Genomic DNA, 113774 nt, shown 5'->3' with positions numbered 1-113774 from the left:
TACTTCAGTTTGGTTCTAAAATGATTTTAAGAGTTATTAATATTTTTTAAACTATGAAATTTCCATAGTTTAAATAAATAATTTTTCTTTAAAATATATTGTATTTTATCATTGTATTTAACATTTATTGGTAAAATACGGGAAAATCACTAAGATTTAAAATCTCACCTTTCATGCCACACAGTTCAAGTCATAAATTATAGTTTAAGGGGCAATTGTGACGAAGACTTAGAATTTAGATTTTATTTAAATACATTATTTCTCACTAAACTATGGCAATTTTATATGTACCCGACGGATTTTGACTCGATTCAACACGATCAAGTCAGATTTTTGTTTTAAATTGGGCTCGGGTCGGGTTGAATCGGATTTTTAAGGGGTGAAGTCGGATCAGGATGGGTGGAGGGTAAAAAACTCCGACCCGGCCCAAGGATAATATTATAATATCCTTAAAAAATTATTATTTTTAATTAAATCCTTAATTATACAGGATCGGGTTAGATTTATACTCTAAAAATTGAGTCTTGTCGAGGATATATATTTTCAAGTCGGGTCGGATGTAGGATATTTTCGTGTGGAGGATACATAGTTTTCGGTTCGAGTGGATGGTGTATATTTTCAGGAGTTATGTAGGATATTTTCGTGTGGACGATATATAGTCTTTCAGTTCGAGTGGATGATGCATATTTTCAAGATTGATGTAGGATATTTTCGGGTGGATGATATATATTTTTCGGTTTGGGTGGATGATGCATATTTGTGGGTCGGGTTGACCAAAAACTTGACCCTAACCCACCCGTTGTCATCCCTAACTAAACTTCACCCTCTTTCATGTTCTACTCATTAGACTTCTAATTTTTCTAATTTACTCATTGAACTTTCGAATTACTCTCGTTTTGATCACTCTAAATTATTTTATTATTATTTTCGTATGATTTGTTATTTATTATTGTTATTTAATATCAAAATAATTTTATTATAATTTCGAGTGTTGAAGGTGGGCTGTGATTATTTTAAGTCTTTTTAAATTTGATAATAATAAAATAATATTTTATTACTTATTTTAAATTGTTTTTATATTCTAAAAAATGTAATGTCGTACAATAATAATAAAAAAATAATTTAGAGCGGTCAAAACAAGAGCAATTCGAAAGTTGAGTGAGTAAATTACAAAAATTGAAAGTACAGTGAGTAAAATAGGAGAATATAAAGTTAAGTGAGAAATAGTGTAATTTACCCTTATTTATATTATCTTTTTTTATTAATATGAGATAATTACAAGACAATATCTGATCAATCTTTTAACATCGAACGCTCTCATCCTGACATCTATGATGCTCAAACCCGAATCTTCAAAAAATATCAATAATTCCTTTATTACAGAGTCAATTTGTTCGTGCTATATAAATAGGGAATATTTTCATTAAAACAATCATCTTTTGTAAATATTTTGGTTCTCGAACATTTTATTTTTATTCGAATGGAATTTAGACATTTAGTGCTGGCTTTTCATCGAAGATTTGCTTTGCTAAAGAAAATCATAAGAAGATAGTGATGGATCATAAAAGGGTCTATAAATATTAAAAAAAACGTGGATAATTGAATTTGGATAATTTTAATAAAATAGTTGGAAATAGATTACCAAACCAAACATATCATTGTCCAATTCCAACTAGACCCATACCTTAAAATTACAGAGTTTAAGAGCTACAAAATAAAAGTAATGTATGTTGGAGTATAACATAGGAGACAAATGGGTTCATAGGGTTTAAAATTTAATTTTTTGATTAATTATCTATTTTATTATTTGGGTAAATTACAAGTTTTTGTAGCTAAACTATCAGTTTTGGTCTTTTTTAGTACATAAATTTTCTATTTTTTCAAAACCATACCTAAAGTTTAGTTTTATATAATTTAGTATCTCAGTTCAAAATTTAACGTTAAGTTTGGAAAAAAAAATTGAAAGCTTAGGTATTAAAATATACCAAAACTAAACGTGTTAAGTTTTTAACAGCAAATACTAAAATGAAACAAAAACTAAACGTTATGTATATTTTTGAAAAAATTGAAAGTTCATGTACTAAAACGGATCAAAACTGATAGTTTAGATACTAAATACATATTTTACCCTTATTAATTATGTTTACTTTGGAATATGAATTTCCTTCTATTATTTATTCATTTTAATGATTGTGCCATGAGATTTTGTTTATACTTACAAAAATTTTATGTTATTAATATTTGTTTATCCTAAAAAATATTTATAGATCCATCATATAAAGAAGGTTGTCGACGGTTTATCGTTAACTCTTTCTGAATTTGATGAAGGATGCCCTTGGGTCTAAAGGGGTCGAATATCGAATCCCCGAGATAATTTCTTCAGGGGTATAATATAAGAAAACATATAAATTTGGGGAGTAGATGTATATTTAACCCTTTTAATAATAAATAAGTAAAGGATAAATTATGCATTTAGTACCTGAACTATTAATTTTGGTTCGTTATTATTTAAAATTTCAATTATTTTTAAAATCATACCTAAAGTTTATTTTTTGTTTCATTTTAGTATCCTATTCAAAATTCAACGTTAAGTTTTGAAAAAAATGAAAGTTTAGGTACTAAAATAGATCAAAATTGATAGTTTAGATACTAAACGCATTAAGTTTTTAATGGTGGATACTAAAATGAAACAAAAACTAATTGTTATGTATAATTTTGGAAAAAAAGTTTAGTACTAAAACGGATCAAAACTGATAGTTTAGATACTAAATGAGTATTTTACCAATAAATAAATAACTTCGTTTAATCTTTGAACGCATTAAACCCGAGCTCGTCACTCACCCCATCTGTCTTAATTCTAAAACCCTAGTGCCGCAAATTGACCCAAAAAAAAATCTATGGCAGAATCGAGTCTACTCAGTCAGTACATTGAATCGTTCGTTGATTCGTCCCATTCCCCGACTCAGCAGGTTCACTTTCCTTTACCTCAATTTCTTTAATTTTCTCGAACTGAACATAATTTGTCAGAAAAAACTAATATTGTTTCAGTTAAATTAATATTTCAAGCTCCTAATTTTCATTCATATAAATTCGAACGTGTTGGAAATTTATGTTTATATACGTCATATAGGCTGCAAGTTTGGAGGCCATTGCTTCATTGTTGAAGAATAATCAGCTGACAATGGAAGCACTGGTATTACTTGATGCTTGTAGACTTGTCATCATCCTAATTATATGTTGACGTAGTTGTCGATTCACCATTAAAATCGTGTGAGATCATAACTTTCATCCTATGATTCACGGAATTTAAAACATCGATTTGTCATCGATCGGTCGTCAACCAATTACGATTTCATAGGGTTTTGGTCGTCGGAGGAAGAGAGGTCGAGTGGTCGATGACAAATGACGGTCGGCGTGGGTTTAGGGGTTGAAATGAAGATTTTTAGAGTTTAGGGATTATTTCAAAATTTATGTTTTTTCTTTTTTAAAAATATATAATTTTCTTTTACAATTTTATAAAAAAAAATTAAAATTATTAGATTGTGACACATATCACTTAACGGGAAAAAATAACGCCATTAATGACACGGACACCTAAAGTGCTAACGTTTATAACGTTAAACACTTAAATGGACAAAAATAATGTAGACACTTATTTGACACAAAAAAATATAATTTAGACGCTTACTTAGGTATTAAGCCTTTTTATTATTAAAGATTATCTATAAATCAGTTTTTAATTTTAAGCATTTTCATAATAAAATACAAATAGATTAATGAATATTAAATATAAATTATAAAAGGGAAAATGAAAAATACATCCTTGGAAAAAGAGAAAACAAGGAGCTCTTTAGGAAACTGGAAAATTGAATCCGTAACGAAGAATTTGAGGGGAGAGAGAGAATCGAGATGAAGGAGCCGCTGCATAAAACGAAAGTGGTGATAAGGCATCTTCCGCCGTCAGTTACCCAATCGTTTTTCTTTTCTCAAATCGACGAACGTTTCTCTGATCGTTACAATTGGTTCTCCTTCCGTCTCGGCAAGTCCAAGTTAGGGTTTCGAACTTTTAATCCCTCCTCCCCCGATTTCTGACATCCCTTTAATTCTCTAAATTTCCTTTGCATTATGTTTCTGTAATTTCGTCCATAAGGTGTCAAATGGTGCAGAATTTGTGATTGCACTGTTGAGTTTCTTATTTATTCTTTTGAACGGGGTTTAGAAAGTATTGTTCTTTATCTGCTGGAGGTGAAAAAAGGTAGTTTGGAATAGTTGAAAGTAAAATTTGAAACTAATTTGAGAGCCAAGTTTTTTTTTAAATGTATTTGTTTTGCCAGGAATATGGTTCTCTTAGTGATGTTTTGCTTCTTTTCCTAATGGAGAACTGCATGAAACTTGAAGAAATTATCATAATTTGCAATTCTGTAAATCCTAGTCATAGTGGAAAGCTTGGGAAAGAACTCGTGGTTTAACTAAGATGTGATAGAAAGTTTCAGAAGTTCTATTGATAATTTCTTTTGAACATGCTTTTATTTATTTATTTATTTATGTTTTCATTATACTCCATCTTTTGATCCTTAGGATCTTTTTCCATTTTGTTCTTACTTTGCAGCCATAAGCAACAGAGCTACTCTCGAGCTTACATAAACTTCAAGAGACCGGAAGATGTCTTTGAGTTTGCTGAGTTCTTTGACGGACATGTATTTGTTAATGAGAAGGGTACTTAGGGTTAAATGTCTGATTCTTTACTATTATAAACTGCTGACACATTTTTTTGTTTGAGGGCAGCTTATAGGATTCTTTCTAAATACGTGAAGTACAACTTTTGTTTGCATTTGTTCAATTCAATTGCAATATGTTAATTTCTTTGTCTCTGAGTTTATTTACCTGTTGGTCCATCTATCCTAATCATTTTGACACCCCTTATTTCAGGTACTCAATTTAAGGCCATTGTTGAATATGCTCCTTCACAGCGTGTACCGAAGCCTAGCACTAAAAAGGATGGTCGTGAAGGGACCATTTTCGAAGGTGCATTATTTTGAAAAAAGAGTTCATGTTTAGGCATATTATTTAATGGAAGCCTTTTGAACTAACATTCAAGTGTCAGCTATAGCTTGCTATCTTGTGCTAAATCTTCTTTTTCTTTTATGAAACTAGATCCTGATTATCTGGAATTTCTCAAATTGATTGCAAAACCTGTTGAGAATCTTCCTAGTGCTGAGATTCAGTTGGAGAGAAAAGAAGCTGAACTATCTGGTTTGTTATTATAGAAGGAATACAAAATTGTGAACTTTGGTTGAGTTTTTGCCACCCTAATACGACTGTGATTGATCCCACTTTCTTCTTTTTTAGGTGTTCCCAAGGAAACTCCTGTTGTTACACCACTAATGGAATTTGTGCGTCAGAAGCGAGCTGCCAAGAGTGGAACTAAGGTACTTTACTTTGGAAAAGCTGCATTTCATGTCATGACTTTGCTCTTTCCCCCGAGTATATGGCCTTAAGTCATCATGCTTTCAATTTTGCATTTACTTATTTTGTTATATCTAGCTCACTGACCTTGCATCCATGTGATCCAACTTTATTAAAATATGATGAGCATATTGTTGATAGTAGTTGCATGGTTTCCTTTTAAATTTCCACTTGAATTATTATAATCCAATGTGACCGGAATTGTCGACGAAATGTCTGTAACACATGCTGCAGTATATTATATTAAATAATCCTTCCATGTGTCACTATTTCTTGGGATCTTTATGTTTAAAATTGGGGCCCAGAAAAGGAAAAAGAAACGAAAATGAACTAATAAGCAGTCCTTCCGTGACCACATTTTAGTTTGTTTTGTTAGCAGGGGTCAATAACGACAAGAAAGATTGGCAGAAAAATGGCTGGCAAGCCTGGGTCAAGTAGCAAGAGCTCTGAGAAGAAAAAGGTATCTAATTCAATAGCTTTCTTATGTATTTTATTGCTGGATATTTGAGCATATGGTAATTTACACGTGGATATAAACCTTTAGGTACTTCCAAAAAATAGGATCTTTGCATTGTGGACCTCTCTTATAAATGCACCCTTCCGGTGAATCGGAGGCATTTTATCTGTACAAAAGCATAGCTTCTACTTTTCTGGATCATCTGCTTTATAATTGTGACTGTTCTTAGTTGATATTTATTCTAGCGGTGAGGAACTTGTGGTCAAATAAGATGTCTAAATAGTCTAGTTTCTGTAATTTTAAGCACGTTAAGTTTTCTTTGTAAATACCTGTAGGGTGATATCTTTAGGTGAATTCTTGGAGGTTGCTTTTAATATTTTACAAATTATTGGATCAAATTTTGCAGGAAGTTTTGATGTTCTTAGATATTATATTCATTGCCACTTTCCTATAAAGCAATTTTCAATGATCCTTCCCAATGATCTTGTGTTACTCTGTGTGCATGTCCAATTTTTGAAGTGGTATAGTTTGCTATTTTCTCATTTGATGAAACTTGTTTGATTGGCAGTATATTCTAAAAGACAGCGCAAAAGCTGCGAAAAAGTCCAATTTTTTTGTAGCATCCAAGCAAGAGGATCAATCAGTGACTTCTGTCGCAAAAGAAATAAGAGAGAATGGAACTGGTGAGGGTTTAAACAGTCTTAGAAGAGGTTATGATCCACATAGAGCTTTGTCAGCATTATACCGGCTTGTTAGTGTTATCTTTGTGAATATTTGCAAGATACATTTATAGTGAGAAAACCTAGTTATTGTTATTTTTTTGCACATAAAAATGACTTATGCTGTCCTTGTACGTGTTACTGGATTAAACTAATATCAATCTGAGTGTTCAAAGTCGTCTGCAAACATGTGTCTCATATTTTGCGTCAATAGCCATCTCATTAAATGTTTAACCAGGAAGCTTAGCATGCTGTCATGAATGTGTTCTATTGCAAAGTTATTTGAATATGTTTCTAAAAGAAGACTTTTGTGCTTTTTGCCTATCATGCCAATGCCACCTGTTATTCTGCGTGCAAGTTAGGTGTGACGAACCTTTTGTTATTACTTGGAGGTTAGGGACATTATAATCATTTTATAGATGTAGCTGGCTCGTAATACGGATATGCTGCTGCTAGTTACTTATAGTGCTATAAGAAAGGAATACATTGAAATTTTGTTTAATGGAGCCCCCATGATGGATAGCTTTAGGTCAACCCGAGTTCATGCTTTGGAATACAACTCATTTCTATATTTGATGCTGCTCGGTGAAGGTTTTAATAATGCTGACCTTTTGTTTTCTTATAATCATTTATTATACTGGAATAAGAGCTAGAGCCGCTTGCCATTCTATTTGCACTCAGTTTTGATTGTGTGTGCGTATATGTGCGTGTTTAAATTGATGGTTTATTCTCTCTGAACTTTGGTTTGAATTTTCTTCATTTGACTGGAAGTTGTAATAGATTAAATACAGGTGGTTTTGGTTCTTAGTTTTTCTTTTTTCCACTGTACTTCCTTTCCCCATATTTTTGCTTAATAATAAATTGCTTGCAGTCTGTGGCATTGATGGCCCTGTAACTGGAATTACTTTTGCTGCCGACTCTGGCAAGAAAAAGATCCTTCTCCTTAAACCAAAAGACCGAGAGGCTCCTAATGTAAGATATGTGCCTTTAGTTTGTCTCGTTTCTGCATGCTAATGGTGTCCGTTATATGTTTAAGTTTTATACATGCTGGGACTATGTACTCCTTTTAAATTCTCAGGTGCCAGAGGGTGTATCTGAACAGCAGGGTACATCATCTCCTGCAGCAAAGACACCTGGTTCAACTACTTCAAGACAGGGTCAAAGACGCAAGGCTGGTGGGAAGTTAATAAGGAGCATACTTTTGAGAGACGAGGCAGGCCAAAATCAAGCTTCAGCAGCAGTCCAGCCTCAGCAGAAAACTCAAGCCATGAGTCCCGACGCTGTCAAAAAGCCTCCCCAGACAACTAATCCTCGATTGGGTATGAATGATCATGTCCCTAATGAAATGCCTGCATTGACTTCTGATGGTGATACTAAAAGAGTTTCAGATGATAAGTTCATCAAAAAGGGACTTCATGTTTCAGGTTCTGGAAGCGAGAAGCATGAAAAACGTACAAGAAATAAAGATAGACTTGATCGTGGTGTATGGGCCTCTCTTAATCGTTCTGATTTTTCACAATCTAGTGAAGAACGTCTGACACCCCCCATGTCTTCTCGCACTTCCATGGAAGGTATTAATGCTTATTCACATGAATATCTGGTGTTTGCAAGTGTGGATGGATTTTGGATACAGTTCATATATAAAGTAGTTATAGTGAATTTGCAAGAAATGAGGGAAGCTGATTTACCTCAGTTTCTGCCTATGATCTTCTAGTTACCCCAGGAGAAATGAAATGTGACAGCTAATGGAAGCATCGGGTGTAATATTCCATTATAAAAATGTTTTTACTCTGTCCATAATCGATTGGTTCGGTACTGCTTTCACACACAGTGGCACTAGAATGTCATATTGATGATCTCATTCATATGCAGGCTCCAATTGGCAATTTGGTCGGGGCGCAGCTATCCATAATATTAAAGATGATGGATCTGTCATATCAAGTGAGGGTAAGCCTTCCAAAAGAGGAGGCGCTACAAGCTCCGGAGCCCATGAGGTGAGCTGATTCTATGATGAATCAGCAGCAGAATCTGTCATCTTTTCATTTCACCTTTGGTTCTTATGTTCTTTTCTCTATCGACTTGCAGAAACAAGTGTGGGTTCAGAAATCATCCTCGGGTTCTTAGAAAGTCTAACATGAACCGGTAAGTCTGTTTTGTATTTATTTCCATAAAGATTTTCCGTGACTCGGTCTTCTTTATGGGTTTGTAAAACTAATTCATATGATTTCACAGGGGTCTTGAATCACAACCCTTTCGACCCAATTTCGGGGTCCTCATCTTCTGCCTTGTTGCCATGAAGTGTGCATGCAACACATCTATTTGCCTTGTTGGGTTTGCAATAGTTGTATTCTCCAGGATACGTTCTTGATTAGCCCTTTACCTGGTACTGTATTAACTGTCAAGAGCCAAGTATTGGCAAGCAATCCGATGGTTGCTTGCCTGGTCCGAAATGCGCTGTGGTAAATGTTGGGAAAAGAGGTGATTGGATCAAGTGTATTGCCTGATAACCAGTGGAGTTGCCGGAAGGGGAGATTCTACTAGATGTTCTTGTGGGTTTTTCTTTTTTCTTTTTTCTTTTTAGTGTTTTACTGAATGATGCAGTGCAAAGAGTTTTGAAGTTTGCTTGGATCATATGGGTCCTTTTATATTTATATTTATATTTAAGAAAAAGGGTCTTAGTTTGGAAGAAAAATGTTGTTGAAATTCAAACTTCAAGCTTATCTTTTTGGTATTCGATTTATTAATCGACTAATTTAGATTGAGTTTTATAGATGCTTATTATGAGGTGGTCTTTTCAATTTATTTTTTATTTATAATATCAAAATTCGAACTTATAAACGTTAAATGATCCAATGTCTTATTTTGTTAGGTTGTGCTTTAGAAACTAGAAAAAAAAAGGTTCTATGGATACAATATCCTTGTTGCTTTGTCGAGTGTTTTAATTATTAAAAGTTATAAAATGATTCTCTGATTATAAAAGATTATTTTATTGGGTCCTTTAATTATTAAAAATTAAAAAATGACTACTTAATTATTTATTATGTTTCTAACTATTTACTGGAAATGAAAAAGAAAATAATGAGTAAATTTTATTTATCTATTTTCACTTATCTAATAGTTCTAAATATGTATAAAACTAAAAGATTTGACATTATGTAAGTGGGTATTAAATATGTATATATATAATTGTTTGGGTACTTATTTTCTTGATTACTTACACTAGACATCTTTAAATTAAAGGAGTCGCAACTCTTATTTTTTTTTATTAAAGTAGTCACAACTCTTAATTTTTTAAAAATAATAGTTTATGATTTTTTATTATAAATTTTAGATTTAATGGCATTACAGGTCCCTAAACTTTTTAAAAAACCCAATGTAGTCCTCCAACTCAGAAAAAAAATTTAGTGTAGTCCTTTGACCAACGTTTCTGTTACTTTGTGCTAATGTGACACGTCAAGCAACCCAACATCATATTTTTAACGTTCAATTTGGCCCTCCAACTAAAAAATAATTCAATGTGATCCTTTGACTCTGTTAAATGTTGTTATAAATGGGAAAGTTACACCATTTATCACTTAACTATTTTTTTTCTGCCATTTTAAGCACTAAACTTTAAAAATTTTCAATTTTAATCCCTCAAATTGCTCCTATTTTAATCATTATGACTTATTTTATTAATATTTATGTATGATATGACATTCATTATTCTTATTTTATTAATATATGACTTATTTTAATCAGCCCAATGAACTAACATGCAAATATTGTAACGATCAACGACCAAAAACATTAGTCAAAAAGTCACACTAAGTTTATTTTTTGAGTTAGAGGACCAAGTCGAAAGAGAATAATACGCTGTTTCGTAATGAATGGTTCGTGAGAATGACTATCTAGGAAGAGACGTGGAGCTGTTTCGTCGACATTTTTACTCCGCCGGAAAAGAAGGACCGGCCATAAAGGGAGGTGAGGGTGCCGACCTGGTGGATGGCCTGGTGATAAAGCAAGGAGATTGTAAGTTGGTGAAGACTCCTTTCGGTGCTTTCTTTGCTACCCATCTTCATTCTTTTCTTCAGACTTTTGGCATCCAAAATTTAGTTTTATACTAATTTGTACCCTATAGATATGTTTCACTAACATTATGTAAAATTAATAAGTTTTACATTAAATTATAACTATTATATTTTAAGGTAAAGTACATAAATGATCCCCTAACTATAGGATATTACTTTATTAAATCCCGACTATTAAAAGTTATAAAATGGTCCTCCGACTGTAGGGAGTTGCTTTGTTGAGTCTTTTGAAAAGTTACAAAATGGTTATTCGAGTATTAATTATATTTCAAATACTTTTCTGTTAAAATTTTGATGACAGCCTGAGTTGTATGTTAAGCTGCTGACTAATATATGATAAAATATGATCTCATAATCTCAAACGACTATCATATCTCAGTCAGTGTGTTAACGTCCAACTCAGATGACCGTTAACTTTGACGAAAAAGGATAAATTTGGAACATAATAAATAGTTGAGTTATCGTTTTGTAACCTGTAATAGTTAGGATCTAATTATATAATGTAAAAATATTTTTACATCTTTTTAGGACAACATTATAAAATGAGAATATATTCACTAGAAAAAGAAACAATGAGTTAATCTCAACCTTTAGTTTTCTTTCATCCAACGATATAAGAAGATATTTAAGTGTAAGTGGATCCTAACCCATTTTAATATGCTATTAAATCCAATATTCATTTTGATTCGAGTTTATGTTTAAATTTTCTCTAATATCATATAAGATATTGAACGTAAATACATATCATGACCCTAATATGGAGACTTTTAAATCATTGGGTAAACTATGTATTTTGTACTTAAATTATCAGTTTTGATCCGTGTTAATACCTAAACTTTCATTTTTTTAAATCAAACTTAACGTTTAGTCTTCATTTCATTTCATTACCCCATAAAAAATTAACATATTTAGTATATAAACTACAGTTTTGGTCCATTTTAGTACCTAAACTTTCATTTCCCCTCAAAACTTAACGTTAAGTTTTGAACGAGTGTAATAAAAGAAAATAAAAACAAAAATTTTTAACAGTATAATGCTAAAATGAAAAAAAACTAAACTTTAAGTATGATTTTGAAGAAATTGAAAGTTTAAGTACTAAAAGGATCAAAGTTTATAGTTTAGGCACTATACTCGTAATTTAGCCTAAATTATTTTGTGAACCAGCCAATATGAGTGACATGAAGAACATAGGAGTTGCCACACCAACACTGCAAGAATGGTGCGAAACCGATGCTTGATCTACCTTCCCTGCAAGCTTTTCATTGTATTCAATTTGTCTTTCTCCTCATGCACTGTAGCTCACTGTTATTTTATATTTTCATTTAAAAGCAATAACTCTTTTAAATTTAGATTTCTTTTAAAATTTAGGGTAAAGTATACAAATAGTCCCCAACTATAGGATAATATTTTATTAAGTCCATCGACTATTAAAAGTTACAAAATGATCCTCTAACTATAAAATGTTACTTTATTAAGTCCATTGACTATTAAAAGTTATAAAATAGTAACCCGACTATTCACTATATTTCAAACTCGTGCTTTTCTATTAAAAAAATGACGGTTGTCTAAGTCGGACATTAATATGATGACCAAGATATGATAGTTGTTTTGAGGCTCTAATATCAGATTTTATCATATCACATTCAACAAGTTAACGTTTGACCCATAATACCGTAAATTTTTAAAGAAAAATGATGAGTTTGTAACATAATGAATAGTCGGATGACCATTTTATAATTTTTAATAGTCAAGAGATTCAATAAAGCAACATTCTATAGTCGGAGGATCATTTTGTAGATTTTAATAGTCAAGAGACTTAATAAAACAATACTCTATAAACGGGACCATTTGTATACTTTATCCTAAAATTTAAGTGAAGGATGGAAAGGGTTAATTCCAATCATTTAATATATGCGGGTCCAATTGTGAATTCCAAATTAAAAACAATCCCACATCGGTACGTGAATTGCGAGAGAATCCTTGAGTCTATTATAAAAGGTGAGGGGATACGGAGCATAAGGCATCTGTGCGCTTGGGGCAATGACACAGCTCATGAGGTTCTAACCGAGGCGCGTCTATTGCTGGTTGAAAACTATTTCCAAACCCCCTCTTAGGCCTGGGTTCACCCCTGGCCTCGGAGAATTTCTGGAGGGGCTCCCTTCGGGGTAAAGCCCTACAAATTATATGTTCGATCTTGGAGCCCTTACAAATGACATGTTTGAATGTCTCTACAAATAGGGGTGCACAAAAAATTCGAATATCCGAATATCCGAAAAAAATATCCGAAACCGGTTTTGGGAAAAACCGGTTTTTTTTTAACCGGATCGGATTTTTTTAAACCGGTTATTTTAACCGGTTTGGAGAAAAAAACCCAGACCGGTTTTTTAACCGGATAAAAAACCGGTTTGAAAAAAACCGGTTAAAAAACCGGTTTTTATTCGGAAAAAAAACCGGTATGGGTTTAAAAAACTAGCCGTTAATATAGTCGTTTTTGACCGTTTTTTTCTTTAAAATTACTATTTTACCATCCTAAACATGTATAAATAGGTTGGGGATGTATTTGGTTGATTACAACTTTCTCAAATCTTATTACACAACACTTAAACATCTCTCAAATCTTAGTTTTGTAATTTTTTATTCATCATGAGTAACACTGCTGAATCTTCCGTCGGGGGAAACCTTGAAGTCGTGAGAGTGATCGAACACACTCGAAACAAAGATATTTGGGATCACTACGATTTATGTGAGATGTCAAATGGCTCGAGGAGGGTGCGTTGTAAACTTTGTCTAAAGTTTCTTGCATCGGAAGGAAACACAACGTTGAAGAACCATTTGACAAAATCATGCAAGGCACTTCGCTCAAGATCGGATCCTAGTCAATCGAATCTTACACCGCAAGGTGGTGTTTTTGTTTACGACAACGAAAAATTACGAGAAGCGTTTACAAAGTTCGTGATTACAAAAGCATTGCCGTTCGACCACTTTGATGATGAAGATTTCACGACAACAATTCAACAACTAATGCAACCACGTTATACTCAAGTAAGTCGTACTACCCTTAGAAGAGATGCTATAAAAATGTGGCGTACGGCGAGGGAAAAAATGATTTTAGGATTCCAAGAACACCGTTATGGTGTGTCGCTTACATGTGACGTTTGGAGTTCCCCTCATAATACCGGAAATTCTTTTTTAGCCGTTACGTCACATTGGTTAGATCAAGATAATTGGCAAATGATGAAAAGAACAATCGCGTTTGAATTATTCGGTGAGCCGTATACCGGTGCTAATTTATTTACACTTTTAAAACGGGTAATTTGTCTTTATAAATTAGAAAATAAAGTTTTTTCTATATCCTTTGATAATGCATCGAATAATACAAACGCGGTTCCAAGATTGAAAATATTACTTTCACCGATTTTAGACGGTGCGTTTTTTCATACCCGTTGCGTTGCACACATAATTAATTTATCCGTGCAAGCCGGTTTGGAGGTTATTGAGCCAATTAGATTAGAATTTAAAACAATGATAAAATCGATTCTTTGTAACAACAACAAAAGACTAAATGATTATAAACGATTTTGTAAGTCTGTTAATAAAAAAGCTTTGGGTCATAATTTGGATTGTCCAACTCGTTGGAACTCAACTTGGATGATGATGCATACTGCCTTAAGGCAAAGGGAAACATTGCAAACATTTCACGATCGGCTTTTCGAGAGGGGTCATGTCCCAGACATTTATCCGGATTCGAGTTGGGAAACTATAGCCAAAATAACCGATTTGCTTGAGGTTTTTAAAAATGCAACAACTTTTTATCCGGTGTTTATTACCCTACTAGCCCGTTGGTTCTTAATCAAATATTTTTGTTGGCTACCCGACTAAATGACTTTGAATTTGAAACCGAAGTTTTTCAAGAAATTGGCTTTGCAATGAAGGAAAAACTTTTAAAATATTTTAAGGAGATTCCCCCCATTTTTACTTGTGCCGCCGCTTTAAACCCAACGTTAAATGTTGGTGGGGTTGAAACACTAATTGAACAAATTGCGTTTGCTTTTAATCTAACCGATGATGAACCCAACTTTGTCCAAAACCAAATAAATTATTTTAACAAATGTTTTCGAGACATGTTTGCAATTTATTTAACTAAATACGGATCAAGTAGTGTAATACACGATCAAATGAGAATGAATGCGGAATCATCTAGTAGACGTCCAAGTAACATAAATTTGAATCTTTTTAACACTCTTGTAAATTCCCAATCCAAACGATCACGTACTACCACCCCAAGTAGCGAGTTGGGAAATTACATGTCATGCGATTTTCTATCAAAAATGACATTTGAAGAGTTTGAAAGTTTGGATATTTTGGCTTGGTGGAAAGAAAAGGAAGCACAATTTCCGATTCTAGCCGCCATGGCCCGTGATTTACTAACCGTCCAAGCTTCTACGGTAGCTTCGGAATCCGCTTTTTCTGTTAGTGGCAGGGTTATATCACAACGGAGATCAAGACTAAGTCCCGAGTCGGTGGAAGTATACATTTGTTTAAAGGATTATTTGGATGGAGCGGCTCGTAAGCAACATATCACCACCCTAGAAGATGCAATTGATGCCGATTTGGAAGCAAACTTACACATTGAAGAAGTCGAACTTGGAATATCCCCTCCAAACGAAGAAGGCGAAGATGATGAAGAAGAGATGGCAATGTAGTTTATTTTATAACTTTATTTCAATTATCGTAAACTTTGTTTCAATTATCGAACTTGAAGTTTTTAAGTATTTGAATTTATCGAACTTGGAAGTTTTTAAGTATTTGAATTTATCAAACTTGGAAGTATTTAAGTATTTCAATTATGTTGAGTTAATTAAGTATTTCAATTAAGTATTTGAATTTATCGAACTTGAGGTTTGATGCTTTCTCTTTGATTCTCTCTTGATTCTAGTTGCTTGATGTTTCTTGTCTTTGATCAATGACTTCTAAGCTTGCTTAAATACACCTTGAATCACTTCTGAACGTTAGTGATAATTAATGAAGATAATATAGCCGTTTAAGTGTGAAAACATTTAATAAAAATGCTTAGAGCGTGGGGGAATCGGTACCCTCTCATAGGGAATCGGTTCCCTAAGTGTAAAATTCAAATATTTCGACCGTTGAATAGGGGGGAATCGGTACCCCTATGGGAGAATCGGTTCCCTCCGAGCATTCTGGAAATCTCGGAGCCAAACCATTTAGTGAGGAATCGGTACCCCCTTGGGGGGGAATCGGTTCCCTATGAGCAATCTGGAATATTAAAATCGGTTTTTTTATAACCGGTTTTTTAAAAAAACCGGTTTTTTTTAAAACCGAAACCGGTTACACCGGTTAGGATATCCGGCCCTCCAAACCGGTTAGAAACCGAACCGGTTATTTTATAAACCGGTTTTTTTTCTATGAGAAAAAACCGGATCGGATAAAAACCGATCCGGATCGGATTGAAATCCGAATTATGTGCAACCCTATCTACAAATGTCACACTTGGTGCCTTCTGCAGTTGTTCGAACTTGGAACTCGAAACTCTTACAAAAGACGTATGATATGTTCAACTCTTACAAGAGACATGCTTGAATTTGCTTATAAATTTATTGAACTATTAATAACCTTAAATTTCATTAGACTTATAAATTATTATTAAATTTGTCAACATCATAATAACTATTTTGAAATAATTTGATATATATAATCACAATTCTATAACTTTAAAAAAATTCAATAGCCAAAACAATCTTCAATGATTTTTGACAAGCTTTACCTAATAATATCAAAGGTCAATGAATTTACAATTTTGCCAAATCTAGCAAAAAGGAGAAGGGTTAACCAGCCAGAATTGAAACCTAATCCTGTCCAAAGAAAACCATTGTAACATTTGGACTTGCCCCTAGCAAAATTCCTAGTTCTATTGTTGTTTCAATTGGCTTGATCCCTTCATAAACCAGAATAGCACCTTCATGTTGAATGAGGTTTTGTTCCTCTATATACATTAATGAGCAACTTAAGCTTAAGTCTCAAACTTCCATTTCGAATTGGCGCATGGAATCCCTTAATTAAAGTTCCGATGAGATGAGTTTAGTTCCTCTGGTTGTCAGGCGTCTCTTCTACTTGTTTCAATGTACTGCTCATACAAAGAATGATGTCTTGCAGGCACGTAATCCTTGAATCTGTTACAGACGACAACAGAGTGTAAGATCAGTTACAAGCTAACAAAGGACATAAATGAATGATATGCTAAAGAATATCGATAATCTAGCTATGGTAAACTAGCAAATTGTTTCTTTGGTAGTGTTGTAAATAGGATAATATTGATAGTCTAGGTATGGTAAACTAGCAAATGGTTTCTTTGATAGTGTTGCAAATAGGAATGCCTGATTTCAAACAATTTCAAAGGGCTTGCAGAGAGGAGTGGGGTATAAACGAAAGTGTCATTAAGCATAGAAGATGATGCTCGTTCTTCATCATGTGCGGGAACATTTTATGGCTAATTAGTCTATGCTTAAAGCTTAACTTTCCGGTTTCTTTTCCTAATGGTGCATGGTATTCTTAGGGATGGCAATTCATTTGAACCGGACCGGTTCTAGCCCGACCTGATTGGGTCAGTTTTTACTTCTGAAAATTCGGATTCAAGTCGGATCATGTTGGATTTTTTTAGGGTGTGGTCGAGTCAGATCGGTTTAGGTTTAGGGTAAAAAAAAATCTACTTGACCTGACAAAATATTATAATTATTTTTTTATATATTTAGGAATAATAGTAATAATACCCTTTCTGTTTTATTTTGTTCAATTATGTCCATTATATAAGTCGAGTTGGGTGTGTGTTTTAACCTAAAAAATCAGGTCGGTGGGGCCCTTCTAAACCTGGGTTGGATCGGGAGCAGGTGGAAAACTTCAATTTTTGGGTATCGGGAGAGCCAAAAACCCGACCCGACCCAATCAATTGCCATCCGTGCAACTGTATTTTTCTCCTGAGTTCATTACCAATCATGGTTTTCTCGAACTGTATTTTTTCTCCATTTCTTTTTCTTCTTTTGCTACTATGAGATTCTTCTTCTCATTCACAATGAGTACAAGGTTTAACATAAGTCTGCACAATTGCTTGCCTAATGGAAGAACCATCATGGTAGAAACATTTAAAGCAAAAGCATCATATATCCAACTTTCAAATTCAAAGCTATTATTTAAGTGACAGCCATTTTAAGAGTAGATGCGTACCTTTCAAGAAGAGGAAGCCTCTCAGGTCCTGAAAATAATCCCACAATGCATTGCAGAAGATTATCAATCTTTATCACTTTGGACTTCATTTCCCTCATGTAACCCACAAACTGTTTGTACTCTGCAGGACTAAGTTTCTCTTTTACCTTGAGGCAAAGAGATTATCAAAAATCACTACAGGGAATGAAATCAAGGATCAATTTTGGCAACAAGAATGTTGCAATTTCATATCACCTAGAAACAATGATGTTCATTTAAGGTCTGGAACTTCCCTTTTACATAGTTGATACATAGAATCGAAGCAAATATCAATACAACTAAATCTTCCAATTGCTGACATGTATAAGAAATTTTGGAAGAAAAAGAAGATACATTTTACCTGAATCAAAAAAGCAGAGCCTTTTGTTTCCACCGCACCACGTTGTTCGGCACTTAAGCGAACATCACTGTTTTTATGCTCGAGGAACTTAGTATCCACCTCTGCAGCTCCAGCATCCTTGGGTAGTAAATGAAAATCAGCATTCAAAATATATGTAGCATCAGAAAGATTGTCGTGTTTCGCTGTCTTACAGTGACAGGAGGATCTCTTGGCCCTAATCTTTGGGCAGCTGATGCATTAACACTGGGACTGCTATTATGCTCTGTAAGTTGTACCTTGTGTTTCTTCATAGAACATGGCACTGGTTGTTTCTCTTTACTTTGTTGTTTTTCCAATGAAAGATCACCAGTCAAATCAATATTATCATGATTCTGATATTGCATTTTCCCCTTTCCAGTAATTAGCAACTTTTTCTCTTTGATCATTAGATCACTTGGTCTCTTCAACCTTTTCAAATCCATACAAGGAGTGAAACATGAAAGGTTGGCAGGAAGAATATCTCTGAGATGGCTCGTGTTGTTGCTTTTAACTTCTAAAAGAGAAGACGGTTTATCATTGGAGTGAGGTATAGCCATTGATGTAGACTGCAAAAACTTGGTATTAAGACGCAACCCATATTAAGGAAACAGATGAAACAAGATAAGGTTGTGCATACAGAACTATAGATACCCAAGAAGGGAGCTTTCTTCGGAAGGATTTGTCCAGAGGCTGAGCAGTTTGTATCTCCGCTCTATTTCCTATACAAAAAAATACAGCATAAACAGTAGTGTTTTTCATCCACCATGTCAAATAGTTTATTAATGATGGACACAGAGATCCCTTTTTTAATTAACTGATGGATACATTTATTTCTGCCATCATATCCATAGCTAACACATTCATCATTAGCAAGAAGTTCCGGCTCCATATAAAGGTCACGGTTGATATCGTTACTATCATCAATATCATCAATAAGAAAACCTTTAAGCTTGTTATCCAGGAACATGTTCAGAAATACCGTAATGAAAGAAAAAATATGAGTTTGTTGTTAGATATTTGACCAAATATGATTGTAGGGTTCCGATAGAACCTACCACTACAATAACCCTAAAGGGAGATAGGGCAAAGAGGAGCGAAAAGGGTTTTAAACAAGACAGGAAATGGAAACTATTAGATGTATTGAACTCATAATTCATTAGATACTTGCTTAGGTTGCTTTTTTATTTCTATCCGTCCCCCCTGGGTGAGTTGGACAATCGATCAAAACAGGTCGTCCCAGGAATTAAGATAAAGGGAAGAGAATTGACTTTGAATTCTCTGTCAATCACAATCCTGTTTGCATATCCTTCTTAACTTGAACTCTTAATTACTTTATCAGGTCAAAATTGAGAAAAAGAAAATGTAAAATCAATGTCTAGAAAAGTATGCTACCTGATGAAGATTCCTTGATCCCCTCATCAGGAGCCGATGCTGTAGAACATGGACTTAAATCTGCATGAAAATGGGAAAAATTGGTGATCAAACGAAGGCAACATTGGTGACAACATTGATTAAAAATGCTATAATCAGAAAATAATAGAACCCTCAAATATCTATTAAGAAATAGAGCTAGTTTCGATTTGATGTCAAACACCAGTGAGGGTGAGCAAAAGTAACAGTGATTTTTGCAGCTGCGAGACTGAAGAATTTTACACATTCTAGTGAAAACAAAATGTATCTGGTGGTTTTCATCACAACAGTTTGAATGTCAGTAACAGTGAATTGTATTGATTGAAGAATCCATCTGAAAAGCAAGTAGAGACTAGAGACATTCGTAAAGTAGAATATGCATAGCTTATTAATTATAGGACAGTCAAAATCTACTCCATGCACCTCATCTTCAATAACTATGGACTCACAGCTGCCAGCAATGGCCCTAAAGGATATAGCTAAATATCAAGGAGGAGGTTTAGCCAAGTGAAATGAAGCCTGTAAATGCGGAATTAAGATGTCACTCCATGAAAGATACTAAGATTGTCCTGTCAATGGGGAGCAGAGACCAAAGAAGACACTCAGGGAAGGTAATGTCCTAAGTAAAACACAATGATTTGTATGATCCGTATAGATGGTTGACAAGACATTTCTAAAGATTATGAGAAATAAATCAAAGAAATGGAACAACAGAAACATTATTAAAGGGCATATAACCGATGCCTTTGTGGTATGCTACTTCTGGTTCTGGCTTTGCATGACCACGGCTTTCTCCATCTCGAAAGAAATGAGTCAGCGTAAAAACAGCATTGCCGAATTTGGTGTAACACTGCAGAACCAAAGAAGGAATAAGCAGAATCCTTCAAATAAAGGGTCGCTTCATTTTCTAGAAGTATACCTTAATATGGGGTTGTATCCAAGCAGATATTTGAGACTGACGATTTGGTTGAGCAAACCTGTAAAGATCTCAGAAGATCAAGTAACCATAAAAGGCAAATTGATAATAAGTTGACCATTTCCAAAAGAGAGTTGAAGGGAACACAACCTAAGGAAAATTGTTCAGTTGCAAGTATTAACTACAACATGGACGATACTTGGATGAAAGATCATGAGAAAGGATAACAGAAAACAAATACCTTTCATCACAAAAGATAATCGCTCCATAATCATGGCGATGACGGATAACTCGTCCGATTGACTGGTTTACAGCTCTTGATGCTTGTTGGTTGTACCAGTCTTCTCCAGTTAACAACTTAAGCATCTGATGAAGTCAGCACAGAACTTGTTTAACAATTAAAAACATTTACATTAATGCTAAAACATCTTTACTTGAGCAGTATCTGCATTGTTCATTACCTTACATCCTACCCCGGGTGATTGTGCCTGTAGGTCCAAGTACTCACGTTTGAGACGAACCTGTCATATTATCTATCAGATTTGTAAAAAGAAGATACGCACACACACATATAAAGCAATGAGAAGGCCATGGTAACTGTCACACACACACACATATAAAGCAATGAGAGGGTCATGGTAAGTGTTTGTTGATACATGCACTCATCTGTAATAGCCAAATTGGTAATATGATGCTCATTCCACAGTAACATATTTAGAGAAAAAAAGAAGCAAAGTTCATGATGAGTGAAGAGTGAAAACTGCCAATGAAGAAACTGAGTAATGGGCTAAGGATGAACAAACCTTGGGGTCTGTCCTAGTAGCAAATGGCATCCCTGTGATGACCACTGCCCTTCCAGCATGGTCAGCAAAATCTAATCCTTCACTGACCTGAAATAGAAAAAAGAAAGGCATAGTAGACAAGGCTGAACTTCAGAAAGATAAGTTCCTAATTATTAGCAAGACCACACTAATGTAAACTCGCAAGCCATGTGGAGCGTCACTTATTAGCAAGATATGTGGCCAGAATCATTCCTCTCATTATACCACTAACAACACTGTTCATACAGATCTAGAGAACCTAGAATCAGACATGAGTAGAAATAAGAACTATTTCGGGATTGCAAAGAATATTACTTCATAGGTTAATCCAAGGTTTAGTAACATATACAAGGTGCAAGAACTCACTCATATATTTTTTTTTACTGGGGATTTATAGGTTATTCACTAAAATCTAGTATCTTCTAAATATATAAAAAGAAAGAAAGATCTATTGAAGAATTCATAAACCAGATGGTGCATTATCCAAAAAGCAGCATATTTTCTATCTGATAAAATAATAAAAACTACTACACAGGAATTATGTCAGAGAAGTTCGTAATGTTGTATCTCTAAAGCCCTCAAACAACCTTCCACAGTCACACTTTATGGTTCAAAAGTCCAAAGCAGATCTCTACTTTTTTTCACCAAATATTACATGTATGTTTGATACAGTGCAAAAAAATTGTCTTGCTTCAAGTTTTGGATGAGAGCAGCATACCTTACCACGACAAACGGAAAAAAATACTGCACCGGAAGTGGAGGTGTCCTTTAGTTTAGTCATATAGTCCTGCCAAAGAAAAGAAACTATTTATCTGTGATATGAAGTCTTTGATTAACTCAGAATACAATACAGGAAAAATTAAAATTTTCATGTATCTACTACCTCAATTGCCAGAGGAAAGAGGGATGCTTGTCTGGGTTCAATAACAGGTTTCTTAAATTTGCATATTCTTTCCCATATTGTACTTGAATTTGTGTTACCCTGCAAGGAGAAAAAATATAATGTTTATGAATCTAAAATTAATGGAGTTATCTTCCATTCTCCATTAATCTTGCTCCAAGATCTTACCATGTTCTTCCAAAAGCTAATGCACTGGTCCAAAAGGTAGTAAGATGGGAAGAATACAAGCAGTCCATCAGGTACAATTCGAGCAAAATTGACTGGAAAAAGAAAACTGTTACTGTTTCTATGAATAAGCTTAGAAATCCCTCATAGATCAGAGCATTAACAGGTCACATTGCGTCATGTAAACAATGTGCTCTTTCTTTTACAAAGTCTGATTTTTTTGAACATGTATACTCAACCCACTAGGGTAGAGTCATAGGCATAGCACGTTTTTATCTGCAGTCAAGTGGTCTCCCACTGAGCTATGGACCTATTGGCAATTCTCATTGCATACTTTATTCATATAAAATGACCTGCTCACATCTATTATTCAAAACAATTCTACATTCAATGATACTGTAGTGCAATGACATGAAGAAGTTGAGAAGAGAATCGACAGCATTTCTACCATCAATAAGCGATCATATTTCTCCTTGGATTGTAAAGATAAGAGAATCTAGAGATGGTTAGAATGATACTATTTGTTCTACCATCGACGCATCAAACTATTACCAATGAAAAATTGAAAATGTTTGCATACCAACAGCATTCCCAAGCTCTTGTTTGTATTCTGGAGAATCACGATTCCTAAAAGAGGAATTGAAGGGATGACCTGATGGACCAAGTGAGACTACTCCAGCCCATATCTGATTTGAGGATATTACATGAGGATTTTCCAACTGAACAGGAAAATCTCTGAGATTGCATGCAGAAGGTTTCTCTTTAGTAACTAATATTCAAGAAAGCCAGCATAATAGATATAGAAATGAATATGGGCAACTTACAATTTCAATTCTTGAGCAAATGAACCCAAGGGAGATAATGTACCCGATGTCAATATAATAGATCCAACTCCCATTTCAGTGAATGATTGCATCGCAATTCCTGAATTGAAGCACCACCACCCGAGTGTCCTGGATGACTTACCTGCCAAAATTCAAAAAGATGAAAATATAATTAACTTTTTACAACAAAGCATATCAAAAGATCACAGCAGACTGCTGGTTTTCAGGACCAGAACCTTATGGCTCCTTAATCTGTTATTATTGATTAATGAAGCGGTATGAAGAACATAAATTATTTTCAAAAAGTAGAATAAATTCAGAGGAGAAAGGGATAGACTTAAAACTTTGCACAAAGAAAGCATGTGCACCTATAGTGCAACTTGGAATACACAAATCTTGCTAAATTTGTCTGCCCATTTTGGTATACAGGAGGCTGGAGATAGAAGATCTGCATCTTGTAACTAAATGCTTTCACAATTCTACGCAAGTATAACAAGCAAGATTTCAATTTTGAACAAGATACAAAGGAAATACTAGCAACCTTGTTACTTTTAAGAATGCAATGACTCCCAAAATACTGGTAAATCCAACAAATTCCAACTAACTTCATATGCATGCCCCAAGAAACACTAGTTCCTTTTTCAGTACTTTTTTTTATACGAATTTCAGGCCTCATTAAAAACTCCCTTCTTGATTAATAGATCTTTTAGGAAAGCTCCTTAATCAGCGGAAGGAGGAAAAGAGTGTCTTAGGAATATATTAATCATAAGTAAAGTACATAGGATACAACCAGAAAACACACTTACACATAACCACATAAGATTTTAAACACAAAAACAACCAGACTGACATCAAAACTAACTCAACCCCTAAACATAAAAAAACCACCAATAACCTACAAAGAAACCTCTAACACAAACAAAATAATTCATCCAATCCCCTGTTTAGCCAGAGAATTCGCCTCACAATTGCACCTCCTCGAGATGTGTCTTACAATGATCTGCCTGTCCAAAACAATAGAGACAATTTTTTCCACCATCGAACTAAAAAAAGGAGATGAAGTTGGCTGCAGAATCCAATCCACTACTGCTTTACAATCACTCTCTAATATTAATCTTCCCTTCATCGCCCACTCCGACAAGAGAAAGAAATCAATGCCTTTCTCCATGGCTTTCAGCTCAGCCAATGGAGGGGGACCTGGACCAACAACACTCGAAAAAGACCCTAGGACTTTGCTGTTCAAGTCTCTTAAAATGCCCCCAATTCCCCCCAACAACCCATCCCCACTGATTGCCCCATCAACGTTAACCTTGAAAAAATGAACTGGTGGAGGACGCCAATCCTGAAACTTCAATTTATTGGGTGCCTTAATCTGAAGCTTATCTACAATGGTAGGGTCCCCCACTAGGGAATCAACCTGAATAATGACATTCGGATGCTTAGCCAGAAACCATTTAGCCAATCTAAATCTGCAAATGAAGGATAGAGTAGAAACATCCAACTTCCAATTCTCAAAAACCACCAAGTTTCTGGCCTTCCAAACTGACCATAGAACAACTCCCGATATAAAACTCCATATTTGAGAATTTGGCCTCAGGTCAGACCAAGAACACAACAAGGAAATAGGATCTTTGGGCAGGACAGACGAGATATCCCATAACCTTAAAAACTGCTCCATAGGTTCCCTGCAACCGAGCAGGAGATGAAAAGATGTTGAACTGTTTCATCTTGCTTTGAACACAGCGGGCATAAAACCTCCTCCAAAGAAACTCCTCTTTTAATCAACTCCGTTCTAACCACTAGTCTTTGATGTGAAACCTACCAAAGAAAAGTTTCAACTCTTGGAGGAGCCATTCCTGACCAAACGAACCTTTTCCAATTAACCTGACCCCCTGAGTAGGATGAAAGGGTCAACCTACATGCTTTAACCGAGAATAAACCATCTTCCTTCCTCGACCAAGACAAAAAATCATCCACCGTATCAGACAGAACAACATTTCTCAATGTTCATTTTTGCTGAATTCTTTTTGCGTCCCAGACTTCCTTCCTGTGCTTCATTTATATTAGGGAAAGGGGGAAAAAGAATAACTAATGAATCTTCTTCGTGGATCATGAGGTTCCTAGAAAAGGTGGTGTTCATATGCCCATTTTGAATGCTCACATTTGACAACCAGAAGAATTATAATGATCACATAACAATGTAAACCTGATTTAAACAGAGAAGTAACTTGAATCAAGCCAATCAAATACTTGTGTAGAATAAATTAAAGAACAAATAACAAATTCTAACAGTTTGGTCTCTGAGTTACCTTTCAAGATATCTGTAGCCTTCACCTCAGCCTCTTGCACATGAACCTGAAATAACAGATGAAAGTTAAAATATGAGATGCCTAGCTTAGGGAAGAATAGTATGGAAATATTGCCCACTGTTAAAAAGGTAATGACAACAACATCCACTATCACGAGTTTGTCAACTCAAAGCTCTGAGTTCCTAGCTTACACGATAACTATCAGCATGACGATTGCCCTTGTCTGTGAATATACTTTTAAGGATGTTGCCAATGCTTTCCAGCTTACATCCACTTCCCTTTGTGTCATGCTTTTTATCTTCCTCAAGCAGCAAAGTAGCATCCTCAATGATATCAATAAGCTTAGTCGCAGTTTCATGCGTGATATTGAGATCAGCTAGTAGTTCATAAATGTATGGCCCAGGTTTGGTAAATCCAAGTTCCTTGGATTCGATGGGAACTTCAGCAATTCGCTTCTGAAGTTTCAAAAGAAGAGCTGAAAAATGCAGAGTATTTCTCTAAATAAATATATTGGTAAGGATGCAATACACACACATATAGAGAGAGAGAGATGCTTACACACAAATGCATGCACAATTGCATATATATAACGAAATTACAAACAAAATTAACCTGGAGTGGCCAGCAAAGTGACTGAAAGGTTTTCTAGAAGTACAATATCAGCAACTTAAAGATCCAAAGCTAATTCAATGCAGGAGAACAAATATAAATTCATTCAAGAACAAGTGTTCCATTTGAAAATAGTTAAATGTAATAAATAGTTGCATGCAATAAATAGTTGCATGCAAAAGCATTTCTAAGAACAGCAACGTAGATGCACTCTCAATGTACCAACTGACTTACCTCTAAGGATTGCAAAGTTATCAGGATTCCATGATTTATCATATGATTCTTCTTGCCTCCCGACAGCAAGATCAGCACAATTTTTCGCTTCAGAAATACAAGCCGTCAACAGCCCAGAAGACAAGTCAAAAGAGGCTGCATCAGCACAGATGCTCTCCTGCATTAGATTTCCCATAAAATCAGTGGCTAAACTGAAGCCAACAGAAGGCAGAAAGTAAACTATCAGATCAGTTGGCCTATGTCATTCATAGAATGTCTAAATTCCAATGGTGAAGTGACCAAAGAATACCAATTAACAACAGAAAATATGTTCTATCCAAAATTTACACATAAATTCCAGTTACAAATTTCAATTTTCCCCTTACAAGGTTGTGAGCTTCATCAAAAATCAGTATGCTATTGTGCCACTCAAGACTAAGGGATTTTCTATATTCACGATCTATAAGATAGTTGTAAGGTGAAAATAAAATATCAACAGCCTTGTGTAGTTCTCGTGATACATAATAAGGGCACCTGCAAGGAAAAAATATGTATAAATTAGCAAGAAAACATGACCAGCAATATTGAAGTTAGTAGTGGGGCTTTACTACAAGGCATGTGTTTAAGAAAAAAAAAACATAACAACCACTGTCCCCATATGAAGTATAGAAAAGGAATACTATTGCAGAAACCTACGGCCCATGTTTTCTTCCAATATTCACCAAATCCTCTATGTCAATAGGTTCATCTCCAATATGAGGGTTATTCTTCATATAATCTACAATAAACAAGCAACATTAGTGAACACCATATGCACCCGAACTATTTCCAAATAGAAACTTCAAAAAAGATATTTGAGAGATGGTCGGTCAATTCACTGGAAATAAGTGAATATTGATAAGCATTTGTTAATTTCTTCTTGTGGATTGAATAACAATCCGTATGATTCAAAATTTTAACAGTAGTTCCTAATAGTCATTACACACTCTAAAGTCAGGATCAAACCACCTCATCCACTTTTACAGTCAGTCTATACACGATAAAAGTTTTCATCATCTCGGACTTAAAAGTTCAAATTAAATGAATTATTGAATAGGTTCTGACATATTCAAGGCATTGGCAGTGCATGTCAAATGACATCTATACAGATGAGTAGAAGTACCAGCAACATGTGGGAAATGAGTGCAACGACGCTTCCAGTCCTTTCTGCAAAGGGAACGGCACGCATTTGTCTGAGCTTTTCCTCTAAGTAAACTTACTTCTTCATGTATGCACAGCTGCTCCCGAGATCCCAAAACAACCATTTTGGGCCTGTATATCATCTAACATTCAGAAAATCAAAACCCAAAGCCAAAAGACTGAAGCTTAGGAAAGTATCAACAAGATAAATGTCCATAGCTACCCTGAAGACGCTTAAGAACATATTGTAACAACAATGATTGACAGCAAGAGAAGTTCTCGTAGATGTGATATATGACAAGAAAAGGTTGGAAATCTGCAGTCTCTTCACCTTTCTCTTTCTTTCGATAAAAGACAAACAAATTTTAAACCATATTCAAAGAAAAATAAATTCAATTGTTGTTATACCCTCATTTTTCCCTTCTTTTTAAATACTCCAGATGTGCAATATTTTTGCTAAATACTAATCAGAAATGCAAAACATCCAGCTAGGCAAAGAGAAAAATGAAGATAAATCCAAGAATAAATCAACTTAAACCCTAGAGTGAAAAGGTTTCCAATAAATACAGCAGTTCTTTTATATTTCAATCAAAGAGCAACTAAATTGAGACTGCAAATTGATCAAACTGTGCAAAACAGATAGAGCTTGATTTAATAACCAAATCAAGCTCAAGTCCAACTTGATCGAGCAATAGAACATATGGATTAATAGAGTTTCACAATTGCTCGGTTCTAAAGCATCTTATATCACCTTGAGATTCCAGATCTTATCTAATAAACCAGATACAGGGAAACAACTCTACCCACAAAAATATTTTTGAAAAAGAGAAAGAAGTAGTTATCAACTCAACAAGATTCTCCTCTGCTCTGGCTTGTAGAATAAGACAAAATCAGACATATCACATAGGCCAGCCAACAGACTTTGGTTTGGTCTACAGCCAAACATGGGTAATGGCAAGAATGAGCAAGATTAGCTTAGGTGCAGATGTCAGAAACAAGCATGAGCCAACAGATGCACTTCTAGTTTTTCGTTAAATTTGGAGGGTCAAAACTTATACTCATACCAACTTTGAGGTGTCAGATATGAAGACAACTCTGACATTAGAAATGTAAAAGACATATTAACATATTAATTATCTCCACTACAGAACAGCGCGCATAACTCAACAGGACTGACAAGCTAGTGGTGAAGAAACATAAAAAAATGTGTCATGAAAAAATCAACAATGACCTGTAGTTGCTTCTTCTCAACTCTTGAATGACTTGCCGAAGTTGGCTGTGAGTTCGTGAGGTATAAACAATGGTTGGAAGGTTACCGGCCTCAGATTGTGAAGATCGTACATCAGATTGGCTCCCAAAGGCTCCACTCTTTATTTTACTACTACCAGTTGAAAAACCACCCAAACTTTTCCTCCAGGCCAATGTGGCACAGAGAAGACATAATGTTTTCCCAGTTCCAGTAGGACTCTCCAAAAGTGCATTACACCTCTGCGACATCAAACAGCAAGTGGAAATAACCATTGAATTAACAATATTCATACATCCAACACTTAGTATTTCAATAAAATTAGAACTCAAAACAATAACTTAAAACAACCTAACATCAATATCTAACTCAACTATACCAAAATATAAGTAACAATGACCCGAATGACCTTCAATTGCATAACCATGTTTCAAAAGGGAATACAAAATATAAGGAAATATACCCTTTGGAGAGCTTCAATAACTTTCTCCATGTAAACAAGTTGGCAATCGTAAGCCTCAAACGGAAAATCAACATCGATTCCCCGTAATTTGTAAGTGGGCATTTCTCTTCTATTTTCTTTTTTCTGTTTGGATTACGAGAAAGTCGATGAAAGAAAATGGTTGGGTTTAGCTTTGTATATAAACCCTAGGGGAAGAACGAGCGGGACTTGGATTTTCCCGCCTACAATCAAAATATGTCGAATTCTCTAGTAGGTCCCTATACTGTGTTTTTTAATATCATTTGACTTTATAAATATCAATTGAGCTTTGATTGGATTTTGATTATTGATGTTATTATCATTTATTTTATTTTATAAATTTAATATCATAATTAACATCGATAACGACAAGAGGATTTATAAAAATCAAACTTCCTTTCAATATAACGTTAATTTATAGAAATAAATATTTGATTACACGTAAATTTTTTTTCTTAATCAATGTTTAATAGTAAAAATACAGTTTTGTACATACTGAATATAAGTTTTTTCAGTGGAATTAAGTTTTGTACATAATATATACATCATTTGAATTCAAAAGGTTGTTTCCGTATTTTCTCTGACGCGTTCAAAACTTCCATAGCTTGTTTAAACAACCTTCCCTCTCTCAGGTTCTTCTCCTTTCGTTAAAGGTACGGTCACATGCTTTCTTCTATGTAATTTCGTCAATTGTTTTAAGATTTTCAATCATTTCTCTGTTTTGGATCATCTGTAGATCCGCGTTGTTTTTTGCTTGAAATTCGATGCATCCATTGCACGATGCTTTCGACATTGACATTTAAATTCCTCTTTGAATTTAGCTGTTTATAGTGATTCAGGTGAAAGAAGTTCTATTGTTTTATGTATAATATTAGCGTATTTAAGTGTTTCTTAATAAAATTTACGTAGATTTAGCTGAAATTAGTTATCCTAGGTTGTTTCGAATTCAATTTCTATCATTGCGTGAAATTTTGATCAACTTTAAATGTATTTGTGTCTCTGGATGCACGTGATAATCACATACCTCTGACTGCTGATGGTTTGCATTAATGTAAAAAATCTGCTTGGCTAGAGTCTCGAAATGAAGGGGAAAATGTTAATTGAATCTTGTTATGGTATTTACTGTTAAAGATTTAATGATCCTATGAGCTCAAGTGCTATTTTTGTAAAATGTGTGATTATGGTGATGCCATGTCTAGATTTCCAATATTGTGTTCATGACTTCTTTTTCTACTTTCTGCTTTAATATTTACTTATATAATGCTAATGCTAGTTGTTTTGTTGATCGTGGATTGATTTTTGTTTAATAAAATAACTGGTGTAGAAGATGAGTGTTGTTGGATTTGATTTTGGAAACGAGAGCTCCATTGTTGCTGTTGCAAGTCAGAGAGGTATTGATGTTGTGCTTAATGATGAATCAAAGAGTGAAACGCCGTCGATTGTATGCTTTGGGGAGAAGCAGAGATTCATTGGGACTGCAGGGGCGGCATCTTATACAATGAACCCTAAGAATTCGATTTCTCAGATAAAACGTTTGATTGGCCGTCGGTTCTCAGATCCTGAGTTGCAAAGGGATCTCAAATCATTGTCTTTCAATGTCACTGAGGGTCCTGATGGATATCCTTTGATTCATGCTCTTTATTTATGTGAAATAAGAACTTTTACCCCAACCCAAGTACTGGGAATGATTTTGTCGAATCTGAAAAGCATATCCGAGAAGAATCTGAATGCAGCAGTGGTGGATTGCTGCATTGGAATTCCTGTATATTTCACTGATCTTCAAAGAAGGGCAGTGGTAGATGCAGCCCAAATTGCAGGTTTGCAGCCTCTTCACTTGATTCATGAAACTACAGCAACAGCATTGGCATATGGTATTTATAAGACCGATTTACCTGAAAATGACCAATTAAATGTGGCCTTTGTTGATATTGGACATGCTAGCATGCAAGTTTGTATTGTTGGCTTCAAGAAGGGGCAACTCAAGATATTGGCTCATTCGTTTGACCGCTCTTTGGGTGGTAGAGATTTTGATGAAGTTCTCCTTCATAATTTTGCGGCAAAATTTAAAAAGGAATACAAGATTGATGTCTTCCAGAATGCAAGGGCTTCTATTAGGATTCGGGCTGCTTGTGAGAAGCTAAAGAAGGTACTTAGTGCCAATCCTGAAGCGCCTTTGAATATTGAGTGCTTAATGGATGAGAAGGATGTTAGGGGTTTCATTAAGAGACAGGAGTTTGAGCTGCTCAGTGCTTCTATTTTGCAACGTGTGAAGAGACCTTTAGAGAAGGCTCTTGCTGACGCTAAACTTGTTGTTGAGGATGTTCACATGGTTGAGGTTGTCGGCTCAGCTTCTCGTGTTCCTGCTATTTTGAAAATCCTCACGGAGTTCTTTGGTAAAGAGCCTAGGCGCACAATGAATGCTAGTGAATGTGTCGCAAGGGGATGTGCTTTACAATGTGCAATTCTTAGTCCCACATTCAAAGTTCGAGATTTCCAGGTATTTTTCTACCAAGATATCAACCATAATTTTTCTGCTGAGTTTAGTTATCTATGCTCTGTGTATCAGTCATTATGTACACGGCTGACTGCATTGTAGTATGATATGTTGCTGTTACTTTTCTTTTCATTTTCTTTTTTCTTTTTGAAGATGGGAATGATGCAAGATTTTTACCTTGGACCTCTTCCATACTTTCTCCATTGTTCTTACTGCACCTACTATTTTCTTTTTTGTGTCCTTTTGCTTTTGCTTCTTGCTGTATTTCAAACGTTGCTCACCAATTAATTTGTATGGTTTCAAGGTCAATGAGAGCTTCCCTTTCCCAATTTCTCTATCGTGGGAAGGGTCTGCTTCTGATCCTCAGAATGGAGGAGTGGAACAACAGCAACTAATTTTTTCCAAGGGAAACTCAATACCCAGTGTCAAGGCTGTGACATTCCATAAGATGAGTACTTTCAGTGTTGATGTTCTATATTCTGATGTATCCGATTTGCAGATCCTGGCGAAGATCAGTACATACACTGTAATTAATCCACAAACCTCAACTAATCTCTAATTATCTTGCTTTTTTCTTAATCCACAAACCTCAACTAATCTCTAATTATCTTGCTTTTTTCTCTTTCTTCACATAAAAGTAACTTATTTGGTACAAAAATTTCTTGCGCTGCTTTGTGATTTGTGAAACAATTTGTGGCATCTGTTAATGGCAGATTGGTCCTTTTCCAACAATAAGAAGTGAACGACCTAAATTGAAGGCCAAATTTCGCCTGAATTTGCATGGGATTGTGTCCCTTGAGTCAGCAAGCGTAAGTGTTTGTGTTTGTGTTTGAGCTTTTAAAATTTGAAGCAAACTGAAATTGTTGTGCTCTTTCCTGACAATTTCCATGCTCTTTTAGCTCTTGGAAGAGGAAGAAGTTCCAGGTTCAAAAGAACCAACCAAAGGAGATACAGATGTCAACATGCAATATGCCAAAAGTATATCCGATGAAAATGGTGTTTCCGAATCAGGTGACAAGCCAGTGCAAATGGAGATCGATACCAAAGTAAGTGATTCCTTTGTGAACTATATAAATGAGCTGCCTGAATCGGCGGTGTAGCCTTTAAATCAGGCATACTCCCAGTTGCCAAGTTTTAGTATGGAATAATCTTAGTAACTTTTTCTTAGGTAATGGATTTGGTTGGATATTTACATTAACTGTTCCGTGTGTCATACAGGTTGAGGTTCCCAAGCAGAAGGTGAAGAAAACAAACATACCAGTGGCAGAGTTGGTTTATGGTGCAATGTTACCTGAAGATGTTCAAAAGGCGGTCGAGAAAGAGTTCGAAATGGCTTTGCAAGATAGGGTTATGGAAGAAACGAAGGATAAAAAGAATGCTGTTGAGGCTTATGTCTATGACATGAGGAATAAGGTAAGCTAATGTCCACTAATTTGTTAGAACTGATTATCGGCCATTATGATGAGATTAAAACTAATCGTACATTGTCTTCAGCTTAGTGATAAATACCATGATTTTGTCACTGCTTCGGAGAAGGGAGAGTTCACTTTTAAGCTTCAGGAAACAGAGGATTGGCTATACGAAGACGGTGAGGATGAAACAAAGGGTGTCTATATCGCCAAGCTCGAAGAGCTTAAGAAGGTAACACCGTTATTCTTTTGTCGACTTTATTAATCGTAAAGCCGACGGATTTCTTGCTATTGCAGCAAGGGGATCCTATCGAAGAACGTTACATAGAGTACACAGAGAGGGGAGCCGTCATCGATAAGTTTGCCTACTGCATTAACAGCTACAGGGAGGCAGCCATGTCAAATGATCCCAAATTTGATCACGTTGAACTTGCTGGCAAGCAAAAGGTAAAGGCTCTCTCTGGACCTTCCCCCGCTTTTTATGGCGGAGTTCTGAACATTTTGGTGCATTATAGATCTTAAATGAGTGTGCCGAAGCTGAGGCATGGTTTAGAGAGAAAAAACAACAGCAGGACCAACTTTCTAAGTATGCCACTCCAGTTCTTTTATCGGCTGATGTGAGGAGGAAGGCTGAAGCACTAGACAGGTAACTCCCTTCACATTTAGATTATTGTTTTATTCATATGATTCTGTACCCTGCACCTATATTTAAGAATTGTCATGTGTCATGTGTCTGAAGCACTAGACAGGTAACTCCCTTCTACCTGTCACTTGACCTGGATTTAGGGAAACTCTACAAGACCTGATACCCAACCTGACCCAATACGTATACCTATATAAAATTCTCATTTTTATCAGGTAAAATAAAAATTAATTGAAAAAATTTAAAAATAGTGTCAAGCCAACTATTTTACTCTAAATCCTAATCCGAATTCAATTCGATACCATCCTTAGAAAACCCGACCCTAACTCATTTTTTTCTTAAAAATATAAATTTTTTTTAAAAATTAACCTTATCAGGTAGGGTCGAAAACGTATGAGTTTGGATCATATGTCCATCTCTACTCTATATTACTTGGATATCTAAAGAAATATAGAGTCAGATGAACGCATCTTGCACTTCTTTATTTAGATGAACGCATCTTGCACAAAGTAGTAATCCGTTTTTCCTCCTCCGTGCCTCTATAATGTATCAGGAGAAAAAGCACAATAGATTTATATATTTTTGAAAAAAATTAATGTGATCATCGTATTATTTTTTTCCTCAATGTGATCTTTCAACTGAGAAAATAAATTTAATGTGATCATTTGACCAATATTTTTCGTTATTGACCATTACGATATTGACATGGTTGTCCACGGTGCTGATGTGAAAGTTCATTTGCCATGATTGGGTTACTAATTTAGTCAATTTGCCCTATCATCCGTCATGTTGTCAACCATTGCTGATGTGAAAGTTCATTTGCCATGATTGAGTTACTAATTTAGTCAATTTGCCATATCATCCGTCATGTTGTCAACCATTGCTGACTGTCATATCAACACTGTGAATCTCCATGTCAATAATGTGAATTGTCACTTTAACATCGTAACGGTTAACGAAAAAACGGTGGTCAAAAGCTCAAGTACCTGATGTTGTTTTGCCAATGTATTATGGTGTAGATAATCTATGTGCGAGTACATGGCATTCGGAACTGACTCACTGAGATTTCAAAATTGTTCCTTAAAAACAGGATTTGCCGGCCAATACTGACGAAACCTAAACCAACAACACCCGAATCACCATCAACCCAATCTCCAAGACCACAGGGTGCATATGCCAATGATAACCCGAACTGAAGCTCCGATGGCGGCCCTGCCCCCGGTGAAAACGTTCCGGCATAACCGTAGACTAATTCAGGTATCTACAGAAATTATTAGTGTTGCTTCTGCTATACATGAGAATGGCTCGTGTTCTTCTTATATGGCTGGGTGAGCATATATCGTATCAAGACCAAGTGGATTTCTTGGGTGAACTTTTTATTTGATTTGCCACAAACCATTAACTTAAAATATATGTGCAAACTTGTCTTTAAAACCAATACACATTTACTTCTTTTCAATATTTTTTTATATTTTTTTATCATAATTTAAATTGATATATTTGATATATTATATATTTTTAAATGTATAATATCCTATTTAAAGTAATCATTTATCTCTTAGAAAATGATTTAAAAACAATGATAAACTGTCTCTCTCTATAAAAATAATTATAATCAAACTCTTCAAAATCACTTTCTTATATAAAATTTTATGAAACTTTTCAAAAAAATATTATTCTAATTCTATATATGAAAACTTATCAAACTAATAATATATATATATATATATATTTAATAGAAAAATACATGTATATTGATTGTATTTGTATCCTCATATGTGTATATATAGAGTTAGTATCCACTTATATAATATTTTTTTCTAGTTTTACATAAATTTAAAACCATTGAATGAGTACACAAATATATGATTGAAATTAATTCATTATTTTTTTCCATTGAATATCATATCATTTTCTATTCATAATCTCAACCGTCTATTTTCACTCATATAGCGGTCATAAATCTGTGTAAATCTAAAAAATATATATTCTATAAGTGGATCATATATATATATATATATATATATATATAATAGAGGAATTAGTATGGTGACTTACTAGATAAGTTATTCTCGTACATGCATGAAATAAAGCCGCCCCCTCTTCAAAGAAAGCTTAATTTTGGGCTACATTTGAGACATTATGATATTGAGTAGGGATATAATATTAAAATTTTAAAAATTACTATATATGTATATATATATAATATAAAAAAAATAAAAAATAGGTGCATGTTGACGTGGACGTGACTCTTCCCATAACATTCAAAGTATATGAAGGATCAAAGAATATAACAGTATTTGGACTTCCATCGCTTCGTATGGAAGTTGCCTTTACCTAAAGCAAAACCCTAAGCATTCGTATGGAAAGTTGCCTTCACATAAAGAAAATCCTAAGCATTACCCTAATCTAACAAATTATATACATACGCGCGCGCACACATATATATATATATATATGGAAGTGGTTTGCATTTCAACTTCGTTCGAAAATAAGATTGCAGTCGTCTTTCAATGGAAAACGAAGACACAAAACAATCATCAAAGAGGGTGCCCTTCACCGAGCTCGAACAAATCGACTCCAACTTGGCCATGGCGATGGCATTACAGGAACAAGAAAGAGCTTCTCCAATGATCGAGAGTGACGATAGGGAAGAGTGCGACACCGAGGCATCCTACGAAGAAAGCAACGTTAACGATTACGAGTATTTTGAAGGCCTCGAAGCCGGAGATGACCTAGAGTTTGAAGATATGGAAGAAGACGATGATTTTGAAGAAGAAGATGAAGATAATGAGATAGATCTCGATGATTTATCGTACGAAGAGTTGATTTCTTTGGGAGAGTTTATAGGAGTGGAGAAGAGAGGGTTATCTCCGGACGAAATTTTACCGTGCTTGATTCGATGCAAGTTTCGATCCGTCGAGTGCAGAACCGAACTCGATCGGTGCGTGGTTTGTCAAACCGAATACGAAGAAGATGAAGATGTTGTGGCACTTCGGAATTGTGAACACCCATACCATTCGGATTGTATATCTAAATGGCTTCAAGTTAAGAAGATTTGTCCCATTTGTAGCACTGAAATCTCATCTCCCAAGAATTAAGGTTAGGAATTAATAATGAAATTAATTATCAGCTATGATTCATGTAATGTTACATATTGAAAAGTTTAATTATTTATTTTTAATTTTAAATATTTTTAACGAATTGTAAGCATGTATGTTGTTCACTATCTTTGTATATATTATACACTAGAAATATATTAAATATAAATTCTATGAATATTAACAATATATTTTAATTTATTGATAGATTAACGGTTTATAATTAAGATGGTTATCAGGATCTAATATAATTCACTCACTTTTTTTACAACCACAATCATAAACTAAACACATAATAAATATATTTTCTTAAACACGAGAAAACTAGCCACTTAAGATCACAATAATCATACAAGAAAAAAATTTAAAAATCTATCCAAATAAACTCAGATAAAAGGTAGATACGAACAAATCTGGTCACATTGACAAACAAACCACAAAAAATGATAAAGCTATTGAAAGGCTAGAATTGAGCTACGTGAAAATCCTATACATGAACATAAATTGTGTATCCAAATCCAATATTATGGTATAAAACAGGGAAGATCAGCATGATAATAAATAAAACGACATATTGGTCAATCGTGGCGATGTTAAATCCAATCCTAAAAAAAAAGAATAAACAAAAATAATGATAAAATGACCGAAAACGTTCCATAAAGACGAAGAAAAACGTGTTATAAAGGTAGAAGAAGACATGCCATAAATGTGGAATTATTAATATATATATATATATAATAAAGTAAAGCAAAAATAATGAATATCAACGATCGATAATTAGCAACAAAGTTAATTCTGGCATATTCCAGTTATACGCCCGTGGCATTTTCTTTTCTTCGGGGATTTTTTCTTCTTCTTTTTCTTCTTCAGGATTATATGAATTACAGAATGGATGTTCAACATGTTCATTCACAGTCGTAACTTCCTCCTCATTATCATCAACAATACATTCTTCGGCAACGGCTGTTTCATCATCAAAATTCGGGTATTGACCAATATCAAAATCATTACACGCAGGGTCTGTTTCTTCTTCTGAAACATCATCAAAATCCGTGTATTGACCAATATCAAAGTCCGGATATTGACCAAGACCAAATTTCGAATACTGACTAGTATTCACAATTTTTTCTGTTGGCTCATCATCGTCTAACTGGTCAATACGAAAACCGGAATTTGGTGCTGAAAGTTGATTGGGATTTGGATTAGAGAAAGGTTGTGGGTTTTGAGAAAAACTTAGTTGATTACTACCCGCTACTGACCCAACAATACTACTTCTAGGTTCAACAACATACAATGTAACATCATCTTGTGAAACACTAATGTAAGCAATGAATCGTTCAACATCTTCATTGTCGGTTAACAAATAAACTTTACCATTTCTCTGATAAGATAGCCTAAATCCACTTAGGGGCTCTAAATTCAATTTATTTGAAACACGTAGCATTAGAGTTTCATAAGTTAACTTTTGTAAAGACAATTTTAGTTGAAGATTCATGGGTAAAGGCATATATTGTAAAACACCATGAACATTATCCCATGACCCTCCAAAACACAAATCTATCCAAACATGATCAACATTAGATGATTTCATGGTTGTAAATTAATTTACTAAACAGACGAGCTGCGAAACTAAAACCTGTTGCCGGATTGGGAAGGATGTCGTTGGATATAGGAACGGATGTCGCCGGAGAGAGTGATAGATGGAGATGGAATGAGTTGCGATTTAGGGATTTAGTTTATGATTTCAGTGTTATATACCCAAAATTTCAGTGTTGTGATTTACAGATTCTCGTTGCGATTTACGGATTATCGTTGCGATTTACAGATTCTCGTTGCGATTTACGGATTATCGTTGCGATTTACAGATTCTCGTTGCGATTTACGGATTATCGTTGCGATTTACGGATACGCGTTGCGATTTTATGTATTATCGTTGCGATTTACGGATACGCGTTGCGATTAACGGATACACGTTGCGATTTACGGATACGCGTTGCGATTTATGTGTTCGCGTTGCGATTTTCATATTCGCGTTGCGATTTTGGAAAATCGCAATGCGAATTTGTACTATCGCATTGCGATTTTCAAGAATCGCGTTGCGATTTTGGAAACTGATTTGCGATTCTGGGGATCGCGTTGCGATTTTTATTTCGCGTTGCGCTTTTGTTGGTCATTTTGGCAAATCCAAAAAAAGTTGGTTAAAATCGTATATTATAACTTTTTTTTGGTCACTGAGGCGATTTTCTCTAAGAAAAAAGACAAAAAAAAAAAGCAAACCCTAATTCACCTCTTTCTTTTATCAACATATTATAATGTATTCACATATTCTCATAACACTTAAGTTCGATGGAAGGATATCATTAAGGGTAAGGTTGGAGTTTTAAGTTTGAGGCAAAATTTGTAAGAAAATGCTTAGATTAGGATGATTGGGAAGACCAAAACGATCCAAGAAAATATAAGCAAAGATATGATTTATTCTTAATATTATATCCAAACTACTTCAATGATTAAAGAAATGATTGTTGTTTCTAGAAGTCTCAAGTTTGAGCATCAAAGTCTATAAAAATATTTGAACGTTTATTATCAAATGACTTAAAATTTTTAAAACATGTATTACCTTATAATCACCTCAGGACCGATAACCTCCCAATATACGTCTCGTAGGACAAGTGATATGTAACAAAGAAAATCACAAACCCTCAATATATAATATAGAAAGCACAAAGTGAAACATTCAAAGTTGGCTTACAATTATTTTAGGGTATGTTTTGCCATTACTCCACAAGTTTAATCGACTATATATGTGATGATTTTTCACCCAGAATTGTAAGATCTAAAATCTCAACTCCAGTGCACTATATAATAATCCTATAAATATTATTACATGTAAAATAATTAAAATATTTTACAATATAAAAGAATACAAATCTGATATGAATATATCAAAATCTACATAACATAAATTATTAATCTATAAAAAAATTATAAACATAAAATACTATAAATTTGATTATAACACGAGGAAAAATATGTCAATATGGCATGTAGATAGGATGGGCACGGGGTTAGGTTTGGGTCGGTTTCGATCAATTTGATCTGACTTGAAAATTATACATTCTTCATCCGATTCGACCTGACTCGAAAAATATACTTCCACTCAACCCGAACCTGATCCGATTTTCTGAGATAAAATTTGAATCCGACCCGAAATAATATATTTATTAAAAATATTTTTTTATTTTGTAAAAATAAGGACATAATTGAAAAAAAATATATAGAGGGTTATTATCCATAAATATATAAAGTAAAATTATATTTTTTTCCATATATTTTTACCTTAAACTCAAACCCGACCCGATCTAAACATAACCTCTAAAAAATCTTATCTCATCAGGTCAGATTGGAACCGTCAGGTTCGGTTCCTGCCCATCCCTACATGTAGATATGAGTTTCATATTTCAAATTTAATGAGAATATTATAAAATATTGATAATATTAAATAAACAAGTAATCAATACAAAATCCGTCGTATTTTATCACCTTAAATAAGTGTCACTGAATACTTACTACCAGAATAATTGGATTAGATAAGTATTGAGTTTAAATCAATGCTTAATTATCATATCCATATCATTTCTCAACAAGCATGGATGTTGTTCATGTTACCTAATCTAATTTAGACTTCCCTCTCTGGTAAGGAAGTCGGTCCTGGCGTCAAAGCGAGCATGAAACCGGCGTCTTAAGTAGACGGAGAACGTATTTCTTGTCTAAAAAGTTATTCTTCTTTGTTGGAGTGGGATGAAATTACTCCTGATGAAGCATCCGATGATACGGTGCTTCCGTTTTCGAACTTTCTAGATGCCGATGTAGCCGTCATTCTCGGAGTCATGTTAGTTGGGGTGGCGGGTGCTTGACCTTCCTCGGATAACTTTCGGATAAGGTTCATAACGGTGGGAATCAGCCGGGTGGATAAGGCGATGATACCAGGAAGCTGCAAGCATAGAAAGATGATTCTAAGTGTCCGGGGCATTGTACCATAAGAGTCATTGGCTAACCAAATGGGTTTAGTATGCTCAAACAGGGACAAAGAGATATTAAGTTCAAAACTCACGACACCATAGCGGAAATGACCCGAAACGTCGAGCTGCACCCATAGAGCCTTCACGATTAGGTAACCGACGAAGATGACAGCCAGATACAAAAGGTTTCTGCAACGAGGGATATCGGTGAGTAAGCACAAGCAACAGATAGGGACCAAAATTAGTTCAAAGGAATCAAGGCTACGGAGTGCAACGCGCACCTCAGAACAGTCATAAATTCATTGAATCCCAAGACCAGGCAAGGCAATAATTGCCCATGGAGGTGACAACCAGTTGTTGCTACGCTTGTTGGCTTCCTGAAAGTATAATAAAACTAATCAGGCATCAGGAAAACTCAGGTGACAGAAAAAAGATGCATCGGGAAGGATCGGAATGAAATCTTCGACGTAATTAGAACTTTAAAATTCATGCCTGAGCAGAAATGGCTTGAGTGACAGTGTACTCAGTCTCGGTCGTAAATTGCCTCCACAAAGCCTTGCACTGGACTGGTGTGATCAATGTCCTTGCGGGAGGGACCTGTACTGATTTCGATTAACATGACACAGCGTTAGAGAGAAAGAAGGAAAATGTAAAGACCCTACGGCAGCTTTAGCATTACATATTTAGTAGGTGAATGTTAAAAAAAATTTATCAATGAAGGTTCTCAGCAAGAACAAGTCTTCACCTGCTCCCAAGAGGTCGTGGACAATGGATCCGCCAGTGTGCTCTTGTTCGCAGCTCTACTCCCGGTATCCAACAAGGCAGAAAATAGTATTTTCTCGATATTATCAACACTATCTTCCAACCGAATTGCAGCCATAACAGAGAGTAATTTCAAGCACTGGTAACAGATAATAAACAAGTTTAGCCATAGAAGAGAATGCAGCATTATTCTGAAAATAGTACATAAACGTACTTCAGTACGAACTGTTCTAGTTATGGCTCAAATATCTTCGTTCCCGGTCCAAATCCGAGGCATTGAATCCGAATCATGACTAAACAATGTTGAAAACCTGAATGCAAAATTTTCAGTAAATTCCAGTAATATATAATGTCTTGGAAAGCAACCACTTTGACTCAAACATTGAAATGTGTGATTACCTATCCTTCATACGGTCACTACCCATCCGGCTTCTTCTTTAGCTTTTGCTTCAACCACTCCTCTGGCGTAATCCTTAGGCTCGTTAGCATCTTGCCTTCTGCATTTTCATCCAAGTCAAAACCAGAGAGAGCCTTGGACATTCCACTCAGCTGATTCAGTTTCACACTTAAGAAGGTTTCGTATTGAGAGCCAGGTTTCATTATTAGCTCCATCAAAAAGCGATTCAACAGGGCCTGCCAATGTCTCATTCAGCTTTGCCTGTAAAAGCATCATAACTATCTCAATGATCCCAAGTGGTGATTTCATTGATAGCAACTTTGATACAAATAGGATGGACATTTTACCCGACTCAATGGGTTACTATCTGATCGAATCCAGTCAGGTCCGTTTTTTATTTTGAAAATTAGGGTTCGATCGGGTCAGGTTTGGGCTTATAGTAAAAAACACTTGATCTGACACAATATTATAATTATCACTTGTATATTTAGGGATAATTTTAATTTTACTTATTTTTTATTTTTCAATTAGGTCCTTATTTACTTAATAAAAATGATTTTTTTTTATATTAAGGTTGGTTCGGATTAGATCGAGTGTGAGTTTTGACCTAGAAAACCAAGTCTAATTTTGGATCGGATGGACTCTCTTGAACACGGGTCGGGTCAAATGCGAGTGGAGGGGTTTCATTTTCGTGTCAGGTTCGAGTGACCAAAAACCCGACCTGACCCCACTCATGGCCATCCTAGATACAAAGTAATTTGTTGTTCATCCTTCATAGTATATGAGAATAAAAAACAAAGCACCTAAGAGCCATAATCCATGGTTTGAAAAGAATTAAACAATAAAAGCCTGGACCTTCCTTATTCACAGACCTAGATAAATATTTCCAAGGAATTCAAATTGTATGCAACAATGTGAATTGTGAAATTTCAAAAATTAGGAACACAATGAAGTTTAAACAAATTAACTGTTTAAACATGACATCTTAACTAGTTTGGCTAAAATTAATGGACATTATATGCAACACTTTGAAATTTTCAACAACCTGCAAGAACTTGAAAACAAAGGGTTTAAGTTACACCATCCAAAATCTTCATAATATTACTTCATCGGTTAGGATTGTAAACACGAGGTGACTTGGAAATAGTAAAATTGTTGATAATCATGAGGACATATCACTTGAGTAAATGGTCAGAAGGGGCGGACAGATAAGTTTATGTACCTGATACGATGAAGTAAGCTCTGAAAGCTTAGCAGCTTGGACAGAAGCCACATGTGCCTCGATATAGCGACCTTGCTTATCTCTATATTTAGAGGAATCCCAATTTATAAGAACTAGTGTTCTGTAGCTTTCTTTTATAATGTCAGTTTATAGTAAACGAGAATGATTTATAAAGGTCAACTCAACCATACCTTCATCAAATAGAGCCATGTACGATCCAATGCAGTTACGAGCAGCCACAGAAAACTACAGAAAAGTCAAGAATCTTAAATTCGATCATCAGGGCTCTTATTTAGCCAAGTTATGTCATAATTTTCATCCACGGTCCACCCATTTACTGAAGCAATGTCATTAACACCGTCATGAATTACAAGCCAGTGGATTGCGAATCAGTTATCACACCATTCATATTTATCCTTTAGTATCAGAGTTATGTACAGTCACTCTGATAGAATAAATCCCTTATAAGTCAGCGCAGCTCTTCAAAATGCTTATATAGATTCAAGCGCTATTAGTAACTTGACACTGAAACAATTTTCTTGAGATCTCATTAAAGCAATCTTACTCTGATAGAGAAGTGTAAATAAGTGGATTCAGCTTCTTCCCAAACCCAGAAACTGGACCAGTCTTTACAGCTTCTTCTAACTTACGCCTGCTCTGTTATATGAAGTAATAAGTTGGTTTCAATTTCTAGAAAAAATACTCAGCTCCCGAACATGTGGATCTGGGAGTGCCTGCATTCATTCATTTAGGATTCTCAAACAAATTCACATGTCCTCGTACCTCACTTTCAATGAAAGCTTAATACTTTTCATGGGCAATTTCTTCGCAACGTACCGAAGCCACCATGACCTACGGGAAATGAAACATGGATAACAGAAATTTCAAAGAGATTTACAAAGTTACCGTCAAAATAATGTCCAAAAGCTTACCTTATGGGCTGGAAGGTCAAGGTCCTTATTCTCCTTAATGACTTTCCAGATCTGCTGTGCACTAAAAGAGAAGCCTGAAGCAGGTATCAGGGTTTTAAATAGCGTTCGCGGTCACGTTTTCGGCCGCGTCGCGTTTATCGCGGTTGCGGACATAACGGATGCCATCGCGGTCACTGCGGGTGTCGCGGTCGTGAATTTTTTTAAATTTTACACAACTAATCTTAAAACATGATTATTGGCCTAATTTTGCTTTGTTTTGGTGGTTATATATTCTCTAAAATAATCAATGTTTAATTCATTTTATTATTTTTGTTATGATACAAGGTAAATACATTATGTTGTAAGACATGAACCAAATTTGAGTGTTTGTTCAGTGATAGGAGCACGTCGTAACGGCTATTTTTTTGGATTCAATTTGTTTTCCTTACATTAGAAGGTCTTTAGCTAAAAACAAAATATATAAAATGTTGTAAACTATTACCAAGTGGACTTATCCCAGTAGTTTAGGTGTGCTTCTTAAGGGAGCTCTAGGTTGTTGGCTTAATTGCCCATGTTAAGGGTGTTTAAACTCAGGTACTTACATTTTAGGAAATCGAAATGTCAGGTATTCGAGATTTTCGAGTCTTAGCCCGTAAGAGGCGTGTATTTGTAAACGGGAAACAGACGACTGCGTCGATAACGGAACACAATCACCGTTATTCAACCGTATTTACCATATCTTAAGAAAAACCCACTGCTGATCTTAACGGACGCAATCAATCGCGATCAGTGTGAATCCGTGATCCACCGCAAAAACTATTTGATACCCTGGCAGGTATCACTCCCCTCCTATCTCCAGCAAGCCCCCCGGTGCAATAGAGTGAAAGAATCGTTGTCTCAATTTAGCAACCTTCAGTAGAAACAGTAGAATCATACAAACTTCCCGTTTGCATGCCAGTTAGTTAAAAGTTTCAGCACCGTCATCCAACTTAAAGACAAAATTATAAACCGTACGTGGAGATCTTTTATTTTAGCATGTAAACTGCACCTAACAACCAGGTCAAGTGAGACAAAAAGAAATGCAACAACATGAATGAGGAAAAAATACGATTTAGGTCATCAAACAGTCAATAAGGTGACGTCCACAAATCTAGATGTTAATCCTTTTTCTTTCCATTTAAACAAAGTTCTAAACAGCCAATAGTTTGAAAGTCTCGTAATTTGCATGCCATGCTGAACGTCCTTATGGGTGACTTAGATACAGAAGTGTACCTGCTCCTTAAATTGCTCTTCCTTTTCTTCATAACTATTAAGTGCCACAACCTCAACCTGGCCAATATAAAAAATAGTATTAATCGTCAGAAGCAATAATTATCAGAAAAGATATAAAGAGATACCCAAACATTTAAAGCATGTTGCATGAAATAACGACCCAATGTAGCTATACATTGAAAAATTCACTTAATGGTGTTTCCTTATGTGCTTCGGGCTTAGGAACCGTGTTCCATATCTGCAGTTCAAGAAACTCTGATCAGAAGAAAGCATAACTGAATATACCGAGGAAATCAAGGAAGCATAGGCACCATATACGTGCCTTCTGAATATCTTCTCTCAGAACAGGTTCTAAATTTTCCAGTGGTGTCTGCGAACAAGGAAAATGATGGGATATAAGAACAAAATAAAGCTTAGATGCTCATAATTCTCGAGGAAAATGGTGGGAAAATAATAGCTCTCCAAACACCAGATAGTCCATAATAGAAGAAAGGCACCCACCCTTGTTTTATCACGAATGACAAACATCAATGTTGTTTTGCGGGGACTAAACGATCTCATCATGACCTGCAACCAATACAACCAAATTTGAAGTAAAAAGGAACCCCTTGAAATTCAGGGCACTGATTAGAAAGGCAACAATGTCGCAAAATACCTGGAATACGTTCTTAAGAAGGGGCTTGTTTGCAGCTTGCTCACGTCCAATATCATGACACCACCTAGATGAAAGTTGCTCAAGCATATTACTTACACTTGCACATACTACTGATGTCAATGAACTTAAATGAAACAAGCACCATGTAGATGTCAAACCTTACATGTTTATGAGTACTATATCAGAAATCGCCAGTTCAAAAAGTGCACTTTGTTTCTCAAATGCTGTGTCATCCTGGAGTAAGGCAAAACAATAAATAATATGTAAAAAAGAAAAGAAAAGAAAACCTTCTTCCTCCCCATTTTTCATAAAACAAAGGAAAATCAAATAAAATTCAACAAACAAAAATAGACACAGAAATCCATTTCTTCATCTTTTATAATCTGAATTCCAACTATTGAGTCGATTCAGCTTGATCCATCACTCTAGCTCTCAGAGCAGTGGGACCTCTTTTAAGACATTCAAAAATCATTTAGGGTTCACTTCAAAAAAAATCATTTAGGGTTCTTTTAACTAAAAAACCTGTGTAATTATGTGATCATGACCAGTTCTTCAATTTCACGTACAATCTCCTAATCCATGTCTGAAAATATGCTATTTTATAAATATCGCCTTTTGTCTAACCTATATGACAGTAAAGAATGTACATTAAGAGCTAAATGTTTAACATAAAAATAAAATAACGACTGACCTTTAATTGATTTTACTCTTCGGTAAAATAAAAATTCATTCAATACTATAACTATTCCTACAACTACCATATCATTAGCATTATCAACCGGTTGAAATTTTCTAAGAATTATTTAGAGGATGAACTTGCTAAAATTGCCATCAAAAGGGGAAAAAATTTAAGCTGATAAGAAGGAAGACAAACAACAGAGTGAACAAATATTAATCGGTAAATAAAACAAATGTAGTTTAAATTTTTGGACGCTATAGTTAATAATAGAATGCAAGTTAGCCACAGCACCTCCCCACGTTCTCTTCCATCAGTACCCTCCAGATCCATTACTAGAGTGCAAGGCTCTATATCATTGCACTTTGCCATCCAAATATCTTTCGTGGTTTGAGACCTAAAAGGAAATACATACCATCAGTTGTTTGAGCCAGTTGAAACAAAATGTGTTGTTATTACTGAAAACTAAGTTACCTTCCTTTAAATGCATCCATTTCTCTGAAATTGGTGTAAAACAAATTATTTCACAACGTGCTTTTACCTGTCGAGATCATGGAAAACAAAGTGAAATTTTAAATGGCATAAGCAGAACTTACGTAGCCCAAAAATTTATTAAAAAAAACCCCCAAAAGGTTAAAATCACTCATGGTGTGTCTAATAGCCTCAAAATATTGATACAACAACATAGATAGATATAAAACACTGAAGTGACTGAACATCCAACGAATCATGCTCTGATTAATTTGTATTCCACAATTCTAATTCAAAATACAACCGTTAATGAAGCAGAAATCAAGAAGATATCAAGCATACCGCTGCTCTGTGGTCCCATAATGGAAACCACGGCATACGACAACCCGCATTCACCGAGTTTTACTTCCTTGATGAACTGTTCGATTCCAGTAACATTGAATGAGCCACCTCCGTCAATAAGTTGAGTTGAACAACATTCCACATCCGTCGCTGAGAAACGAAATGTTCATATCATGTGTAAGCGGCGCCAATAATAGCTTCCACAACAAACACCGATTGTTAATTCAAAACACTAATTTCTCCATATAAATTGATCAGCGAAACGATATTTAAGAAAACCTCTAGTAATAAAATGCATATAATTTTCAGTGATCACGAAATAGAATTCTGTTGAGCAAGATAGTAAGAGAGTAGAAAATTCAAATTCATATTCCGATTTTCTTTGCTTTTCTTTTTCATTTCCTCAGCTTTCTCAGCATCCAAACATGCAATAAACATTAAATCCACCTCCGAATTCCGATCCATTAATTTTTGTTTTTCATATAAAACAAATTCGATACTCCCCCTCCTTAAAGCCGCGTTACATGCTCTAACTAACGCTCTCCTTCTCATCACATCACGTAAATCAAATCAAAGAAATCGCAAATTCGATAAACTAATGAAAGCAATGAACAGATCATACGAAAATCAAAACCAAGGAAGTAAATTACGAGACGATGAGGAAACATTACCCATTGAATCTTGTTTGAAACCGATAGCTCAACAGCTGAGGCGATCCATTTCAATGGAAGACATATAGAGAGAAACTTGAATCGATCATGAAGTCCCTAATTCATCATCTTCCATTTCTATTTTCCTTATCCGTTAAAAGCGGAGTTGACAGCTGACTGCTCCCGCCTCCGGTTTTGAATAGTGACCAATCATGTAATCTGCGATGTAATCTGCGGTGTAAATGAGTGAATTGAGCTCAAATCAAATAAGGTTAATTACATCAATTTGCAGTATGATTATCTAATCCAAATTTCAATTATATGTTATTATGATGCAGTATGATCTCGTATAATAATAATTTTAAATTCTTAAAATTTATGTAATTTATCGAAATAATCTTAATTCAAGATATTTAGCGTACTCGCTCAAACTAACTATAATTAAAACATATATTACTTTGTAATCACCTTAGCTTAATAGAAAATAAATATTTGTGATTAAGGAATTATTGTTTTCCATTAAAATCTTAGGTTCGAGAACTAAGATTTTGAGGAATATGAGCCTTTAAACGTTAAGATCTTATACTATATACATTCATAACATAAATATGTTCGACAAAAATAATTAGAGAAACGATACAATCAATGTCATTCATATACACAACCACAATATAACATTAAGTATATTTATGATTAACAGATGATTTTAGGGTGAATCACGCATTTAATATCTAAACTATCAATTTTAGTCTATTTTAGTATATAAACTTTTATTTTTTTCAAAATCATACTTAACATTTAGTTTTTGTCTCATTTTAGTATATCGCCGTTAAAAATTTAACAGAACCTTTGCACATGATATTTTTATTGGTAAATTACATTATTCATTCCTTAACTATCTTTTCACTTCTATTTTGGTCAATAATGTTTAAAAAATTTTCAATTTAAATACTCAACTTTCAAATTGTTCATGTTTTAATCACTCTAATTTAATTTATTAATAATATTTTGTGACATGACATTTTTATTGTTTTATTAATATATAATTAAAATAAAAATATAAATTTGAAAGTTAAAGTAATTAAATAGGAGTAATTTAAAAGTTAAGTAATTAAATTAAAAAAAATTAAACTTTAATAACCAAAATAGGAGTGAGAAGATAATTGAGTGATGAATGATGTAATTTACCTGTAAAAAAGTGTCAAGTTCTAACATCTATGCTAAGTTTTTAACGGCGGGATATTAAAATAAAACAAAAACTAAACATCAGGTATGATTTTGAAAAAACTGAAAGTTTAAATACTAAAATAGACCAAAACAAATAATTTAGGTACTAAATGTTAAATTTATCCTTATTTTGTACTAAAGCCCAAATCAACTTGCTTGGCCCTTAACGGGTTGGCCCATCAACTAGTTTTACCTTCTTCAACTTCAAATCAACTGGCCTGGCCTGACCTCCCTCCTCTCCGATTCTTCTTGCCCGATGGTACTCGTTCTCTCAGTGTATAATGTATTCGTTTACTCTGGAATGAAGTGCGGTATTGTAATTCTACAGCTTTCGGTCATGGGTTCTTAAAGGGTATCCTGAGCAATTGCAATAATCGGGTTGGTTGATATTCCAGGTATAGTAGATGCTATCCCATATACAACCATTCTCAATTCGATGAAATTGTTTGGTCTTAAAGGGGTCTTCTATGTTTTCGCATGTGAGGGGTTATTTCATGGTTTTGTCCGGCCATTAATAGTTTATTTATTTTTAGATGATAGTAAATAGAAACAACATTAGTGAGGAGAGCTATTAAAACCAAGAAGTATATGTTTCATCCACATCAGAATAAATATAGTTTACTGAAAAAACCTGCTAGTGAAGGAAGACCTCCTGGAGATAAGAGACAGAGAGCTAAAAAGAGAACTAAAAAGGGATCTTTTGTGTATAATTCTGCATAATCTCGAATGTTATTAGTTTTAGTTTCTGCACGTTTAAATGGCTCCCCCTTCTACGTGATGAAAAGCCATTTTCTGGTTTTGTTTTCTTGCCTCACTATAGTGTTTAGACTTGTATGATTAGGCAACGAAGGGCGGCAGGCAGTCATTGGTCGAAGAATAGCAAAGGATCGTTTGCGAATTACAACTTAGAATCTGAGATATTTCATCAGAATCAAATCTAGAAGCTGCATGAAATAGGTTACAACTAGGCAATCTCATAGCTTCTTTGTTCAAAACTGTTGCTCTACAGATGTATGCCAACTTTTATATGAACACTTGCAAATTGTTAGTAAGTTGTTATTTACATGATCCTTTTACATTTCAATTATCCGTGTTCGGTTGTTCATAAACAATTCAAAATTCGATTCTGGTTTCAAAGGTTCTGTTTGGGAGTACAAATACCAATTGTTGATTCCACTAATGAAGTTTTATGATGAGCATTGAATACTATTATCATTCATCGAGTATTCATGTAGGATATCTGTTCGGACATGAGATTGATTTTGAATGGGCATGCAAGGGGTTTACACATATAACCTACCCATTCGATGAATCCGTCGATTGAGGATAAAAAGTTGAGGCCGAATAGTGAGGCTTAATTACGGATACCAATTTAACTCAAAACCGACAGATTCCAACTTGACTCGATCTGATAGGGTCAATTTTTTTTTAAAAAAAATCAGATTCGGGTTCCAACCCGATCCAAATTTCATACTAGATTTACTAATAATATTGTGAAATTGATCAAATATATCAAGTTGGTGATTAAATTAGGCTATAGTGATCAGAAATATTACTATAAAAAAAACTATAAACACAATACTATCATTGAACCACAAATTGTCCCAAAACTATAAAACATTAAAACAAACAATCAGAGAAAATGCCAGGTTAGTTAAATGAATGCTACAAATCTATGCAAAAGCATAAAACGGGATTGTAAAATTATTTCCCATGACAGTAAATATTATATAACCCTGGAACCTGGAAAATATATGAGGCGATCAAGACAACCTATGCAACCTTTCTTGGACGGCTATAGGGCATTATTTCGAGTTCATCCGGGCAATCTTTTGAAAGTTTTATTCTTTCACGAGCAGTGCACGGCTCTCAAGAATGTTGTCACCAAACTACAACTGGTTAATATTCCCTTCCTTTGTATTGCATTTCCTGTAAAAACAGGGTTTTGATCATATCACGATCCCCAGACATCGAATGTTCTTTATAATAAATGAAACACCATATGTTAATCATAATAGGTTCCAAATAACAACTCGGGTCCCAAATGAATATGCTACATCCATGTCCAAAGAAGCATATTCTAAGCTAAAATGAAGAGTCAGGGTAACATACTCTTTTGAACCCATCAGCAAATCTACGATAACTCAGGAATTTTCGAAACCACTTACCGGTTGGTAGTATATCACAGGTCGTTGCCCAAGAAGCATTTGTTGCCCATACTGCAATTTTGAAAAATATAAATAATAAATAAGCATATTAAGATGGGTTGATAAGATAATAGTATAGTATTGTTAAGTTGCCAACCTGTGGCCCAGTTGGATGAAAATATGCTTGAGGTGATTGAATTGGTGCCACCTGTGGATTGAATACAACAGGTTGGTGTCCCGGAAAGGAGGGTCCAATCTGCAAAACCCAAGTGATCATCAACAATGGTGAACATGAAGACGGACGAGAATAAATTTTGCACCGAAAAAAGAAAAATAATAAATCGACAATGGTAGTGAATCTTAAGAGATAAAGACCATATACCAAAGATTATTAAAACATACGATGTTGCATCTTGTTTGAAAATTACTGGATACAAGATTATTTATTGGAAAAGGTAACAGGTTTTAGCGAATTTCCTATAGACTGGAAAACAAAAGGTCACATGTACACAGCTACCCGTGATCAAAGATTTAGTTGAATACAAGTTGAACCCAGGTAGTACTTTTTCATTCCATGTCAGAACCCTAGTTAATCCGACCTAAACCTTTAACCCACAAAAGGTGATAACAAGAACAGGAATAAATGCCATATAAACTCCCCTTAGAGCTCGAAGGTGTCTGTCCAGTCATAAGAGGCAAGAACTGAGGATCTTAACAACATATGCAACTGATATATGGTAACTGATATATGATACAAGTAACCAAGGGAAACCTTTGAAAACAATATTTAGTAATTTCAGAATGCAGTGACATCGAGAGATGCCCTGCGTGATGCAAGAGTTGCATGGCTTACCCCATAATTAACAGGCATGTGCATATGTGGTACAGGAGTAGCTTGTGTTTGATAGTAGAATGAACCATCAGAGACTGGGGATGGGAGCCTAACAGATGTCTGAGATGGTTTGAAACTCTTCGCATTAGGGTTGAGTTTGAATTCCTGTTAACATCAGGATGCGTGAAAAGACAACAGAAGGTAAGCACCAAATAATCATGCTAAACGGTAAACAATAGAACAGTGTTGACATTAAGATATTGCACCTTTGCATGGGGGTTCAGTGTTGACTTCTCAGAGGATAAAGAACCCACTGATGAACTTGGTGATAAGCCAGGGCCACTAGATGCTAAGATAGCAGCAACAGAATCTGAATTTGATGATGTAGAACTACCAGGTTGTCCACGGGAGTTTACAGAATGTGTTTCCCCATTAACTTTGCTAGCAGCTGGACACTCAGAGCGTTCACCAGAAGAAGTTGGCTTTTCACTAACCTTTGATATAAAATTAGCTTGGGGTAGAGTAGTAGGATTTGCTGGTGGCCCAGCTTTATCAGACCCCTCAAACTTGTCATTCAATAATGACTGGGAATCTGCATTACAAATTACTCTATAATAAAATGACCAGCTGCAGCAGCAAGATTAAGTACAGATCAATAGTATATAAAGCAAGATTAAGCACACGCACCGATGGAATTTGACAACTGCTGGTCCTCATATGGCTGCATTATTACAAATGGGAATTCAAACAGAAAACAAACATGTTAGAAACAAATAAACTAGTACTAGGATCACTAGAACAAAGAAATCCAACGGTGATATGGATCGGTTATGGAAGTTAAAGCAACAAATTAAGGAGCTCCATATTCACTATAAAAGATTTCAATATAAGGGATGTTCAACATACAGACTGCTTTTGAGCAAACCCTTTAGCATCACTGCTTCCTCCATGCTCACCAAGCAAATTGTCTTGGATCCTATATTATGTGTTAAATCAGGAGGAAAAAAACCCCCAATATCATGTCCAGAGAACTGATCCTTAGTAGAATATCTAATATTGCCTTAAACTTGACAGAAAGGAGGATCACAAATTTAATCAGCAAAATACAAATCAAGGCATGTCTAAAATACCTGCTTTCACTGTCAGATACAGAGAAACTTTCAGAAGGAATTTCAGATGCCAGCTGTTTGGATTGAACATTAAAGCCAGTATGATACAAATCTGCACCAATGGCGGCTTGGGAAGAGGGTGCCTCATCCTACAAAACAATGATAAAACAGGAGTCTGTTATAAAAGGTTAAGGATCAGAAAGAGAAGTAAAAACATGCAAATAGAAAGACATCGGATGATACAACTATCTTTCATAGCACTCTCTACCTGGCATGTAACTAACTTTTAGCATTATATCAAGTAAAATCCTTTACTAGATTCCAAAATTTAAATTGAAATAACCATCAGAGCACAGTAGGGGAAAATTATGTTTAGGACAGGCAATGAAAATACAAGATTGAAAAGAAATAATTCAGAATAATGGCATTGTTGAAGCAAGTACACCAAAGTACTATAACAATTGCACTAAAAATTGTAACAGATCCCCACCACCCAACTAATATACCTCCCAAGCCAATTCATCATAAAATGAAAAGCCGTCTACATCAATATTGGAGTAAAAAACCATAAGAGATGTGTTAACTAATAATAACCAATACCAAATTTTTTTCACCAAGAAACTAAAAATTAATTGTGGTTCTAATCTTTCTATTTTATTACCCTCTTTTGGTTTACTGATAGAGTGACAGTACATAAGCCCAAGATAAAACAGCACCTTAAATGGTTTAGATGTATTATGGAAATATATATATGTACATGCATTCAGAAAAGAAAGAACAACATTTCTAATTCCAGATGCCAATAACTACCACTAAAGAAGTGCTTGATGAAATTCGAGCTCCATCACTGCTTTGAAAACTGGTCAAATCCACCTGCCCCCTACTGAGAGAATCAGAAGAATCTCCAAAGGTCTCAACATTGTGGGAATCCAACATAATATCCTCCTCTTCTTCATAACCACTATCGTCAAACCCTCTACCCCTAAAGACAGAGGAGTATCTCATCTCCTCATCAATATCCAAATTATCATGAAGATCAAAGCCTCTCTCCTGCCATAAAATAAGCATGAGAAAATTTTAGAGACAAATTCACAAACTTAAAGAGACAAATAATACATACTAGGAAAGTTACCTCTGCTAGATGAAGGTCCTGGGTCTCCTCGCCCTCAATCTCTCTTGCTATTCTCATTGCTTCCTTCTCCAACTCTCTCATTTGAGGACCTCTCTCAAGTTTTGTTGTGTAAAGCTCCTCATTGAAAGTACTTTGTACACCAAATAACTTTTGATTGGTTTCAAACTGATCCCAGTTCCTAATAAGAAAAAGATGAATGCTACAGATATTAACAAAAAAAAAAACAGGAAAAACACACAATGATTGTCAAAAGCAAAGTTTAAACTTTTTTGTTTTATTGCAAAGGGCTTCCTCTCTTTTAAGCTCACCAACATTCTAACATTGACAACAGAACCAGGGTCTGCCTGGTTGTAGCAACAAAACTACAGGGGATAGCAAAAACCAAACTAGACATACTAGAATAACATGACAAAAGAAATCTCAACCTGCATCTCCATATTAAACTAATCTCACAGAATCAAATATCAATGTAGAAATCAGGTTTTAGTTGATATCCTTGATTCTCTCAATACTAAAACCATTAAAGAACATTTCCTAAGTAGGATCACATCTTGAACTCTCTGACATCTATTTTCCAGACAAATTTATTGATGGGAAATAACCAAGCAAGACAACTGAAAACAAATGAATCTAGTATATAAAAATGGAGATCAAGTGGAAATAACAAAAACAAATTAGATGCAAGTGGGACGAAGAAATTGGAACAGAAAGCTATCACAAAACATATTTTTCTAAAGGAGAGAGCATGATTGCAACCTATTCCATGAGCCAGCAAAAATATTTACTAGCTCAGGACACTCTGGGACATCTTTGTCAGGAACCCAGCGCTCCAATTCTCTCTCCATCCCAACATGACGGGATTGTGATATCACAGAATCTATCAAAAGTTCCTGATGTTTTTCATGCTGGAGCTCACTTGCAAATCCATCACTAGTTACAGCCACATCCTGAAATCAATTTAAGAACAACCAAATTAACATTGAAGAAATAAAAGATAAAAAATAGCATTATTTTATTTTAACCAAGTTTTCACTATTCATTCACAATGATCTAACTGAAACAGACTATCAGTAATTAGAAAGCCCCCCATAGACTACTAGACAATTCATCTCTTACTGGTAACTCGACCAGGGATGGAACTCTAAATATAGGAAAATCAGCAAAACCTTTGCTATAACTTGCACAAGTTCTTTGGCAGGTATAATTAAAATCTTTGTGGGTGCCTTGCTAACAAAATCAGTAACAGCCTTGTTTCCTTGCGAAGTACCTTCCATTATCATGCGAGCCATTTTCAAGATTATTCCTGAAGTGGTAACAGAGTGGATGTTAAGAAGATGAATCATTTTTCAAAGTTCACTTTATTCGCATTCGAGTTCGATGTGAACAAAGCTCAATCTTTTAAACTAATTACAGATGCATAATTAATATGAAAAAAAAAGAAATACAATACCAAAATCCTTTTCTGCATCAGTTGCATGAAATATTCCAGTGTAAATTGATCCATTTTTCACATGGACTTCCACCATATGCCCAATGAGACAGGTTGTGAGAAAAACTAGCCGATCACGGGAAGAATTCTCATATCCTCCAGCCTTCCCACCAGCCACTTCGCCTATACCAAGTTACTTAGATCAGGAAAATAGTTCAACAATAAGACATTCATGTAAGAGAATGTTCACCTGTAGTTTGATTTCTTCCCTGATTAGGTTTTCCTGACTGCACCTTATTCTCCAACCTAGCCCCACCCTCTCTATCACCTCTTCGACGGGGAAATCCATTAGCAGAAGATTTGGGCAACAAAGCTTGTGGGATATTCATCTCAGAAGGAAAAAGCACCTATAGAGTAAGTTTTTAGTATAAACTCAACACTTCTAAGATCCAATTATAAAACATTAACACTTGAATTTTTCAAATTCAGGATTTGCAAAATGGGGGGGGGATGCACTTCTCTGCATAGCCACACCAATGTTAAAATTTCAGCGCTCTCAGTGTTAATCTAAAACTTCCTGCTTATAAATGTAGCATTAACAACATACCCATCCTCATATTGCTAATCTAAAACTTTCCACCTATAAATGTAGCATAAACCTCTAGGATTAACTGCTGTCAATGGTCCATCTTCGCCTATTCTACTGGTTATATATGCATAAATCATCATTTATTCAGAACACATAAGAGGCAGATCATGATCTACTTAAATATGTTACTAGAAAAATATATAGACACGTACATCCAACAGGTTAACTACAGAGGCAACAAAGCTCTCATATCAAGAATGAAAACAATAGCTAAAGCCTAAATTCCTTATTTTCTAGTCTAAAAAATCCAGGTCAGTTTAGCGTAAAATAAACTGCATTAAGCACGATATTGTAAACTGCACAAAAATATTGGCTGACAATATAGCACAACTGTTGCAAGAAAATTTTCACATAAACAGCAGTTCCTTTAATCAATTTGCAAAGGATATTAGACCCTGTTTATTGACAATAGTTGGGTTAATGTCTGGAACGGTTGCATGTTTTATTAGAAATCAAAAGCAAAGCAAATGCAAAAATAATCGTCGCTTACATATTTTACAGATTAAAAAGAGCAATTTACAGAAATATGAAACTTCCATATCCAAAACCCTAAATGAAAATTTATAATATAAACCGAGTAACCCTAAAATATAACTGCTAAATGCATTCGCTTCCGGATTTTTCAACAAGAAATAAACAGAAATTAATAGATGAAAGTGGGAGGGAAAAAGCGATCCTTGCCTTAGAAAACTTGATTAATCGATAATACAGGCGGATGGAAGCGGCGAGTAATCCGAGTTGGGAGGAAGGATTGTGAATCAGTGAGTTAGGGTTTTCAATAAAGCGGGTAAGAGAGAGAGAGGGGAGGGGGGTCGAAGCTCGAAAGACAAGCGGGGAGGAGGAGAGCTCTCGATGCGATCAAGCGATAGAAAGGGGAGTTTCAAAAAACGGTTTTTTTTTTCCTAAAGGAAAAAATGAAGAGGGGTAGACGAATATATATATATATATATATATAAGAGTAAATTATGAATGGAAAAAAATAGTTTGGCAAACTACGCATTTAGTATTTAAACTATCAATTTTTATCTGTTTTAGTATCTAAATTTTTAATTTTTTAAAATTATATCTAACGTTTAATTTTTATTTCGTTTCAGTACATCATCGTTGTAAACTTCATGGTTGATTTGCACGTGGTTTCTTTTTCATGGATAAATTATATCATTCATCACTCAAGTATCTTTTTATTCCTATTTTGATCATTAAAGTTTAATTTTTTTAATTTGATTACTTCACTTTCAAATTACTCATAATTTAATCATTCTAACTTCTAAATTAATTTTTTATTTTTAATTATATATTAATGAAATAATAATAAAAAATATCATGTCATAAAAAATTATTAATAAAATAAGTTAGAATAATTTAAATAGGAACAATTTAAAATTTGAGTGATTAAATTGAAATTTTTTTACAAGTTTGAACACTAGTGATAATAATAGGTAATTGAACATTTATTATCAAATGATTGAAAGTATTTAAAAAAAGATTAAATATATAGATAAACATAAACTACATATATAATTAGAGATGGGCATGAGACCCGAACCCGACGAGTTTCGACCTAACTCATTTTTTAAAAAAAAATTGGGATCAGGTCGGGTTTTTTAAAGGTAATGTTTGGGTCGGTTTAGATTCGGTTTTAAGGTAAAAATACCCGACTGGACCCAACCAAAAAAATATAATTTTACCTTATATATTTAGAATAAATATAATAAATCTCTCCATATATATATTTTAATTAAATCGTTGTTTTTATTGAATAAAAAGTAATATTTTTTATTATTTTTGGTCAGGTCAGATTCATATTCGAATTTTATCTAAAAAAGTCTGGTCGGGTGGAGGGTATATATTTTTCGGGTCTGGTGAATAATGTAAAATTTTCAGTTCAGGTTGTGTTGGTCAAAATCCGACACATACCCATTCCTATATATAATCGGGTAATTCTACTGTACGACAGCCTAATATAAGGCTAAAGAAAGGAGTTACAAAAAATATAAATATTTTTTAATATATTCGATAAAACATTATCTAAAATATTATTTTTTAATCAAAAATATTAATTTCACTAATTAAAATAAATATTAATTTCGTTACTTAACATGAATATTTATGATATAAATAAATAATTTTGATTAAATCACAAGTAAAAGTCCCAAGGCACCTTTATTTATTTATTTTCTTTCATAGTTTTATTATTTTCTATCATTTTCTCGATTATGATTGAACCCTAGCGAAGACATAGAAGGGAAAAAGGGGGTAATTTTCTCGGAAACCAAACAACCGGATTACTTTTCCCTTGAATATCGCCTTGAAAAGTAAAAGGAAAAAATGCAGCAGCAGATGCTGAAGCAACAAGCTCTCCTCCAGCAACAGTCTCTATATCACCCAGGCATCTTAGCTCCTCCACAGGTTTTCTACACTTTTTTTGATATATTATCTCTTTTATTTTTGTTCATCTAGAGGTTTTTGATCCGTTTTTAGGAATGATTTGTTGGATCTTGCGTTTTTTTTTGTCTTCGAGCTCGTGTTTTTGTTTCTTGTTTGTAATTGATTGCTGGAGCTAGAGTTAGTGGGAATTTATGTGGCGATGATTTAGCTATTGAAATATATGCTTTTTCTGTGGGGTTTAGCTTGAATTGAGTGGATTTTATTTCCTTTTTGCTGTTTTCAGCGCTCTGACATGCTTTATCGATCGGAAAGTTGATTTTTTTGCTTCATTTTTTGTTGTTGTAAATGAGTATGTGTCTTTTGTAAAGTGAGACTCATCGTTTTTTGGTTTGGAATTTGGTGAGAGGTTGTTCTGTTTCTTAATATTTTTAGATTTTCATTATTGCATGAAGCTCCGATGTTGGTTCTCTTATTTGAAGTTGCCATTGGATAGCTAATAAGTGTTTTCATTCTCATTTGCTGCTGTTTTTACTACTTTGGTTTTGTTTAACTTGTGATCCTAATCTTCTTATTTTGCAAATGTTGAGAAATGATTGGATGTGTTTTAGTCTCCTATACTATCTCTGTTGTACAACCAATCATCTGTTTGTTCATTCTTACACGTATTATATCTTTATCCCATGTTCGCAAAAAATGTTCAATCGATTTATTTATTTCTCTTTCTTAAAGACAAGTGTTAGAACATAAAGCGTGGTTCCCGAATTTCATTTCGTGACTCGTTAGGTTGACTGCATGAAGCAAATTTATAAAGTACAGGGTACTTTTAATACATTTACATTCTCTCGAAGATACATTCAGGGCAGGCACTACAATTCTGTTAAAGTATGTTTGTCTAGATGAGGCGGAATATTTTGCTCTAGTTGTCGTTGAAAAATCAAAGGGGGAAAAAGGGGTCGCGGTGAAAGCAAGCAGATATAGTAGTTTTTAGCTTTAAGTTGAAAGTGATTTTCATTGAGGTAGGAGAAGTTGTCTGGTTTCTGATGGTTGTAATTAGCATCTTATATTTTTTTAGCTTGAGTGTTGGATACCTTCAAAAGTTCTTCTTTCTTTGATTTGAATGCTTTAGAATTGGGTTGAGTGGGAAGGGACACTTCATACATCATTTCTTTGTTTCCCCTTCTCAATTTTCCTTTTTTTCACATTTTTAATTTTGCAGATAGAGCCAATCCCAAGTGGAAATCTGCCACCTGGTTTTGATCCAAGTACTTGCCGCAGTGTGTGAGTGTTTGCCTAATTTTTTCTTCTTCCAATTCCTTCTTGTTCATCTGCATTTTGTGTGTCTTTTGTTTCCCCTTCTTAATTGAGTAATTTCCCAGTCACTTTTATTCTTATAACAATATACATTGTGTACATTTTCCTTCATGAATCTTGTGGTCGGAAAAAGTTGCTACCCTTAATGCTAAATTTTGAGATGTTATCTCTTTTACTTGATGATTGAATAGTTTGGGAATGTAATAGCTTTTATGTTATGTCCCCTTTCTAACAATTCAGGAAGTTACTTATAGCCTTTTACTTTTTTCTTTTCTTTTTAAACTTCTAGTTTTTATTTTGAGAAACTGCAGGTATGTGGGAAACATACATACACAAGCGACTGAACCACTACTCCAAGAGGTTTTTGCTAGTACTGGTCCTGTTGAAAGTTGCAAACTTGTCAGAAGGGAAAAGGTATTGTTTTCAAACTAGTATCCTTTTTTCTTCCCCATATGCTCTGAGGATGTTCTAAGCGTTCTATGGTTAACTTTCTTTACTACTCTTTCTCCCTTTTTTTTAGCCTATTGGTTGTCATATGATTGACATGCCCTCTATTTTCTCTCTCTTATTAAGCAGTCGTCATACGGATTTATCCACTACTTCGATCGCAGATCAGCTTCCCTTGCTATATTATCTCTTAATGGAAGGTATTTGTAAGTGTTAACGTCTAATTTTGTCCCCCTTGCTGTATTTTGAGTGTGCTTTTACCTCACGTCATGTAATCTAAAGATTTGGACAGCCTATCAAGGTCAATTAGGCATATGCTAGTGGTCAGAGAGAGGATACATCAGGTTTGGGCATGTTTTTGGTTGCAAATTTTTCTCTCTAAATATACATGACCAGTTGGATTATTTTATCAACTTTTTGATATTATCATAATTGGTGCAGGTCACTTTAACATTTTTGTTGGGGATCTCAGTCCTGGGGTTACCGATGCGATGTTATTCTCCTGCTTTTCTGTCTATCCCAGTTGTTCGTAAGCATTGTTTCCTTTGATCTTGATGCCACTAAATAATCATGTGTTGTAACTTATTAAAGCTAAATGCATAAATTATCTGCAAACTGTAAATTCATTTATCAGTAAACCTGTAATAATGTTTTTCACATTGCTTTCAGATTGATATATGAATGAAGAAACTGATGTCTTTACTGATTTCAGGGATGCACGAGCTATGTGGGATCAGAAAACTTGGCGTTCAAGAGGATTTGGGTTTGTTTCCTTTCGCAACCAGCAGGTACTGTTTCTTGGTTAAGCTTGTGGTGGCCTTTGGTGTTTCTCTTCCAGTATAATGTTGCTTCATCTATTGATATCGACTTCTTTTATCTGTTCAGGATGCACAAAGTGCAATTAATGACTTAAATGGTAAGATAATGCTTTTTACGCAATACATGTTTTATCTTCATTAACCACTGCTTTAGCTTATCACTAAAGCTGTGAATTTTCGCGTCAAAGTTGATTTCATTTCTATCATGCTTTGAACTATTAATAGGTTGCTGAAACAGTTATCCGAACAAAGTTTTTCCTTTATTTTGCCATTAATTGCACCATGTTTATAGTAGCAATTCGTTAAATTATTGCGGCTGAACCAGAATAATTGTAGTTAACACTAATTTTTAAACAGACTACCTCATGCATATATTTATGTTGGTTGATATTGCATTAAAATTCATATGTTCTTTGATTTTTTTTATAGGGAAGTGGCTTGACAGTCGACAGATTCGTTGTAATTGGGCAACAAAGGGTGTTGGTACCAGCGATGACAAGCAGAGCTCTGATGCCAAAAGTGTCATAGAACTATCCAATGGCTCTTCAGGTGTGTTTATTGCAGCTTTCAAAACAAGTATTCACATTATTGTTGTTTCGTTAAATGCAAACCACAAACTGTTACAATTATTTTATTTACTTTTATTCTACCTTTTGACGGGTCTTCAAATTTGTGCCAAATGTGAAATAAACTTACATCTCATAGCTTTGGATGTAGAGGATGGTAAAGAGACAGCAACCAATAACGAAGCTCCTGAGAATAATCCTCAATATACAACTGTTTATGTCGACAACCTTGCTCCCGAGGCAAGTAACTTATGTTGACCTTGAGAACTCCCATCCTTCTAATTAAGTCTTCAACCAATGATGGTATGAGCTTGAACCGGCTGTCTGTATTTGGAACCCGAGAAATCCCATCTTCTAATGTAGTTTTGAGTGCTTACATGTAACAACCCGAATATTTACAAAATAATATTAATTGAAATTGGAGGTAAATTGTGAAAATGGGTGAAATTAAGTGACTAAATTAAAATTTATGGAAACTTGTATGCCATTTTCGAAGTAAAGGAAATTCAGGGACCAAGCCTTGAATTCCCCCTAAAACTGTCGGTAGGCTTGATGATTTAAGCGTGATTTCTGATTTACAATCAGAAATCACAAATGTTATTCCTTCAATTTTCTTCCTCTCACACCTCCACTTTCAAGTCCGATCCAAACGCCGTCCGAATTCCGATCGTTGTTTTGAAACCACCGTTGTGTTCATCATCGAGCGAGGAACAAACCCTTCAAATTAATTGAAGCGAAACGCGGCCAAACGTCGGGAATTTCCAGTCAAAGTAGCGACGGTTTTGTTAGCTCTATCGCCGAGAAAATCTTAAATTCACCGCTGATCGTTGCTCCGTTTACGACACCTCCCGCACCATCGTGTTCCTTGTGTCGTTCCGAGTTCACCGGTGTCAACCTTGTCCGCCGTAGACGGTGGCGCGTGAGGAGGTGGTGCAGTCAAAGATTCGGCCGATTTGAAATCGAGCTCTCCGCCGTTCAAAAATTTGAACCGATCGTTGTAAGTATCTCAAAATCGCTCAAAATAATTTTTAGAAATTTTTTCGGGATTTTTAGGGCCCCGGAGGACGCCTCACGCGCCGCCGCAGGGCGAGTGGCTGCTGGAAACCGGTTTAACCGGTTTTCAACCGGTTCTGACCGGTTCGACCGGTTCGACCGGTTTCAATCGGTTCGAACCGATTTGACCGGTCTAAACCAGTTTGACCGGTCTGACCCGACCCGACTGTTGAACCGACCCGACCCGACCGTTGACCCGACCCGACCGGACCGTTGACCGTTGACTTTCTTTGACCAAAACTTAAAATGACTTTGACCGAGCATTAAACGACCGTTAATCTTTTCCGAGTATACCTATCCTGATAGTTTTCGACGTGCCAAATCTGTTTCGGCTGTCCGTTTCGTCAAATTCAAACCCGAAGGACTCCAAATCGATGGTCAAAGTAGTTGACTTTGACTTTGACCAAGAATCTGAATTTTCGAAAAGTCATACTTTATGTTTTTCGACATCCTGATTCCGATTCCGCAATTCGTTTGGCCAAATTCAGACTCGAAATACCCCAAATTGATAGTCAAACCTGAAAAATGCTTATATACTTAAGAAGTCTAGTTTTGAACAATTAAATAGGATTTGGGACTGATAGATTATTATTGTTTGAACGTACAAGAGACTCTCTGGATCGTTCGACAACTCGACCCAGCTCTTCTAGATCAGTTAAACCACGTGTGCCATTATTCACGCGTTCGAAAACGGTAGCAGAGCGTGGTGAAACCAGCAATCAGTAGATTTGCTATTTGAACCTATTGTCGAGGTGTGTTCTCTACTTATTACTGAACTGTTTTATTAGTTTTAATATATGGTACACCGAATTCATTTGGTTATTGTTTTATGGATGCACCAATTTAATGTGACAATTTATGGAATATGGCTGCTATCTAATTTTTGTTTTGAAATGGTATATGATTACCATGTTTTTGGATTTATGGAATTTATGTCACGGTGCAATTGAATTTTGGAATTGAATTACGATGGAATAGCTCTGATCAAGCTAAATGGGCCTAATGTGACTCTTGAGGGCCCCAAGATGTTTCATTAGGTCGGCTTTCCTTTGTTGTGTGCTTTGAGTAAGCTATATGGACTTATTGACTTGGGCTTAAGGATACAAGCTTCAGAGCCTATCCTTAAGTCGGCTTTCTTTTTGCTATGTGCATAAAGTAAGCTATATGGAAAATAATTTTGAGAACTACTGATGGTGTACCAGAAAAGGGTTTAAACTATGATTTTCAAAAGTTAAACTCTTTTACGAATTTGTGAGATTACTGGACTATGATTTGTACCGATTGACATTTTATGGAAATGTTGGGACACACTGAGCCTAGCTCACCTTTTGAAAATGTTTTCCCCCTTTCAGATACTGTTGGTTAGATACCTCGGTTCGAGCACTTGGAGGATCAACATATCTCTTGAAGTGAATCAGATTGTCATGTTTTTATCTTGCAAGTTGACTTTATTTTGGTGACATGGACCTTATTTTAAATATCGGATTTTATAATGATGACTCTTTTGCTAGTACTGCTCGGTTTATTGTGATTTTGAATTTGAAGACATGTTTTAAATTAAATTATTATTTATTAGTATTATATTTACGAGTTGGATTTTGATAGTATAATTTGTTTATAATTTCATGTTATTTATAATGTGATTTTATATTGATATAATAACGATTTCGGAAAATGTCTTTAATAATCATAATGTGATCCACTAGACTTAGTCGAAACGCATAGGCCGGGTCTAGGGGGTTACATTACAAGAGTTGCTCCTGTTTACTTTGTACCGTTAAGGAAAATGTTATGTCCCAAATAAAACTGATTATTTTTTGTTTCTGCAGGTCACCCAAGTTGAACTCCACTGTCATTTCCATGCTCTTGGTGCTGGGGTGATTGAGGAAGTCCGAGTCTAGCATGATAAAGGATTTGGCTTTGTAAGATACAATACTCAAGCTGAGGCAGCTTTGGCTATTCAACTGGGGAATGCCCACTCGTATTTATGCGGCAAGCAAATTAAGGTTTATTCTCTTCTTTTACTAGAAATTTGACTCTACTTGAAGTGTTTGGTTTTAGAAATTCTTTGCATACTTTTTATGTTCGGAGGAGGATCCTAAACCGAGCAGTGGACGGTCGTTTTTTTTTTGTAAGATTCAGTTTTGCTGATCTAAATCTGATTTTGACATTCATATTTGACACATTATGTAGATGACTTTTAAAGATTGTTCAAATACGTGAAAAACAGTTAAAAAAATATGATTATACTTGTGCCGGATACATATCAGAATCTGGCACACCGTAGTCCGACTAACGTAGATTGTGCTTCCAATTCTTTCAGAGTTTAATCCCTTGGATAACGAGAAACCGACATAATTAATTTGCTTTATGCAGTGCTCGTGGGGCAGCAAACCTACACCACCCGGGACAGCTTCTTCCTCTGCCTGCCGCCGCACCTTTACCTGGGCTTTCAGCCACTGACCTTTTAGCCTACGAGCGACAATTTGCCATGAACAAAATTGGTGGTGTTCACGCCCTGATGCACCCACAGGGACAGCGCCCTCTCAAGCAAGCAACAATGGGAGTCGGTGCTGCGGGAGCAAGCCAGGCCATATACGACGGCGGATTCCAGAAAGTCGCGGCCGCCCAGCAGCTAATGTACTATCAGTAAATCGGAAATCAGGGATGGTATGGTAATTTATTTATTCGAGTTCTAAAGAAAGAAGAAAAACATTTAGAAGGCTTTTTATGTGCTTTTTACCTCGTTTTATTGCATCCTGCTATTTTATATCTGTCTATATATAGCATACGTATATGTTTGTCTGGTTGTCGATCGTATGTATATCTTGATGTTATTTCGTGTTCTAAATGGCCATTGTGAAGCTTTTTTAATGTATTTTCTCATATTTATTTCATATGGTTGCTGTCCCAATATATATCCAATATATATATATCCGATTTATTGACCGATCGATCCAGATCGGGTACTGCAGAGGCAAGGGACGCTCTCAACTCGTTTACTCTATTTGGAATTGTTAGGATTCAAACTCATGATCTTGATTAAGGTAAGTTAAGCAACGAAATCGAGAAAATTAAAAAATTGATCTGAATCGGATTATTTGATTTTTTTAATTTGTGGTTTGGTTTCGGTTCGGTTTTAAACATAAATATGTAATTTGGTTTAGTTTTGGTTTTTTCATATGAAAATCGTTTGATCTGAATTAAATCGAATTAAAAAATAAAAAGTAAGTATATAAAAACACATTCACATTGAATTTATTATAATAAAATTTAAATAAATAAAATATCAAAATTAATATTTTTTATAATTTTAAATTTATATATTCACACTTAGTTTAAGTTAAGCTCTTAAATTGATTTTGTAGAGATTGATTTGAAAAATAGTGAACAGTCAAAAATTGTTAAATTGAATCGATCATAATAGAATAGAAAATTGTGATTTTTATATCATTTGATTTAGGTTCTCATTTTTAAAATCCCGCAAAGTGTTGTTCAGCTTACATTTTAGTGAAAAATCGAATCGAATGCATTTATAACTTAAGAGATTTAGTTTCCCGTCCCACTAGATAACTAATTTTTGGTTGTCCCATATATATATATATATATATATATATATATATATATATATATATATATATATATATATATATATATATATATATATATATATATATAACGTTTATTATATTGTGCAATTTTATATTTTTATTCTTGTATTATTTCACATATAATAGATCGTGTGGAGCGAATAATTATCAAAATTATTTCACAACATCTAGAAGAATATTTTCTCATATTATCTTTTATATGTGAATTATCACGTCAATATCATGAATTATTTTACTAATATCATAATGATCAACGATGAATTTCATCGATCAAAGAGTAATATTGATAATTTTTTGGAATACAAGAGCAACATTGATGTATAATTTTTAATATATATCAAAATTGATTCTTATTCATCTGTTTTTGGCTAATTTATACGTGAATTATCATTTTAATATAGTCAATTGTTTAATTACGATATTCATCAATTAAATAATAAGTAAACTCTTCATTTAGTACTTAAACTATTAATTTTAGTTTATTTTAGTTTTTTCTAGGAGTTGATACGTTAGATCTACGTGAACAATGGAACTAATCCAGGATGATGAGGTTTAAATCTACCTTAGAAATAAGGAGATGATTTTATGCAACTAAGAATGATAAATGCTTAAGTATAATGCTACTATTTACGCTGATAACTCCTTAAAAAGGTCATATTTAGGACATTTTCACTTAAGTTATTGAATGTCTTAGAGCTCATATAGGATCATATAGATGCATTTAGGAGCATATAGTTGCATGTGTTGAAATTCTGTTTGCCACGACATTTTATTTTGTAATCAGTGCTGCTTTATGAGGAAGGTGTTTGTCTGGTGATGTGCAGGATTTGGGAGCAAGGAAAAACAAAAGGGAAATGCCATGACATAAGGAGACTGTTGAGCATAATGCAAATGTCGAACCAGTTGGCATTTCGAGAGCGATCAAAACGAAAGAAAAATATTTTTAGTAAGAGCCAACTGTCATAGCATAAAAAGTGCTTTCTGCAATCAGCCATAATGGAGAGGCCAGTTACCATCTTTGCATCGACTCTCACATAAAAGGAATGAACTTTAGGGTGCTAGTGTAATTTTAACACAAAACCCTAGGTTCATTCTCCCCTATAAATAGAAGATGAAGCCTGACTTTTTGGGGAGACTTGGAAACTTTTACACAGCCGCCAAGAGCCTAAAATTTCAGAGAAAAATATCTCTCTTTTTTTCGTCAATCGTTTTTGCTGTGGCATTCCTCCGTTGACAAGCTAGAGAGAGTGGCGTTCTAGGCATCCGAGAGGAGCTAGTTCGCTGGGATTGTTCGTGGTGGCCGAGGGAAGCTCCGAAAGTGCACGTCGAAGGCTTTTCCTCATTCCCTTTGCTCTTTGCTTTCATATTTATCTTTTGGGTTGTAAGGAACGGATTAACTTGCTTTGTGCTTGCTTATTTCGAACCCCACCATGAACTAATCCTATTTGGTGGGAGTTTATTTTGGATATTTAAGTTTTGCTTTAATGAATGGTTATTTTTCTATGTTATATTCTGTTTTGTTTATGAAGCTTAGTGCCTTAAGGTTGTAGGAGCTACGAGAGTAGTCGTTCCTTAGGAGATTACTTAGTGTTCGAGAGAATGTCTAAGTAGCACATCCTTAGTGTTCGAGAGAAATTAGGGAGGAACCATATAAGCAAGGAGTTCTAGATAGTAACTAGGCCTAATCCACCTTAGAGATAAAGCTAGGATTTCATTCGACTAAAAGGAGTTGTATATGAGCAATAGGTTAGATGTTAATGCTGCCGCAAAAAGGTATTATCGAGACATATCCTGTTATCTGGACCAATAGGATCCCTGCAGTAGCTAACGCCAATCGGTTTTGCCAAAGCATCTTCAATCTATCGAGTCCCTTACTAGAGATAGCATAGGGCACCCTTAGTAAACTCTGTCGGGCAGAGAAGACATAGAAGTAAGACCATTCTGAGAAGTAGACTTAATTTTCCTAAGTAACTCCTATCACTCATTCCCATAGTAGCTTGTCGTGTGAGGAAGTCTAAAGTCCTGTTAATCAAATCCAGTATTTACATTTTATATTGCCTTTGCATTTCCATTTGTTTGCACTAAACACAATTTAATTTTTCACGACATCTCCATCCATTTTGCCACAACATTCTCATTTGTAAATATCATTAGCTATACTTAGTTACTTTAGAATAGTGCATAAACTTTACTCAAGAACTCTCCAATCCCTGTGGATACGATACTCACTCACACTGTATTACTTGTTCGATTGTGTATACTTGCATATATTTCCGCATCCATATATAGTACTCACAATTCGCGGACATACGCTGAGGGGTATTTTCGTAGCAACAGTTTGAAAAATGAAGGGCTGCAGTTGACATTGAGTAGTATTTCCATAGCAATAGTTTGTCAGGTTCCGTGCTAGAGATACTCTTGGAACACTTTAGTAAATCCTGTCGGGGAACATAGGCTTAGCATACTAGATAATCCTAAACATAGATTAATTTCTTGTCGTAGCAAATCCAATACAAATGCTTCGTTAGAAGTCTGATTGTGTGAGGTTGACAGCCTATTTCCAGAGTTTTGACAATTTTAGCCTTATCAACTTTTATTAGTTACTATTGCATATTTTTCTTGCCACGACAAAATGTATCTTCTTACTTCACTTCACACTTTTCTTGTCTCGGCAAATTTTTTTCCATCTGTTCATACCATTTGCCACTGCATATTTTCCTTGTTTATATCATTAGACTTAGATACTTAGGATTAGTTAGTGACACATATTCCTAGTTGTAACAATCTTTTAAAATCTCCTCCAATCCCTGTGGAGACGATACTCACTCACTACTATATTACTTACATCGATTGTGTATACTTGCACATGTTTACATGCCATAACACTATATATTTACATGCGATCACATTCGCTTCTAAAAAATTCTCTTGATAATTGCTATATCTCTGGTTCACCCATGAACTACTTGTGTTTCCTTCTTGTTGATATGTGTATAAAACTTGAATTTGAGCGTTTTATTTCTATGTTGCTCAAACTCGGGTCCAAGTGTCTTATACTGGTAGAGATATGTCTGTCAAAATTTTCCAAGTTTTCTTTGTATTTGAACAATCCTTTGAGGTTTCGTACTCCTATACTCGTATGCCGGACACGTATGCTTTAAGAAAAATGAAGAGTTGAAACTTGGTCTTATTTTAGTGGTTCTTGTGGTTATAGCAATCATGGTGGAACTTGCAGCAACCTTGAAGGTTCAATGGCTCCACAACCATTAGTTTTATGTGTTATAACAATCATGTCTGTTTTATATGATTTAAAATAAATTATTACAATGCTAGAAAAGGGTGATTGAAATTGGGACTCTGATCTTAGTTAACTTATTTTGCTTCGTATGTGTTTAGGTCAAAATTGTAAGAGCTTGTCGAGCTCTTGGTTTGGGTCCCGGAGGTTTCTATCAATCAGGCTACCGTGATGGAGCGAAGTGCGAAGTTGTATTTGAAAATGATGTGCCTTGGTAAAAACTGGGATCCGGAGACGGGCAATTACGGAGATCATCGGCCAATTGACAGCGTTGTTCCCCCCCCCCCCGGCCCCCCCAGGCCCCCCCAGGCGGTATTTCTCGCGAATTCTATCATTTGGTTGGAAAGGCAATAAAAGATTCGCATCCCTTATACAACAGAAGACTAAGGATAGCCTTGCAGAAGACATTCTCCCATGGATGTCCCCGAATATCTGCATTGTTAATTTCTACTCTGCAAGTGGTCGACTGGGACTTCATCAGTTTCAACGTTTTAAGTTTTAACCCCTCTTAGCTTATATCCTATCTGCGTACCACTGAAAACTTGGGTCGGGTTGTTCGCAGGATAAGGATGAAAGTCCAGGAAGTCTACGTAAAGCATTACCTGTGGTGTCCTTTTCTATTGGAGATGCAGCAGAATTTCTATATGGCGACGAAAGGGAAGTCGACAAGGCGAAAAAAGTTGAATTTGAATTTGGGGATGTGCTTGAATCTGCAATTAAGCAAAAAACTGCACCTGGAAAGTCTTTTGGAGGAAGCAAATCTTCGTCCAGGTCGTCTAAATCTGACTTTTAGAGAGTACTAAAATCCTAGACAAATAGTAATTCTAGATACAAGCTTTTGGCTTGACTGACAGTGCTTGTTGAATTGCATTTCCTGCTTCGAATGCCAAAGTCGACGGTTTTACGAGTTCAAAACTTAATTCCATAACACTTCTTGATGGCTAACCCTAGAAGTAGAGTTCTTCCTAATCTCATAGACTGTTGATGATTTGCCATGTCTTGCCATAGGTTCTTCATTTGCATTGCAATCACCATTTCTCCTCCTGCTCTTTCACCCCTATAAAATCCCTTGTAATTACTCACATTCTCATTGCCTACAAATACCTTTGACTGTATTCCACCCGTCTCGAATCCGTCCTGAATTTTTAAGTAAAAACTCACTCCGACTCTGTCTTGACATCGACTCCTTAACAAACTCACCCCAATCTGTCCTAAACCCGAACTAAAAAAATCAACCATTGGGTTGAAATGAAACCTGTCTGATTCGAATATTTTGGCCATATCTAATTGGGCATCTAGTCACTAACAAAACACATGTAGGTTCACGCACTATGTTAACAAAGAAAACCATGATAACTACACTTTAAAAAACAAACTACCAATTCCAATACAAATCTAGTGTCTTTACTCATTACATACAAATAAGCACATATAATCTAACCCCACTAATCAAATTCCAAACCTACTGGAACTCAATTAGTACAATCACTATTGTTATCATTGTTGTTATTACTATTATTAACTTTACTATGATGATTACCAGAGTTGTTGATTCCAGCACCTTTTTCCCCTTGCTTCAACTGTGAAATCTCCAGCTGAGTCTTCATGAAAAGCTGCATCCTCTGCAACTCCATCTCCTTGGCGAATTTCATCCTCTGCTTCTCCATCTCCACCATTTGCTGAAGCTTCGCGGCCTCCGCTTGCTCGTACGCTTCACCAAACCGTAACATCGCCTGATTTATTTCCCTAACTGAGTTACCCCATTTTCTTCTTTTTTCACCTGAATTGGCACGCTTGTTAACCACTCCTCTTGCCCTTTTTCCTGTCTGAGGTGGAGGTAAACTATCAACCGAATCCAAATCGTCATCCTCCTCGTCGTCCTCGGAATCCATGTCCACCGGACCCTGTTTCCTCTGATTCTTCAATACAACCATTCTCGGTTGCTTTTGTTGTTGGAAATGTTGTTGATGTTGTCGTCTTTCTTTAACTCGAGAAACTCGATATGGATTCAAACTAGACCGGATCCCGACCGGAATCCCCATTGGTACTTTAGACAAAAAGTCAGCACTTCCACCGCCACCGAAGGAAGCCGAATTAGCAGGAATCTTGGCGGAGGATCCTATAAGTTGATCCAATTTCTCAAAAAACATCCACTTACTCAGCCCGCCTCCGGCAGCAACCTTAGCTTTCTCCGACTTATACTTCTTCTTAACCGTATCGATTCGATTCTTACACTGAATATCCGTCTTCGGAGTTTTCGTATACTCCTCTCTGCTACTCACAATATCCGCCACTTCTTTCCAATGCATTTGCTTCAAGTTCCCTCGGCTCAGTTCCAAATACCTCTCTCCCCACGCATCAATCAAAACCTCCGTGGCGCCTTCGCTCCAGTAGTCCTCCCTTCCACCGCCGTTGCACTTCGGCTTCTGCGGCGGCGGGAGCGGCGGCACTATCGCCCTCTCGTGTTGAACCGGCTCTTCCGGAGGAGGCGCGGCAGCCACCGTCACGGTTACACGACTATTGGACGGCGAAGACGGCGATGGAGATCCGGTAGCAGCAACCGATGGGTACGATTGGATCTCTTCGCCTTCCTCCATTGTAGATCCGAAAAAATAGATGATTTCAGAAAGGGGGAATTTAGGGTTTCGACAAGAAACAAAATATAGGGAATTTTTTGCTTTAATTTGTTTTTTATTATCGGTGAACGGGAGGGGAGGTGACGGCGTCGGTGAAGGAGCCATTGCAAATGGGACACGTGTAGAAAGTAGGGTGACGTGGAAGGATACGATTGGTGGGGATGTGGAGATTCCGTCACCGGCTTTAATTTTCGGTAATATCGGTCTTATTTTAAGCGTTCATTTGCCGATGGTGTACCGAAACTACCCTTCCTTTGCCGATAATATTTTAAGCGTTCTTTGTTTTTAATGGAGAAAAACAATTTATAATTGGATCCATATTCATAAGAAGTATGCCATTTAAGTACAAAAATTGTACCTTAGGCTATTTACAATTTTATTAACGTACAAATAATTTTATTGATTAAAGAAAATATTATTTTCTTCGAACACTTATGAAACACATGCATGTTATCAATAACCAAGAAATATTATAAATAAATATTATCTCATAATCATCCTAAACTATTAAAAAAATATGAATCTAAGACAAAAAGGCATAAGAGGTCTATGCACTTTTGGGGGGAAAATAATGTGATCATCATATTAATTTTTCTCTCAATTCAACTATTCAACTCAGAAAATAAACCTAACGTGATCCTTTGACTAATATTTTTTCTTCGTTGACCGTCACGGCACTGATATGACAATTTACAATGTTCACATGACAATTTACGATGTTAATGTGATAAACCAAGGTGACAGATGACATGACAGATTTACTAAATTGGTAACTCAAACATGACAAATGAACTGTCACGTCTTCATCGTGGACCATCACATTAACACCATAAACTGACACGCCAATACTATAACGGTCAACAACAACAAAACGTTTGTAAAAGGCCACATTAAATTTATTTTCTAAGTTCAAGGATCACATTGAGAGAAAAAATAATACAATTGATTATTTTCCCCAAATGTACAAATACCACTTATGCCTTTTTTTTCAAAAATATAACTACTTTTTATCTAAAAAATTTCAACCAAATTACTTGAACTGGCTCGAATCAGGACGATTTAAACGGTTTCAAAATTTTCAAATTGTATATAATGATGTATTTGATGCATGAACTTTAAGTTTTATGCATGTGATGCAAATCAAGTGATCAATCATCAGAAACACAGATCTCACTCGCTACATAAGCAGTCTCCATATAGTTCTAAACAGTAAAAAGTGGCGACCTTCCTCGGCGAATCGGCACTACAGATAGAGTTGAATGAGCTCGTCGCTAACAACAGAAGGAGTGAGAACACCCAAATCTGTGAAGAGTAGAGTAAGATATAGAGGAGGGGTGTAATCTCGAGCGGATTTTTCGACCTCGACCTTGGATGGGATAGGTACCCCGAAATCAATGGTACGTAAGGCAGGACCCACATCCTTTTGATCCAACGGATAAAGACGGGCGAACTGCAAAAAAAAATCATATTAGTGACCCATATCCTTTTGGTCCAACAGTCCAACGATAAAGACGGGCGAACTGCAAAGAAAAACATCATATACTAATAAAAAACCGTCGACTTCTCGATACAAGTTCTTTATTATGTGCCTATACCATAATTTCCTAGTTCAGATGCTTTTGAAGAAATGAGAAAAAAAAAATGAAGCCTTGATCACCTTGTAGCTTTCGGCAGCCACGTAAACGGGTTTGTTCATGCTATGTGACACCAATGCAATCTGATATGTTCCCATCATATTAATGATACCCCCGCTTTCCACAATTGCATCAGCCCCGACAAGTACCATGTCCACCTCGTCCATCGTATATGCCACCGCCGAGTCTATTAGAAGCTTTACGGGGACATCAAGCTTTGCCAGCTCGTTAGATAAGCGTAACCCTGTTCTGTCGGGCCTTCCTTCTGTATTGAAAGCATGGTTAAAAGGTGTCATAAACTCATAATAAACATATGCAAAATATGACACGACTCCTTTTAGGATGACAGCAGCACATTTGACTTAGTCCTGAGGAACGTAGAAAGCCGAACCTGTACAGAAAACTCGAAAGTGTTTCTTGTTTTGTGCCGCTGTCCTCAATACTTCAAGGACAACTCTGGAAAATCCATGTACCAAAATGGTACAACCATCGAATATGAAATCTTGACATAGCATTGCAATAATCCTGCGTGCCTGCAATGTTCGGCAATACTGTCTTCAGGACAAGAATGAAGTATAACTGAAGTGAAATCATAAAAAGTAATTATAACCCGAAATACCTTACAAGATATTTCCCCAAACTTCTCTGCACGTTCTATCAACCGAGACCTAGCTGAATTGAAGTCCTCATACTCTAAAGCTGATGTTCGAGTCACATATCGAATGAAGAGATCACAACCTGCTGTCAAAGAGATCGAGGTTGTGTCCCATGCCTGGAAAGCAAACATCAGGTTAACAGTGATGCAAACAAAGACTAAATTAAACCCTCAAACTGAATGAACTGGGATAACTTCTGCACGGTACCCTCTAATTTCCACATCTTCCACATCTCGGAAACATGATTACTCACCCAAAGTAATCGAAAAAAGACATGTCTAAATTCCAACCAAATTCACACCTGATGAATCAAACTTTAGAGCCTCAACATTTTGATTATGAAAAAATCTTATTAGTTCAAATTTTATAGAACAGCACGATATTGTGTAGTAAAAATTAAAGGAGGGTATATCTGATACACATTCCAGAGCACCATACACCATAAAGATAACTTGTTTGGCAGCGGATGTGGACAAAGCACACTCGTATATTTATTATGCCACCAAATCTTTTCCGCAACACTATTTTATCATCTTGCAATGCATCTAATAAGTCATTCTTTAACTGTTTACAATATTTCTCTTAAATATACAAATGCAAAACATCTAGAAGTAACATAAAAGGATTGCTTTCGGGCACCGTTACTTATGAGAGTTACATTGACAGTCTTTTCACTGAAAATCATCATAAAACATATCACCAATGGTTTAAAATACCGGACACCTAATAATGAGAATGGCTTCATTTCAATAAACCTAAGCAATTATAATATACTTCCTTAACTAAGGTTCCAATACCACTCATAATGTCAATTGGAAACTTGAAAACTTAAACAAAAAAGAAAGAAAGATAAATACAATGCAGTATACTAGGCCTTTACAATCATACATGATTAGCATTTAATCAGTGCTGTGTCCTACATAGCAATATGGTAAATATTATACATAGGAAACTAGGGAAAAGAAGCACATATTTTGCCTTTACATAACAAAGATGAGTGATAATTTTCACCCAAATTTTATACACAATTACATGGATATCATCATCAAAACTCTCATATGTCTTAGCTTGCATATGATTCAAGAGATTAGCTTAAACTTTGACAATCCGATTCTTCATTTTTCCTAAAGTACATATGTAAACACATTCTTGGACATGAGGATGGAGATGGGATTATCTAAAAGACTCTCCACTAACATGAACCTTGGAAAATTTTGAGCCTACCCATGTCGGACAATTACATGGATATCCTCATCAAAACTCTCATATGTCTTAGCTTGTATAAGATTCAAGCGAGTAGAACTTTGATAATTTGATTCTTCATTTTTCCTGAAGTGCATATGTAAACACATTCTTGGACAAGAGGATGGAGATGAGATTCTCTACAAGACCCTCCACGTATACAAAAACCCTGGAAAATTTTGAGCCTAAACATGTCCGACACTTACTCTCGAAACCCAGAAACATAGCATAGCACTTAAATACATACATATGATTCTATACATTTTAGTATTTCACTAAGTTTGACAGTATACTTTATCAGTCATCATCAAAACAATGAAAAGTGATTAACTAATAAAGAAATTTTCAGATAAATAAAAAATAAAGGACTCACTTTGAGCGAATCAGAAGCCTTTTTTAGCTCAATTTCAAGCTCCATCATGGTGGTAGCTTGGCTAGCCTTAATAACCGCCGCGAGGGCGCGAATGGCCGCCACTGCCTCCGCCAAATCCGGCTGCTTCCTCCAGCTATTGAACTCATCAATAACACTAAACGCCTTATCGCCTCCTCTACCTCCAGCGGCCGGGGCGATCTTCCCATCAATTACCGACGAGTCGTCGTCGTCGGTTTGGATGCTGACGGCGGCATGAGCCTGGGCGAGCCAATCGCTCGTGACGACGGCGTGGTGCGCGGCGCGGGTTTGGTAATAAGCGGAAATGTCGGGTTTAGGGTTTTGGAGAGAATCCGCCATGGAAGGAGGAGGAGACGAGAGCAAGAGCGATTCGGGATTGGGTGGAACGGCGGCGTTTTGTTCTTGCTGTCTGTCGAGAATGAAAGAAGCAGATCTCCACCACATTTAACAATGTTTTTCCTTTCCTCTTTGTGCTACGAGGGTCACTTTCTCGGGAAAATTTGAAGGAAAGTGGATGGATCAACGAGAGAGATTCTGGGTTATTTTTGTGTGTTTAGGAAGGATAATTAACTAGGGGATTGGGATTATGAACAGATAAATTAATAAATAGGATAAACTACGTGTTTAGTAAATAAACTATTAGTTTTTATCCATTTTAGAACCTATATTTTCAAAATTTTCAAAATAATACCTAAAATTTAGTTTTTATTTCATTTTAGTATCCCGTCGTTAAAAATTTAACGTTAATTTTTGAAAATATTGAAATTTTATGTACTAAAATGGATCAAAATTGTGTTAATTTTTTAACTGTGAGTATTAAAATGAAATAAAAACTAAATATTAGGTATAATTTAAAAAAATTAAAAATTTAAGTACTAAAACATATCAAAACTGACAGTTTAGTTACTAAATACATATTTTACCCTAATAAATAAAAGGTTTTTATTTAGCCCTAAAGTATGCGCGTGGTTTTCATTTTAACCCTTAATTTTTTTAGTTTCTTTATTTAAGTGACATCTAGAAGTCAAGTTAAAATAAATTATATTTTAGAAACAAAGCTAAAAAAGAATAAAATATATAAATTAAATAACTTAGATTTTTGAGGAATTTCAGAATGTTTTGAACATAATATTGTTGCACTTTTTATTTGATTTTTAAATTAATTTCTTCATCATCTTTTCAATCATAATTTGTAGTTAAATTAAAAAGTTTCAAAAATCAACATTTGTTTTTAAATATTCAAATTTTAATATATATTTTTTTAAAAACGAGGCTTATTAAAAACTTCTTCTAAGACTTATAAGGGAAAAAGAGTGGCCTAAGACCTCCTAGTACCATAATAAAAATCATTGGATACAACAAACGTAATAATCTTGAGATAAATCAAGTCAAAATATAAGGTATTTTCAGAACGGAGAGCCCACTTAATCGAAGTATATGTCACAATATTACAAGCTCTAAGAATAAAACACACTTTATAATTTAGATTAGCATCCAAATATATTACAAGCTTTTCGAAAATGATAACCTAATATGGACAAATCCTCCTCCGGTCGGGACATCTTGTTGACCACAAACGTTGGATTCGATTCAAAGATTACATGCGTCTATCAATGCTCACTTACTAAAGAAAATATTACATGCAGAGCATGAATCTATGAAAAAATTTAACTTCGACACAACCTAATAATAATGTAACCATACCGACAAGTACCTGGTCAGCAGCATCTCGGGAAACAAACCCCGAGCTGCGAGATCCTAATAGACTCAAAAACACCATCCGGATCCATCTTCACGTGATACTTTTTTGCCGAATTGAATCAAAACTTCATTCTAGTTTACTCATATTCTTTAATACTTCTTTTACTATTCCACTTGTTGAAAAAGAAGATGTAGATAAAAAAAAGAACGTGAGAAAAAATTAATATGCAGTTTTTTGAACTACTCTCATATTGACCCTTAAAAAACTCAATATTCGACTAAAAAGATCATGTAATGTGGACAAAAAGGTATCAAATATTCCGATAATTTTGAAAAAGAAACTCAATGTGGCATTGTAGACACATGATTTGCGTCCTTATAATGTTTATATTATATATATATATAATATTATTAATTTCGTTTTTTTTTACATTTACAGGCCTGAACATGCGACCTAACAGTGAACCAAGCCCAGTTCAACAGCCCGTGAGGAACCTTAACCCTGGCAATGTTCTGTTCTGCGCCGCAAGCTCCCTCGCCTCCCTTTCCGAGTTTCACGGCCACCCGTCTCACATCCTCCACAACTCCGATTCCTCCGGCGCAAGGATTTCATGGAGATAACAAGCTAACAAACAGTGGAGTTAGAGTTCTAATAGGGGTCAAACACTAAGATCTTAGGCTATAAAAACCCATATAAATCAAACACAAAAAGAGGGGGGGAGGGGGCTCGACACCTCAACATTGCTAAAAACCGACTTTTATCCCCTCTTTTGGAACCCATCTTGGCTTTTTCACTTTCCCGTTTATTCATCTTTCATTGTTGGTTGATTTGTTTTGGGATCTTTGGATGTTCTGTTAACCTGGGTATTTGTTCTTGTTGCAGATGATGTACGCAAAGAAGTGGGATGTGGAAAAGGAAAATGCAAGCCTTCTTCAAACGAAACACTCCCTTATTATATCTATGAATGTGATGCTGGCTAAGATGATGATTATCCCAAGTTCCTCCCTTGCATTTTTTCTCAACTGACATGTGGATTTCAAGATAAACAAAGCTATGGTACAGCTCAGCAAGACGAGACCTCCGATTCCAAATCCGATAAACAAGTTGATTGCATATCAGAAGATGAAAACAAGAAAACACATACTAAATAATAAGGATCTGAGATGGCGTGTAAAATGGTATTGCGTTCCATCTCCGTGACGGAGGTGTGGAGCCCTCTGCGGAGGAGCTGGAATTTCCTTTCATTGAGGAGCTTGGCCGCTGTTAAGAGAGGGAGCGACGACATTTATGGGACGTTGGTCGTTAGGGTTCGAGACTTTCATTTTTGGAACAGGATTCCGAAACTGCGTTGCTCTCGGAATGAAACACCGTCTTCCAAATTCGAGGAGGAGGAACTTGACCAAGGGTTGCCTCAGGAAGTCGTTCTCAAATCAATTTCAGAGGTATCAAAGAAAGGAGAATTAAGCCAAATTGAATTTTGGCTTTCATAAAACACGTGCAGTGCACTGGTTGCATTTTCAAAGGGATAACCTGTTGGTCTTGGAAGGTTAGGGCCAAATTGTTGTTTTAGTCCTTCCAGGTTTGGATAAATTTCATTTGTTTGCTTAAAGTCATTTTTCATTGTGATTTGGTCCCCTAACTTTTTTTTATTTTTTCTTTTGCAGTTCATTTTTTTAATACCAAGTTAATCTATCAATTTTAATTTATTTCAATTTAGTTATTCATTTTTTTCCTTTTTAATTTTAGTATTTTTTATTTTAGTTATTCATTTTTTTTCTCTTTTAATTTTAGTGTATTTTATTTATTTATTTGTCTTTTCTTATTTTTATTTTATTACCTTTAAAATCTATCATTCTTTACATTTTAGGGATATTTTTAATCGATCAAAGGTAATTATTCGAATTGATTTGTTTTTTAAAAAAAAATTAATTTTAATTTAAATTTTCGCAACTAAGACAACCGGCATATTAATTGGTACCGAAAGGGCGGTTCAAGGGTGCTAATCCTTCCTTGACCGTAACCGACTCCCGAACCCGACATATTTCTGGTAAAAACGCAGATCAGGTAAGATGGTATTCGATCCACCTAAATGGTTTTAAAGTGATCGGTGGCGACTCTAACCTATTATTTCAAGTTGAAGCCCAATTTCGGGGCCCAACCGAAAGACGATTACGACAGGCATTCGTGTAATTTTCTTTATCAATGTAGTCTTTCAACTCAGAAAATAAATTTAACGTGATCTTTTGTCTAATATTTTTCATCGTTTGATCGTTACGGTGCTAACGTAACAGTCTATCTGTGGTGTTTGAGTTACCAATTTAGCTCATATGTCATGTTATCTGTCACGTTATCAACAACTGTGAATTATCAAGTCAACACTTTAGACCACCACATCAACACCATAAATTGTCACGTCAGCATCATAACGGTCAACAACGAAAAACGTTGATCAAAGAATCACATTGAGGTCACATTAAGTTTTTTTTAAAAGTACGAAGAACTCTATAACTTTATGCCAATAATACTTTTAATTATATTAGACGGAATGGGTCAAATGGCCAAAATCGTTGATGAATCGAAACTTTAAGGGTAGCATTTGACAAAAAAAATGTAAGAGCTAAAATGAGAATCCATACCTACTTTAGGGGCCAAAATGTATATTAAACCTAAATTGTATATTCTTTTCAGTCCTAGGCAATATCCCACGTTCTCTAACAAAATTTTCAAACTTTGAACCTTTCAAAACAAGCTTCAAAAGTGTTTGCTTTTCCTCTTCAGAATAAAATAAATAAAAAAGTTATTGCTCTTCTTCTTCATCTTTGCATAACAAAATGCTTCGATTTTACTCATAAATAGAACCCATTTTCCTTTTCGTTGTAAAAGTGTTGAATTCTTTGTAAAAAAGAAATCTTTTATCTTTTGTTGTTTATTGTTCTTAGTTTTTTTATACACAGACACCTTTGATTCCATGATTTTTAATACCCATTTGTACCCAGAATGAATTGATATTTTTCTTTTCTCTTTGACATTTTATCATACATTATGAGGGCAAGACTTGTGGTGTTTCCTATTAGAGGCAAAATCTGGTGTTTTAGCCGATCCATTGATCAATCTGCATCACAATTCAATTCTACTAACACTCCTTCCACTGTCAAAGACCTCTGGAAGAAGATTTCATCCAATCCCAACCCAATCAATGCCAATGCTGAGCTTCTTGTTGATTTCATTTCAGACAAGGTTTATATGTGTGTGTGTGTCTATATATATATATATAATTTTCATGGTCCTTTTTAATTTTCAATGTGCATTTGAGTATGCTTTGAGCCCTTTCTTGTTTTTTGTTTTTTCTTTAACATAGATGAATAATGCATGGGCTGGTCTGGAAAAAGCACCTGAGGGCAGTTTCAAGAACAAGCTCCATGGGTATTAGCTGAAAATCAAATATGATTGGTTTGATTTACTGGGTTTTTTGGCCTTAGTTCATGTTGATTGTGTTTCATAGGATTGGATTACAGCTTTTAGCTCGAATTAATAGTTTATGTTGATTGTGTTTCATAGGATTGGATTACAGCTTTTAGCTCGAGTTAAGCCGTCAGAGATTCTATTGAAATCTATAACCAAAGAGGTTACTAATGTTCGGATTGCATACCCCTCCAGGTTATTTGTTTTCCTCTTTTCTCAATTGTTAAAAATATAGTTATAATCTCTATATCGGTGTCGGACACGGGTGTTTTAAGGAAATGAATGATCACAGCTCGTTGGCATATTCGAATGAGCAATGGAGAAGGATATGTATCCTTCTATGATTTGTCCCTATGTTGAAATTTACATGGAATTTGGATTCTTCAATGAGAAACTAACACTAAATACACTTGTGGTTGAGAGTATCGGATTTTGGTTTTCTAGTGTCCGGCACTTTGGATAATTTCTGGTTTGTTCCTAATGCTTCTAACACTTTTCAGTTTTAATGCACGGCTTGTGCGGCGAAGATTACGACAGATAGCCTTGAGGTAATTGTTCTACACTGTTCTTTCTATGTGCTTTACTGATATGGAGGAAATTAGAATACATGAAAATGTGGTGGACAAAGCTTGGTTGTTTTCTAGGTTCATTTATTTTCCAAAATGAACATGGGAATAGCGGAAAAGGTCGATTAACTTGGTTTATGGCTTTCCGGGGAAACCACTTCTGGGTTACCGGGAATTCCCTTCTGCTTGAATCCTGATGAATATGGATGTCTAGAATCTCTATACAGTTTTTGCCTCAATGGACGGTTTATTGATTTCTGGATATTTTAATCTCCAACAATCCAAAAAAGAAAGGGATTTTGGAGATTTGGTGTTGTTTTATATGTGTATATTGTTTGAATTCCTACGAGCTATGTAGCTCCGACTCTTCGCTTTTCTTGAAGTACGTATGTTTGACACATTTTCAAGCATGGGTATGGGGATATGCCCCTCGAACAACCTTCCAAAAACATTGGAAACTTAGAAATAATTTTTCTGACATTCGTGCCCTAGTTCGAGTAACATAATATGCACGCAAGGTACATTATTTCTAACCAAAGCGTTCTCTGATTTTTCAGGGGTACTGTTATACACAGGAAATACTTTTATGGTTCGGTTACGTTGCTTCCATTGACTACTACACTTGCTGTACGTATGTGGATACTTTTGTTGCTCCATTGTTTACGGATTAACCATTTTGAACTTTCCTTTGTCATTTTGATTTTGTCTCACATTCTCTGTTAAATCTTCTTGCTCACCAGGTTCTACCTCTGCCTAACATCCCATTCTTTTGGGTTCTGTTTCGCTCATATTCACATTGGCGAGCTCTCCAGGTGGGATTTCTTGTTCCTGAAGATACTTTCGGATACTTTAGAAGACACCGTAGTGGGATTTTTTATTGCTCCTAGTATTTGAATCGAACAGTTCACTGTAACCTATGTCAGCCATCATATCACAAGATCAGCTTTAGCTGCCTGAGTCCTGTTATTCCAACTCTTCTGTTTTCCTTGAAGTAACTATGTCCTTAATGCATTTCTAGATACGAGTATCGAAATATAACCCTTAAACACATGAAACACTTGGAAAAAAGTTGAATATACCCATATTAGTCCCTCAAAGACGAGTCCAGGTAATGTAGTGCCTAACTTGAGTCGTATATGCAACCATAACCTGCTTTGAACATGTTTAGTTATACATAACACTGCTTTTTCTCATGTTCCTTCCTGCTGCTTTCGTTCCCCTTCTATAAACATGTCCAGAAAGTGCGTTGATTTCTGAATTGCTCTCTACTTCTCATATAAGCTCGTCAAACTTGTTTTTTATTCTTCAAGAGTGGTAGAAGATCCAGTTCCATATCTACGTGAACGAGGAAATAAAGGAACTAAAATGCCTCGTTCTAGGTATATTGTTAAGGTTGGTAGTTGGTACCTTAGTTTTCAGTGTCAGACTCGATTGTAATCACTGTTTTTCAACCTTCCACTTAATACAATCCATCGGTACAAAGTAAAACTGCACGCTCACCGTTTCTTTGTTTATGTCGACGTTGCAGGGAAGCGAGAAGCTTCTTCAATTAGTCACGGATACTTCCCGAGCTCAACAATGCTCTTCCGAGGTTTCCGTATACTATTCTATGCTCTTATCTTCTTCGTTTTTCTATTCCGGTTTTTAATTTCTCAACCATTTCTCATTTGCAAGACCTCGTAATTATATTCATTTCGATCGATTCTCTAGCGGAGCATGGATTCCGGCGATAACACGGCCTTGTAATTTTCTTAATAATTAGGTGTTGGAGCCGTCGAAGGAGTTGGAGGAGCTTGTTCGGAGTGGACATGATGACAATGGTAGTGTTAATGAAAAGGCTATTTCAGATATATGCATCAAGTTTAGGTTGAATAAGAATGATGTTCTGAAGTGGAGAGATTTGATGTAATTTTCCCATTTTTTTTTTGTCATCAATTTCGGATATTTTCTTTGATTGCATTTATATTCTCCTTTTGCCAATTAAATTTTGCTATTTGCGAACAAGCCGAACGACATAGATATTAAAGTTAAAATATGAGGAAACAATTTGGGGGTAAACTACAAATTTCGTCACTCGGTTACTATATTCTTATTTGGATAAGCTACATGTTTATTATTTAAACTATCAATTTTGATATATCTTAATACTTAAATTTTCATTTAAATTCATTTATTATTTAAACTATCAATTTTGATATGTCTTAATACCTAAATTTTCATTTTTTAAAAAATTTAAGTTAAATTCTAACAGGGGTATTAAATTGAAATAAAAATTAAACTTTAGATATACTTTTAAAAAATTAAAAGTTTAAGTACTAAATGCGTAATTTACCCTTCTTATTTTAATCACTAAGCCTTAAAAATTTAATTTAACTAGTAAACTTTTGAACTGCAATCAAATATCTACTCTTTTAAAAAAATTACATATTAAAGTTATTTTTTAGTACTTAAACTATCAATTTTGATCAATTTTAGTACTTCAATTTTCAATTTGTTTTAAAAACATACCTAATGTTTAGTTTTCATTTCATTTTAGTACCCATCATTAAAAACTTAACGTTTAGTACTTAAATTATCAATTTTGATCCATTTTAGTATCTAAACTTTCTTTCTTTCAAAACTTAACGTTAAATCTTGAACGGGGTACTAAAATGATAAAAAAAACTAAAGTTTTCAACGTTGGGATACTAAAATGAGACAAAACTAAACTTTAGGTATGATTTTGAAAAAAAATTAAAAATTTAGATACTAAAATAAACCAAAACTAATGATTTTAAATGCATTATCATAAATGCAAGAGGTCTCACCAGAGTCTGGGTTAATTGTAAACCATGTATTTAGGTGTTGCACTGAACTTCTGGCATCCCTTGATGACTTTGTTTACTGCGTCGAGGAAATCTTTTTCCGTCACCGTTTTTCTTCGAGCTCGAATCGCGTACATTCCGGCCTCGGTGCATACGCTCCTTATATCGGCTCCTGTGAGTAAGTAAGCATAAAATCTCAAAATCACTCTCATACGTGGAACAATATTCAGAACAAGATTAACTTTGGAAGCAAGATTCTACCGGTGGAATAATTCAATGTCGGGCCAAAAGCTCAAATCTAATATCGCGCTCGCAATTCATTGTTCTTGTGTGAATCTTGAATATCTGTGTCCGGCTCTCTAAATCGGGAAGACCAAACTCGACTTTACGATCCAGTCGTCCGGGACGTAATAACGCAGGGTCTAGTGTGTCTGGCCTGAAAAGTGCACAATTGCTGTAAGCATCTCCTGTGCACATTGAAATCTCTTGTGGAGTTAAACCGGAAAAAAAAACCTTCCATGGACGTTAAGTTCGGGTCGGGATGGCTTGAGGGAACAAGAGGTAATGCAATGCTTCTTTGAACAGAACCAAATATAAAGAGTTAAAATTGTTGAAAGCAACTATGACCTGTTCGTTGCCATCAGGACTTTGATGTTTCCACGAGCATCAAAGCCATCAAACTGGTTAACGATTTCACGCATGGTTCGCTGAACCTCATTGTCTCCAGCCACACCATCATCGAAACGTGCACCTCCAATGGCATCAACTTCATCAAAGAACACAATGCATGCTTTCTTTGATCGTGCCATCTGTGGTGTTTCAATAATGTCAGAATAGAAATAAGTAGGCATAGCATAGTTTCAAGAGAAAATTTAAGCTACTAAATTTAGCAGGTTATAACCTGAAACAGTTCTCGAACCATCCTAGCTCCTTCACCAACATATTTTTGAACAAGCTCGCTTCCAATAACACGAGTGAAGCAAGCATCAGTTCTGTTTGCAACAGCTCTTGCCAGAAGTGTTTTACCAGTTCCAGGAGGACCATAGCAAAGAACACCCTTAGGAGGATCGATCCCGAGCTTGACAAATTTCTCGGGATGAAGCATTGGTAGCTCAACAACCTAAATGAACAAAACTCATCAATTCATGGACGTCAAATCTCTAATACTAACTCGTTAAAAAAGCACAAATAATTCGAGAAAGGCTTCAGGTTTTCTGCGTGTGAGCAGGAACTTATTTAGCGAAGATGGTGCAATACGTACTTCCCGCATCTTTTCAATCTGCTCCTTACATCCACCTACGTCATTATATGTGACATCTGGCTTCTCCTCCACGGTCATCATGGTCACACTTGGGTCAATTTTTGGAGGCAAGGGAATTTGTATCTGATATTTGTTGCGATCAACCCTGCAAAGGAAGCAATTATAATTTGGTCTTGCTTGCAAGTATATGTCTACCTAAAAAATTTCTTAGGTTAAACGAAGGCATCAATACAACTGCAATGGGAGAAATAAACTATTTCAAGGAAATAAAACTCTATATATATATGCTGACGAAATTGAGAACTTACCCCACACGCATGCCTTCTTCAATGTCAGTGGGGGAAACTTTGTCACCCAAGCCAACAACAAACTGCAGTTAGAAACCATATGCATATCAGACAAAACTTCAGTGTCTGTTCTTCTTACAAAGAAACTATTTTTAACTACAAAAGACTTAGAGATGTAAAGATACATACCTTGGCTATTTGCTTCACATTGATAACATATTTGGCATCTCCTGTATTCGGATTAATTATTTTTGTGCGGCCTGGGTGAAAAATATAGTCAATACTCAATGACTCGAAAAAGCAATAAAAAGCAACATTTTTCTTCAAGCCATTTTAGTCAATACCTGAAGTGGTTGCTCCGCCTGCGTCATTTGCTTATCAGAGACGAGATCCCATTGGCTAGGCACAGCTAACCCAGTATCAGATTCCTTGATGCCTATTTAGCAAAGTTTACCGGCGGGAAAAATTTCAAGTTATTCGAGTTGACAAGTCCTATTTTACAACTCGGAGTTGATTTGAAATTTTTTTCGAGTCGAATTGAGTCAAGTCGATTTTTTGAGTTTCTGTTTAAATTTAATTGTAAATATTTATAATATTGTAATATTATTTGATTCCAATTTAAGTAACTTTGCATAACCATATATACAATACAAATATATTTCTTCATATTTTTTTCATATGTGATATACATAAATCATACAAAGTCCAAGGATTCTGCTCAAACTTGAAAATAAATCTACTAATTACTAAAAAATTTGAGTTATTCGAGTTGAACTTGAAATTTTACAACTCGACTTGAACTTGAAATTTTTTCGAGTCGAGTCGAGTTTTGCTCATCCCTACATGTGGTTCTCCTATTGGATTCGTCACCGGTCACTCTAACTTATTTTGTCACTCTAAAACATAAGCAACTCTAAAGTTAAATGACACAAATCAAGTGATCTTTGTGATAAAGAAATTATTGTTAAATGATGAAAGTGAAATTGTTTAAACTTAAGTGACCAAATGAAGATTTATATGATAGTAAGTGGTAAACATTGTAGTTTACCCTTTCTATTAATTTTCTTTTTTCTTTTTCCCCTCCTATTTTAATTCGTTTTATGTCAACTATAAAATGCCTTAAAAAAGAATAAGATAACCCTAAATTTTCAATTCTTTCTTAGCAGCCAGACCTTCAGGTTTCTCTCTCTCGTAAGTTCTTCTACCCATCTTCAATCTAGTGCCCTTCATCCTTCTTCTCTCCTTGGTTTTGGATCAAAATTATTCTATTTCATTTTTAATTAAGATTTGGGTAATTTGTTTATACAATTTGCTAGGCCTTTTCCGGTTAATTTTATTTATTCGAAAATCTCTCTAGACATTTGAGCAGGTTTTCTGAAAATAATTGTTTGGGTTAGTGTCGTATTTGCATTATTTTTGGAGTGAAATAAAGAAATTAATGGTGAAATTGCGATTATTGGACACCCAATGTTTCGAAATCTTAAAAGTTAGGGATTTACCTGCAATAATTTTGGGTGAATTTTGTTGAATGAGTTTCTCTTGAAATAAATTATATGATTGAAGTAATATATGGGTTTTAGATGAAGGAACTTGTTATTTAGGCTAAAGTATAGTAAGCAATCACCCTTTACACTAAATCTTGCTCTTTGGGAATCGGAAATATGTTATTTGAACTATTTGTTTGCTCTAAAATATCTTAGTATCTGTACTTGATATATATTTGGACCTGGATATCAATTTATCTTCCCAAATATAGTGAAAAGAAAACCAAGTTTTGGGTTATTTGTTTATACAATGTTGTAGGGTTTCTCAATTAATTTGATTTATGTGAAGATCTTAGACTTTTGTGCAGTTTTGTCTGAAAAAAAAAGAAAGAAAGAGAAAGACCTTTGAGTGAGTATCAATGGATCCGCAGCCTGAACCTGTTCACTACATCTGTGGAGGTTAGTATTGTATAACCTTTCGATATGTAACTAAGCTCTAAAATTTTGCCATTAATTTATGATTTTGACGTTATTTTTGGGTTATAAAGACTGTGGGCAGGAGAACACACTGAAGCATGGGGATGTGATACAATGTCGTGAGTGTGGTTACCGCATTCTTTACAAAAAGCGAACCCGAAGAAGTAATGCTCCTTTCTCCCTACTTTTTCCATTTTACTTTTGTTTCTATTCCTTATATTAATTTTTGTATTGATTTATTGTATTTCATGCTTATTTGTGGTGCTATCATGAATGCATTTAGGATGCATTAGAAAGGTCTTTTTTTTCACGATCAGGAATAGGATATAACAGTAGGCAGTTAGCGTTGAGAAAGAGAAACTTATGAATCGTAGTCTTCGCCTCTTCGGTTTCGGTTCAGTTTTACTAAATTCAGTTCTGTATCAGTTCAGTAGTACCTAAATCCTTTTGGTTTGATTTTCGGTTCATAAGATGATTAGGCTTGATCTGAATTAGAAAAAAATGATTTGGTTGTCTTGGGTTTTTAAAAACTTGAATGTAACTGCGTCCCTCCCCAAAATAAAAGAAAGAAAAAAAGAAAAGAAAACAACAAATAAACCGAATCGACTGTTATCACTCTACAGGAGTAATTTAAAACAAAATGTGATATGAGAACTTAAAATTATAGGATCTATAATATTCACATTCAACTGAAAAAAGAAAGAAGAAAAACACATCGAAATCATGGAACACTTGTCCTGAAAATAAACACATGTGCATATTCATATTGGCCAAGAAATCATTGTTTCATGGAGTCAATCTATTGGCGCAAACAACCAGCAAATTTAGAAACATCAAGATTGCATGTCGAAGATTATTAATTCATGGTCTTTGTTTGATGCTGGATTCTTTAAGAAGATAAATCTATCCTTTCATGCATAAGGACGTAATTGGTTTTATTTCGATTATAGTTTTACTATGCTCAATTCCGAATTTGGTGAGTTTGTGATTAGAAGCAGTCATTGAGTGTTATTTTGGATTGTTTAATGTTATCAAGGCTTTTGCTTTTACCTTAAGAATCATTTTGTGTTCAACAGTTTTCTATCTCGGATATGCAGTCTTGATAGTTCTTGAACAATTTCTGCAACTATGCTTTATTTTGAACTCTGAGATGGGGTGAAGCAAACTCAAATTCTAAACGAGTTGTTTCTCTTTTTTCTTTTATACTCCGTGTTATGCTACCATTATCGGATTGTCGGCTGATTAAATATCAAGTAGCAACCTTCACAATTCTACATTGATTCTCCATTTTCCGACGATTAATATTAAAACCCTTGTGTTTACCGCAGTTGTTCAGTATGAAGCTCGCTGAAAGTGGAGTTCGGAGATGGGGAGGGCATAAGCACTCATGCAGACGAGAAATAATCGGTTGTATTTTGTACATGTTTTGGATCATATTAAATGTTGTCTGGGAGATTAAGCTTGATCCATAGTTGCTTGCTTAGTACCGAAATGATGTCTATCGTGATTTAGAACATCGAACCCTTCTAAGAACCGTCTGTGGTTTATGTTTCTGCTACTGCATTTAGTGACTTCTGGTCAAATAGTGAACTTTAAATCCTTGTGCATTGTTTCCTTTAACCATTTTTCCCCCTGTACTACCCACCTTTGTTTTGCAGTTAGGTTAAGTATACACCTGACAAACTTGGTCCGAATTTGATTACCCGAGTGGATTTATCCGATTCTAGACTTATTATGAATCTGACGGCTCAAATTTGAAACGTAACTCATACACAATTTGACCTGAATTAATAAAAAAAACATCTTGAATTGAAATTAACTTGAATTAGAAGTAACTTGAATCGAAAATAACACGACTTAGAAGTAACTTAAATGAAATTCAAAAGGGAATTACCCAAATTGAAATCAATTCAATTGAAACTACACTGAAAGTAGTTTGAATTTAATTTTCACTTGTTTGATTTTAATCGTATTGATTGATTGAATTAAAATTTAATTTAGTTAATCCATTAAATAATTAGATGTTAGATCTATTAACAGTTGAGTTTTTTCAAAATTAGATTATAGATTAATTATTGGATATAATTAAAAAAGATTAAATATATATATAATCTAAATTTGTTAAGAATGCCATTTGCATGGAGAAAGAACCATTTGTAGGTAAATCATGTAGAGAACATGAAATCAGCAGGCCAATACCACATGGTTTTACTCTATAAATATGTAACCGTGATATTATTATTTTAAAGAGCTCACCGTTCTATTCATACGAGTTTCAAGATTATTAGTCTTTTAAAAACACTTGAGGTCTCTAAACTTCTTTTTTTTAAATAGAGGCCCTCATCTTATTTTTTTTGGACTAATGTCACATTTCAACTCGAAAAAAGAATTTAATGTTTATGTCATTGGCCAACGGTTCGTTGATTTCTGTTGTTATACATTGGATGAATTATATCATTCATCACTCAACTATTTTCTTCTCTTCTATTTTGGTCACTAAACTCTAAAAGTTTTTAAATTAAAAAAATTTAGAACCTTCATGGACTAAGACTATAGTGAACCCATTTTATTTTAAGGGTAAACTACACAAATGACTCCTTTTATTTAAGGGATAAATTACTAATCATGAGGCTTTTTGTAAACCCAAAATAGTTTGGGATAAAATAACAATTTACCCCTTTTTTATATGTTTTATTCCTCAAACTTATCTTCTCGCCGTGCGCCTTCTTCTGCTTCATCTGGAGCATTGATGAACTCAATTGGGGTTGTAATCTCGAACTTGAATTGGATAAAAAGATGACTTCTGCATAAACTTTACAAACACTTCCAGATATCTCACTTCCAAATGCAATCTTAATTGAGGTTTTGACTTCAGGACTGCATTTGGAAGTGAGATGTCTGGAGGTGTTAAGACGAAGTGACTCGTGAAATTTGAGACTGAGCGATCATAATATATGACAGCCGACAGTGGCTGACAATGGTATTCAACCACCTTGAATTAGGGTTTTAATCTCGAACTTGAATTGATTAAAAAGATGTCTTATGCATAAACTTCAGAAACACCTCCAGACATCTCACATCCAAGTGCAATCTCAATTGAGGTTTTGACTCCGAGATTGCATTTGGAAGTAAGATGTCTGGAGGTGTCAAGGCGAAGTGACCCATGAAATTTGAGACTGAGCAATCATAATATATGATAGTCGACGATGGTTGACAATGGTATTCAGCCACCTTGAATTGGGGTTGTAATTTCGAACTTGAATTGAATAAAAAGATGTCTTCTGCATAAACTTCAGAAACACCTCCAGACATCTCACTTCCAAGTGCAGTCTCAATTGAGGTTTTAACTCCGAGATTGCATTTGGAAGTGAGTTGTCTGGAGGTGTCAAGGCGAAGTGACCCGTGAAATTTAAGATCGAGTAATCATAATATACGATAGTCAAAATTGGCCGACAGTGGTATTCAACCACCTTGAATTAGGGTTGTAATCTCGAACTTGAATAGATTAAAAAGATGTCTTTTGCATAAACTTAAGAAACACCTCCATACATCTCACTTTCAAATGCAATCTCATTTGAGGTTTTGAATCCGATATTGTATTTGGAAGTGAGATGTCGAAGGTTTCAAGGCGAAGTGACCTACGAAATTTAAGACCGAACGATCATAATCCATGACAGTCGACGGTGACCAACAGTAGTGTTCAGTCTCATTCTGTTTTTATTTTATATTTTAAATTATTTTGTAGTAAATAATAATAATAAAATATCACATCATATTAAAATAATAATAAAATATTTTAAAATGATTAAAATGAGAATAATTCAAAAATTCAATAAATAAATTAAAAAAATAAAAAATTTAATAAGTAAAATATGAGAGAATATAATTCGGTGAGAAATTACGTAATTTACTTTTAAATAAAATAAACACCGAGTCTAAGAACGCTCACACGTGTTGGCAAAACGATTTCGCATTTGGCTGGTGGCTTAAAGATTCGAGCAACCCAGGATTTCGAAGGCAGATCCGACTCTACCGCCGACCAACAGTCACCGGAATCGGTAACTTTAGGTTGTAAAGAAAAGTTTCAACTTTTGACCGTTTTCAGTATGATATTTTAAGTAATTGATTAGATATTTGAGTTCAATCTTATTTTCAATGTTAAAAAATTATGGATTTTACTTTTTTGTTGTTGTTGTAGATTTTGGGTAGTAAATATTGGGTTTTAGGGATTGTAGTTGTTAGGGTTTATATACCTCTATTATTGTTGTTTCCCCCGTGTAGATTTAGAATTTTTTGTTTAATTTCATCTGTTTATATTTTCGAGCTTTTTTTTTTCTTTTTAAAATTGTTTCATTTACAATGTTATTGGAATTAACATGTTTATCGAGAGCTATTGAATACCAATTTGAATTCTGAAATATTTTTTTGTATTTTTTTCTGAATTGTATGATCTGGTGTTGGATTCAGATAAGAGAAGATGAATGGAGAAGTCCCCAACATAAAGAAATGGGTGGTTTTCTATCCTGTTTATATTAATTCGAAGAAAACGGTAGCTGAGGGAAGGCGAATCAGCTTGGCTAAAGCTTGTGAAAATCCCACCTGTGTTGAAATCGCTGATTGCTGCAACCATCTCAAAGTTCCGAATGCCATCGAGGTTCATTCTTGTGTGATTGTGGTGTCATTGTGGAAAAGTGGGGAAAATGATACTGAATCTAATGTGAACTTTTTGCCTGATTAGAATCTTAGGTTTCAAGTAACTTGCTAAATAATTCCATCAGCAGTGATAGAAATATGTTGTGGATAGCAACAAGTATATGCATTTCCTTCCGTGACAATTGAAACAAATGAAAAGCTCACTTAACCCTTGTTGCTTTCTATCATTGCTTCCATCTGCCCCTTTCCGGATATCTACCTCATAAATGGACATTTAGGACTTACTATTATCCATTTGTTCTTGCTGGTACTATGAAGGGCGAATCAAAATTAACCGAGGGCTGTCACCACAGTTGTTTATCGGCTCCTTTGTGGATTTAAAATTCTTATGGTCTCTGAATGCCACAAGCATGGTTTTTAGGTTTTTCGTGCACTGCTTTCTGCCTTATCCATTCAAGGGTCCATGCATATGGCTGGGTCTAGACATGCAGTGTTTTACCTTATCCATTGTTGATTTCTACCTTTGCTTGTGCCCTTTTTACGAAATCTATCTTTAGTTGGACGATTAGCACTCGCTGTTACTGTCCATGTCTTTTGTAGACTTTGTTTCTCTAGCCACCAATTTATTCGCTGAATCGTTTTGGCAATCCTATGAAAATAACCATTTGCCTAACGTCTAGGAACTTGGGGAGTTCGAACGTTTACGGAAAATGACTTATTTATCTCATTCTTGTTACACGCTTCATCGAACTTTTACACGATCAGCTGTTTGAACAAACTGGTTCTTTCTGTTTGTTGTTTAACCGCGTTAGAGGTGATTTTTGCAGATTGACAAGGCATATCCTCGCGATTTCATGCAAAGAGGGAGAGTGAGGGTCCAGTTGAAAAAGGAGGATGGGACTTTATGCAATCCAGCCATTCCTTCAAGTAAGTATAGTTTTTTTAAAATAATTCTACTGCCAGTTTTGAGCTTGAGAATAAATAATCGAACTCTTTGGGAAAAAACTGTTGGAAATAAAACACTCACACAAACAACTTTTATTGAAACTCAAACAAATATTACAAGAGTACTCTCACTCAAAAACAAGAACTACAACTCACTCTTATAAGACTTTGCTTCTTCACTCACTTAGAAGCTCTTAATTTTTCTTGATGCTTAAAACTAAAATGGGAAGGGGTATTTATACTACTCAAGAACAATCCTACACCACACAAATAAACTAATTTAAACCATTACAAATTCAACAAATATCTAACTCTCACCTAACTAAATTGATGTAAGCAATGACATCATTAATTAAATGATGTAAGCAATGACATCTTTAATTAAATGATGTAAGTAATGACATCAATTTAGTTTGGGTTTGGGTTTAGGCTCCCATAATGGATCAAGTTTATGATCCAACACCCTCCCTTAAACTTGATCTCGTGACCCCTAGTAGGTTCCTTAATCTTAAGAAGTCTTCGCTGGTCAGAGGCTTGGTAAAAATATCAGCAACTTGATCTTGTGACTTCACATATTCAACTTCCACATCTTTTCTTGCAACACACTCCCTTATATAGTGGTAGCGAATATCAATGTGCTTGCTTCGATCATGGAATACTGGATTCTTCGCTAAGGCAATGGCTGACTTGTTGTCGACACAAACCTTGGTAGGCTCTTCTTGTATCAAACCAATCTCCTTCAATAGATTTCTAAGCCAAATTGCATGACAAACACATGAGGTAGCAGCAACATATTCCGCTTCACAAGTGGATAATGTGACAATCGGTTGTTTTTTTGACATCCATGTGAATGCAATATCTCCCATGAAAAATACGAATCCAGTAGTGCTCCTTCGATTATCTATGTCTCCACCCCAATCACTGTCGCTATATCCAACAAGCTTGTAATCATTAGAAACTGAATAGAACAAGCCAAAGTCAATTGTACCTTTCAGATAGCGAAGAATTCTCTTTGCGGCTTTAAAATGGGTGGTTGTTGGGGATTCCATGTAGCGACTAACCAATCCAACTGCGTGAAGAATATCGGGTCTCGTGCAAGTTAGATAGCGTAGACTTCCTACCAAACTTTTGAAGAATGTTGGATCTACACTTTCGCCTTCTTCATGTTTGGTCATCTTGATCCCGTATTCTGCCGGTGTGCTTATTGGCTTACAGTTCTCCATCTTGAACTTCTTCAGTATCTCCTTTGCATAGCTTTCCTGTGAAATGAAAATTCCATCATTTTGTTGCTTAACTTCAATGCCAAGGTAGTACGCCATGAGCCCCATGTCTGTCATCTCGAATTCTTTCATCATCACATCCTTGAATTCATTAAACATGCTTGGGTTGCTTCCAGTGAAGATCAAATCGTCCACGTAGAGGCACACGATCAAAATATCTTCATCTTTGATCTTGATATATAGAGCATGCTCGTAGGGACATTTGTTGAAGCCATTCTCTTGGAAGTACTTGTCGATTCGGCTATTCCATGCCCTTGGTGCTTGTTTTAGCCCGTAAAGAGTCTTCTTCAACTTCAACACCTTGTCTTCATGCCCTTTGACTTCATAGCCTGATGGTTGCTGAATGTAAAGTTCCTCTTCAAGAACTCCATTTAGGAAGGCGGACTTTACATCCATCTGTTGTATCTTCCACTTGTTTTGAGCTGCCAAAGAAATGATTAGTCTGATAGTCTCCAATCGAGCAACAGGAGCAAATACCTCATCATAGTCAATTCCAGCCTTTTGACTATAGCCTTTAGCAACTAGCCTCGCCTTGTGCCTTTCAATCTCTCCTTTGGCGTTTTGCTTTGTTTTGTACACCCATTTGACACCTATCGCCTTATGTCCCTTGGGAAGTGAGGTAAGTTCCCATGTGTCATTCTTCTCGATGGCCTTGATTTCTTCGTCCATCGCATCTCTCCATTTCTTTTCTTGTACCGCTTCTTGAAAGCTCACTGGTTCACAATCGGCAAACAGACAAAATAATGTAAGATTATCTTGTCGTTCAGTTACCTCATAGAGATCTCTAAGGCTTCTTGTGCGTTGCATAACTCTTTCACTTTGACTCCCACTTGACGATGATGAAGGTGATGAGTCTCCTTGAGTGGTTGATGTTGGTGAAGTGGGTGGAGTTTCAAGCTCTTGTTGAGATTCATCTAGTTGCTCCCTCATTGTCTGCTCATCTTCTTCAAACTGAGGAAAGAAATTGAAGTCATCTGTATGGGAGTTAAAATCCCATTCTCCTTCTTCGTTGAAGACCACATCTCGACTAATCACAAACTTCTTATTGTCTGGATTGTACAACTTGTAGCCCTTCGAATTAGCATCATAGCCGATGAAGATAAAACTCTCGCTTTTATCATCAAGCTTCGTTCTTCTCTCGTCTGGTACGTGAACATGGGCTATACTTCCAAAGGTTCTCAAGTGGGAAATGCCAGGCTTTCTTCCACTCCATGCCTCTTGCGGTGTCTTTCCCCATACACTTCTTGTTGGAGATCGATTTGACAAGTAGACTGCACACGATACTGCTTCCGCCCAAAATTCTTTGGGTAGTTTCTTGCTTTTGAGCATGCTTCGTGCCATGTCGAGGATTGTTCTATTCTTTCTTTCTGCCACACCATTTTGCTGGGGGGATCTAGGAACTGTCATTGGTCGACGAATTCCATTTGCTTCACAGAACTCTTGAAACTCCCTGGAAGTAAATTCTCCACCTCGATCGGATCTCATGGCTTTGATCTTTCTACCACTTTCTCTCTCCACTGCTGCTTTGAACTTCTTGAATACTTCAAAAACTTCTGACTTCTGTTTCAAGAAATATACCCAGGTTTTTCTTGAAAAATCATCAATGAAGAGAAGAAAATAGTTATTGTTACCGAGAGAACTTGGCTTGATCGGTCCACACACATCGGTATGGATGAGCTCAAGTGGCTTCTTAGCTCTTGTCTCTGACTCCTTTGGAAAGCTTTTCCTGAATTGTTTTCCGACTAGACACCCTTCACAGAGTTGGTCAGGATGGTTGATGTGAGGTAGTCCTTTCACCATCTCCTTCTTAGATAATAGCTCTAGACCTCCAAAATTGAGATGCCCAAATCGAAGATGCCAAAGCCATGATGCATCTTTGTAGCAAGCTTTCAGGCACTTTGCAACATCATTTTGTATGTTGATCAAGAACATTCTATTCTTTGACATCGGCACTTTAGCAATGAAGTTATTCTTATCATCTTTTATAGAAAGATTATAATTATTCATATGAATATCATAACCTTTCTCTACCAGTTGCCCTAAACTTAAAATGTTACTTTTCATATTGGGCACATAGTAGACATTTGAAATAAATTGATGTCTCCCATCTTTCAAACGGATAAGAATGTTACCTCTCCCTTTCACTGCTATTGTGGAATCATCTCCAAACGAAACATTTCCACTTACTGACTCGTCTAGCTTCACAAACATGTCTTTCCTTCCACACATGTGATTGCTTGCACCACTGTCAAGATACCAGGAATTTGCTTGGCCACCATCAGTTTCCTTTCGTGCTAGAAGAAGAGTTTCTTTGCCATCTGTCTTTTCCTCCACGTAATTGACCTTCTCCTCAATTTTGTTGTTGGGAGCTCTACATTCTGAAGCATAATGCCCAAATTTTTGACAATTATAACATCGAATTTGAGATTTGTCATACTTTGAGTTTGGATTAATTCTTCCACGGCCTCGTGTTGAGCTTTCTCCTTTCTCATAGTTGTTGTTGGAATTGTTATTGTTGTAATTCCAGCCTCGTCCACGACCTCGACTTCCACCTCGTCCATGGCCTCTACCTCTGCCTTGGCCACGTTGGTTTCTATCATTGTGTTGGCTCTCATGAATATCCTTGAGTTGCAGCTTGAGGAGTTGCTCAGTAAACTCATGCTTCTTTTTATGCTTCTCTTCGTATGCTTGCAATGATCCTTGGAGCTGTTCGATCTTCATTTCTTCCAAGTCTTTAGTTTCTTCAATCGTCACGACGATGTGCTCAAATTTGGGATCCAACGAACGGAGTATCTTCTCTATTATCCTCACATCGTCTAACTTTTCACCATTTCTTTTTAATTGATTAGAAACAGCTACTACTCTTGAGAAATAATCTGAAATAGACTCAGATGCTTTCATGTTTAAGGATTCGAATTCACCTCTTAATGTTTGGAGACGAACCTTCTTCACTTGCTCGGATCCTTTGTAAGAGGTTTGCAGCTTCTCCCACGCTTCCTTGCTAGAGCTTGCACTTGAAATCTTTTCAAAACCATCATCATCTAATGCTTGATAGATGAGGTAGAGAGCCTTCTTGTCTCTCTTTCTTGAATCCTTCAAAGTTGTCTTTTGATCTGGTGTAAGAGTAGCAAAAACATCATCATCCGCAGGCTCATTATAGCCTTTCTCTATGATATCCCACACATCTTGTGATCCAAGAAGTGCCTTCATTTTGATACTCCAATTGTCGTAGTTGTTGTTGTTGAGTGTCGGAACTTGGAATGGTGCCATACCATTTGCCATATCTCTCAATATAATGAGATTTTGTAAAATCCGATTGCAGGGATGAATCCGGAACGATGAAAAAAAACTTTGGAGGGACTTGGACAACTCGGTCAAGGGCTCCAACTCGGCTGAATCGGCTCAACTCGGTGAGTCAACTCGATTTTTTTTGGCAGCAGTCTTCCGGCGGTGCGTGGCGGTGCGTCAGAACTCAGATTGAGAAAATTCTGGCGGCGTCGTATTCCTCTTGTCGAGACCTTCGATCTTTCCAACTCTCTCTGATGCCACTATGTTGGAAATAAAACACTCACACAAACAACTTTTATTGAAACTCAAACAAATATTACAAGAGTACTCTCACTCAAAAACAAGAACTACAACTCACTCTTATAAGACTTTGCTTCTTCACTCACTTAGAAGCTCTTAATTTTTCTTGATGCTTAAAACTAAAATGGGAAGGGGTATTTATACTACTCAAGAACAATCCTACACCACACAAATAAACTAATTTAAACCATTACAAATTCAACAAATATCTAACTCTCACCTAACTAAATTGATGTAAGCAATGACATCATTAATTAAATGATGTAAGCAATGACATCTTTAATTAAATGATGTAAGTAATGACATCAATTTAGTTTGGGTTTGGGTTTAGGCTCCCATAATGGATCAAGTTTATGATCCAACAAAAACACCCTATTTCCGTAATAACACGAGTTATTTGATTGTGTAAAAGCACTTTCAGTCTTTAATTTCGCAAAATTCGATTATGAATGGAGAAGAAAAAGAACAGTGCTGGGATGAACTATACAGGGAACCTAAAACACAGAATTCCTCTATCAAAGACCAATAGTTCCATACTTTGTCTTGTTGCAGGGAAACAGCTGATGTTCCAAGTCGCGGAGTTGGTACCTAGACATCCGGGGAGGGGTAAGAAGCAGGAAGCTCCGATGACATCAAGTACTGCTGTATCTTCCAAGTCCGGGAAGGGTGGAAGAAAAAAGCGATAGCTCCGTTACTCCCCAAAACAACAGATCATGGTTTTTCTTGGAACACTTTTAGTTTTGCCATTGAACTAAACATCTTCATATGGTTTACCTTTTCATTTCTGTTTATCTGAGTGAGCTTCGGAGTCTATGTTTACAAACGAATTCCCTTGGGTTCTTGATAGGGTTTAATCATTGAATCCTTTAATTTTATTGAACTTTATAGGTTTTGTTTCTCAAATGCAGCTCCCAGGGTATATGCTTGTTAAATTAAGGCTTAATTGGTTAATTTTTAAGGATAAAGTACACAAATGATCCCTGACTATAGGGTATTGCTTTATTAAGTCATTTGGTTTTTAAAAGTTATAAAATGGTCATTTAATTATTCATTATATTACAAACTCATCATTTTTAGTTAAAAAATTGGCAGTGGTCTATGTTGGACGTTAACATGATGATTGAGATATGATAGTAGTTTGAAATTCTAAGATCAAATTTTATCATATCACAGTTAGTAGGTTAACGTTCATATCAGAATATCGTCATTTTTTTAATAAAAAAGGACGAGTTTGGAATATAATGAATAATCGGGTTATCATTTTATAACTTTTAATAGTCGAGGGACTCAATAAAGCAACATTCTATAATTGAAAGATAATTTTGTAACTTTTAATAGTCGAGGGATTTAATAAAACACTATTCTAGTTAGGGGATCATTTGTGTACTTTATCTTTTTTAAATTATGACATAATTTTAGTCTAAATTGACCTCGTGGAATTTTTATTATTTTAGTCTAAATTGACCTCGTGGAATTTTTATTATTATAGTTTAATTTTGATATTTGTGGTATTTTTTGATGAATTGACTTTGGATTCACATTCAGACTAAATAGGAGCTAACTGAAAATTTTGGATCGTCAACGATCGATGAAAGTGACCCGGTGACTAACGTTGGGGGAATTTGATCAAATCCATGAGTTTATCAAAAGGTCACGGGTCAAATTGATATTTTGTTTGAAGTTTAATGGTCAAATTAATATTTTATGTATAGTTGGATGGTAAAATGAAAAAAAATAATCTCTTTTATTAATTTTGAACTGATCAAAATATTGTAAATTGATAATATAAGATATTAAAATGATATAAATAGATAACGTAAATGATTAAAATATTTTTTTTAAATTTGATGACGAAAAATATACACTTACATAATTAGAATTTTAATTTGGTCCGTCATATTCGGGCGCGCCTAGGCGCGAGGCGCAGCCAGACACTGAAGATGGCGCTCGCCTCGATTGAGGCGAGGCGAGATACAAGAGACGCGTGACTCCGGGCTTTAGGCGCCGGACGCAACACCTAGGAGCTTCTGAGATTAAAACCCTAACTTTCAAAATCCGTCTTTGGTTGAACCCTTTGGTGGTGACTAGTAATCACTGGTTAGGGTTTATCTCTTTTAATCAACATTTTGATAAAGGAAAGGAGAGGAAAGGAATATAGGGGTATTGAAATAGTAGTGAAGAAGATGAAAGCAATATTTGAAACACTACTATCAAATGAATTTTATAGTGAAGAGTGATGAGGTTAACAGCTATAATGCATGGATAGATGTGCTGCATTTAACAGCAAGATAATGCATTGAATTAGACATGCTGCATTTAACAATAGGATTAAATTCATTGAATTAGACGAGGAACTAGCTCTCATCTCTATTTTGACTGATGCATGCATCTAACTGTATAGAAGGAGAAACGACACTTGAAAAGAACAAAAAAAAGAGATAGCTAGGTTGAGCAAAATAGTCACTCTTCCATTATAATTATCAGTAAATTACAGAATAATCTCTCTTCAGTAGTAAAAAAAAGTGTTGTTCTCTCTAAGAAATTCAAGTTTGAGTAGTTGTGTTTGCACTATAAAGTATTAGTGTGGTCAAAATATTAGTTTGATTTATATTATATTGTACAAATGATGCGCCTCGCATGCGAAAGGCACGCGCATGCGCCTTGCGCCCTTAAAACCAAGACGAAGACTTAAAAACTCTAGGAAAATTTGGAAAGACGACGGACTCAGACCATGTCTGACTCTCAAACCCGAGTCTAATTACCACATATTAGTTTTTAGTTCCCTTCAAACATGGAACATTGTAGCCCTACTAGCAATCAATGATTCTTAGTAGCATTTTTAGGTAGAACGACTGCTAGGATTCGTGTAGTTTCGGATTTTTGACATTTCAAACTACTCTTTTTCTCTTTGAGATAGCAAATGGTCTAATAGATTCATGGTGCAGTTTCGGTTTAACATCGTCGTACATGCGAACATCCATTTGACTTCTTATTCTCCTCGACGATTCAGGAAGCTAGTGCCTACGCTCAAGAGAATGGCCTTTTCTTCATGGAAACTTCTGCGAAGACTGCGTCCAATGTCAACGACATTTTCTACGAAATAGGTAAGTTTTAAATTTGTTGGTTCGTTTAATGACTCGGCATTCGACTAATGTTTTCCCTCCGACAGTAAAAGATTACCTCGAGTGCAACCGGGACAAAACCCTGCTGGAATGGTCCTGATGGATAGAGCTGCACAACGGACAGTAAGCGCATCTTGTTGCTCGTAGACGGAGGCGTGTATCTTATAAGTAGCTCGTGCTCTGCGACCAAAAGCTCTATCTTTCCTTACTATATACACTCGATAACAACCTGTTCATTGTGCTGGAGATTGATGTTCTTTGTGTAATTATAGTGTGCTATTTTCATGTTTCACTTCTGTAGTTCTATGTTTTAAATAAGGCTTAATATAAAAAAATAAACAAGTGCCCAAACTAAAACAAGTGTCCAAACTATACCGTCTGTTTTCAAAGTGGTGTTTGAACTTCTTTTCCGGTCAATTCAGTTGTCTAACGTTACAAACATCATTACTTTTGGTGCCTCGATTACGTTAAATGGCATGTGTCATGTTATGATAATTTAGAAAAATTTTATTTAAAATAAAAAAACTTTAAAATATAATTTCTTTAAAAACCAGACTTTTTGGAGTTCTTAAAAAATTCCAAAACTTTGATAACCTTTATTCTAATTTTGATTTTCACGTCAGTCATCGTCATTTGTCGTTGTTGTTGTTGGACTCCCACTTGATCAAACCTCTAACCGAGGATAAGATGATTTTGGCCACCAAGAACCCAGAACTCGATGATTCTTGACATTTAAAAAAGTTTAAAAAATAACAACATTTACGCGATCTGACGAACCCAATGATAAAGTCAAAGTCAGGGACGACCAACAAGGAAGGTGGTAAGTTCTGCAGTGATGTCGGTGGTCATGGCCGGCAAAGGAGATAAGGTAATGGTTACGGATTTGGGATTTTTAGGAATTTTTAGGATCATCGGTCTTCCTTTTGACAAGTGGAGGGGTCTCCGAGTTGTAGTTGAAATTGGAGTTGCTTGTTGCACCTTCGTGATAAGGCTGCTAATATTTAAAGGTTCCCTGATTCTAATTGCTATTCGACTGGTTGGATTTGGGTATTGTTGTTAATATTAAAGAGGTCGTTAGATTGAAACTAGTTAGTGTGAAAGTAAGTTGGGGGATTGATATAGGAGAATTTGTTCAAACTGGGACCTTGAGGATTGATTGTGTCCTGAGGTTCTCTACCTCTTGTATTGTTGTTTCTTTTGAATTTATACTACATAAGGATCTATTCATCGAAAAAAATATAATAATATTTTTATTTTTTAAAAATAAAATTCTTAAAATTATTTGAATGCGATGTGTGCTATTTAACGAGTTTTTTAATAGTTGTACCTGTCCATATCCGCCAATTTGAGATAGGAGAAACGTCGGTCTTCAATTTTAAAAATGTTTATAGTACTCTAACATTTAGTTAAATTGCAAGTTATGTCCTAAAAAATCTTAAGATTTATAAAATAATATCTGAAATTATAATTAAATTCGTAATGATCCAAAATTTACATGTGTTGGATCATAAACTTGATCCATTATGAGAACCCAAACCCAAACCCAAACCCACACCTAAACTAAATTGATGTAAGCAATGACATCTTCCCCTAATTGATGTAAGCAATGACATCAATTTAGTTAGGTGAAAGTTAGGTATGTCTTATGTGGTGTATGATTGTTTGGAATAATTTATTTGTAAGGTGTAGGATAGTTCTTGAGTAGTATAAATACCCCTCCCCATTTTAGTTTAAGCATCAAGAAAAATTAAGAGCTTCTAAGTGAGTGAAGAAGCAAAGTCTTATAAGAGTGAGTTGTAGTTATTGTTTTTGAGTGAGAGTGCTCTTGTAATATTTGTTTGAGTTTAAATAAAAGTTGTTTGTGTGAGTGTTTTATTTCCAACAAAGTGGCATCAGAGCGAGTTGGAAAGATCGAAGGTCTCGACGAGAGAAATCTGACGCCGTCAGAATTTTCTCAATCTGAGTGACGCACCGCCACGCACTGCCGGAAGACTGCTGTCAGAAAATCAAGTCATTATATTGAGAGATATGGCAAATGGTATGGCACTATTCCAAGTTCCGACACTCAACAACAACAACTACGACAATTGGAGTATCAAAATGAAGGCACTTCTTGGATCAAAAGATGTGTGGGATATCATAGAGAAAGGCTATAATGAGATTGCAGATGATGTTTTTGCTACTCTTACACAAGATCAAAAGACAAATTTGAAGGATTCAAGAAAGAGAGACAAGAAGGCTCTCTACCTCATCTATCAAGCATTAGATGATGATGGTTTTGAAAAGATTTCGAGTGCAAGCTCTAGCAAGGAAGCGTGGGAGAAGCCGCAAACCTCTTACAAAGGATCCGAACAAGTGAAGAAGGTTCGTCTCCAAACATTAAGAGGTGAATTCGAATCCTTACACATGAAAGCATCCGAGTCTATTTTAGATTATTTCTCAAGAGTAGTAGCTGTTTCTAATCAATTAAAAAGAAATGGTGAAAAGATAGAAGATGTGAGGATAATAGAGAAGATACTCCGTTCGTTGGATCCTAAATTTGAGCACATCGTCGTGACGATTGAAGAAACTAAAGACTTGGAAGAAATGACGATCGAACAACTCCAAGGATCATTGCAAGCATATGAAGAGAAGCATAAGAAGAAGCATGAGTTTAATGAGCAACTCCTCAAGCTGCAACTCAAGGATATGCATGAAAGCCAACGCAATGATAGAAACCAACGTGGCCAAGGAAGATGTAGAGACCATGGACGAGGTGGAAGTCGAGGTCGTGGACGAGGCTGGAATTACAACAACAACAACAATTCCAACAACAACTATGAGAAAGGAGAAAGTTCAACACGAGGTCGTGGAAGAATCAATCCGAACTCAAGGCATGATAAATCTCAAGTTCGATGTTATAATTGTAAGAAGTTTGGGCATTATGCTTCAGAATGTAGAGCTCCCGACAACAAAATTGAGGAGAAGGCCAACTACGTGGAGGAAAAGATAGAGGGCAAAGAAACTCTTCTTCTAGCACGAAAGGAAACTGATGGTGTCCAAGCAAATTCCTGGTATCTTGACAGTGGTGCAAGCAATCACATGTGTGGAAGGAAAGACATGTTCGTGGAGCTAGACGAGTCAATAAGCGAAAATGTTTCGTTTGGAGATGATTCCACAATAGCAGTGAAAGGGAGAGGTAACATTCTTATCCGTTTGAAAGATGAGAGACATCAATTTATTTCAAATGTCTACTATGTGCCCAATATGAAAAGTAATATCTTAAGTTTAGGGCAACTGGTAGAGAAAGGTTATGATATTCATATGAATAATTATAACCTTTCTATAAAAGATGATAAGAATAACTTCATTGCTAAAGTGCCGATGTCAAAGAATAGAATGTTCTTGATCAACATTCAAAATGATGTTGCAAAGTGCCTGAAAGCTTGCTACAAAGATTCATCATGGCTTTGGCATCTTCGATTCGGGCATCTCAATTTTGGAGGTATAGAGCTACTATCTAAGAAGGAGATGGTGAAGGGACTACCTTGCATCAACCATCCTGACCAGCTTTGTGAAGGGTGTCTAGTCGGGAAACAATTCAGGAAAAGTTTTCCAAAGGAGTCAGAGACAAGAGCCAAGAAGCCACTCGAGCTCATCCATACTGATGTGTGTGGACCGATCAAGCCGAGCTCTCTCGGTAACAGTAACTATTTTCTTCTCTTCATTGATGATTTTTCAAGAAAAACCTGGGTATATTTCTTGAAACAGAAGTCAGAAGTTTTCGAAGTCTTCAAGAAGTTCAAAGCAGCAGTGGAAAGAGAAAGCGGTAGAAAGATCAAAGCCATGAGATCCGACCGAGGTGGAGAATTTACTTCCAAGGAGTTTCAAGAGTTTTGTGAAGCAAATGGAATTCGTCGACCAATGACAGTTCCTAGATCCCCCCAGCAAAATGGTGTGGCAGAAAGAAAGAATAGAATAATCCTCGACATGGCACGAAGCATGCTCAAAAGCAAGAAACTACCCAAAGAATTTTGGGCGGAAGCAGTAGCGTGTGTAGTCTACTTGTCAAACCGATCTCCAACAAGAAGTGTATGGGGAAAGACACCACAAGAGGCATGGAGTGGAAGAAAGCCTGGCATTTCTCACTTGAGAATCTTTGGAAGTATAGCCCATTTTCACGTACCGGACGTGAGAAGAACGAAGCTTGATGATAAAAGCGAGAGTTTTATCTTCATCGGTTATGATGCTAATTCAAAAGGCTACAAGCTATACAATCCAGACAAAAAGAAGATTGTGATTAGTCGAGATGTGATCTTCAACGAAGAAGGAGAATGGGATTTTAACTCTCATACAGACGACTTCAATTTCTTTCCTCAGTTTGAAGAAGATGAGCAGACAATGAGGGAACAACTAGGTGAACCTCAACAAGAGCTTGAAACTCCACCCACTTCACCAACATCAACCACTCAAGGAGACTCATCACCTTCGTCATTTTCAAGTGGGAGTCAAAGTGAAAGAGTTGTGCAACGTACAAGAAGCCTTAGAGATCTCTATGAGGTAACTGAACGACAAGATAATCTTACATTATTTTGTCTGTTTACCGATTGTGAACCAGTGAGCTTTCAAGAAGCAATACAAGAAAAAAAGTGGAGAGATGCGATGGACGAAGAAATCAAGGCCATCGAGAACAATGACACATGGGAACTTATCTCACTTCCCAAGGGACATAAGGCGATAGGTGTCAAATGGGTGTACAAAACAAAGCAAAATGCCAAAGGAGAGATTGAAAGGAACAAGGCGAGGCTAGTTGCTAAAGGCTATAGTCAAAAGCCTGGAATTGACTATGATGAGGTATTTGCTCCTGTTGCTCGATTGGAGACTATTAGATTAATCATTTCTTTGGCAGCTCAAAACAAGTGGAAGATACAACAGATGGATGTAAAGTCTGCCTTCTTAAATGGAGTTCTTGAAGAGGAAGTCTACATTCAACAACCATCAGGCTACGAAGTCAAAGGGCACGAAGACAAGGTGTTGAAATTGAAGAAGGCTCTTTACGGGCTAAAACAAGCACCAAGGGCATGGAATAGCCGAATCGACAAGTACTTCCAAGAAAATGGCTTCAACAAATGTCCCTACGAGCACGCTCTATATATCAAGATCAAAGATGAAGATATTCTGATCGTGTGCATCTACGTGGACGATTTGATCTTCACCGGAAGCAACCCAAGCATGTTTAATGAATTCAAGGATGTGATGATGAAGGAATTCGAGATGAAAGACATGGGGCTCATGGCGTACTACCTTGGCATTGAAGTTAAGCAACAAAAGGATGGAATTTTCATTTCACAAGAAAGCTATGCAAAGGAGATCCTGAAGAAGTTCAAGATGGAGAACTGTAAGCAAATAAGCACACCGACAGAATATGGGATCAATATGTCCAAACATGAAGAAGGAGAAAGTGTAGATCCAACGTTCTTCAAAAGTTTGGTGGGAAGTCTACGTTATCTAACTTGCACGAGGCCTGATATTCTTCACGCAGTTGGATTGGTTAGTCGCTACATGGAATCTCCAACAACCACCCATTTTAAAGCCGCAAAGAGAATTCTTCGCTATCTGAAAGGTACAATTGACTTTGGCTTGTTCTATTCAGTTTCTAATGATTACAAGCTTGTTGGATATAGCGATAGTGATTGGGGTGGAGACATAGATAATCGAAGGAGCACTACTGGATTCGTATTTTTCATGGGAGATACTGCTTTCACATGGATGTCAAAGAAACAACCGATTGTCACATTGTCCACTTGTGAAGCGGAATATGTTGCTGCTACCTCATGCGTTTGTCATGCAATTTGGCTTAGAAATCTATTGAAAGATATAGGTTTGATACAAGAAGAGCCTACCAAGGTTTGTGTCGACAACAAGTCAGCCATTGCCTTAGCAAAGAATCCAGTATTCCATGATCGAAGCAAGCACATCGACATTCGCTACCACTATATAAGGGAGTGTGTTGTAAGAAAGGATGTGGAAGTTGAATACGTGAAGTCACAAGATCAAGTTGCCGATATTTTTACCAAGCCACTGACAAGCGAAGACTTCATAAGATTGAGGAACTTACTAGGGGTCACAAGATCAAGTTTAAGGGGGGGTGTTGGATCATAAACTTGATCCATTATGAGAACCCAAACCCACACCTAAACTAAATTGATGTAAGCAATGACATCTTCCCCTAATTGATGTAAGCAATGCCATCAATTTAGTTAGGTGAAAGTTATGTATGTCTTATGTGGTGTATGATTGTTTGGAATAATTTATTTGTAAGGTGTAGGATAGTTCTTGAGTAGTATAAATACCCCTCCTATTTTAGTTTAAGCATCAAGAAAAATTAAGAGCTTCTAAGTGAGTGAAGAAGCAAAGTCTTATAAGAGTGAGTTGTAGTTCTTGTTTTTGAGTGAGAGTGCTCTTGTAATATTTGTTTGAGTTTAAATAAAAGTTGTTTGTGTGAGTGTTTTATTTCCAACAACATGGTGGGTAGTTAGTGGGCGGGCAGATGCGGGACGGACGGATGCGAGACGAGCAAATACGGGACGGGTAAGATCTCAAACCCATCACCTACTCACTACCCATGATAGATATAACTTTTTACATTCACACATGCCCACTATCTACTAAATTTATATCCATCTTCTCCCCAATTGAAACTGAAACTGAAACGGATACGATGTAAAATCCACAAAATTATACCCATATGTTATCCCGGAATTATAACTTGAATTCGACCAAATAAACAAGATAACTAATATAAGAGAATAAATATTGACCGGAGAAATAACATCAAATTCAATAAGTACTTAATTTTGATTTTTTTTTTACATTTATTTCATATGATAATATAATTTTTATTTGATGCACTATAGTATATATTTTCATACATCGTCGTTAATAAGATGATGGCATGTCATCAAGAATTAACAAGTTGTCGGATATTGATCGGTGAAATATATTTAGGCCCGCCATCTAATAAATACTTTGCTCCGATTAAAACGGCCGATTCCGTCGGGTGGAACGGATCCCAGAAAACATACTTCGTCCGGTCGGGACAAACTCGAGACAGCGATATGCACGGGATCAGACCTCCGTGCCTCCCGATCACTTCACAACAAGCATAATCTGCGTTCTCAAATCCTGAAAAAAAGGGGGGGGGGAATCAAAATTCAAAGCTCGAATTTCAAAAACTTGAATGCAGAATTTCACCGTATGATCTATAGTTGTCGACGAGATCTTCCGTTAATGCGTAATAATCGACGTAAACGAATGTCGATCCCGTAAGTCTTCTCGTGAGATCTTCGAGCATACTCTTCAATCTAGTGTTGTATAACTTGGTTAGTGCGTTTAACAACGCCACGCAATCGTTGGCGCATAGATGCAGGTCGATCTCGAACGGCGTGCAACCGACTTTCGGGGCATTCGACACCGCAATCTTCCTAGCATCCAAGTTATAAAGTCTCTGCAATTCACATAGGCCGAAAATCGTTAAAGATCGGATCTCATTTAGGGGGTTTTTTCTAGAGTGAAGGCCGGGGAGGGTCATCAAAGAAAAGCCCTAATCGGCTTTCACTAAACGTATCGGAATTAAAATCGTATTTTCGAGTGAAATCGGCAAGAAGATCTAACTGTGAGCTGGGATTTGAATTTGGAAACTACTTCATCCACAAATTGGTTCATATAAAGAATTGAAGATTCTCCCATAAAGATATCATTGGAGCCAATTAAAAGAAAATAGAGTGAGTTTCTGAGCCATGCTTGAGCCGACGGCGCACCAATTCTTGATATAATGTCTTGCCTAGTCTTTGCAAAGTAATCCACTTGTGTGTCCATACATATTCGTTCACCCTGCAAAAAAATATATATATATATACTTTTTCACCAATTTTAGTTTGAAATCTTCCTAAAATTTTGGGTAAATTATGCATTGAGACCCTAAACCATCAATTTTGACCCATTTTAGTACCTAAGTTTAGGTACTAAAACAGACCAATTTGATAGTTTAGGTACTAAACACGTTAAGTTTTTAACGACGGGTACTAAAATGAAAAAAAAACTAAACTTTATGTATGGTTTTAAAAAAATTGAAAATTTAGATATTAAAACAGACCAAAATTGATAATTTAAATACTAAATTTGTAATATACCCAATATTCTAATAAAAAAGACTTAAGGTGTCATAAGCCTTCAAAATATTAAAAAAATCAATGAAGAACCTTTTTTCACCCAATTAAGTTTTTATATTCAAAAAATTTATCAATACACTCTTTTGACAAATGTTGATCGTCAAATATGAGCTATAGGGTGTTATTTTTGTTGAGTCTCTCGACTATCAAAAGTTATAAAATGATCCTCTAACTATAAGATATTGTTTTGTTGAGTCCTTCATCTATTAAAAGTTACAAAATGGTCACCTGACTATTTATTATATTTTAAACTTGTCATTTTCCGTTAAAAATGATGACAGTATGAGTTTAATATTAATTTGTTGTCTGAGATATGATAGTCGTTTGAGATTCTAAGATTTAATTTTATTATATCTCGTACAACAGATTAATATCCAGCTTAGATTGTCCTTACTTCTTTAATAGAAAAGAACGAATTTAGAACATAATAAATAGTTGAGCAACAAAATAATATCCTATAGTTGGGGACTATTTTGTAACTTTTGATAGTCGGGAGACTCAACAAAACAACACCTTATAATCGGGTAATCATTCGTGTAACGACATTAGAGTACAAGATCCCCGTAATAAACCTTTATTGTATTTGATTCGAACTAATTCAAACTAATTGATCAATAAATCGAACATTGATACTTATGTTAATCTTACCATGAATGATCCAGTGGACTGTAAAATTCCAGCCCCAGAGGAGGCATAGTTAACACCCTTCAAAATCAAATCTCCACTTGTATTAGGTGACAAGAAAGGGGGAGCATAATCTTTGAAACCAAGTTCTTCTCCTGTTTTAAACACAACATTAGAACCCGAAATGATTTAGATCGGGTCGGGTTTGGACAATCATAATAGAATGTCAATACTATACACGAGTCTAGCTCGAACTCGATCCAGCCTGATACATAAATATTCAATGGCATAACGAGTATGAGCAAGTGCTGACCCTAAAATAGCGATCATAAGTTCGTAACGTCACATTGTTATGATGGATTTATTAGAAGAATAAATAATTCGTAGAAACTTGCCTAAAACGTCGGTAATGATACGGGAGTTCGTGTATCGTCCGGACGGAGCGCCTTTTGGGAAGTCGATACCATTAGGAAACTGCGGCTTCGCCAACGTGTCGATGTAATAGTTGTTTCCGACTTCGACCAGCGAATCTCCGAAGACGAAAAATGCACTGACATTGTGGGCAAAACAGATGGTGGATGGCCATAAATGGATGGCTAAAATCTGATGCATTAAACAAATTATTATAAGCTTCTTTGAAAAGGTTCCCATTGGTTCCCTAATACGTATATGTATATGTATATTTGTATATATATATACACGTATATATGTTGATGATTTGCAGAGGTGGGTGGTTCCCTGGTTAGAAGGAAACTTGAAACCCTAATTATTAATAGGGATGGCAAGTAGCTAAAGCAAATTTCAATTTCAATTTCAAATTTGTAAATTTATTTATTTTTCGAATCGAATCGAAGTCTTATTATTCGAATTCAAATAGGAATTAATAAAATGATAAGTAATATAATTAGTTCAAGTAAATGATATTTAAAGATTAATATATGTTTCTTTTATGATTACGGTTCATTGACGATATATAATTTTATGCATGATCAATGAATAAAAAACGAGATATAGTACAAAAAAGGCAAAAGGATAATTTTGCTATTGTAGTAGACTCAATTTATCACTTTTGTCTCTATCGTATTTTCTCATCAATTTAGCTCTCTAAGTTGCTTAATTATACATTATATACCTTACCCACAACTTAAAACTCTAAATTATAAATCTTAAACCCTAAACCATATCTCCATAATCTCTAAACTCTAAATACTAAACAATTTATAATTCAGGGTTTTGAGTTAGGGGAAGGGTATATGGATTTGAAGAATTTGGAGGGTTAAATTGATACGAAAATATGATAGAGACGAAAATGATAAATTGGGTCTACTACAGTAGTAGAGGTGACCCTTAATCTTATAAAAATTTTAAATTTTTTGATGATATGTTATTTTCTTATTAATTGATATTACATAAAAAAAAGATGAAATTGTAACTTTTGCCCCTGTAGTAGAATCAATTTATCACTTTCGCACCTATCATATTTTCACATCAATCATATTTTCACATCAATTTAGCTCTCAAAGTTGCTCAATTGCACCATTCTATATGTTACCCCTAACTCAAAACCCTAAATTACAAACCCTAAATCATAACATTATAATCTCTAAACCATAAACCTAAACCTAAACCCAAACCCAAACCCTAACTTAGGATTTTAAGTTACGAGTGAAGTATAGAATGATGTAATTAAGAAATTTTGAGGGTTAAATTGATGCGGAATTACGATAAGAACGAAAATGAGTCAACTACATGAACAGGGACAAAAGTGACTTTTAAGCCCGTAAAAAATATATGCATATATATATATGCATTAGCACATTCAATATAAATTCAAATTTTAAATATGTAAAATCCTAATTAAGTAAATATAATCATATCCTATATAGCATGAAAAAAAAATCAAAAAGGCTCATAAATATTTTCTTTAATTATTATAGTTATGGTCCATGGCAAATAATATTGATGATATAGATTATACCGTGCCCCATTTCTTTGAAATTTCGGCTCATAGATCTGCGCCCCCTTTTAGGGTTTGATTTTCAGATTTATTTTTATTTAGATATTGATTCAAATATAAATTTAATATTCACTCGATTATTATTATAGTTATAAAATGATCACTCGTTATTAATTATGTTTCAAACTCGTTATTTTTCGTTAAAAATTCAACGATCATTTAAGTTGGACATTAACATGTTGACTAAGATATGATAGTCATTTGAGAATATAAGATCATATTTTATCATCTCAGTCAGCTGGTTATTGTACATCTCATATTGTTATCAAAATTTTC

General features: G+C 35.4%; 12 protein-coding genes, 1 non-coding gene and 3 pseudogenes across 17 annotated transcripts; 9 read left to right on the top strand and 7 right to left on the bottom strand.

Moving 5' to 3' along the window:
• The first annotated feature begins 3832 nt into the window (after positions 1 to 3832).
• On the top strand, positions 3833 to 9382 carry LOC120204104 (regulator of nonsense transcripts UPF3-like). The gene is made up of 13 exons (XM_039204190.1): positions 3833 to 4049; positions 4610 to 4716; positions 4930 to 5025; positions 5155 to 5253; positions 5350 to 5429; positions 5846 to 5926; positions 6492 to 6606; positions 7514 to 7614; positions 7721 to 7961; positions 8067 to 8213; positions 8515 to 8636; positions 8728 to 8784; positions 8875 to 9382. The coding sequence occupies exons 1-12, from the start codon at positions 3910 to 3912 to the stop codon at positions 8764 to 8766; spliced, it is 1368 nt and encodes a 455-aa protein (XP_039060121.1). The 5' UTR covers positions 3833 to 3909; the 3' UTR covers positions 8767 to 8784; positions 8875 to 9382.
• A 3352-nt stretch (positions 9383 to 12734) lies between these two features.
• Positions 12735 to 12885, top strand: LOC120204271. Its single transcript, XR_005523923.1, has one exon. It is a non-coding gene; the product is annotated as a U4 spliceosomal RNA (small nuclear RNA).
• A 3738-nt stretch (positions 12886 to 16623) lies between these two features.
• Positions 16624 to 29567, bottom strand: LOC120204103 (regulator of telomere elongation helicase 1 homolog). The gene is given in 25 exon segments (XM_039204189.1): positions 16624 to 16838; positions 16840 to 16900; positions 17949 to 18094; positions 18328 to 18515; positions 18518 to 18911; positions 18997 to 19064; positions 19738 to 19797; positions 20494 to 20605; positions 20675 to 20732; positions 20913 to 21037; positions 21133 to 21192; positions 21475 to 21561; positions 22211 to 22279; positions 22376 to 22474; positions 22562 to 22653; positions 23139 to 23293; positions 23383 to 23524; positions 25692 to 25737; positions 25883 to 26166; positions 26535 to 26691; positions 26900 to 27047; positions 27210 to 27291; positions 27676 to 27824; positions 28924 to 29180; positions 29402 to 29567. Coding segments are annotated over 25 exon segments (3171 nt in total). The 5' UTR covers positions 29504 to 29567; the 3' UTR covers positions 16624 to 16808.
• A 406-nt stretch (positions 29568 to 29973) lies between these two features.
• On the top strand, positions 29974 to 35161 carry LOC120204102 (heat shock 70 kDa protein 15-like). 2 transcript variants are annotated; one of them, XM_039204187.1, is made up of 10 exons: positions 29974 to 30071; positions 30742 to 31916; positions 32218 to 32439; positions 32627 to 32722; positions 32813 to 32959; positions 33132 to 33326; positions 33408 to 33554; positions 33620 to 33769; positions 33838 to 33968; positions 35056 to 35161. In XM_039204187.1, the coding sequence occupies exons 2-10, from the start codon at positions 30747 to 30749 to the stop codon at positions 35159 to 35161; spliced, it is 2364 nt and encodes a 787-aa protein (XP_039060118.1). In that variant the 5' UTR covers positions 29974 to 30071; positions 30742 to 30746. The 2 variants fall into 2 exon arrangements, with proteins under 2 accessions (XP_039060118.1, XP_039060119.1); XM_039204188.1 differs by lacking the exon at positions 29974 to 30071 and adding an exon at positions 30163 to 30258 and having other exon boundaries at positions 30744 to 31916.
• A 1266-nt stretch (positions 35162 to 36427) lies between these two features.
• LOC120204064 (E3 ubiquitin ligase BIG BROTHER-related-like) lies at positions 36428 to 37066 on the top strand. The gene has a single exon (XM_039204155.1). It carries the CDS (start codon positions 36479 to 36481, stop codon positions 37064 to 37066), a length of 588 nt encoding a protein of 195 aa, XP_039060086.1. The 5' UTR covers positions 36428 to 36478.
• A 3775-nt stretch (positions 37067 to 40841) lies between these two features.
• On the bottom strand, positions 40842 to 48468 carry LOC120203976 (annotated as a pseudogene).
• A 2835-nt stretch (positions 48469 to 51303) lies between these two features.
• On the bottom strand, positions 51304 to 57728 carry LOC120204100 (polyadenylate-binding protein-interacting protein 3-like). Its single transcript, XM_039204185.1, has 15 exons — positions 57650 to 57728; positions 56570 to 56726; positions 56341 to 56502; positions 56057 to 56193; positions 55647 to 55837; positions 54891 to 55068; positions 54569 to 54808; positions 53780 to 53907; positions 53556 to 53625; positions 53337 to 53370; positions 52916 to 53241; positions 52671 to 52814; positions 51975 to 52073; positions 51839 to 51889; positions 51304 to 51599 (listed from the first exon to the last, which is right to left on the bottom strand). Exons 2-15 carry the CDS (start codon positions 56706 to 56708, stop codon positions 51570 to 51572), a joined length of 1929 nt encoding a protein of 642 aa, XP_039060116.1. The 5' UTR covers positions 56709 to 56726; positions 57650 to 57728; the 3' UTR covers positions 51304 to 51569.
• A 1550-nt stretch (positions 57729 to 59278) lies between these two features.
• On the top strand, positions 59279 to 62860 carry LOC120204101 (annotated as a pseudogene).
• Positions 62861 to 70381: 7521 nt separating this feature from the next.
• On the top strand, positions 70382 to 71260 carry LOC120203975 (annotated as a pseudogene).
• Positions 71261 to 71791: 531 nt separating this feature from the next.
• LOC120204099 (trihelix transcription factor ASIL2-like) lies at positions 71792 to 73111 on the bottom strand. Its single transcript, XM_039204184.1, has one exon. It carries the CDS (start codon positions 73052 to 73054, stop codon positions 71930 to 71932), a length of 1125 nt encoding a protein of 374 aa, XP_039060115.1. The 5' UTR covers positions 73055 to 73111; the 3' UTR covers positions 71792 to 71929.
• Positions 73112 to 74243: 1132 nt separating this feature from the next.
• On the bottom strand, positions 74244 to 77565 carry LOC120204097 (translation initiation factor eIF-2B subunit alpha-like). Its single transcript, XM_039204183.1, has 5 exons — positions 76999 to 77565; positions 75347 to 75499; positions 75119 to 75260; positions 74751 to 74992; positions 74244 to 74543 (listed from the first exon to the last, which is right to left on the bottom strand). Exons 1-5 carry the CDS (start codon positions 77458 to 77460, stop codon positions 74337 to 74339), a joined length of 1206 nt encoding a protein of 401 aa, XP_039060114.1. The 5' UTR covers positions 77461 to 77565; the 3' UTR covers positions 74244 to 74336.
• Positions 77566 to 81732: 4167 nt separating this feature from the next.
• On the top strand, positions 81733 to 84722 carry LOC120204094 (uncharacterized protein C23H3.12c-like). The gene is made up of 8 exons (XM_039204177.1): positions 81733 to 81955; positions 82077 to 82141; positions 82277 to 82375; positions 82681 to 82728; positions 83304 to 83373; positions 83487 to 83558; positions 84275 to 84337; positions 84509 to 84722. The coding sequence occupies exons 1-8, from the start codon at positions 81761 to 81763 to the stop codon at positions 84653 to 84655; spliced, it is 759 nt and encodes a 252-aa protein (XP_039060108.1). The 5' UTR covers positions 81733 to 81760; the 3' UTR covers positions 84656 to 84722.
• Positions 84723 to 85608: 886 nt separating this feature from the next.
• On the bottom strand, positions 85609 to 88307 carry LOC120203974 (26S proteasome regulatory subunit 7-like). Its single transcript, XM_039204096.1, has 9 exons — positions 88271 to 88307; positions 87443 to 87534; positions 87288 to 87389; positions 87120 to 87181; positions 86812 to 86956; positions 86452 to 86670; positions 86178 to 86359; positions 85812 to 85986; positions 85609 to 85722 (listed from the first exon to the last, which is right to left on the bottom strand). Exons 1-8 carry the CDS (start codon positions 88305 to 88307, stop codon positions 85824 to 85826), a joined length of 1002 nt encoding a protein of 333 aa, XP_039060027.1. The 3' UTR covers positions 85609 to 85722; positions 85812 to 85823.
• LOC120204096 (DNA-directed RNA polymerases II, IV and V subunit 12-like) lies at positions 88183 to 90753 on the top strand. Of its 3 annotated transcripts, XM_039204182.1 has the most exons (5): positions 88183 to 88288; positions 88632 to 88643; positions 88980 to 89041; positions 89131 to 89223; positions 90388 to 90753. In XM_039204182.1, the coding sequence occupies exons 3-5, from the start codon at positions 89002 to 89004 to the stop codon at positions 90408 to 90410; spliced, it is 156 nt and encodes a 51-aa protein (XP_039060113.1). In that variant the 5' UTR covers positions 88183 to 88288; positions 88632 to 88643; positions 88980 to 89001; the 3' UTR covers positions 90411 to 90753. The 3 variants fall into 3 exon arrangements, with proteins under 3 accessions (XP_039060113.1, XP_039060111.1, XP_039060112.1); XM_039204180.1 differs by lacking the exon at positions 88632 to 88643 and having other exon boundaries at positions 88200 to 88289; positions 88951 to 89041; XM_039204181.1 differs by lacking the exon at positions 88632 to 88643 and having other exon boundaries at positions 88249 to 88289; positions 88939 to 89041.
• Positions 90754 to 92996: 2243 nt separating this feature from the next.
• LOC120204095 (signal recognition particle 19 kDa protein-like) lies at positions 92997 to 100470 on the top strand. Of its 2 annotated transcripts, none has more exons than XM_039204179.1 (4): positions 92997 to 93127; positions 93527 to 93713; positions 94540 to 94639; positions 100078 to 100470. In XM_039204179.1, exons 2-4 carry the CDS (start codon positions 93537 to 93539, stop codon positions 100209 to 100211), a joined length of 411 nt encoding a protein of 136 aa, XP_039060110.1. In that variant the 5' UTR covers positions 92997 to 93127; positions 93527 to 93536; the 3' UTR covers positions 100212 to 100470. The 2 variants fall into 2 exon arrangements, with proteins under 2 accessions (XP_039060110.1, XP_039060109.1); XM_039204178.1 differs by having other exon boundaries at positions 93008 to 93117.
• A 9117-nt stretch (positions 100471 to 109587) lies between these two features.
• Positions 109588 to 112132, bottom strand: LOC120204093 (GDSL esterase/lipase At4g16230-like). The gene is made up of 5 exons (XM_039204176.1): positions 111877 to 112132; positions 111506 to 111636; positions 110301 to 110519; positions 109881 to 110133; positions 109588 to 109811 (listed from the first exon to the last, which is right to left on the bottom strand). The coding sequence occupies exons 1-5, from the start codon at positions 112130 to 112132 to the stop codon at positions 109588 to 109590; spliced, it is 1083 nt and encodes a 360-aa protein (XP_039060107.1).
• Between the last annotated feature and the right edge of the window lie 1642 nt (positions 112133 to 113774).

Source organism: Hibiscus syriacus, unplaced genomic scaffold (assembly GCF_006381635.1).
Source record: "Hibiscus syriacus cultivar Baekdansim isolate YM2019G1 unplaced genomic scaffold, ASM638163v2 tig00010533_pilon, whole genome shotgun sequence".
NCBI classification, from domain to species: Eukaryota; Viridiplantae; Streptophyta; class Magnoliopsida; order Malvales; family Malvaceae; genus Hibiscus; species Hibiscus syriacus.
The sequence above is the reverse complement of the archived record's forward strand: the minus strand, read 5'-3'. Positions and strand labels throughout refer to the sequence as shown.

What these genes read in the sequence shown, in the direction of transcription:
- LOC120204094 (XM_039204177.1), top strand. Translation starts at nt 81,761, where the DNA reads ATGAGGGCAAGACTTGTGGTGTTTCCTATTAGAGGCAAAATCTGGTGT. An exon ending in TTGATTTCATTTCAGACAAG is followed by an intron (nt 81,956 to 82,076) that starts GTTTATATGTGT and finishes TCTTTAACATAG; the next exon opens with ATGAATAATGCATGGGCTGG. An exon ending in CGGATTGCATACCCCTCCAG is followed by an intron (nt 82,376 to 82,680) that starts GTTATTTGTTTT and finishes AACACTTTTCAG; the next exon opens with TTTTAATGCACGGCTTGTGC.
- LOC120204064 (XM_039204155.1), top strand. Translation starts at nt 36,479, where the DNA reads ATGGAAAACGAAGACACAAAACAATCATCAAAGAGGGTGCCCTTCACC.
- LOC120204104 (XM_039204190.1), top strand. Translation starts at nt 3,910, where the DNA reads ATGAAGGAGCCGCTGCATAAAACGAAAGTGGTGATAAGGCATCTTCCG. An exon ending in AAAAGAAGCTGAACTATCTG is followed by an intron (nt 5,254 to 5,349) that starts GTTTGTTATTAT and finishes CTTCTTTTTTAG; the next exon opens with GTGTTCCCAAGGAAACTCCT. An exon ending in CAAGCTCCGGAGCCCATGAG is followed by an intron (nt 8,637 to 8,727) that starts GTGAGCTGATTC and finishes ATCGACTTGCAG; the next exon opens with AAACAAGTGTGGGTTCAGAA.
- LOC120204093 (XM_039204176.1), bottom strand. Translation starts at nt 112,132, where the DNA reads ATGGGAACCTTTTCAAAGAAGCTTATAATAATTTGTTTAATGCATCAG. An exon ending in AGTCCACTGGATCATTCATG is followed by an intron (nt 110,520 to 111,505) that starts GTAAGATTAACA and finishes ATTTTTTTGCAG; the next exon opens with GGTGAACGAATATGTATGGA. An exon ending in CGACAACTATAGATCATACG is followed by an intron (nt 109,812 to 109,880) that starts GTGAAATTCTGC and finishes CCTTTTTTTCAG; the next exon opens with GATTTGAGAACGCAGATTAT.
- LOC120204100 (XM_039204185.1), bottom strand. Translation starts at nt 56,708, where the DNA reads ATGAATATCCCACAAGCTTTGTTGCCCAAATCTTCTGCTAATGGATTT. An exon ending in CATCAAGCACTTCTTTAGTG is followed by an intron (nt 53,908 to 54,568) that starts GTAGTTATTGGC and finishes ATTGTTTTGTAG; the next exon opens with GATGAGGCACCCTCTTCCCA. An exon ending in GGTTTGCTCAAAAGCAGTCT is followed by an intron (nt 53,371 to 53,555) that starts GTATGTTGAACA and finishes GTAATAATGCAG; the next exon opens with CCATATGAGGACCAGCAGTT.
- LOC120204099 (XM_039204184.1), bottom strand. Translation starts at nt 73,054, where the DNA reads ATGGAGGAAGGCGAAGAGATCCAATCGTACCCATCGGTTGCTGCTACC.
- LOC120204095 (XM_039204179.1), top strand. Translation starts at nt 93,537, where the DNA reads ATGAATGGAGAAGTCCCCAACATAAAGAAATGGGTGGTTTTCTATCCT. An exon ending in AAGTTCCGAATGCCATCGAG is followed by an intron (nt 93,714 to 94,539) that starts GTTCATTCTTGT and finishes TGATTTTTGCAG; the next exon opens with ATTGACAAGGCATATCCTCG. An exon ending in CAATCCAGCCATTCCTTCAA is followed by an intron (nt 94,640 to 100,077) that starts GTAAGTATAGTT and finishes GTCTTGTTGCAG; the next exon opens with GGAAACAGCTGATGTTCCAA.
- LOC120203974 (XM_039204096.1), bottom strand. Translation starts at nt 88,307, where the DNA reads ATGGGTAGAAGAACTTACGAGAGAGAGAAACCTGAAG. An exon ending in AGGCGGAGCAACCACTTCAG is followed by an intron (nt 87,390 to 87,442) that starts GTATTGACTAAA and finishes TGCTTTTTCGAG; the next exon opens with TCATTGAGTATTGACTATAT. An exon ending in GTCCTGATGGCAACGAACAG is followed by an intron (nt 85,987 to 86,177) that starts GTCATAGTTGCT and finishes TGCACTTTTCAG; the next exon opens with GCCAGACACACTAGACCCTG.
- LOC120204096 (XM_039204182.1), top strand. Translation starts at nt 89,002, where the DNA reads ATGGATCCGCAGCCTGAACCTGTTCACTACATCTGTGGAG. An exon ending in TGTTCACTACATCTGTGGAG is followed by an intron (nt 89,042 to 89,130) that starts GTTAGTATTGTA and finishes TGGGTTATAAAG; the next exon opens with ACTGTGGGCAGGAGAACACA. An exon ending in CAAAAAGCGAACCCGAAGAA is followed by an intron (nt 89,224 to 90,387) that starts GTAATGCTCCTT and finishes TGTTTACCGCAG; the next exon opens with TTGTTCAGTATGAAGCTCGC.
- LOC120204102 (XM_039204187.1), top strand. Translation starts at nt 30,747, where the DNA reads ATGAGTGTTGTTGGATTTGATTTTGGAAACGAGAGCTCCATTGTTGCT. An exon ending in TCTATGACATGAGGAATAAG is followed by an intron (nt 33,327 to 33,407) that starts GTAAGCTAATGT and finishes CATTGTCTTCAG; the next exon opens with CTTAGTGATAAATACCATGA. An exon ending in AACTTGCTGGCAAGCAAAAG is followed by an intron (nt 33,770 to 33,837) that starts GTAAAGGCTCTC and finishes GGTGCATTATAG; the next exon opens with ATCTTAAATGAGTGTGCCGA.
- LOC120204097 (XM_039204183.1), bottom strand. Translation starts at nt 77,460, where the DNA reads ATGTGGTGGAGATCTGCTTCTTTCATTCTCGACAGACAGCAAGAACAA. An exon ending in CTTTCGAGTTTTCTGTACAG is followed by an intron (nt 74,993 to 75,118) that starts GTTCGGCTTTCT and finishes CTTTCAATACAG; the next exon opens with AAGGAAGGCCCGACAGAACA. An exon ending in TGGCTGCCGAAAGCTACAAG is followed by an intron (nt 74,544 to 74,750) that starts GTGATCAAGGCT and finishes TTTTTTTTGCAG; the next exon opens with TTCGCCCGTCTTTATCCGTT.